Here is a 144,179-nt window from a genome sequence, read left to right as displayed (position 1 = left end):
CCACATCAGGCAGTCTGCTTGTAGTGATAGCTCATGCATGCGCCTGTGAAAGGATTTTAATTCCTTGGGGCAGGCATCGCGAGCCTCTGCCCAGTCACCGGTTAGGACACATCTTTTTACTAAGGATAACGTGGGGTCACTGGCCGTCCAGGCTCTGATTTGGCGAGCCGTCATGTGCGAACCTGTGGACTCAAAGGCATTGATTGCCATGACTATCTCACAGTCCTGTTCGTCAGACCCTTCCGTGGTCGCCAGGGGTAGCCTGCTGAGCGCGTTGGCACAGTTGTCTGTGCCTGGTCTGTGCCTTATGGTATAGTCGTAGGACGCCAGCATGAGTGCCCACTGTTGAATTCGCGCCGAGGCATTGCCGTTTATTGACTTGCTCTCGGATAGGAGGGACGTGAGGGGCTTGTGGTCGGTTTCTAACGTGAACTTGGCCCCGAAAAGGTATTGGTGCATCTTTTTGACACTGTACACGCACGCGAGCGCCTCCTTCTCTACCATTCTCTACCCGCGCTCCGCCCGTGAAAGTGACCTGGAGGCATAAGCTATGGGTTGTAATTTGCCCGCACTATTGACATGTTGCAAAACATACCCAACCCCATACGCTGACGCATCACATGTGAGAACTAGCTTTTTACCTGGATCAAAGAAAGTCAAAACACTGTTGGAACACAGAAGGTTGCATGCCTTATTGAAGGCGCGTTCCTGGGCGTCCCCCCAAAACCAATCGCACCCCTTTCTGAGTAGCACGTGAAGAGGCTCCAGCAGCGTGCTTAAGTTCTGCATAAAGTTCCCAAAGTAATTGAGTAGCCCGAGAAAGGCGCGCAGTTCTGAGACATTCCGGGGCCTGGGTGCCAGGCGAATTGCTTCTGTTTTGGACTCTGTTGGGCGGATTCCATCAGCGGCAATCCTTCTGCCCAAAAATTCAACCTCGGGTGCGAAAAACAGGCACTTGGATTTCTTGACTCATAGGCCTACCCAATCCAACCGAGTACTTCCTCCAAATTACGGAGATGGGAGTCGGTGTCCCTGCCCGTGATAAGTATGTCGTCTTGAAATACAACCGTCCCCGGGATGGACCTGAGCAGACTCTCCATGTTGCGCTGGAATATGGCAGCTGCCAACCTGATGCCGAATGGGCATCGATTGTACATGAAAAGGCCTCGATGTGCGTTGATGGTGGTGAGTAGCTTGGATTCCTCTGTCAATTCTTGCATCATATACGCAGATGTGAGGTCTAATTTTGAGAAAAGTTTACCTCCAGCCAATGTGGCAAATAAGTCCTCCGCTCTGGGCAGCGGGTACTGGTCTTGTAGGGAGACTCTGTTTATGGTAGTTTTGTAGTCCCCACAGATTCGTACGGATCCATCAGGCTTCATGACTGGGATGATGGGACTTGCCCAGTCGCTAAATTCCACGGGTAATATAATGCCTTCCCGCAGAAGCCTGTCTAGTTCATGTTCAATCTTTTCCCTCATCACATAGGGTACAGCTCTGGCCTTGTGATGAACCGGTCTAGCATCCTGTGTGATATAGATTTTGACTTTGGCCCCTTTGAAAGTGCTCACACCTGGCTGAAAGAGATGTTCAAATCGCTTTATAACTGTTGAGCAGGAGGTCCGTTCCTCTAATGACATGGCATGGACATCATCCCATTTCCAGTTTAGTTTTGCCAGCCAGCTTCTCCCCAGCAGTGCTGGGGGGTCTCCGGGGACAATCCACAGGGAAGTCGGTTCACTGTCCCTTTGTGTGTGACAGAGAGCATGGTGCTGCCGAGGACTGGTAGGATTTCTTTGGTATAGGTCCTTAGTTTGGTGTCGACCCTTGTGAGTTTTGGTCTGTCTATTTTATGCGGCCACAGTTGTTCAAATTGTTGAGCGCCCATGAGAGATTGACTCGCTCCCGTATCCAGTTCCATGTTGACCGATATCCCGTTGAGTAGGACCCTTATCATTATAGGAGGCGTCCTGTTGTAGGAGCAGCGGCCATTGATCGTGTTGACCCGCTGTACATCGGTGTCCCGGGTACTGTCCCCACCATCTTCTGGTCCGCTTTCCGACCCATCCGATTCGTATACCAGCCGAGCTGCCTGTTTTTTGCACATGCGGGCCAAATGCCCTGTATATTGACAATTTCTGCAAACAGCCTGCTGAAATCGCCATCCCCTTGACAAGTGCCCACCCTCACACCTCCAGCACAGACCTGTTCCATTGTTCAAAGTGTTTCCAAAGAATGGGCTGCGTCTGGCTGATCTCTCTTGAGCTTCTCTCAGTTTGTAGTTGATTGCTCGCATTGTGGGTTGATGAGGTGTGAACGGCTGTTCCTGTGGCTCTTGATGGCTTCTGCCTGCTGTCGAGAGCCTGTTCTCCCGGTTTTGTCTGTGTGTGGGGGTAGGAGCTTGTTTAGGCTGTGAACTTCTTGTTCTGATATTTCGTTAGTTGTCGTACCTGCATTGTAAATCAACCTTGTTTCTTCTTCCCCTACCAAGAATGTCTGTGCAACCAGTGCTGCTGCCTCTAAGGTTAGGTTCTTGGTCTCTATGAGCTTTCGGAATATGCCTGTGTGGCCTATTCCTTCAATGAAAAAGTCTCTCAGCATTTCTCTCCTCAGTTCATTGGAGAACTCACATAAACTAGCCAACCTCCGAAGTTCCGCCACGAAGTCGGGTATGCTCTGGCCCACACAGCGTCTGTAGTTGTAGAACCTGTGTCTGGCCATGTGTAGGCTGCTCGCTGGCTTCAGGTGGTCTCTTACCAGTGTGCTCAATTCTTCAAACGATTTGCTTGCTGGTTTCTCGGGTGCCAACAGATCCTTAATTGAAGCGTATGTTTTCGAGCCACAGCTGGTCAAGAGATGGGCTCTTCTCTTGTCTGCCTTATCGTCGCCTAACCAGTCTTTGGTTACAAAGCTTTGCTGGAGCCTTTCTATAAAGTCCTCCCAATTGTCTCCCGCATTGTACTTTTCACCTGATCCATTGTTCGCCATTCTGTGGATTCTGTAATCCCGTAACTCGTCGCCACTGTAAAGTCCTGTTCCCTCAGTACAGATTCACACGAGGCATGTAGTGAAGTCAAGGTCACTCTGGATCTGCACCTTTATTTCACAGCTCTGGAATGCTGCACTTGCCTGAGACCTGTCCTTATATACCTGTCTCTTGCAAGTGCACCCCTGGTGGTAAGGTATGCTGGTGGTTACAGGTCATATCTTATTACAGTCATGTATAGCATGTTAGGATACAGTTATATATAATAATGTAAGATACATGACATGAACCTTCTCTGAACAGCCTCCAATGCAAGTATATCCTTCCTTAAATACGGAGACCAAAACTATACGCAGTACTCCAGGTGTGGGCTCACCAATACTCTGTACAGTTGTATCAGGACTTTTCTGCTTTTATACTCTATCCCCCTTGCAATAAACATAGAAACATAGAAAATAGGTGCAGGAGTAGGCCATTCGGCCCTTTGAGCCTGCACCACCATTCGATAAGATCATGGCTGATCATTCCTCAGTAACCCTTTCCTGCTTTCTCTCCATACCCCTTGATCCCTTTAGCCGTAAGGGCCATATCTAACTCCCTCTTGAATATATCCAATGAACTGGCCTCAACAACTTTCTGTGGTAGAGAATTCCACAGGTTAACAACTCTCTGAGTGAAGAAGTTTCTCCTCATCTCAGTCCTAAATGGCCTACCCCTTATCCTAAGACTGTGTCCATTGGTTCTGGACTTCCCCAACATCGGGAACATTCTTCCCATCAGAATCTTATATGTTTCTATGAGATCCCCTCTCATCCTTCTAAACTCCAGTGTATAAAGGCCCAGTTGATCCAGTCTCTCCTCCCATGTCAGTCCAGCCATCCCGGGAATCAGTCTGGTGAACCTTCGCTGCACTCCCTCAACAGCAAGAACATCCTTCCTCAGATTAGGAGACCAAAACTGAACACAATATTCCAGGTGAGGCCTCACTGCACCTCTGTACAACTGCAGTAAGACCTCCCTGCTCCTATACTCAAATCCCCTAGCTATGAAGGCCAACATACCCAGTTTGCCTTCTTCACCGTCTGCTGTACCTGCATGCCAACTTTCAATGACTGGTGAACCATGACACCCAGATTTCGTTACACCTCCCCTTTTCCTAATCTGCCGCCATTCAGATAATATTCTGTCTTCATGTTTTTGCCCCCAAAGTGGATAACCTCACATTTATCCACATTATACTGCATCTGCCATGCATTTGCCCACTCACCTAATCTGTCCAACTCACTCTGCAGCCTCTTAGCGTCCTCCTCACAGCTCACACCGCCACCCAGTTTAGTGTTATCTGCAAACTTGGAGATATTAAATTCAATTCCTTCATCTAAATCATTAATATATATTGTAAACAGCTGAGGTCCCAGCACTGAGCTCTGCAGCACCCCACTAGTCACTGCCTGCCATTCCGAAAAGGACCCGTTTATCCCGATACTCTGCTTCCTGTTTGCCAACCAGTTCTCTATCCACGTCAGTACATTACCCCAATACTATGTGCTTTGATTTTGCACACCAATCTCTTGTGTGGGACCTTGTCAAAAGCCGTTTGAGAATCCAAATACACCACATCCACTGGTTCTCCCTTGTCTACTCTACTAGTTACATCCTCAAAAAATTCCTGAAGATTTATCAAGCATGATTTCCTTTTCATAAATCCATGTTGACTTGGACCGATCCTGTCACTGTTTTCCAAACGCACTGCTATTTCATCTTTAATAATTGATTCCAACATTTACCCCACTACTGATGTCAGGCTAACTGGTCTATAATTACCCGTTTTCTCTCTCCCTCCTTTCTTAAAAAGGTGTGTTACATTCGCTACCCTCCAGTCCATAGGAACTGATCCAGAGTCGATAGACTGTTGGAAAGTGATCACCAATGCATCCACTATTTCTATGGCCATCAAAAAGGCCAACATTCCATTTGCCTTCCTGATTACTTGCTGTACCTGGATACGAACCTTTTGTGTTTCATGCACAAGGACCCCAGGGTTCTCTGCAGCACTTTGCAATTTTTCTCCATTTAAATTATAATTTGCTTTTCTATTATTTCTGCCATAGTGGATAACCTCATATTCCCACATTATATTCCATCTACCAAATTATTGCCCACTCACTTAGCCTGTCTATAAACCTTTGCAGATTTTTTGTGTCCTCCTCACAATTTGCTTTCCCACCCATCTATGTACCATCAGCAAATATGGCTACATTACACTCGGTCTCTTCACCCAAGTCATTAATATAGATTGTAAATAGTTGAGGACCTAGCACTGATCCCTGTGGCACTCCACTAATCACTGCCAACCGGAAAGTGACCCAATTATCCTGACTCTCTGTTTTCTGTTAATTAGCCAATCCTCAATCCATGCTAATATATTACTCCCAACCCCGTGAGCTTTTATCTTGTGCAGTAACCTCTTATGTGGCACCTTATCGAATGCCTTCTGGAAATCCAAATACACCACATCCACTGGTTCCCCCTTATCCACCCTGCTCGTTACATCCTAAAAGAACTCCAGCAAATTTGTCGAACATGATTTCCCTTTCTTAAAACCATGCTGACTCTGCTTGATTGAATCATGCTTTTCCAAATGTTCCACTACCTACTCCCTTAATAATGGAGTCCAACATTTTCCCAATGACAGATGTTGGGCTAATAGTTTCCTGCTTTTGGTCTGCCTCCTTTTTTAAATAGGGGCGTTACATTTGCAGTTTTCCAATCTGCTGGGACCGCTCCAGAATCCAGGGAATTTTGGTAGATTGCAACTAAAGCATCCACTATCTCTGCAGCCATTTCTCTTAAGACCCTAGCATGTAAGGCATCAGGTCCAGGGGACTTGTCCGTCTTTAGTCCCATTATTTTACATAGTACTACTTCATTAGGGATAGTGATTGTATTAAGTTCCTCCCTCCCTATAGCCCTTTGAAAATCCACTATTGGGATGTTTTTAGTGTCTTCTGCTGTGAAGACCAATACAAAATACTTATTCAACGTCTCTGCCATTTCCCTGTTCTCCATTATTAATTCCCCAGTCTCATACTCCAGGGAACCAACATTTACTTTAGTCACTCTTTTCCTTTTTATGTACCTTTAGAAACTCTGACTATCTGTTGTTATATTTCGTGCTAGTTTACTTTCATAATCTATCTTTCCTCTGTTAATCATGCTTTTAGTCGTTCTCTGCTGGCTTAAAAAAAGTCTCAGTCCTCTAGTCTCCCACTAGTCTTGGGTCACATTGTCTGCCCTTGTTTTCAATTTGATACCCTCCCTTATTTCCTTAGTTAGCCATGGATGGTTATCCCTTCTCTTATAGTATTTCCTTCTCATTGGGATATATTTTTGTTGCGAGTGTTGTGTCCTTACACACTACAACAAATCAACACGAGGCACATACTGGAGACAAGGTCACTATGTGACCTGTACCTTTATTCACAGGACCAAGAAGTGATGATCCTGCGTGGGACCTCCCTTTATATACCTGGATGACCAGGTGAGGAGTGTTTCACACAAGTTCCCCCCCTGTGGTCAAGATGTGCATTTCTTATGTGTATACAGTGTACAGTGTTGTTACATGAAGGTTACAAACATGACATCACCTCTCCCCAACGTCTTTGGGTCAAAGATTGAGTCTTTCAGGTGGTCGACGCTCTCTCGTGGAGCGCCGCAGTTGGGGCTCTGGTTGTTCAGCCTTGGCATGCGTCTTTGTCACCTGTGGTGATTCCGGCTCATCCGGGCTGGCCACAGGGACTGTGCATGCTTTTGACGGTTCTTGTTGCTCGTTCACTGGCAGTGGTGTGGGTAGCATCTCATGATTTTCCTCAGGTTCCTCAGTGTCCATGTTGAACCTTTTTTTTTACTTGGTCCAGATGCTTGCGGCATATCTGTCCATTGTTAAGTCTGACCACTATGATCCTATTCCCCTCTTTACCAATTACAGTACCCTCAAGCCACTTGGGCCCCACAGCGTGATTAAGAACAAATACAGGGTCATCGGTTTCTATACATCTCCCCTTTGAGTTATGGTCGTGGCACTCATTTTGGGACTGGCGCTTGCCCTCAACAATGTCTGACAGGACAGGATGAATGAGGGTCAGCCGAGTTTTAAGTGTACTTTTCATGAGTAGTTCCTCTGGTGGGACTCCCGTGAGCGAGTGCGGTCGGGATCTGTAGGCCAGCAGGAGGTGCGATAGACGGTATTGAAGGGAGGGTCCTTGAATCCGGAGCATGCCTTGCTTTATGATTTGGACCGCACGTTCCGCCTGGCCATTGGAAGCCGGCTTGAACACTGCTGTCCTGACATGTTTGATTCCATTACCCGACATGAACTCCCGGAATTCATAGCTAGTAAAACATGGGCTGTTGTCGGTAACCAGGATGTCCGGCAAGCCGTGGGTCGCAAAGACCGCACGCAGACTCCCCACTGTGGTGGATGTCGTACACGAATTCAATACGATGCACTCGATCCATTTCGAGTACGCATCAACAACAATGAGGAGCATTTTCCCCATGAACGGGCCCGCATAGTCTACGTGAATGAGTGCGGCCTCCCTGGGGGCATTGCCCAGCTGGGCACACGTCGTGCACCTGCGAACACAGTGTTCCAGGTCTGCATAAATTCCTGGCCACCATACGTGTGACCGGGCAATGGCCTTCATTAGCATAATGCCTGGGTGCTCGCTGTGGAGTTCCCTGATGAATGCTTCCCTACCCCTACCCCTCTGGGGCATGACTACCCGGCTGCCCCATAGTAGGCAGTTGGCTTGGATGGAGAGTTCATCCATCCTTCTGTGAAACGGTCTGACCTCTTCAGGGCATGCTCCATGTGCGGGCACCCAATCCCCAGTCAGGACACATTTCTTAATCAGGGAATAGGAGGGGATCTCTGTTTGTCCTGGTTTTGATCTGGTGGACTGTGATGGGGGAGCCTGCGCTGTCAAAGGCATCGACAGCCATGACCATCTTGGCGCTTTGCTCCGCTGCCCCCTCAGTGGTGGCCAGGGAAGCCTGCTGAACGCGTCAGCGCAATTTTCGGTGCCTGGCCGGTGCCGTATGGTGTAATCATATGCAGCCAGCGTGAGAGCCCATCGCTGTATGCGAGCTGACGCATTGGCATTGACAGCTTTGCTGTCAGACAACAGGGATGTTAACGGCTTGTGGTCCGTTTCTAACTCGAACCTTCTGCCAAAAAGGTACTGGTGCATCTTTTTCACCCCGTCGACACATGCGAGTGCATCCTTTTCAACCATCCCATACCCCCTTTCTGCTTGGGAGAGCGACCTGGAAGCATAAGCCACAGGTTGCAGTTGGTCCTCATCATTACTCTGCTGCAACATGCACCCAACCCCATAGGATGATGCATCACATGTCAAAACTAATTTCTTACAGCGGTCGTACAGGGTCAACAGCTTATTAGAACAAAGCAGGTTCCGCGCCCGATTGAAAGCCCGTTCCTGACAGTTCCCCCAAAACCAATCACAACCCTTACGCAGGAGCACATATAGCGGCTCCAACAATGTGCTTAAGTTCGGCAGAAAGTTCCCGAAATAATTCAAGAGTCCCAGAAATGAACGCAACTCCGATGTGTTGGCGGGCCTGGGCGTGTGACGGATCGCCTCCGTTTTGAATTCGGTAGGCCGGATCCCATCTGTGGCAACCTTCCTGCCCAAAAACTCGACCTCTGGGGCCAAAAACACACCCTTCGATTTCATTAGTCGCAGGCCTATCCGGTCCAGTCTGCGTAGCACCTCCTCCAGGTTGTGGAGGTGTTCCTCGGTGTCTCGAACCGTGATAAGGATGTTGTCCTGAAATACGATTGTTCCGGGGATGGATTTGAGCAGGCTTTCCATGTTCCTTTGAAAGATAGCGGCTGCTGAACGAATGCCAAACGGACACCTGTTGTAGACAAACAGCCCCTTGTGCATGGTGATGGTGGTCAGTAGCTTGGATTCTTCGGCCAGTTCCTGGGTCATGTAGGCCGAAGTGAGGTCCAACTTGGTGAACAGCTTGCCACCTGCCAGCGTGGCAAAAAGATCCTCCACTCTCGGAAGCGGGTATTGGTCTTGTAATGACACTCGGTTGATGGTGGCCTTGTAGTCGCCACAGATCCTGACCAAGCCATCCGTTTTTAGAACAGGGACAATGGGGCTTGCCCAGTCGCTGAATTCAATGGGCAAAATTATGCCCTCTCTTAGCAACCTGTCCAACTCACTCTCAATTTTCTCCCACATCACATACGGCACAGTTCTGGCTTTGTGGTGTGGTGTCCTTACTTTGGTGCCTTTGAAAGTCCCGGGTTGAAATAGTGACACAAACTTTTGTAAGACTTGTGAGCATGAACTTCGCTCCACAGATGAAATGGCGTGCACATCCCCCCATTTCCAGTTCATCTCGGCTAGCCAGCTCCTCCCCAAAAGCGCGGGACCATTTCCCAGGCCAATCCAGAGTGGCAGCCAGTTCTCTGATCCATTATGTGTGACCACCAACATTGCACTGCCTAGCACTGGGATGATCTCTTTGGTGTATGTCCGTAATTGCGTGTCAATGCGTTCTAGTTTGGGTCTGCTAACTCTGAGTGGCCACAGTTTCTCGAATTGTTGGACACTCATAAGTGACTGGCTGGCTCCTGTGTCCAGCTCCATGCATACCGGGATGCCATTTAGCAGTGCTCTCATCAGCATAGGTGCCGTTTTTGTGTATGAGCTGTGGATGTTTGTCACCTGAACCCACTGAACTTCAGCGTCCATTGCTGTGTCCCAAGCATAACCTCACCTTGCAGACCCCTCTTGTGGTTCATAAGCTTCGTAAACCAGTCTCGCGACGGGCCTCCTGCACATCCTGGCTAAATGTCCACTTAAGTTAAAATTTCTGCAGTTAAATTGCTGAAACCTGCAGGTCTTTGCAGCATGTCTGCCAGCGCACCTCCAGCATGAGCTGAGATTGTTGTGAACAAAAGAGCTGTTACCAGGCATTCCTCTCTGATTGTCTCTTTGATTACTCTTGAGCACTCTGTTAGTGGGTGTCAATGGTCCCATCCCGGGACGTATTGTCCGTTGTGATGGTGTAAATGTCCGTTCAACCTGCCACTGTCTCTGTTGAGGACCCACCCTAGAGTCTGTTACTGTTTGGTTGGTGTCGAATTGCCCTTGCCTGCCTGCAGGGTTCTGAGTCGCGTTTACCATATTAACTCCCTGCTCCATCGCCACGTTGGGAGCAGAGTTGTGCGCGTATATGATCTTGGTTTCCTCCTCCCCCGCCATGAAGGTTTGAGCCATCAACGCCGCTGCTTCCAAGGTCAAGTCCTTGGTCTCTATTAGCTTCCTAAAAATCCCAGCATGACCAATGCCCTCAATGAAGAAATCCCATAACATCTCCCCCCTGCAGGCGTCTGTGAACTTACAGAGGCTGGCCAGGCGCCGAAGGTCCGCAACGAAGTCCGGTATGCTCACCACTTCCCGATGTCGGTGCGTATAGAATCAGTGTCAGGCCATGTGAACACTGCTCGCCGGTTTGAGGTGCTCACTGATCAGTTTGCTGAGCTCCTCGAAGGTCTTGTCCGCCGGCTTCTTGGGTGCGAGCAGATCTTTCATCAGCACGTACGTCTTAGGTCCACAGCTGGTCAGTAGATGCGCCCTTCGCTTGTCAGCCGCTGCTGCTCCCAGCCAGTCCTTCGTGACAAAGCTCTGCTGGAGCCTCTCAACGAAATCGTCCCAGTCCTCACCAACACAGTACCGTTCCTCCGTGCTACCGTTGGCCATTCTCATGAGTTGTTGATTCCCGTTTCTCGTCGCCAAATGTTGTGTCCTTACACACTACAGCAAATCAACATGAGGCACATACTTGAGACAAGGTCACTCTGTGGCCTGTACCTTTATTCACAGGACCAAGAAGTGATGACCCTGCGTGGGACCTCCCTTTATATACCTGGATGACCAGGTGAGGAGTGTCTCCCACAAGTTCACCCCCTGTGGTCAAGGTGTGCATTTCTTATGTGTATACAGTGTACAGTGTTGTTACATGAAGGTTACAGTTACATGAAGATTACAAACATGACAGCGAGTTATGAAATATCTCCTTAAATGTCTGCCACTGCTCATCAACCATCCCATTCTTTAGTCTATTTTCCCAGTTCACTTCAGCCAACTCTGCCATCTTCTTTATTTAAGCTGAGTACCCTGGTTTGTGAACCAACTGTCTCACTCTCCAACTAAATTTGAAATTCAACCATGTTATGGTCATTCAATCCTAGAGGATCTTTTACTCTGAGATCATTTATTAATCCTACTCATTACACTATACTAGATCTAAGATAGCCTGCTCCCTGGTTGGTTCCGCAATGTACTGTTCAAGGAAACTATCCTGGATACACTCTATGAACTCCTCCTCAAGGCTACCCTGGCCAATTTGCTTTGTCCAATCAATATGAAGGTTAAAATCAGCCATGATTATTGCCGTTTCTTTAGCTCCATTGGGTGGGCCACATTGTTCACATGCCTGACACAAGACTCCCAAAGCAAGCGCTCTACTTGGAACTCCTACACGGCAAGCGAGCCCAAGGTGGGCTCAAGCACATCTTCAAGGCCTCCTTGATAAAATGCAACATCCCCACCAATACCTGAGAGTCCCTGGCCAAAGACCACCCTAAGTGGAGGAAGTGCATCCGGGAGGATGCTGAGCACCTCGAGTCTCATCGGCGAGAGCATGCAGAAATCAAGCGCAGGAAGCGGAAGGAGCATGCGGCAAACCAGTCCCAACCACCCTTTCCTTCAACGACTGTCTGTCCCACCTGTGACAGAAACTGTAATTCCCTTATTGGACTATTCAGTCACCTAAGAACTCATTTTTAGAGTGGAAGCAAATCTTCCTCGATTTCGAGGGACTGCTTATGATGATGATGACAAGCCTCCATTATTTCTTGATTTATACTCAGTCCAACAGTGTAGCTACTGTTAGGGAGCCTATAGACTACACCCACCAGCGACTTTTTCCCTTTATTATTCCTTATCTCCACCAAAACTGATTCAACATCTTGATCCTCTGAGCCAATATCGTTTCTCACTAATGCACTGATCTCATCCTTTATTAACAGTGCTACCACACCTCCTTTTCTTTTCTGTCTGTCCTTCCGAATTGTAAAATACCCCTGAATATTTAGTCCCTGAATATTCAACAGTAAATACTCCTGATTTATGGAAATCCTAACAAATTTACCCCTGCCCTCCTTGCTTTTACAATCGGTCTTTCCAATTGTGTTTTCCACCCACACAAATATCTCTACCTGTTCCCTTTTGTTCATTGTTATTTTTCTCCCTCGGTATTGCAAAGCACTTTTGACACATCTTCTGACATGTGACAGCCAGAAGTTGTGTAGTGACTACCACAAGATCAACCACTTTTGGCTACAGATGTGTGGGCTTAGTTGCCATGGAAACATTGAATTAATGTGATTTTAATGTTGCCACAGCCGAGGGTAATCAAAATCACACCTCTCTTGACTTTGGAGTTGTCAGAGGGCGAGAGATAAGTTTGAAGTTAGTCAAGAGGTGATGTCTTGTGAACCCAAAACCTTTTCATTCAACTTAACCATTTCAGGTAACCGTTACTGGGAAACATTTTGGTAGGTGTTCAGTACCAGAAATGCAAGGGTATACATATCAGGAAAGGATTAAAAAAAAAGAAGGCTGAGGGGTAACCTAATAGACGCCTTTCAAATTATGAAAGGTTTTGATAGAATGGATACAGAGAGAATGTTTCTACTTGTGGGCAAGAGCATAACTAGAGGACATCAATATAAGATAGTCACCAAGAAATCCAATAGGGAATTCAGAAGAAGCTTTACCCAAAGAGTGGTGAGAATGTGGAACTTGTTTCCACAGGGAGTGGTTGAAGCGAATAGTATAGATGCATTTAAGAGGAGGCTAGACAAGCATGAGAGAGAAGGGTATAGAGGGTTATGCCGATAGATTTAGATGAGAAAAGACAGGAGGAGGCTCGAGTGGAGCATAAATGCCGGCATGGACTGATTGGGCTGAATGACCTGATTCTGTGTCGTATGTCCTATGTAATCCTATGTATGTAATATTATTAGCCAGGTATGTTATGTCTGGTAGGAAGACTTTATACACACACTGTTCTCATTGAAACTTTATATTATGCATTGAATTACAAAAGTTCAGATGCCAAAAATAAAGAAAAAGCCAGAATTATAATAACATAAATGTTAACACACGGAATAATGAAAGTCAAATTCTACACATATCATCTATTAAATATGATATATTGGACATTTTTATAAAATTGGAAGTTATTTTAACCTCCTTCTTTCTTTAATATTGCCCCTTGGTATAAGGCCATTAAGCTAAAGGAGTGGGCAGGTAATATAATTTGCTGGTGCCATTCTAATCAGCTGGTCATCATAGGCAGTCCCTTGGAATCGAGGAAGACTTACTTCCACTCCCAAAGTGAGTCCTTAGGTGGCTGAACAGTCCAATACGAGAGCCATAGACCCTATCACGGGTGGGACAGACATTCGTCGAGGGAAGGGGTGGGTGGGGCTGGTTTGCCGTGTGCTCCTTCAGTTGTCTGCGCTTGACCTCTTCATGTTCTTTGCGATGAGACTCGAAGAGCTCAACGCCCTCCCAGAGGCACTTTCTCCACCTCGGGTGGTCTTTGGCCAGGGTCTCCCAGGTGTCAGTGGTGATGTCGCACTTTACCAGGGGGGCTTTGAGAGTTTCCTTGTAGCGCTTCCGCTGCCCACCTTTGGCTCGTTTACCATGAAGGAGCTCCGCATAAAGCATTTGCTTCGGGAGTCTCGTATCTGGCATGCGAACGATGTGGCCTGCCCAGAGAAGCTGATCAAGTGTGGTCAGTGCTTCAATACTGGGGATGTTAGCCTGGACGAGGACACTGTGTTGGTGCGTCTGTCCTCCCAGGGGATTTGCAGGATCTTGCGGAGACATCATTGGTGATATATCTCCAGCGACTTGAGGTGCCTTCTGTACATCGTCCATGCCTCAGATCCATACAGGAGGGCAGGTATTACTACAGCCCTGTAGACCATGAGCTTGGTGGTAGATTTGAGGGCCTGGTCTTCAAACACTCTTTTCTTAAGATGGCCAAAGGCTGCACTGGCGCACTGGAGATGATGTTGAATCTCCGCATCAACGTCTGCCTTTGTTGATAAGAGGTTCCCGAGGTATGGGAAATGGTCCATGTTGTCGAGGGCCACACCGTGAATCTTGATGATCGGAGGGCAGTGCTGGTGGAGGACCTTTGTCTTACGGATGTTAAGCGTAAGGCCCATGCTTTCATATGCCTCAGTGAATACATTGACTATATCCTGGAGTTCAGTCTCAGAATGTGCGCAGACGCAGGCATCGTCTGCATACTGCAGCTCAACGACAGAGGTTGGGGTGATCTTGGACCTGGCCTGGAGGTTAAACAGCTTCCCACTGGTTCTATAGTTTAGTTCCACTCCAGCGGGGAGCGTGTTGATTGTGAGGTGGAGCATGGCGGCGGGGAAGATTGAGAAGAGGGTTGGAGGGTTGGAGTCCTGTTTGACCCTGGTCCGAACATGAATTGGGTCTGTAATGGATTCGTTGGTAAGGATCACGGCCTGCATGTCATCGTGAAACAGGTGAAGGATGTTGACAAACATTTGGGGGCATCTGAAACGGAGGAGGATGCTCCATAGACCCTCACGGTTGACAGCGTCAAAGGCCTTTGCAAGATTGAAGAAAGCCATATATAAGGGCTGGCACTGCTCCCTGCATTTTTCCTGCAGCTGTCGCGCAGCAAAGATCATGTCTGTTGTGCCCCGACGAAATCCGCACTGTGATTCTGAGAGGAGCTCCTCGGCCACAGGGAGAAGACGGTTGAGGAGAACTCTAGAAACCAGCTTCCCAGTAGTTGCTGCAGTCGGACTTGTCCCCTTTTAAAAAAATGGTCACAATCACTGCATCTCTGAGATCTCCTGGCATGCTCTCCTCCCTCCAGATGAGCGAGATGAGGTCAGGTATCCACGCCAATAGCGTCTTTCCGCCATATTTTAGCACCTCAGCAGGGATTCCATCCGCACCCGTAGCCTTGTTATTCTTGAGCTGTTTTATGGCTTTGCCTACCTCGTGCAAAGTTGGAGTTTCACTAAGTTGGTGGCGGGTCGCATGCTGCAGGATGGAGTCGAGAACACTCAAGTCAAAGGCAGAGTCTCGATTGAGGATCAGCTGGTAAGAGGTGTGTGGAAGAGGTCTCCCAGAAGTGGTGGAGGAGAGTGGGAATCACTGTCTGAATATCTTTTCCTGCCTGTGCAAATGTGCTGGGCTCCCACTCTGCATTTTACCTGAATATAATCACGTTGTGTGATTGAGAACTCACTATGAGTTCCCAGGGGAAGCACGTGTGTGCACTAGGTCCGTGCTGCCCCTAGGAACTCATAGTGGTCTCCAGTTGTCTTGGGTAATCCTTGCCACTGGACCAAGACCTAGCTCTGTCAAGCCTGTGTGGTGGCTGGTGTGCAACGGCCACCACATGTAAAAAAAATCCAAGCACTTCCACCCTTCAGGATGTAGTTCAGGTCCTTCATTGAAACATCTGTGAACTCGTCCTTTTTTTGGCGTGGAAGCAAGTCATCCTCAATACGAGGGATCGCCTATGATGATGACTATGAAGTGATTTCTCAGTCAAGAGAAAACAGGTCAGGGGCTGGGTAACCTGCAGCGAGTGTCTCACCTTCTGACTCTCTAAAGCCATTCCACCATCTACAACGCACAAGTCAGGAGTGTGATGGAATACTTTCCACTTTCCTGGGTGAGTGCAGCTCCAACAACACTCAGGAAGCTCGACACCATCCAGGATAAAGCAGTCCATTGATTAGAACCCCATCCACCACCTTCAATATTCACTCCCTCCACCACCGGTGCACCATTGCTGCAGTGTGTTCCATCAACAAGATGCACTGTAGCAACACACCAAGACTTCTTCGGCAGTGATCTCTACGACCTAGAAAGACATGGGCAGCAGGCACATGGGAACACCATTGTTCCTATCCAAGTTACACACCATCCTGACTTGGAAATATATCGCCGTTTCTTCATCGTCGATGGGTCAAAATCCTGGAATTCCCTTCCTAACAGGAGTACCTTCACCGCATGGACTGCAGCGGTTCAAGAAGGCAGCTCATCACCACCTTCTCAAGGACAATTAGGGATGGGCAATAAATGCTGGTCTTGCCAGCGACAGCCACATCACAGGAATTAATTAAAAAAATTCTCAGATTGCAAATCTGCATCCTACCGTTCTGTCCTGCGATGCATTGGTGTGACAAGCATTTGTGCCAGTGAACTGGATGTTTACACATTTTTTGCAAGAGTGCAGAATACTTACTTTTCAAGTTGTTTTCTGACTTTTGCTTGATTTGTTCACTGACTTTAACCAAGAAAGTGGGTGATTTGTTCCCAGGCTTCTATCCATCCAGCTATGTGACGTGCAGAAAGGTGATCCCATGATTTTTTTTCCGTCTCCTCTAATGAAAGGACATTTCATTTAACTTTTTTTCATTAATCACATTCTTATATAAGACTAGGCCCATAGTACAGACACTTTATCCTCTTTAACTCAAAACAACATGATTTGTCCATCAGGTTTTCTAATGTTTTAAAATGTTACTTTGTTTTCCTTTTTCTCCATAATTCAGCTTTGTCTCTTCAGGTTGTTTCCTTGTACAAATTGACACTAATGGACGTACAAATTGGGAGCTGTCCCACATTGGTACAGGAGATATACTATGTTTGCACAGGAGGTGGATGCAATTTTTACACTTGAGGAACCTGGCTGAGATGTAAGCCGCATGGGTGCTGCCATTTTTTCTTTGGCTTCTGTCACAAACTCCGTACTGTTGCCTTCAATTCCAACCCCTCCCTGGCTACTTTCTCAGGCTGAACCAGCCAGATGCAACTTCATCATCCTATTCAACCTCAAACTTCCGACTCCATATCCTCTCCATCACAAACACCACCTATTTCCACTTCTCTAACATCGCCAGTCACTGCCCCACCTCAACTCAACTTATGCCGAAATCCTTATCCATGCATGTGTCACTTCCAGATTTGATTATTTCAATCCTCTCCTGACCAGTTGCCCATGTTCTACACTTTGTAAACTTAAGCTCATTAAAACCTCTACTACCCATATTCAACCCGCACCGAGTTCTCCTCACCCATCACCTCTGCTTTTTGCTGACCTACACTGCCTCCTGGTTCCCCCAATGCCTCCAATTTAAAATTCTCATCTTTGTGTTTATGTGCAACTTCATGGCCTTGCCCCTCCCTATCTCCATAACCTCCACCAGCACTACATCCCCCCAGAACCATTTGTTCCTCTAAACCTTGCCTCTTGTGCATTCCTCCCTCCCTTCAGCCTACCATTGGCAACCGTGCCTTTAGCTGCCTAGGTCCCAGGCTCTGGAACCCCCTTCCTCAACTTTTCTGCCTTTTCACCTCCATCTCCTACTAAGAGACGCTTCTTAAAACCCATCTCTTTGACAAAGCTTTTAATATCTCCTCCTTTGCCTCGGCATCCATTTAAAAAAATTATGCCACTGTACAGTCCCTCAGAATGGTTTTTTTTACATTAAAGGAGCTATATAAATGCAAGTTATTGGGATTGTTATATTGTGATTTCCAAATACAGATTGAAGTTAAAAAATTCTATCACCGTCATCGCCCCTTTCCTCAAAAAACAACCCTTGACCCCCTCCGTCCTTGCAAGTTACCACCCCATCTCAAATCTCTATTTCCTCTCCAAAGTTCTTGACCGTGTTGTAGCCTCCCAAATCTGTGCCCATCTTTCCCGCAACTCCATGTTTGAATCCCTGCCACAGGACCGAAATGGCTCTCATCAAAGTCACAAATTACATCCTTTGTGACTGTGACAAAGGTAAACTATCCCTCCTCATCCTTCTCGGCTTGTCTGCAGTCCTTGACATGGTTGACCATTCCATCTTACTCCAACGCCTCTCCTCCGTCATCCAGCTGGGTGGGACTGCACTCGCCTGGTTCCATTCTTATCCATTTAATCATAGCCAGAAAATCTCCTGCAATGGTTTCTCTTCCCGCTCCCGCATCATTGCCTCTGGTGTCCCTCAAGGATCTATCCTTGGCCCCCTACTATTTCTCATCTATATGCTGCCCCTTGGCGACATCATCCGAAATCACAGCGTCAGTTTCCACATGTATGATACCCAGCTCTACCTCACCACCACTTCTCTCGATCCTTCCATGGTCTCTAAATTGTCAGACTGCTTGTCCGACATCCAGTACTGGGTGAGTAGAAATTTTCTCCAGTTAATTATTGGGAAGATTAAAGCCATTGTCTTTGGTCTCTGCCACAAACTCCATTCCCTAGCCACTGACTCCATCCTGCTCCCTAGCATCTGTCTGAGGCCAAACCAGACTGTTTGCAACTTTGGTGTCAGATTTGACCCTGAAATGAGCTTCCGACCACATATCTGCAGCATAACTAAAACTGCATATTTCCACCTCCGTAACAATGCCCTTCTCCACCCCTGCCTCAGCTCATCTGCTTCTGAAACCCTCATCCATGCCTTTGTTATCTCCATACTAGACTACTTCAGCTCATTCCTGGCTGGCCTCCCACATTCTACCCTACGTAAACATGAGGTCATCCAAAACTTGGCTGCCTGTGTCCTAGCTCGCACCATGTCCCGATTACCCATCACCCCTATGCTCGCTAACCTACACTGGCTCCCGGTTAAGCAACGCCTCGATTTCATAATTCTCATCCTTGTTTACAAATCCATCCAAGGCCTCGCTCCTCCCTATCTCTGGAATCTCCTTCAGCCCTACAACCCTCCGAGATGTCTGTGCTCCTCTAATTCTGCTCTCCTTAGTATCCCTGATTATAATCACTCAATCGTCAGTGGACGTGCCTTCGGCTGCTTAGGCCCTAAGCTCTGCAACTCCCTCCCTAAACCTCTCCGCCTTTCTACCTCTCTTTACTCCTTTAAGATGCTGCTTAAAACGTACCACTGTGACCAAGCCTGCCGTGATTTCTTCTTTTGTGACTCCGTGTCAAACTTTTGTCTTATAACACTCCTGTGAAGCGCCTTGAGATGTTTTACTACGTTAAAAGCATTATATAAATACAAGTTGTTGTTGTTGTAGGGTCCAGTAATGTCATTTTAGTATCAGAGAAAAAATTAGGAGTGAGATTTATTATCTAAAAGAATGAAATCCATCATTAAATACATAGAGGTGCGTTTGTTTATATTGTTAGTCAATCTCCTATACCGTTGCACATAGGGAACAAAGACCAAATAAAGTTTTCATATAAAGCTAATGGGCAGGGAATTAATGGGATCAGGGCATGAATGCAATTCAGTCTTTATTTTAAAATCACACATTCTGTCCTTATTTTTGTATAATACTTTTGACAAAACTTATAACAAATTGGGAAGTCGAGTAGGTTAGGAGTTTAGCTAAGGCACAGGCGGAGGAGCTGGGAGTTGAAAATCTGAGAAACCACATTGGCAGAAGGGCATAATTACAGTGTGACAAATTTATATAGACAGTTTTCATTATAATTTTTAACATGAATTTATCATGGAAAGAACTTGATAGATTTTTAATATTAGAAATACCCTGTATATATATTTTCAGCTTTTTGTACTTGAAAAGCATGACAAAAATGAGAAAAAAATAAGAGAACTCACAATAATAGTAAACCATTTCCACCAGTACTAAGAAACAAAAAAAAAACAGAGTTCAAATTTTAAAGTCCCAATAAATAAGTCCTGGCAAGTCAGTTTTGTAAGGGTCATAATACAGTACAGAACCAAGCTGAATATTGAAATTACAAAGGAGATCTAACAAAAGGAATAAGAAGAACAAAGAGACAGTAGGAGAATAACCTAGCAACGAACATAACAGGGAACCCAAAAGTCTTTGGTAAATGCATAAGTCATAAAAGAGTTGTCAAAGAAAGGGTGGGGCTGTTTAGGGAGCAAAATGAAGATATTTTTGTGAAGGCAGAGGGCATGGCTGCGATACTAAATGAGTACTTTGCACTTGTCTTCACTAGAGAAGATGATGCTGCCAATGCAGCAGTAAAGGAGGGAGTAGCAATATTGGATAGGATAAATATAGATAAAGAGGACATACTTAAAAGGATGGCAGTCCTCAAAGTAGAAAAGTTACCCCGCCCAGATAGGATGCATCCTAGGTTACTGAGGGAAGTAAGGGTGGAAATTGCAGAGAGTCTAGCCACAATCTTCCAATCCTCCTTGTATATAAAAAGTGGTGCCAGAGGTTTGGAGAGTTACAAATGTTACACCCCTGTTTGAAAAAGGAGAGCGCAATAAATCTGGCAACTACAGGCAAGTCAGCCTCACGTCAGTGGTGGGGAAACTTTTAGAGACAATAATTCGTGACAAAATTAATTGGCATTTGTAGGAGTATGGGGCAATAAATGAAAATCAGCATGGATTTGTTAACAGCAAATCATGTTGACTAACTTGATCAAGTTCTTTGATGAAGTAACAGAGAGGTTTGATGAGGGTCATGCAATTGATGTTGTGTTTCCCATAGTACAACAGTGACTACACTCCAAAAGTACTTTATTGGTTTTAAAGCGCTTTGAGACGTCCGGTGGTCGTGAAAGGCACTATGTACGTCTTTCTTTCTTTGTACATGGACTTTCAAATGGTGTTTGACAAAAGTACTGCAGAATAGACTTGTTAGCAAAATTAAAGCCCATGGGATTAAAGGGACAGTGGCAACATGAATAGCTAAGGGATCAAAAGCAGACAGTAGTTGTGAATGGTTGTTTTTTAGACTGGAGGGATGTATACAGTGGTGTTCTCCAACATTTGGTATCAGGAACATTGCTCTTTTTAATATATTAATGACCTGGACTAGGTTAAACATGGCATAATTTAAAAGTTTGCAGATGATACAAAACTTGGAAATGTAGTAAACAGTGAAGAGGATACTAACAGATTTCTCTTCTCTCTTAGGCAGACGCATGGTGTCGAGGATGACTTGCTTCCACACTAATGAGTTCTCAGGTGACCGATGATTCCAATGCAGTCTCTGTCACAGTTGGGCCAGATGGTGGTTGAAGGGATGGGTGGGTGGGATGCTTGGGTTGTTGTGCGCTCCTTCCGCTTGCTTCTGGCAAAGAGACTCGAGGTGTTCGGCGACTTCCCAGATGCTCTCCTCCACTTTGATCGGTATTGGTCCAGGGATTCCTAGGTGTTGGTGGGGATGTTGCACTTTTTCAAGGAGGCTTTGAGGGTGTCCTTGAAGTGTTTCCTCTGCCCACCTAGGACTTGCTTGCCATGTCAGAGCTCTGAGTAGAGCGCTTGTTTTGGTATTCTAGTATCGGGCTTGTGGATGATGTGGCCCATCCATCGGAGCTGATCAAGCATGGCCAATGCTTCGATGCTGGGGATGTTGGCCTGAGCGAGACCACTGATGTTGGTGCACCCATCCTGCCAATGTATTTGCAGGATCTTGCGGAGGCAGCATTGGTGGTACTTCTCCAGTGCTTTGAGGTGCCTGCTGTACATAGTCCATGTCTCTGAAGCATATACGAGCTTGGTGTCGGGTTTGAGGTCCTGGTCTTCAAACACTCTCTTCCTCAGGCAACCAAAGGCTGCACTGGCACACTGAAGGTGATGTTGGACTTCGTCATCGATGTCTGCCCTTGTTGACAGTAGGCTCCCTAGGTATTGAAAATGGTTCACGTTGACCTAGGCCTCATCATAAATTTTGATAATCCTCTGCTTGCTTCACGATGACATGCAAGCCATGATCCTGACCAACAGATCCACCACAGACCCAATACACATGCGGACCGGAGTCAAGCAACAACGCTCTTCTCAAACTTCCTTGTTACAATGCTCCATTTCATCCTCAATAAGCTCCCCGCTGGAGTGGAGCTAATTTACAGAACAAATGGGAAATTGTTCAACCTCCGTTGCCTCCAGTCCAGATCCAAGGTCGTCCCATCCTCTGTCATTGAATTACAGTATGCAGATGATGCTTGGGTTTGCACACATTAGGAGCTCGAACTCCAAACCATCGTCAGCACCAAAGCGTACGAGAGTATGGTCCTTACACTAAACATCCATAAGACAAAGGTCCTCTACCAACCAGCTCCCGCCACACAGTACTGCCCCCCGATTATCAAGTAACAGATTTCAGGAGGACATCGGCAGACTGGTGAAATGGGCAGACAAATGACAGATAACATTTAACACAAAGAAGTGTGCAGTGATACATTTTCATAGGAAACATGAGAAGATGCAATATGAACGAAATGGTACAATTTTAAAGGAACAGGAACAGAGAGACCTGTTGCTGTATGTGCACACATCTTTGAAGGAGGCATAACAATTTGAGAACCCTGTTAAAAAATCATATTGGAACTTATGCTTTATTAATAGAGGCATTGGGTACATAGAAACATAGAAAATAGGTGCAGGAGTAGGCCATTCGGCCCTTCGAGCCTGCACCACCATTCAATAAAATCATGGCTGATCATTCCTTCAGTAACCCTTTCCTGCTTTCTCTCCATACCCCTTGATTCCCTTAACCATAAGAGCCATATCTAACTCCCTCTTGAATATACCCAGTGAACTGGCATCAACAACTCTCTGCGGCAGGGAATTCCACAGGTTAACAACTCTCTGAGTGAAGAAGTTTCTTCTCATCTCAGTCCTAAATGGCCTACCCCTTATCCTAAGACTATGTCCCCTGGTTCTGGACTTCCCCAACATCGGGAACATTCTTCCCACATCTAACCTGACCAGTCCTGTCAGAATCTTATATGTTTCTATGAGATCCCCTCTCATCCTTCTAAACTCCAGTGAATAAAGGCCCAGTTGATCCAGTCTCTCCTCATATGACAGCCCAGCCATCCCTGGAATCAGTCTGGTGAACCTTTGCTGCACTCCCTCAATAGCAAGAACGTCCTTCCTCAGATTAGGAGACCAAAACTGAACACAATATTCCAGGTGAGGCCTCATTAAGGCTCTGTACAACTGAATTAAGACCTCCCTGCTTCTATATTCAAATCCCCTCGCTATAAAGGCCAACATATAATTTGCCTTCTTCACCGCCTGCTGTACCTGCGTGCCCATTTTCAGTGACTGATGAACCATGACACCCAGGTCTCGTTGCACCTCCCCTTTTCCTAGTCTGCCGCCATTCAGATAATATTCTGCCTTCGTATTTTTGCCCCCAAAATGGATAACCTCACATTTATCCACATTATACTGCATCTGCCATGCATTTTCTCACTCACCTAACCTGTCCAAGTCACACTGCAGCCTCTTAGCGTCCTCCTCACAGCTCACACCGCCACCCAGTTTAGTGTCATCTGCAAACTTGGAGATATTACACTCTATTCCTTCATCCAAATCGTTAATGTATATTGTAAAGAGCTGAGGGCCCTGCGACACTCCACTAGTCACTGCCTGCCATTCTGAAAAGGACCCGTTTATCCCGACTCTCTGCTTCCTGTCTGCCAACCAGTTCCCTATCCACGTCAGTATATTACCCCCAATACCATGCGCTTTGATTTTGCACAACAATCTCTTGTGCGGGACATTGTCAAAAGCCTTTTGAAAGTCTAAATACACCATATCCACTGGTTCTTCCTTGTCCACTCTGTTAGTTACATCCACAAAAAATTCCAGAAGATTCGTCAAGCATGATTTCCCTTTCATAAATCCATGCTGACTTGGTCCAATCCTGTCACTGCTTTCCAAATGCGTTGCTATTTCATCCTTCATGATTGATTCCAACATTTTCCCCACTACTGATGTCAAGCTAACCGGTCTATAATTACCCATTTTCTCTCTCCCTCCTTTTTTAAAAAGTGGTGTTACATTAGCTACCCTCCAGTCCATGGGAACAGATCCAGAGTCGATAGACTGTTGGAAAATGATCACCAATCCATCCACCATTTCTAGGGCCACTTCCTTGAGCACTCTGGGATGCAGACTATCAGGCCCCGGGGATTTATCGGCCTTCAATCCCATCAATTTCCCTAACATAATTTCCCGCCTAATAAGGATAGCCTTCAGTTCCTCCTTCTCACTAGACCCACTGTCCCCTAGTACCTTCAGAAAGTTATTTGTATCTTCCTTCGTGAAGACAGAACCGAAGTATTGGTTCAATTGGTCTGCCATTTCTTTGTTCCCCATTATAATTTCACCTGAATCCGACTGCAAGGGACCTACTTTTGTCTTCACTAATCTTTTTCTCTTCACATATTTATTGAAGCTTTTGCAGTCAGTTTTTATATTCCCTGCAAGCTTCCTCTCGTACTCTATTTTCTCCCTCTTAACTAAACCCTTAGTCCTGCTCTGTTGAATTCTAAATTTCTCCCAGTCCTCAGGTTTGTTGCTTTTTCTAGCCAATTTATATGCCTCTTCCTTGGCTTTAACACTATCCTTAATTTCATTTGTTAGCCATGGTTGAGCCACCTTCCCAGTTTTATTTTTACGCCAGACAGGGATGTACATTTGCTGAAGTTGATCCATGTGATCTTTAAATGTTTGCCATTGCTTATCCACCGTCAACCCTTTGAGTATCGTTTGCCAGTCTATTCTAGCCAATTCACGCCTCATACCGTCAAAGTTACCTTTCCTTAAGTTCAGGACCCTAGTTTCCGAATTAACTTTGTCACTCTCCATCTTAATAAGGAATTCTACCATATTATGGTCACTTTTCCCCAAGGGGCCTCGCATAACAAGATTGCTAATTAGTCCTTTCTCATCACACATCACCCAGTCTAGGATGACCAGCTCCCTGGATGGTTCCTCGACATATTGGTCTAGAAAACCATCCCGAATACACTCCAGGAAATCCTCCTCCACCGCATTGCTACCAGTTAGGTCAGCCCAATCAATGTGTAGATTAAAGTCGCCCATGATTACTGCTGTACCTTTATTGCACACGTCCCTTATTTTTTGTTTGATGCTGTCCCCAACCTCACTACTACTATTTGGTGGTCTATACACAACTCCCACTAGCGTTTTCTGCTCTTTGGAATTCTGCAGCTCCACCCATACTGATTCCACATCATCCAGGCTAATGTCCTTCCTTACAATTGCATTGATTTCATCTTCAACCAGCAACACCACCCCGCCTCCTTTTCCTTTCTGTCTATCCTTCCTAAATGCTGAATACCCTTGGATGTTGAGTTCCCAGACTTGGTCCCCCACTGCGCAGTTAATTCATCCACCTTATTCCGAATACTTCTCGCATTGAGGCACAGAACCTTCAGGCTTGTTTATTTAACACACTTTGCCCCTTTAGAATTTTGCTGTAATGTTGCCCTTTTTGTTTTTTGCCTTGGGTTTCTCTGCCCTCCACTTTTACGATTCACCTTTCTATATTTTGCTTCTGACTCCATTTTATTTCCCTCTGTCTCCCTGCATAGGTTCCCATCCCTCTGCCATATTAGTTTAACTCCTCCCCAACAGCACTAGCAAACACTCCTCCTCGGACATTGGTTCCGGTCCTGCCCAGGTGCAGACCATCCGGTTTGTACTGGTCCCACCTCCCCCAGAACCGGTTCCAATGTCCCAGGAATTTGAATCCCTCCCTTCTACACCACTCCTCAAGCCACGTATTCATCTGAGCTATCCTGCGATTTCTATTCTGACTAGCACGTGGCACTGGTAGCAATCCTGAGATTACTACTTTTGAGGTCCTACTTTTTAATTTAGCTCCTAGCTCCCTAAATTCACCTTGTAGGACCTCATCCCATTTTTTACCTATGTCATTGGTACCTATATGCACCAAGACAACTGGCTGTTCACCCTCCCTTTTCAGAATGTCCTGCACCCGCTCCGAGACATCCTTGACCCTTGCACCAGGGAGGCAACATACCATCCTGGAGTCTCGGTTGCAGCCGCAGAAATGCCTATCTATTCCCCTTACAATTGAATCCCCTATCACCATTGCTCTCCCACTCTTTTTCCTGCCCTCCTGTGCAGCAGAGCCACCCACGGTGCCATGAACTTGGCTGCTGCTGCCCTCCCCTGAAGAGTCATCCCCCTCAAAAGTACTCAAAGCGGTGTATCTGTTTTGCAGGGGGATGACCGCAGGGGACTCCTGCACTACCTTCCTTGCTCTACTCTTCCTGTTGGTCACCCATTCCCTATCTGGCTGTATACCTTTTACCTGCGGTGTGACCAACTCGCTAAACGCGCTATTCACGTCATTCTCAGCATCGTGGATGCTCCAGAGTGAATCCACCCGCAGCTCCAGTGCCGCAATGCGGTCCATCAGGATCTGCAGGTGGATACACTTCCTGCACACGTAGACATCAGGGACACCGGAAGCATCCCTGAGTTCCCACATAGTACAGGAGGAGCATAACACGTGTCCGAGCTCTCCTGCCATGACTTAACCCTTAGATACAGTTAAATTGGCAACAACAATGCTAAAAGTTTACTTACTGATATAGATGTACAAATAAAAGGAAGTTATGCTAAACCTTTATAAAACAGTGGTTAGGCCTCAGCTGGAGTATTGTGTCCAATTCTGGGCACCACACTTTGGGAAGGATGTCAAGGACTTGGAGAAGGTGTGTGGGAATGAAAGCATGCATTTCTGAAACTCTCTGCTTCAGCGCAGTCTAGAGAAATCAAAAGGGGTAAAAGTTGAAGATTACAGTAAGTTTTGATTAAAACAGGATGTTTGGATCGAAACAGGCTGCTAGATGATATGAATGATATGGATTATATGGGGCATAGCCTCAAAATACGGGGGAGCCAATTTAAAACCGAGTTGAGAAGGAATTTCTTCTCCCAGAGGGTTGTGAATCTGTGGAATTCTCTGCCCAAGGAAGCAGTTGAGGCTAGCTCATTGAATGTATTCAAGTTACAGACAGATTTTTAACCAATAAGGGAATTAAGGGTTATGGGGAGCGGGCGGGTAAGTGGAGCTGAGTCCACGGCCAGATCAGCCATGCTCTTGTTGAATGGCGGAGCAGGCTCGAGGAGCTAGATATCCTACTCCTGTTCCTAATTCTTATGTTCTTATGAGCTATTTAGCCATTGAAATGTGTCTATCTGATCACCTGTGTGTTTACAGTACTTCATGGTGGGAGTCGATTTGTGGTTATGAGACTTGACTTCAGGATAATGAATGGCTGGTTATTTATTTGTATGTTCATTATTTGTATGTATCATCGATACTATCTATGCATGGAATCAAAGAAATTCCTGTCGATCACTTGGTTTGTGTACAGTAATTCACATCGTCTGTATGTTAATTATTTGAATGTACCATTTGTTACTATGCGAGGAAACAATCTAGTTTGTGTATAGTGATTCAGAAAGCAGTTAGTTGTGATTTCAGGACAATGCCATTTTGATTCTGCATCGTCTGCATGTTAATTGTCTAAATGTACTATACAAAGTTCAAAGGCTTTTTTGGTATAAAGATGAGAGTTTGACACACACACATTAGACACTAGACACTGGACATTCGGAAGATGTGTGCCTCACAAGCAGCCACTGGAATCGGAACAAGCAGAAAGTTGGCTTGTGAAGTGTTTGTGTTTCAGTAACTTTCATACTTGGTTTGTATAGTATGAATGTCTGAATTGGAAGCGCTGCCTTTGTGAAGTGTCTCAGTAACTTTCATACTTGGTTGTATAGCATGAATATCTGAATAAAAAACCTGATCCTGCATTTACTACAACTGAGTGTGTGTGTAATTCGATGTTTAAAGCAATGAAGTGAAAAGAGCAAGAGGTGAGATTTATTAGAATGGTACCAGGGATAAGGGATTCCCGTTATATGGAGAGATTGTTCTCCTTAGAGCAGAGAAGGTTAAGAGGAGATTTGATAGAAGTGTTCAAAATCATTCATGAATGATTTTGATAAAGAGTCAATAAGGAGAAACTGTTTCCAGTGCCAGGGGAGAAATGTTTTCACTCAGAGAGTTGTCGGGATCTGGAATGCTCTACCGAAAAAGGTGGTGGAATCTGATTCCATGAATAACTTTAAAAGGGAGTTGGACAGGTAATTGAGGATGAGGAACTTACAGGGTTACAGACAAAAGGCAGGGATGTGGGACTAAGCACAACTGTTCTGTCAAAGAACCAGCACAGACAAAATGGACCAAATGGCTTCCTTCTCTGGTTCTTTTGCCAATTACCATAAATCTGTGTTCTCTGGTTACCGACCCTTCTGCCACTGGAAACAATTTCTCCTTATTGATTCTATCAAAACTGTTCATGATTTTGAACACGTCTGTCAAAGGGAAACCCTTAACCTTCTCTGCTCTAAGGAGAATAACCCCAGCTTCCTCAGTCTCTCCACATAATTGAAGTCTCTCATCCCTTAATAAGCCTCCTGTGTGGCACTTTGTCGAATACCTTCGGAAAGTCCTTATATACAACATCTAGTGCACTACCTTGATCAACCTTTTGTATTACCTCATCAATGAATTCAATTAAGTTAGTCAGACATGAGAAAAAAAATTTTTAATACAGCGAGTTGTGATTTAGAATGCACTGCCTGAAAGGGTGGAAGAAGCAGATTCAATGGTGACATTCAAAAGAGAATTGGATAAATGCTGTAAATAATTTACAGGGCTATGGGAGAAAAGGAGAGTGGGATTCATTGGATCATAGAATGATTACAGCACAGGAGGCCATTCAGCCCAAATAGCTCTACCAAAGAGCCAGCACGGGCACAATGGGCCGAATGGCTTCTTTCTGTGCTGTATCCTATGATATTTTGTCTTCCTCATTCAAAGTGACACCTTTTTACTGATTTAAAAAAATGCGACGTGAATAATATTCATGTATCTGATTCTTAAAAAAATGTGCTCAGTGTAATCTGGAGTGGTATGAGAATGCTTCGTTGGCTCTGGCCTAATAAAGCAAGCACATTGACCTGCAATTTATGGTGCCTCTCTGTCCTTCATTTGTTCTACCCAGGTATATTACATTCAGTTGGGACTGTGTGTGTGTGTTGTTTTTTTTGTGTGCGAGATGTCTTTGATTGTGAACCTCGTTTTCCCCGGCGGGAACCATTTAACCCGGTGACCGGCGAGTGTGGCACTGGGACCTGGTGATTCAGCGGCGGTACAAGGGCGGCCATGTTGTTATCTTTCCTCCTTCGGCTGTTGGCGCCAATCGGGGGACGAGGAAACCACAATCTGCGCGTGCGCGCGCGCGCGGCGGGCGGAGCTGTCCGCTTGAAACGGTTGCCCGGGGTTACCAACTGACAGTTGCTGGTGAAGGGGTGGCCTGGAAAGGTAGAGGTAGGCGGAATGGCCGGTCACACAGCGAGGCGGGGCCGGTCTGGGCCGATCCTCAGGATCACCCAGGAGAGGGGGAGGGGGGGCATTTAACTAAATATAAAGTGGAAAATAAAAGAGACGGTAAAGTGCGCCGCCTCGAGTAGGCGCTCCAGGTTCGGGACCCCTATTCGGTCTTCGCTGCAGCCAAAAGTAAGGCCACAAAATGGCCGCCGTGGTATCCAACTCGCCTGTTCCTAATATAATATATAAAAACAGAAAATATTGGAAATCTCAGTGGGTCAGGCAGCATCTGTGGAGAGAAAAGCAGAGTTAACGTTTCGGGTCGACGACCCTTCTGTTTTTATTTCAGATAGCCGACTGTGTGACGGCCAGCACTGTGGTCCCCAAGTCTAATCCAGTGCCGCAAGAAGTTTAGTGACCTCATATGGCAGGTCAAGGTGAACGAAGGCTTCAGCAAATGCCGTATCCCACCTTCTGCACCACAAGTCTTACGCACTGCTTAATGCCTCACACCGAGCAACAATCTATCAGCACTCAGACCTCATTATCATAACGTCGCTTCATCCTCACAACTGTACCACTGCTGCAACACTGCTCTCCCACCTTGCACAAACTATTTAACTATGGCAGGTACATCACCCGAACACATTGTACCACACTCGCACATTTCCCTTTCTCTTGCAGGCCAAGGTCGTGCATAATCGCCGTGAACAGCAGCAGAAAGGTGGTGGTGGGAGGCAAGCTGCTGTGCAGGAACTCAGCCAACTGGAGAAACGAGTGCTGGCGATCATTGGGCAGCAAGTCGTGGAGGCTGTGGCAACCAACAAGGTTGAACGCTTTGGGGACAACAACATTATGCTCATTCGTAATCCTTCACACATCCCATTTGCCAAATAAAGGAGAGTATCAAATTTAAAACCAATGCGTATAAGGTGACCAAGATTAATGGGAAAATAGAAGATTGGGAAAATTTTAAATGACAGCAAAGAATGACTAAGAAAGCAATAAAGAAAGGAAAGATAGATTACGAAGGTAAACTTGCGCAAAACATAAAAACGGATAGTAAAAGCTTTTACAGATATATAAAACGGAAAAGAGTGACTAAAGTAAATGTTGGTCCCTTAGAAGATGAGAAGGGGGATTTAATAATGGGAAATGTGGAAATGGCTGAGACCTTAAACAATTATTTTGCTTCGGTCTTCACAGTGGAAGATACAGAAACCATGCCAGAAATTGCTGGTCACAGAAATGTGGGAAGGGAGGACCTTGAGACAATCACTATCACTAGGGGGGGTAGTGCTGGACAGGCTAATGGGACTCAAGGTAGACAAGTCCCCCTGGTTCTGATGAAATGCATCCCAGGTTATTAAAAGAGATGACGGAAGTTATAGCAGATGCATTCGTTATAATCTACCAAAATTCTCTGGACTCTGGGGAGGTACCAGCGTATTGGAAAGCAGCTAATGTAACGCCTCTGTTTAAAAAAGGGGGCAGACAAAAGGCAGGTAACTATAGGCTGGTTAGTTTAACATCTGTAGTGGGGAAAATGCTTGAAGCTATCATTAAGGAAGAAATAGCGAGACATCTGGATAGGAATAGTGCAATCAAGCAGACGCAGCATGGATTCATGAAGGGGAAATCATGTTTAACTAATTTACTGGAATTCTTTGAGGATGTAACGAGCATGGTGGATAGAGTTGTACCGATGGATGTGGTGTATCTAGATTTTCAAAAGGCATTCGATAAGGTGCCACACAAGAGTTACTGCAGAAGATAAAGGTACGTGAAGTCAGTGGAAATGTATTAGCATGGATAGAGAATTGGCTGGCTAACAAAAAGCAGAGAGTCGGGATAAATGGGTCCTTTTCGGGTTGGAAATCGGTGGTTAGTGGTGTGCCACAGGGATCGGTGCTGGGACCACAACTGTTTACAATATACATAGATGACCTGGAAGAGGGGACAGAGCGTAGTGTAACAAAATTTGCAAATGACACAAAGATTAGTGGGAAAGCGGGTTGTGTAGAGGACACAGAGAGGCTGCAAAGAGATTTAGATAGGTTAGGCGAATGGCCTAAGGTTTGGCAGATGGAATACAATGTCGGAAAGTGTGAGATCATCCACCTTGGGGGAAAAAAAACAGTAAAAGGGAATATTATTTGAATGGGGAGAAATTACAACATGCTGCGGTGCAGAGGGACCTGGGGGTCGTTGTGCATGAAACTCTTTTTGGAGTTCACCTGCAAAAACATAAAACATTAAACGGTGCCACCCGACCTGGGTGACACTCCAGACATTTACAAGGCCCTTTTTTTTTTCCCCCTTTTTTTTTTGTGTTTTTCTTTTTTTGGTTTTTTTTTGGGCGCTAAAATCACAATTTTCCCCAGTGCCCCCTATAAAAGGGAAGGGGGACACTAAAAGCACCGGCAATTAAAACAAATTAAACTTAAAAAACGTAAAATCAAATTAAAATTTGGTTGCCGGGCGTGATGATGCACTCCAGTCCCTCCGGTGCCCACCTCTCGCGGAAGGCCGCGAGCGTACCGGTGGACACCGCGTGCTCCATCTCCAAGGACACCCTGGACCGGATGTCGTTGTGCATGAAACTCTTTTTGGAGTTCACCTGCAAAACATAAAACATTAAACGGTGCCACCCGACCTGGGTGACACTCCAGCATTTACAAGGCCCTTTTTTTTTTCCCCCCCTTTTTTTTGTTTTTTTTTGTGTTTTTCTTTTTTTGGTTTTTTTTTTGGGCACTAAAATCACAATTTTCCCCAGTGTCCCCTATAAAAGGGAAGGGGGACACTAAAAGCACCGGCAATTAAAACAAATTAAACTTAAAAACGTAAAATCAAATTAAAATTTGGTTGCCGGGCGTGATGATGCACTCCAGTCCCTCCGGTGCCCACCTCTCGTGGAAGGCCGCGAGCGTACCGGTGGACACCGCGTGCTCCATCTCCAAGGACACCCTGGACCGGATGTCGTTGTGCATGAAACTCTTTTAGAGTCTACCTGCAAAACATAAAAACATGTATCCGTGCCACCCGACCTGGATGACACACACAAGACATTTACAAGGCCCTTTTTTTGGTTTTTTTTTTTGGTTTTTTTTGGGCACTAAAATCAAATTTTTCCTTTTTCCAGTGCCCCCTATAAAAGGAGAGGGGGACACTAAAAGCACCGGCAATTAAAACAAATTAAACTTTAAAACGTAAAATCAAATTAAAATTTGGTTGCCGGGCGTGATGATGCACTCCAGTCCCTCCGGTGCCCACCTCTCGCGGAAGGCCGCGAGCGTACCGGTGGACACCGCGTGCTCCATCTCCAAGGACACCCTGGACCGGATGTTGTTGTGCATGAAACTCTTTTGAGTTTATCTGTGAAAACATAAAACATTAAACGGTGCCACCCGACCTGGGTGACACTCCAGACATTTACAAGGCCCTTTTTTTTTTTCCCCCTTTTTTGTGTTTTTTTTTTGTGTTTTTTCTTTTTTTTTTTGTTTTTTTTTTGGGCACTAAAATCACAATTTTTCCCCAGTGCCCCCTATAAAAGGGAAGGGGACACTAAAAGCACCGGCAATTAAAACAAATTAACTTTAAAACGTAAAATCAAATTAAAATTTGGTTGCCGGGCGTGATGATGCACTCCAGTCCCTCCGGTGCCCACCTCTCGCGGAAGGCCGCGAGCGTACCGGTGGACACCGCGTGCTCCATCTCCAAGGACACCCTGGACCGGATGTTGTTGTGCATGAATCCTAAAAAGTTAGTTTGCAGGTGCAATAGGTAATCAGGAAGGTAAATGGAATGTTGGCCTTCATTGCGAGAGGGATGGAGTACAAAAGCAGGGAGGTCCTTCTGCAACTGTATAGGGTATTGGTGAGGCCGCACCTGGAGTACTGCGTGCAGTTTTGGTCACCTTACTTAAGGAAGGATATACTAGCTTTGGAGGGGGTACAGAGACGATTCACCAGGCTGATTCCGGAGATGAGGGGGTTACCTTATGATGATAGATTGAGTAGACTGGGTCTTTACTCGTTGGAGTTCAGAAGGATGAGGGGTGAACTTATAGAAACATTTAAAATAATGAAAGGGATAGACAAGATAGAGGCAGAGAGGTTGTTTCCACTGGTCGGAGAGGCTAGAACTAGGGGGCACAGCCTCAAAATACGGGGGAGCCAATTTAAAACCGAGTTGAGAGGAATTTCTTCTTCCAGAGGGTTGTGAATCTGTGGAATTCTCTGCCCAAGGAAGCAGTTGAGGCTAGCTCATTGAATGTATTCAAGTCACAGATAGATTTTTAAGCAATAAGGGAATTAAGGGTTATGGGGAGCGGGCGGGTAAGTGGAACTGAGTCCACGGCCAGATCAGCCATGATCTTGTTGAATGTCGGAGCAGGCTCGAGGGGCTAGATGGCCTGCTCCTGTTCCTAATTCTTATGTTCCCCCTCATCCCACAATCTCTTCTTGCTTTCAAGCTGCTGTTAATGTATGTATACATATCTTGTTTGCTTCCCTCACCATAATCCGACTCTTGTGCCTTTCTGCTTTTAGATAATCAAGACCAAGCATCAGACCAGCTTGTCCCTGAGGTGGTGGAGGAGAGTGATGGGGCGGGGGGAAGACACTGTCATCTCAGAGGCTAATGTAGAAGTGGGATCGTCACAGGGTGAGGCACCGGGCACAAGTAGGTTGCAGTAAGGCCAGGGGAAAGGGTAGCTCGGGGGCCAGCACCCCGGAGGGCAAGTTCGCACGCGAGTTCTGCTACACAGGACTCAGATGAGGACCTCAATGAGGTGACCTTCAGAAGAAGGGCGATGGGCGTGAACACCAAATTGATAGGTGCAACGGCAAGCTTGCATAGAGAGCCTCTTGGCAATGTCAAGGAGCATGGAGGAGTTTGCTTCCAACATTGAACAGGGCTTTCGCAGAGCTTGGAGCCCAGGATTTCCAGCCTGCAAATGATGGAAGACTCCCGAAGAGATCGTGTCGCCCTAGACATAATGCTGTGTGTGATTGGTGATGTTAGCGGCTGCCATTATAGCACAGACAGAAGTGACCCAAAGTCTTTGTGCTGCAGCCACAACATGCTGCCACCCAAGCTCAGACTGTCAAGGAGCATGAAGGAGTCTAGCACCAACTTGGCACAGGGCTTTGAGAAGAGCTCGGAGCCCATTCTTTCCAGGATGAAAGTGATGTGCAACTCCATAAGTTCACTTGTGGACCCAACTATGAGGCAGGATCAGATGGCCGAAGTCTCAGCTTCTATTGCAGCACAAGCAGTCCAACATCTGAGTTTCTGCAGTGAAAGCCCAGACTTCTGTCATGCAAGCTCAGACAGCTCTCATGCAGGCTCAGCTTTTGCCATGCAAGCTCAGACTGCTGCCATCGTGGCTGCACTTACCAGTGTTGAAAGGGCCTTGCAGTCTGTCAAAGCATTCCAGCAATCTGTCGTCCAACAGATTATTAGGATTGCTGAGGTGCCGCCCAGGGGGAGTGGCAGTGGCTCCGTGGAGCACAAACTTGCTGTCCTCTTTCAAGGTGACAGCATTTGTCCTCCCCCCACTGCCACTCCGCCAGTGCCCTTGCTGTTGCCTGCCAGCTAGCCAGCACAGACTGCTGCTGCCCATGCCGAGGTAGTGCAGTCGCAGCCGGACCTTCTAGGCCCAGAGCCTTATTTAAAGCTTGAGGTCATCCTACAGGGCCATCTGCAGGCTTGCCCACTGAAAGTCATCAGCCTTCCACCAGCCATGCTGCAGTCACTGGGATAGCACTTTGTAGGAGCACTGTCCGGAACGTGGATGTGTAGGCTGCCTCCTCCCTTTCTCCAAACTGTTGCTTCAGCACTCCGATGGTCTGCTTGATGAGGTTTCTCATAGCAGCATGGCTCTCATTATGACTGCTGGCCATAAGTGGTTGGAGGGGAGTCATCAGGCATAGAGGGGATAGAAGTTTACATTAGTGCCCTCATCCAGGCCAACATCCCCAGCATTGAAGCACTGACCACACTTGATCAGCGCCGCTGGGCAGGCCATATTGTCCGCATCCCAGACATGAGACTCCCAAAGCAAGCGCTCTACTTCATGGCAAACGAGCCAAAGGTGGACAGAGGAAACGTTACAAGGACACCCTCAAAGCCTCCCTGATAAAGTGCAACATCCCCACTGACACCTGGGAGTCCCTGGCCAAAGACCGCCCTAAGTGGAGGAAGTGCATCCTGGAGGGCGCTGAGCACCTCGAGTCTCATCGCCGAGAGCATGCAGAAATCAAGCGCCGGCAGCGGAAAGAACGTGCGGCAAACCTGTCCCACCCATCCTTACACTCAACGACTGTCTGTCCCACCTGTGGCAGGGACTGTGGCTCTCGTATTGGACTGTTCAGCCACTAAGGACTCATGTTAAGAGTGGAAGCAAGTCTTCCTCGATTCCGAGGGACTGCCTATGATGATGATGATGATGATGATTATTATAAGATTGCAAACGATACAGAAAAAAAGAGATCAGGAACATGGTTTCAAACTAAAAACTGGCATAGGCTCAAACTAGTAAAAGGCAAATTTAGGACTTGTGTCAGGAATCTCTGCTTCACAAATTGATCAACCCGCAGAATGGATTTATGGGTAGGGCAGTGAAGGTGAAAACCCTGGAATGGTTGGATGGTGTGACATGAATCTGCAGGCTCTTTCTGGATGGGGCGAATGGCCTTCCTCATTGTAATGGTCTTGTGATCTCGGTATCCAGGGTGAGCGGGGGGGTGGGGGTTAAGTGCTACCCGTGGACCCATACCTCAGCAAGGAGTCATTGCTTTTTGTGAAATGTGTAATGTCTAATGTGTAAACTTCTATTAATGTAAACTACTGTGGGAGCTATCTTGTAAACTTCTATAAGATCACGGCTTAAGTCAGGTCCTCTCCAGGCTGAAGAGCCCAAGTTTCTCCAGTCTTTCCCACCTAATTCCGTCCTCTGATGAGCATTGTGGCTCTTGTCTGAGCTGTCGGCAGGGCTGCAGTGTTTCCTCTGCATCTCGGTGACCAGGACCAGTCAAAACTGTCTGAGGCAACTCACCCGTGGTGTGGTGATGTGCTGAGGGGAGCTTCACCTCATTTCAACTGGTTGATAAAAGGGGTTTAAAACTCTCCAATCTTGGAATGTGTTTAATTCACTCAGCTTTTTAAACATACCCAATACCTTGTGCGTCTCTAAAGAAACAAAACTGACTGTTTTATGATCAACCATAGTCAGCGCCAGTGACTAGGTTCAGCAAACTCCTGTGATCTAGTTTATGGTAGGAACCTTTAGCCAGTGCCTCCCTGTGACAACAGACGTGGGGAATGAGGAGATTTACTTGCCCCTGCCCTGAGTCTGAATCCACCAACACCACAAGCAATTGTGCCTATAGTATATGCTTCATAGAATGTATTTCTTGTGTGTGGGAGAAATGTTTGTCATTTTGTCCATCTAAGATAATGTACATTAGAACTTCAGTTACAGACACTATGCGACCAATATGTGTCTGTAACTCAATGGCAATGAGCACAGAAATTATTTCTATAAAGTAAGCTTTTAAACATCGTAAAACTCCAAACTTATCAAAGAGGCAAAACAGAGTAGCCAGCACTAGGATAACCTGTACTGTTGTGTATTATTTACTAACAGTTCATTTGCACTCTGCTGATTTGAGCTGTATTGTTACATCAAACTGAGAGTAGTCAGCATTGAAATTGCTGAAAGTGGATCTTGGCAAGTTTTCTTAATCCTCAATGTATAGAGAACTAGCTCTTGTGCTAAAGGGCATGGAGATATCACACACCTATTAACAGGAGGCTGACCATCCAGGAGCTCACCTTTTACCCGATCTGTACAATGCGGCACATGCGGCGGAGCCTGGTCTCCAGTCGTCTTGGATACCCTTGCCACTGGACCAAGACCTTGTTCCGTTAAGCCCGTGTGGTGGCTGGTGTGCAACGGCCACCCCACGTTAAAAGAATTCACACATAGGCATCTTCCACCATTTAAAATGAGTTCATCAGTCATCTGAGTACTCATTTTTAGTATGGAAGCAAGTCATACTCGCCTATGATGATGATGAGAGGGGATAACCCTTGTTGCCGAGCAGTCACTCTCTGGTTCAATGTGATGGCTGGAAGATTGCTGGCACAGCGGACTGACGCAGGATAAATGCATCATGATGGCTGCTAGGATAATGGGCATTCACCATCATGATGTGCTGTGAGTGGTTACACACCAACTGCACATTAACTGTATGGTACCCTTTGCTGTTACGATATATTTCACCATTGAGCCATGTGTGCGCAGTAGATGGCACCCTGCACTATGGGGAAGGACGCTATCCTGGCAAAGCCATGTGCGCTCCGCCTGTTTCTGGTTTGAGAGAAGTGATGAAGTCCCCTCCTGGCATAAAGAACTTCTATCCCCTCTCTTATGCAGTAGTAGATGGTAAACTGTGAGATGTTACAGATATCTCCGACTCCAGCCTGCAAAGATCCCGATGCAAAGAAATTCAGGGCCATGATCATTTTCACAGCCACTGCAGCACGGTCTTTGTCCTGGAGTGAGGCTGCAGATCTGGTTGCAAGAGATGGCCGAATTCTGTGAGCACCGCCTTCGTAAAGTACAGACGTGTCACGTACTGCTCCTGGCTCAGGTTGAGGCAAGAGAATTCCTCTCTGAAGACCCTAGGTGGGTAAGGCCTCCTGCTGAGAGTCCTACTCCCCCTCCTCCTCCCTCTATGAGCAGCTTGTTCTCTTCTTCGCTGCCTCTGCTCCTTCTCCCTGTTACGCTGCAGGCTAAGGGGGATGACAACTCGAGCACCCATGACTGGGAGCAAGTGGTCTGACCAGAACCCTTGAAGTCAGAAGCAAGGCTTTCTCCAGTTGCAACACCACTCCCTGTCATCTCACCAACTTTAAGCTACTCTAGAAAGCTCCAAACATTTCCACAAACTTGGATAGAGCCATTGAAATTAATCAGCAACTGACCTGAGAGTGGTTGATGATCCCTTTAAATATCGCGTGCTGCTTCTGCTCAGAAACCATTTTCGAACCAAACGGCACCTGTAGCGCCTAACCAACGGGCATTACGTATCGAATTTCTAGGCCTTTGTTTTTAAGATGTTTATCCCCCTACTTATCTTTACGTTATACACCATACCTCGCAGCGAGGATGGGAGAGTGACCTACTTCCAGGCCCAGCAATGTACTGCTACTGAGTTAGCCATTTCAAAAAGTAAAGGTATGCTTTAGATCCAGAACTGTGCTTAATTATTTTTTCATGATATAATACAGTCAGCAATTCAAATAGAATTATTGTTTGAAGACTCATAAGTGTTTTAATAGTAACTGCTGTTCTATACAGTAATACAGTGTTCTGTAACCGTTGTACCATTTGTTAATTTCAGAAACTACTTTTAGCAGTATGGAATGGATGCATGTTGTAATCAGCATAGCGATGAAATTGTTGCTTTCTAAATCAGACACATACAATTTTAAAGGTGAAGTATAATTATTGGTCTTTTTCATTCCATCTCATTGCACAGCATATCTGCATTTTGCTGTGGTAGACAAAGTATGACATGTGTGGGCTAATAATACAACCCATAAGTTTCAGTTTATCAGGAATCTTGTGTTATCAGTCACTGAGTGGGCCTCACTGCCCAATGAGCACAGTGGCCCATATTACAGGTCCCAAATGCTGTCAGCACTTAGAGGCTGTGCAGGCATTATGCAAAGGATAACTATTCAGTGTAACTATTTGTACTGCACTTTTTTTGACAGACATGCACCTGTCAAGCCCCGTCCCCTGTAAAGCTCCACCACCCCCCGCCCCAGCCTCAAATCATTCCCTCCACGTGATGCCGAGAAGCAGGACCTGAGGCCCGAGACTGCCGACCTGCCCTGATTCTTTTTGCCCGCTCAGGGCCGGCCCCAACTCCCTTCCCCCCACCCCCCGACTCTCTTTCTACCCCCCCTGACACTCTTTCCCCGCCCCGACTCTCTTTCCCCCCCTGACTTTTCTGCCACCACCCCCCCAACCTTTCTTCCACCATCCCCCACTCGACTTTTTTTCCGCCACCCCTCCCCGACTTTTCTTCCACCCCTCCCCGACTTTTCTTCCACCACCCCCCCCAACTTTTCTTCCACCACCCCCCCGACTTTTCTTCCACCCCCCCACCCGACTTCTCTTTCCCCCCCCACATGACTCTCTTTCCTCCTCCCCCCCCCCACCCCACCCTCCTTCGACTAGTGGGACCGAGATTGGTGGCCGTGGTGCCAAGAGTGGTGGCCATGGGGCCCAGAGCGGAGGGAGGGAGGGAGAGAGAGAGGGAGGCTGAGGGGGGGGGGGGGGTGCGTGGGGAGGAAGAGGGAGAGAGAGACATGCACACTGGGTTGCGGGGGGGGCGGGGAGGACGGAACTCTGGGAAGACAGATCACGTTCTTCCACCCCCTGCAAGGGACATCATTGGAGTGGATAATATCCAGAAGTCACAAAACTGTCCCTATTTACTTCATACCCAATAATCCTGTTAACAATCTGTACACAATGCCTGCCCCATCTATGGTGGAGTAGGGGGAGGGGAGAAGAATGTACTTGGACTGGGGCAAGGCACTTCGGCTGGGGGAGGCATGCACCTTGCGCTGAGGTAAGGCACTTTGACTGGGGGAGGCATGCACTTGAACTGGGGTAAGGCATTTTGGCTGGCCCTTACTGTCTTCTGGGGAGCTCTGTCCTCTGTCACTTCAGGAAGTCAAAGTGGATCGAGTTACAATTTGCAAAGTCAGTGAGTTCTTGTTCCAGTTGCACATTCCTGTGAAACTTCAGGGTGTAGCTTCTCCTCCAAGGGGACCAATCATAGACAAAGGTTGGAGCATGGTGGCCATTTTTGCAGTACAAATAAGCGCATCCATAACTATTAGCCAGGACACCAGGAGCACCCGCTGCTCTTCTTTGAATAGTTCCATGGGATCTTTTATGTTCTGAATGTCTCATCTGAAAGACAACACCTCTGACAGTGTAGCACTCCTTTAGCACTGCACTGAAGTATCAGCCTGGATAATGTGTTCAAGTCCTGGAGTGGGGCTAGAACCCACGACCTCCTAACTGAGGCGACTGCTACCACTGAGCCAAGGCTGGCACCTTCAAGGGCTGAGGTTAGCTAGAAGCTCTGCAGGTGTGACAAACACTATTAGTGGCCTGGTGCTGTTGCAGCAGGATCGCTTCATTGGCCCCATCTAGTCTTGCAAACCCTTGAGAAGATAGTGCTCAGGTAGTTTTCAGAAATCCACCCAGTAATAATTGTAAGATTTTTTCTGGTTACCACAATCATTGTTTCCATAAATAAATAATCGAGGCATTGACCACACTTGATCAGCTCCGATGGACGTCCACGTTGCCTGCATGCCTGATACTAGACTCCCGAAACAAGCATTCTATTCTGAGCTACGTCACAGCAGGTGAGCCCCAGGAGAGCAGAGAAAACGCTTCAAGGACACCCTAAAAGCCTCCTTGAAAAAATATAACCTCCCCACCGACTCTTGGGAATCCCTGGCCCAATATTGCTCAAAGTGGAGGTGAAGCATCCAAGAACGTGCCGAACACTTTGAGTCTCTTTGGCGGGAACATGCGGAAGCCAAGTACAAACAGCGGAAGTAGCATACGACAAATCAAGCACCCCATCCAACCATCATCTACCCCACACCTGTGACTGAGCTAGTATGAGAGAAAGAATGAACTTACCTGCAAGTTGGATGTTTCCATATTCATAGTACTAGTGGGGTGTGTGGGTGGTGGGGGCGTCCCTTGTTCAGCTGTGTGTGTTTAGGAGAGGGTGTTGAGTGGAGCGGTGACGTCGAAAATGGCAGGTCATGCGTCAAATCAGCGTTCCATGGTGACTGACGTCACGATCTGCCTACGCTGCATACTTCCAGTGCATGCATGTCTGGCTGCGCTATTGCCCATGCCAAGATAGGGAACAGTGTGGGATGAAGTGGACACCATTTTTTTTCAAAACCGGCCTTAACTACCTGTGCTAAGGAGCCACATTTTGCGGCCTACATTTGTAACAAGCCGTAATCATGAAATCTGTATTAGTTTAAGTAATATGGCCGAAGCATGAGGTGAAGGGCACCTGCCTATATTTTTCTCTCTGGTGCCTCTAATGGGACATTGATTGGAATGTTTACCTAATTAACTGTGAACTAAGGGAAAATTCCTGCTATAGAGCTTCAGTAGTATGATTTTTTTCCCCCAGCAAATATGAGTATGTAAAAAAAAAACACTTCCACTCGCTTTTTACAGTTGGCATAGTAGAATGACATTTTGTGAAGTGAAGTTGTGGATGAAGAACGTTACTTGAGGGGGTACGGATTGGAGCTACGGCTGCTGAATTCAGTGGAGATTAATTTCAATGACCAGAAAATCTTCATGGGCTGTGAATTGGGTGTACTGACCTCTGCACTGATTTTCCAATCTGCGAAGCTTCATGTCTGGGTTGGGGGCTTGTAAACTTTATTCCAGTGTATATAAATAAAATGTTAAGTAATCCTATAGAGTGAATAGGAAATTGAACAGGAGGTACTCTGTGTGAGATTATAACTTTTTTTTCATTTAGCTCGAGACATTGCAAAATTTAGATGTACAACAGAAGAAGTAAACAATCCTACTGACAGGATCCGACTGTATCTTCATTTAGAAGAATTGGTAATGAATATAAACATATAGGATATGCTTTTGCTATTGTTATATCTCTATAACCCTACGACCCGCTAAGATCTTTGCGCTCCTCCAGTTCTCTCCCCTTACGCGTCTCCGAATTTCTTTCGCTCCACAATGGTGACATGCCTTCAGTTGCCTAGGCCCTAAACTCTGGAATTCTCTTGCGAAACCTATCTGCCTCTCATCCTCTCTGTCTTTCCTTAAATATCTTTATGTGGCTCGGTGTCAAATTTTGTCTGAGTACGCTCCTGTGAAGTGCCTTGGGCTATTTGACTACGTTAAAGGCTCTATCCAAATGCACGTAGTTGTTGTATTTCCTTGCCTGTGTGAATCCTACAAAATCAGATCTGGTGAAAAAGATTAAAGTCCTCAAGTTGTTTCATAATATCTTAAATTCTGTTTTCATAACTTTAATCTTCATGGTTTTTGAACAGATGTAAAACTGTTGAAGTCTCCATAGATCACACTATTTGAAGCAGCATATTTGTTTTTGTGGATTAGAAGTTTAGACTGACCTCTAACTCTCCCATATGGCAACTCTCCCACATCCCATATCCAGAATTGAGGAGGGCTGATTGAGCGACACCTGAATGTGAAGTAAATGTGATATTGTATGGTATTTTCTCAGTGTAGTAAAGCATTTATGTGGCAAACATTTGCAGGGAGTCTGCACACTGTAAATGTATTGGGGAACTCACTCATTGCCTACTTCTGTAATATTGCCATTTACTCATTGTGATGCAATTTAACCAGTGCTCCTATAATATTGCTGTGCACTTTTGAACTATATACTTAGCATTCATCCATTTTGGGTGAGTTTTCCCCTTCAATGTAATTGAAGAACATTACCAAGATTTGTGATATACCACATATGGATTTGTTGCTCAAATGAGGAGGAGTGATTTAAATATGAAGGGCCAATTTTTCAAATTGCACACCCAAAAATGAACAAAGTGTGTGACTGTGATTCAGTAGACCCTTAAATTTCCCTTTTTCATGTGGACAACAAAGCCCTATAAGCCACATCATATTGCTTGGTGCAGTTCTTCTGAATCATAGGAATGTATAACTGTCTTTTCGTGAAGGATGGTTTGAGCAGGTTAAGCTGAAGATTTTGTGGATAGTGTACTTGCATTCTTCTTTTCCTGTGCAAACATGGTATCAGCAGAATGGGTGCAATTCCAATCATTAGCTATAGTGATGTAGAGTGCCACATGAAGGAGACTGTTGTAAGGGAGTGTGGGAGACTCAGCACTACCTTCCAATTTTCCCAGGCCAAGGCACTGTCATGGAAGGTGGAGCTCCAAGAGCTGATCAAAGAGTGGTATCTGACTAGGCTTGCATCAACAAAGAAGCAGTCACTGATTTGTGCCAATTTGTATGAGATGCTCTGTAGCTGAGATCAACAAGAAATTTTGTGCTGCTGATGGAAGTCAGGATATAGGTCAGAAATAGCAATACATTTTTTTGCAACTGTCATCTTTAAGTATGCCATGAAAAGCTTGCAATAAACAGCTGCATTCAAGACGAGATCCACTACTTGAAATCATACCACTTTGTGCAGTTCATAATGGTTCATCATCAGAAGGAAATGCAGCTTTACTTATACCGAGCTCATTTCAGCAAAGGCTAGGGCATTATCAATTGCATGTACATTGAAGTTAATGCTTCCAATCTTGGGCTATAGATCAACAGAAAAGATTTCAACTCAACGCTGCCCAGTGATGAGAATGTAGAATTTCTGTTTCTCTGTGCACACTATTCATATCATGACAGACCTATGTGACTTTAAAAAAATTCATTCCAGGACATGGGCGGATGGGGGCGACGCTGGCAAGACCAGCATTTATTTCCCATCCCTAATTGCCCTTGAGAAGGTGGTGGTGAGCTGCCTTCTTGAACTGCTGCAGTCCTTGTGGTGAAGGTTCTCCCACAGTGCTGTTAGCGAGGGTGTTCCAGGATTTTGACCCAGCGAAGATGAAGGAATGATGATATTTCCAAGTCAGGATGGTGTGTAACTTGGAGGGGAACTTGGAGGTGATCGTGCTCCCATGTGCCTGCTGCCCTTGTCTTTGTAGCGATTGCGGGTTTTGGAGGTGCTGTTGAAGAAGCCTTGGTGAGTTGCTGCAGTGCATCTTGCAAATGGTAAACACTGCAGCCAGAGTGCACGGTGGTGGAGTGAGTGAATATTTAAGATGTAAATGAGGTGCCAATCAAGCGGGTTGTTTTGTCCTGGATGGTGTCGAGCTTCTTGAGTGTTGTTAGATTCGCATCCAGGCAAGTGGGGAGTATTTCATCACACTCCTGACTTGTGCCTTGTAGATGGTGGAAAAGCTTGGGAGTCAGGAGTTGAGACACTTGCCACAGAATTCCGAACCTCTGACCTGTTCTTGTTGCCACAGTATTTATGTGGCTGGTCCAGTTAAGTTTCTGCTCAATGGTGACCCCCAGGATGTTGATGGTGGAGGATTCGGCGATGGTAATGTCGTTGAATATCAAAGGGACGTGGTTAGAACATAAGAACATAAGAATTAGGAACAGGAGTAGGCCATCTAGCCCCTCGAGCCTGCTCTGCCATTCAATAAGATCATGGCTGATCTGGTCGTGGAGTCAGCTCCACTTACCCGCCCTCGCCCCGTAACCCTTAATTCCCTTATTGGTTAAAAATCTATCGATCTTTGACTTGAAAACATTCAATGAGCTAGCCTCAACTGCTTCCTTGGGCAGAGAATTCCACAGATTCACAACCCTCTGGGAGAAGAAATTCTTTCTCAACTCGGTTTTAAATTGGCTCCTCCATATTTTGAGGCTGTGCCCCCTAGTTCTAGTCTCCCCTACCAGTGGAAACAACCTCTCTGCCTCTATCTTGTCTATCCCTTTCATGATTTTAAATGTTTCTATAAGATCACCCCTCATCCTTCTGAACTCCAACGAGTAAAGACCCAGTCTACTCAATCTATCATCATAAGGTCACCCCCTCATTTCTGGAATCAGCCGAGTGAATCGTCTCTGTACCCCTTCCAAAGCTAGTATATCCTTCCTTAAGTAAGGTGACCAAAACTGCACGCAGTACTCCAGGTGCGGCCTTACCAATACCTTATATAGTTGCAGCAAGACCTCCCTGCTTTTGTACTCCATCCCACTCGCAATGAAGGCCAACATTCCATTCGCCTTCCTGATTACCTGCTGCACCTGCAAACTAACCTTTTGGGATTCATGCACAAGGACCCCCAGGTCTCTCTGCACCACAGCATGTTGTAATTTCTCCCCATTCAAATAATATTCCCTTTTACTGTTTTTTTTTCCCAAGGTGGATGACCTCACACTTTCCGACATTGTATTCCATCTGCCAAACCTTAGCCCATTCGTTTAACCTATCCAAATCTCCTTGCAGCCTCCCTGAGTCCTCTACACAACCCGCTTTCCCACTAATCTTTGTGTCATCTGCAAATTTTGTTGCACTACACTCTGTCCCCTCTTCTAGGTCATCTATGTATATTGTAAACAGTTGTGGTCCCAGCACTGATCCCTGTGGCACACCACTAACCACTGATTTCCAACCGGAAAAGGACCCATTTATCCCGACTCTCTGCTTTCTGTTCACCAGCCAATTCTCTATCCATGCTAATACATTTCCTCTGACTCCGTGAACCTTTATCTTCTGCAGTAACCTTTTGTGTGGCACCTTATCGAATGCCTTTTGGAAATCTAAATACACCACATCCATCGGTACACCTCTATCCACCATGCTCGTTATATCCTCAAAGAATTCCAGTAAATTAGTTAAATATGATTTCCCCTTCATGAATCCATGCTGCGTCTGCTTGATTGCACTATTCCTATCCAGATGTTCCGCTATTTCTTCCTTAATGATAGTTTCAAGCATTTTCCCCACTACAGATGTTAAACTAACCGGCCTATAGTTACCTGCCTTTTGCCTGCCCCCTTTTTTAAACAGAGGCGTTACATTAGCTGCTTTCCAATCCGCTGGTACCTTCCCAGAGTCCAGAGAATTTTGGTAGATTATAACGAATGCATCTGCTATAACTGCCGCCATCTCTTTTAATACCCTGGGATGCATTTCATCAGAACCAGGGGACTTGTCTACCTTCAGTCCCATTAGCTTGTCCAGCACTACCCCCCTAGTGATAGTGATTGTCTCAAGGTCCTCCCTTCCCACATTCCTGTGGCCTGCAAATTTTGGCATGGTTTTTGTGTCTTCCACTGTGAAGACGGAAGCAAAATAATTGTTTAAGGTCTCAGCCATTTCCACATTTCCCATTATTAAATCCCCCTTTTCATCTTCTAAGGGACCAACATTTACTTTAGTCACTCTTTTCCGTTTTATATATCTGTAAAAGCTTTTACTATCTGTTTTTATGTTTTGCGCAAGTTTACCTTCGTAATCTATCTTCCCTTTCTTTATTGCTTTTTTAGTCATTCTTTGCTGTTGCTTAAAATTTTCCCAATCCTCTAGTTTCCCACTAACCTTAGCCACCTTTTACGCATTGGTCTTTGATTTGATACTTTCCTTTATTTCCTTGGTTATCCACGGCTGGTTATCCCTTCTCTTGCCGCCCTTCTTTTTCACTGGAATATATTTTTGTTGCACACTATGAAAGAGCTCCTTAAAAGTCCTGCACTGTTCCTCAATTGTGCCACCATTTAGTCCTTGTTTGCAGTCTACTTTAGCCAACTCTGCCCTCATCCCACTGTAGTCCCCTTTGTTTAAGCATAGTATGCTCGTTTCTGACACAACTTCCTCATCCTCAATCTGTATTACAAATTCAACCATATTGTGATCACTCATTCCGAGAGGATCTTTTACTAGGAGATCGTTTATTTTTCCTGTCTCATTACACAGGACCAGATCTAAGATGGCTTGCTCCCTTGTAGGTTCTGTTACATACTGTTCTAAGAAACAATCCCGTATGCATTCTATGAATTCCTCCTCCAGGCTACCCCGTGTAATTTGATTTGACCAATCGATATGTAGGTTAAAATCCCTCATAACTACTGCCGTTCCTTTTTCACATGCCTCCATTATTCCCTTGATTATTGCCCGCCCCACCATGAAGTTATTATTTAGGGGCCTATAAACTACGCCGACCAGTGACTTTTTCCCCTTACTATCTCTAATCTCCACCCACAATGATTCAACATTTTGTTCATTGGAGCCAATATCATCCCTTACAACTGCCCTGATATCATCTTTTATTAACAGAGCTACCCCACCTCCTTTCCCTTCTTGCCTATCTTTCTGAATCGTCAGATACCCCTGTATGTTTAATTCCCAGTCTTGACCACCTTGCAAACATGTTTCTATAATGGCCACCAAATCATACCCATTTGTAATGATTTGTGCCGTCAACTCATTTACTTTATTTCGAATGCTGCGTGCATTTAGGTAGAGTGTTTTCATCCTAGTTTTTAAACCATGATTTTTAGTTTTTACCCCTCCTGCAGCCATTTTATATTCAGTGGCCCTTTTTGTTTCTTGCCTTTGGTTTCTCTGCCCTCCACTTTTATTCATCTCTTTTCTGACTTTTGTTTTTGTCTCCTTTTTGTTTCCCTCTGTCTCCCTGTATTGGTTCCCATCCCCCTGCCATATTAGTTTAACTCCTCCCCAACAGCACTAGCAAACACTCCCCCTAGGACATTGGTTCCGGTCCTGCCCAAGTGCAGACCGTCCAGTTTGTACTGGTCCCACCTCCCCCAGAACCTGTTCCAATGCCCCACGAATTTGAATCCCTCCCTGCTGCACCACTGCTCAAGCCACGTATTCATCTGTGCTATCCTGCGATTCCTACTCTGACTAGCACGTGGCACTGGTAGCAATCCCGAGATTACTACTTTTGAGGTCCTACTTTTTAATTTAGCTCCTAGCTCCTTAAATTCGTATTGTAGGACCTCATCCCTTTTTTTTTACCTATGTCATTGGTACCAATGTGCACCACGACAACTGGCTGTTCTCCCTCCCTTTTCAGAATGTCCTGCACTCGCTCGGAGACATCCTTGACCCTTGCACCAGGGAGGCAACATACCATCCTGGAGTCTCGATTGCGGCCGCAGAAACGCCTATCTATTCCCCTTATGATTGAATCCCCTATCACTATCGCTCTCCCACTCTTTTTCATGCCCTCCTGTACAACAGAGCCAGCCACGGTGCCATGAACTTGGCTGCTGCTGCTCTCCCCTGATGAGTCATCTCCCTCAACAGCACTCAAAGCAGTGTATCTGTTTTGCAGGGGATGACCAGATGGGACCCCTGCACTACCTTCTTTGTACTACTCTTCCTGCTGGTCTTCCATTTCCTAGCTGGCTGTGGATCCTTCTCATGCGGTAAGACCAACTCACTACACGTGCCACTTATGTCATTCTCAGCATCGTGGATGCTCCAGAGTGAATCCACCCTCAGCTCCAATTCCGCAACGCGGTCCGTCAGGAGATAGAGGCGGATACACTTCTCACACAGGTAGTCGTCAGGGACACCGGAAGTGTCCCTGAGTTCCCACATGGCACAGGAGGAGCATATCACGTGTCCGAGCTCTCCTGCCATGCCTTAACCCTTAGATACCCTTAAATTGGTAACAACAATGTTACAGTTTATTTACTGATATAAAAAATAAAAAGAAAAGCTACTCACCAATCACCAAATAACCAAGTTAGACTCTCACTTGTTGGAGATGGTCATTGCCTCGCGCTTAAGTGGCATATAACATTCGCGCCACACATCAGCCTATGCCTGAATGTCGTCCAGGGTCTTGCTGCATGCGGGCATGGGCTGCTTCATTTTGTGGATAGAATTGAACACTGCAATCATCAGCGAACATCTCCACTTCTGACTTTATGGTTAGACCACATCTGGAGTACAGTTCTGGGCAGCGCACAAGAAAGGATTATAATGGCCATGGAAGGATTGTAGTGCAGATTTACCAGAATGTTACTAGGGCTCCAAGGGCTAAACCAGGGCTTTGTATAGCTATAGCAAAATTTCCTCCCCTTTATATTCCAGCTTTTCAGTTCTAAAAACGAACATTCCATTTGCCTTTTTGATTTTTCTTTTGTAGCTGACTACTATATTCTGTGGCTGCCACGAGAGCTGCTGGTGTCACTGCGGCTTTGGGTTAATGGCTGCTGAAAATGGACAAAGTGGTATCCGAGAAAAATTTACACTTGGGGCTAAAGGCTTTTAGTCCAGCGCTAATTTACCATATAACATCCTCCTGATGGCATTAGTGCAGGTGTGGGAGTCGAAGTGGCATTCCAGCTTCCAACAGCCCCTGAAGCGAGGCAATGGTGTTGTGGGAAATTAAAAGGGTAATGCCATCTGAACTAATAAAAATAAAAATTAAGCGAAAAAACAGCTTTCAACCCTTACCGCTTTAAAAAAAAAAAAATTATGTTAAAAATTAGTCCTGAATTGGAGTCTTTGGGCTGGATTTTCAGGTCGTTTGCGACCCAGGTTTTGGCACACCGGGGTGAAAAATGGGACAGTGAGGTCTTTTGCGTCCGGTCGCGATCCTCCTGTTGGGTTTTGCGGTGGCGCTTAGAAGCACCGCTGGGGAGAGCTGTGCTGGGTGTGCAACGGCTCTCATTGCGCCACCGGCAGTAGTTTTGTCTCGCACCCGACCAGTATGACCCGAAACGCGCCCTGCGATGACCGACGGCGGTGAGGTAAATAAACTGCAAAAAAGATAAGTTCCAGTGTTTATTCTCTCTCATTTTTTTTGTAGCAATTTGTGTTGTAAGGGTGTGGGCAATGTTTTTTGAAAGTTTTTGTGAATTTCTTTTTTCCCCTCCCAAGGCCTCTCTTGGAGCGGTCCTGGTCCCGCACTTTAGTTGGCAAGGTTCCCGTTTTTGCGCCGTGAAAGTTGCATAACGCCTCCCTTTGCATTGTGCAGGGCCCAGATGACAAAAATTACTCCACAAATGTTAATTGGTAGGTAAATTTCCCACCCCACTTCCGTTTTCGCCCCCAAAATGGCAGAGCCGAAAATCCAGCCCTGTAGCTCTTAAAGCTGAATTTTCATCTGAACCTCAGAAAATAGGGAAAGTGCTTCAGCAGTAGCCCAGATAGCCAGGGCACTGACACCCAGGGTCTTGCACGCAGCACTCCAGATTTGCGCAGGTGTTCAACATTATAAGAGAGATCCTCTACCCACAGGGACACAAGGAGGCACTCCAGAAAGAATGATATGGGACCACAGCACTGAGGCTGTCACTGCCAGCAATGTCGCTCCACCACCTGGCTCCAGTGCCTAAAGAAGCTTCATGACTTCAGACCACTGCATCTTCAAAAGCCGTCTTTTCTACCAATTGCGCCACTCGCCTCACACATTGCTCAATGCATGACCCCCCATTCCCCACCAATCACTCACTTACCAACAATCTGTACCAATCACGAGGCACATCTCCCATTCCTAGCTGCACCTCATCCCCTTGCCGGCCATTCTTGGCAGGGCTGTTGCTGAGCCCTTGGCCAGCGATGAGACAGAAAGGATACAAGATACAGTTATACATTATGTTATACGTTATCCTCCTCACATGCACCTTGTCATGTATCCTACATGGCTACTGTTTGTACAATCACAAGGTGTGCCACCAGGGAGCACAGCAGTGGGAGACTTTTGTAGGTTACCTGGCCTAGTATAAAAGGCAAACTACCAGGTGTGATCCTCACTCTGGAGTTATCAATAAAGGATTAAGGTCATGACAGTTCAAGTACAACACATTGCCTTGTGGAGTCATCATCAGAGCATCCTAGGACATAACAATTGGCGATGAGATTACGGACTTTCACACAAAAATGGGTATCCTTGGTACGTTGCAGTAGTTCGCCGATGGTGATGATTGGAACGTCTTTGTGGAGAGGCTCAACCATTTCTTCACAGCAAACGACCTGGCAGGGGACAACCTGGCCACACTGGCTGGCAAATGCAGAGCTATCCTGCTAACCAGTTGTGGGTTCACTGACTGTCTATGGCCTCGTCAGGGACTTTCTGGCACCAGCAAAGACAATGACCAAGACGTACGAGGAGCTCATAACACTGATTCATGAACAACTCATGCGCAAGGAGAGCATCCTCACAGCCAGACACTGGTTCTACACCCACCGACGGCCCAAAGCCCAGGAAATCTCGAAATATGCTGCAGACCTCATGTAATTTTGGCGACCACCTCACCGAAGCGCTGTAGGACATTTTTGTCATTGGAATCGGCCATGAGGGCCTTCTTCATAAGCTACTGTCGGCAGATACCACAGTCACACTGCAGAAGGCCATCTCTGTGCGCCAGGCATTCATGACCTCGACCTCGGTCTAGGCAGATGACTCATACCCCCATTTCAAACCCGGCAAGTACTGTGCTGGACTGCAGAATGTGAACCTTCTCGGGGAAGAGAGAACAGGCCCCCGAGTCCCTTAACTCAGAGTCCGCTGAGGGGGGCTAACCAAGTAGCCCCATGCTGGCATTGTGGAGGGAATCACAGGGCTCACCAGTGCCATTTTAAAGACTATGTATGCAAAGGCTGCAGCACAAAGGACCACCTCCAGCGAATGTGTAAGAGAAATATGACTGTGTCGATGAAGAGTCTGCAGATGGCCATGAATCCAGCGCGGATTATGAAATGATAGGCAGAGAGGCAGCTCAGCCCCATGACGAGGTATATGACATGTTTATCTGCACCATCGAATGTTCCCCATTGAGGATGGAAGTCGAGATAGATGGCGTCCAGTCTTCATGGAAGTGGACATGGGGGCGAGCCAGTCAGTAATGAATCAAGAAGCCTTTGAGAGGCTGAGGGACAATCAAGCTGAACAACCCAAGTTGGTCCCAGTTCAGGCAAAGCTGTGCACCTACACCGTGAACTTATCCCAGTCGTTGGTAGTGCGGATGTAAAGGTACTCCATGATGGCGCAGTGCACAAGTTACCTCTGTGGATTGTTGCAGGTGATGGACCAACGCTACTTGGAAAAAGGTGGATGGAGAAGATCCATTGGAAGTGGGAAGACTTCACCCCTCCAGCGATCGACGTCCTCTGTGCTCAGAGGCAAAGCAAGCCCTCACCTGAGGTTGGATCCGGCACCAGAGAGCAGACCAACACAGCACCCGAGGCACAGGCCGCCCAGCACGATTGCATGGAGATGATCCAGCTGAGACGACCCGAGCGCACCTTCCAGGCTCCAGTGGCAGGACACCGGAGGAAGAAAATCGATCCAAAAGTGACTGCCCAGCTACGGTGGCAGAACCCGGGGAGAAGAGGATCACCGCAGTTGACATCGTGGATGGAGGAAAGATGGCGCCCGAACCGCGAGGTGATGCGCTGAAGAAAAAGATGGCAGCGGCCAGACCACGAGGTGCAGCGCTGATGGAGCAAAACGTGGCACCAAATGGAGAAGAGGATTGGGGTAAAGAAAGCAAGGCTCTCTTAAAGGAGGGCTGCAACCCACCACACTTAAAGGGACAGTTCCACACACTCAAGCGATGTAATAGCAACTGCGAGTTAGAGGTAAAATGTGTAACTGATGATCAGAGTTGTGTACATGCAATAAGCAAGGAAAAGTCATGTGATCGCGATCGGTGCTGCAGGGTATTCACAATAAGTAATGAAATGTTGTGCGATGTAGGATTTCATAAGAACATAAGAATTAGGAACAGGAGTAGGCCATCTAGCCCCTCGAGCCTGCTCCGCCATTCAACAAGATCATGGCTGATCTGGTCGTGGATTCAGCTCCACTTACCCGCCCTCTCCCCGTAACCCTTAATTCCCTTATTGCTTAAAAATCTATCTATCTTTGACTTGAAAACATTCAATGAGCCAGCCTCAACTGCTTCCTTGGGCAGAGAATTCCACAGATTCACAACCCTCTGGGAGAAGAAATTCTTTCTCAACTCGGTTTTAAATTGGCTCCTCCATATTTTGAGGCTGTGCCCACTAGTTCTAGTCTCCCCCACCAATGGAAACAACCTCTCTGCCTCGATCTTGTCTATTCCTTTCATGATTTTAAATGTTTCTATAAGATCACCCCTCATCCTTCTGAACTCCAAGGAGTAAAGACCCAGGCTACTCAATCTATCATCATAAGTTAACCCCCTCATTTCTCGAATCAGCCTAGTGAATCGTGTCTGTACCCCTTCCAAAGCTAGTATATCCTTCCTTAAGTAAGGTGACCAAAACTGCACGCAGTACTCCAGGTGCGGCCTTACCAATACCTTATACAGTTGCAGCAACACCTCCCTGCTTTTGTATTCCATCCCTTTTGCAATGAAGGCCAATATTCCATTTGCCTTCCTGATTACCTGCTGCACCTGTAAACTAACCTTTTGGGATTCATGCACAAGGAGGTCCAAAAAGAGTTTCATGCACAAGGAGGCACGGCCAAGGGTGCCATCAGCCGGTCCAGGCAGCGGGCGGTCGAGGGGGTCGTTCAACCTGACTGCCTGCCTCTCTTCCGCTCTTACATCCGGTCCAGGGTGTCCTTGGAGATGGAGCACGCGGTGTCCACCGGTATGCTCGCGGCCTTCCGCGAGAGGTGGGCACCGGAGGGACTGGAGTGCATCATCACGCCCGGCAACCAAATTTTAATTTGATTTTATGTTTTAAAGTTTAATTTGTTTTAATTTCCAGTGCTTTTAGTGTCCCCCTCCCCTTTTATAGGGGGCACTGGAAAAAATGTGATTTTAGCGCCCCAAGTAAAACCCCAAAAAATAAAAACACAAAAAAAAAACACAAAAAAGGAAAAAAAAAGGGCCTTGTAAATGTCTGCTGTGTCATCCAGGGCGGGTGGCACGGTTTAATGGTTTTTGTTTTACAGGTAGACTCTAAAAGAGTTTCATGCACAAGGACCCCCAGGTCCCTCTGCACCACAGCATGTTGTAATTTCTCCCCATTCAAATAATATTCCCTTTTACTGTTTTTTTTCCCAAGGTGGATGACCTCACACTTTTCGACATTGTATTCCATCTGCCAAACCTTAGCCCATTCGCTTAACCTATCCAAATCTCCTTGTAACCTCTCTGAGACCTCTACACAACCCACTTTCCCACTAATCTTAGTGTCATCTGCAAATTTTGTTGCACTACACTCTGTCCCCTCCTCTAGGTCATCTATGTATATTGTAAACAGTTGTGGTCCCAGCACTGATCCCTGTGGCACACCACTAACCACTGATTTCCAACCGGAAAAGGACCCATTTATCCCGACTCTCTGCTTTCTGTTCGGCAGCCAATTCTCTATCCATGCTAATACATTTCCTCTGACTCCGCGTACCTTTATCTTCTGCAGTAACCTTTTGTGTGGCACCTTATCGAATGCCTTTTGGAAATCTAAATACACCACATCCATCGGTACACCTCTATCCACCATGCTCGTTATATCCTCAAAGAATTCCAGTAAGTTAGTTAAACATGATTTCCCTTTCATGAATCCATGCTGCGTCTGCTTGATTGCACTATTCCTATCCAGATGTTCCGCTATTTCTTCCTTAATGATAGTTTCAAGCATTTTCCCCACTACAGATGTTAAACTAACCGGCCTATAGTTACCTGCCTTTTGCCTGCACCCTTTTTTAAACAGAGGCGTTGCATTAGCTGCTCTCCAATCCGCTGGTACCTCCCCAGAGTCCAGAGAATTTTGGTAGATTATAACAAATGCATCTGCTATAACTTCCGCCATCTCTTTTAATACCCTGGGATGCATTTCATCAGGACCAGGGGACTTGTCTACCTTCAATCCCATTTGTCTGTCCAGCACTACCTCCCTAGTGATAGTGATCATCTCAAGGTCCTCCCTTCCCACATTCCTATGACCAGCAATTTTTGGCATGGTTTTTGTGTCTTCCACTGTGAAGACGGAAGCAAAATAATTGTTTAAGGTCTCAGCCATTTCCACATTTCCCATTATTAAATCCCCCTTTTCATCTTCTAAGGGACCAACATTTACTTTAGTCACTCTTTTCCATTTTATATATCTGTAAAAGCTTTTACGATCTGTTTTTATGTTTTGCGCAAGTTTACCTTCGTAATCTATCTTCCCTTTCTTTATTGCTTTTTTTGTCATTCTTTGCTGTTGCTTAAAATCTTCCCAATCCTCTAGTTTCCCACTAACCTCGGCCACCTTATACGCATTGGTCTTTGATTTGATACTTTCCTTCATTTCCTTGGTTATCCACGGCTGGTTATCTCTTCTCTTGCTGCCCTTCTTTTTCACTGGAATATATTTTTGTTGCGCATTATGAAAGAGCTCCTTAAAAGTCCTCCACTGTTCCTCAATTGTGCCACCGTTTAGTCCTTGTTTCCAGTCTACTTTAGCCAACTCTGCCCTCATCCCACTGTAGTCCCCTTTGTTTAAGCATAGTACGCTCGTTTCTGACACAACTTCCTCATCCTCAATCTGTATTACAAATTCAACCATATTGTGATCACTCATTCCGAGAGGATCTTTTACCAGGAGATCGTTTATTTTTCCTGTCTCGTTACACAGGACCAGATCCAAAATGGCTTGCTCCCTTGTAGGCTCTGTTACATACTGTTCTAAGAAACAATCCCGTATGCATTCTATGAATTCCTCCTCCAGGCTACCCCCTGCGATTTGATTTGACCAATCGATATGTAGGTTAAAATCCCCCATAATTACTGCCGTTCCTTTTTCACATGCCTCCATTATTCCCTTGATTATTGCCCGCCCCACCATGAAGTTATTATTTAGGGGCCTATAAACTACGCCGACCAGTGACTTTTTCCCCTTACTATCTCTAATCTCCACCCACAATGATTCAACATTTTGTTCATTGGAGCCAATATCATCCTTCACAACTGCCCTGATATCATCCCTTATTAACAGAGCTACCCCACCTCCCTTCCCTTCCTGCCTATCTTGATGAATCGTCAGATACCCCTGTATGTTTAATTCCCAGTCCTGGCCACCTTGCAACCATGTCTCTGTAATGGCCACCAAATCATACCCATTTGTAATGATTTGTGCCATCAACTCATTTACTTTATTTCTAATGCTGCGTGCATTTAGGTAGAGTGTTTTCATCCTAGTTTTTAAACCATGATTTTTAGTTTTTACCCCTCCTGCAGCCCTTTTATATTCAGTGGTCCTTTTTGTTTCTTGCCTTTGGTTTCTCTGCCCTCCACTTTTACTCATCTCTTTTCTGTCTTTTGTTTTTGTCTCCTTTTTGTTTCCCTCTGTCTCCCTGTATTGGTTCCCATCCCCCTGCCATATTAGTTTAACTCCTCCCCAACAGCACTAGCAAACACTCCCCCTAGGACATTGGTTCCATTCCTGCCCAAGTGCAGACCATCTGGTTTGTACTGGTCCCACCTCCCCCAGAACCTGTTCCAATGCCCCACGAATTTGAATCCCTCCCTGCTGCACCACTGCTCAAGCCACGTATTCATCTGTGCTATCCTGCGATTCCTACTCTGACTAGCACGTGGCACTGGTAGCAATCCCGAGATTACTACTTTTGAGGTCCTACTTTTTAATTTAGCTCCTAGCTCCTTAAATTCGTCTCGTAGGACCTCATCCCTTTTTTTATCTATGTCGTTGGTACCAATGTGCACCACGACAACTGGCTGTTCTCCCTCCCTTTTTAGAATGTCCTGCACTCACTCGGAGACATTCTTGACCCTTGCACCAGGGAGGCAACATACCATCCTGGAGTCTCGATTGCAGCCGCAGAAACGCCTATCTATTCCCCTTATGATTGAATCCCCTATCACTATCGCTCTCCCACTCTTTTTCATGCCCTCCTGTACAACAGAGCCAGCCACGGTGCCATGAACTTGGCTGCTGCTGCTCTCCCCTGATGAGTCATCTCCCTCAACAGCACTCAAAGCAGTGTATCTGTTTTGCAGGGGATGACCAGATGGGACCCCTGCACTACCTTCTTTGTACTTCTCTTCCTGCTGGTCTTCCATTCCCTAACTGGCTGTGGATCCTTCTCATGCGGTAAGACCAACTCACTACACGTGCCACTTATGTCATTCTCAGCATCGTGGATGCTCCAGAGTGAATCCACCCTCAGCTCCAATTCCGCAATGCGCAGGAGATGGAGGCGGATGCACTTCTTACTCATGTAGTCGTAAGGGACACCGGAAGCTTCCCTGAGTTCCCACATGGCACAGGAGGAGCATATCACGTGACCGATCTCTCCTGCCATGCCTTAACCCTTAGATACCCTTAAATTGGTAATAACAATGCTACAGTTTACTTACTGATATAAAAATAAAAAGAAAAGCTACTCACCAATCACCAGCCAATCACTTACCCCATTTGCTGTGACGTCACCTTTTGATTCCTTTCTACTTCTTTTTTGCTTTCTCTCCCGCTGTAGCTGCACCGGTACGCCTTTTATAGGCTGCTCCGACACTGCTCACACCTCTCACCAACTGCCGCTGACTCTCGAGCTCCCGCTGGGCCTTTTAGAGGCCGCTCCGATGCTGCTCCCACCTCTCACCAACTGCCGCTGACTCTCTAGCTCCCGCTGGGCCTTTTATAGGCCGCTCCGATGCTGCTCCCACCTCTCACCAACTGCCGCTGACTCTCAAGCTCTCGCTGGGCCTTTTATAGGCCGCTCCGATGCTGCTCCCACCTCTCACCAACTGCCGCTGGCTCTCGAGCTCCCGCTGGGCCTTTTATAGGCCGCTCCGATGCTGCTCCCACCTCTCACCAACTGCCGCTGAATTTCAACTGTATACAGCCAATGCAGTGGGCAAACACCCATCGGGAGCACACAGATCCAGCGAGCTACCCAACGCTGTGGTCTGCATCCCTGGGACCAGAGTTATGCACCATGGAGTGTGGCCACAAGCAGCCAATGCACACGAGCTGCAGAGCAAGCGATCTCAGGAGGGCAACGTCACTGGTATCAATACCCTGCCCCTGATCGGCTCCGCCTCTCAGGCACCGATGGCACCAACCACCAAGAGCCTGAAAGAGCAAACTGTGCTAAGGCGCAGCCCCCAGACTCCATCGCCACTAAGGCTATACCCGGGAACGAAGGGTCATCTGCAACAGTTCTCCCAAAGGGGACTGGGACCAGCCAGGATCTCAAACCAAACAACGCCCAGGCAAGTGAGTCAGCAGTTCCCTGTGCACTGCTAGACGACAGCTCCTCAGGGAGCAGCAGCGACCCAGGGTGCAAAGAAAGGACAGGGAGGTCACAGGCATCTGTGAACCTGCCCGACGCTAGGAGCAACGGCAACAGCCCCGAGAGCAGGCAACTTGAGCCAACCGGGTTCCCATTGCCAGCACTGTGCACCGAGCCGCCACCAGACTGCCTGGACACCATCCAGCAGTTCTCGAACTAGCTTGTCCTTATGCACCAGTTACCGATCCCCAGTACTTATCGATCATGTATCTCACCAGTCTAATGTACTTGTCTCACAACTGAACCACAAATGTAATGCAAACTTGTTTTTCTGGACTTGAATGTATATGAATGCAATGAGCCCCCGGCATAATCCACACAAACAGCAACCACCAGCAGTCTACTGCCAACGAAACACCAACCACTCACCCAAGATTGAAATGACCCGCCAAGGGTCAACCAGATAGAGCTAAGCCAGAGCACAGTCAATGCAGAGGCGATTTGCACTAAAGGCTTGGGGGAGAGTGATGTCATGTATCCTACATGGCTACTGTTTGTACAATCACAAGGTGTGCCACCAGAGGGCACAGCAGTGGGGGACTTGTAGGTTACCTGTACAGGTGTGCCTGGCCTAGTATAAAAGGTAGGTCACCAGGTGTTATCAATAAAGGACTAAGGTCACAACAGTTTAAGTACAATACATTGCCTCGTGGAGTCATTATCAGAGCATCCTAGGACATAACACACCTCTTGCTTTCCTGTCCTCCCCTCACCACAACTCCACCATGCCTTCCTCATTTTACACACACAGGAAATGCAGCCTTCCCAGCCAGGAGTTAGCGAAAAAGAGGGAGAGGAGAGTGAAGAAAAAGAAGAAACATCCGAGCCACCAGCCCCTCAAAGTGTCCCCTCACTTAAAGTTATCAGCCTTCCACCAGCCATGCTGCAGCCACTGGGGTAGCACGGCGTGACATCAATAGGATAGGCAAAAGCACACAGAAGACAGTCACTAAGAGAATGGATAATGGTGATGAGTTGATTTCTTGATGTGATATTGGATGGATAGATGTTTAAGTTAGATTGGAAAGTTTGCTTTGTGGTGGCTTTTATTTTAGCATTGTGGCCAAGAGGACGCTATGATGGTCAGTAACAGAGGGAAGGTAAGGTGTGGAACTAATGATGATGAAAGGGGAATTGGGGTTGTGGTCACTGGTTACCGCAGGCAGATGATTCCATTCTGGATATCCCGGCCAGAAAGGGGCTGTCTGGGTTGCATCCTTCCTTCTGCATCCTCCTTTTCTGTTTCCTCCTTTTCTGTTTCCTCCTCTTCAGCTTCCTCTTCTTGGCTTTCTCTTCTCCTATTTCTTCCTCTTCCCTCTGCAGATACTGTGAATCTGAAATTATAGCATAAAATGCTGGAAGTACTCAGCAGGTCATGCAACATCTTGACTTGAGACATGAACTCTGTTTTGCTTTCCATGGATGTTGCCTGACCTGAGTTTTTGCAGCAGTTTCTGACGTCTCAAAGGACTTTATTTACCATCAGAGGTCTTGCAAGCATCCAGCAGCACTCCCTTCACCGTTTAAAAAAAATGTTTAACATCTATTGCAACAACCCAATAAAATAAAATATAAAAACGCAGTCCAAAAGCTTAAATGCAAACTTACCTGAAAGATAATTTTAAAATAAAAGAGAGAAGATAGTTTGAGAGTAAATTAGCAAGAAATGTAAAAACAGACAGTAAGAGCTTCTAAAGGTATATAAAAATGAAGAGGGTAGCTAAAGTAAACGTTGGTCACTTAACGGTTGGGACTGGGGAATTAATAATGAGAAACAGGGAAATGGCAGAGACTTTGAACAAATATTTTGTATTGGTCTTCACGGTAGAAGACACTAAAAGCATCCCAATAAATGGTAATCAAGGGGCTATTGGGAAGGGAGAGCTTAAAACAATCACTCGAGAAAAAGTACTAGGGCAAACTAATGGGTCTAAAGGTGAACAAGTCCCCTGGACCTGATGGCCTGCATCCTAGGGGCTTAAAAGAAGTGGCTGCAGAGATAGTGGGTTCATTTGTTGTAATCTACCAAAATTCCCTGGATTCGGGAGAAGTCCCAGCGGATTGTAAAACAGCAAATGTAACACCCCTATTTAAGAAAGGAGGGAGGCAGAAAGCAGGCAACTAAAGACCAGTTCGCCTAACATCTGTCATTGTGAAAATGCTGGAGTCCATTATTAAAGAAGTGGTAGCAGGACATTTAGAAAATCATAATACTATCAAGCAGAGTCAGCATGGTTTTATGAAAGGAACGACTGAGCATCCACAGCCGTCTGGAGTTGAAAATTCGAAAGATTCACAACCCTTTGAGAGGAGAAATTTCTCCTCATCTCAGTTCTAAATGGGCGACCCCTTATTCTGAAACTATGCCCCTTGGTTTAGATTATGAGGGGAGATTACATAAACTAAGCTTGATTTCCCTGGAATATAGAAGTTCAAAGGGTTTTTGATTGAGGTTTTTAGTATTTTAAAAGGAATGGATAGAGAGAAACTGGTGTGATGCCTAGAAGAAGGGGCTATAACCCCAATATCAGAGCCTGGCCATTCAGGAGAGAAGTTAGGAAACACTTCTTCACGCAAAGTCTGGTAGAAGTATGGAACACTCTCCCACAAAAAGCAGTAGATGCTAACTGAATTAATAATTTTAAATCAAGGTCAAACAAAAAGTATTGAAATTAATGGTTAAACAAAAACAACAGCAACAACATGCAGGTATATAGTGCCTTTAATGTAGAAAAATGTCCCAAGGCGCTTCGCAGAAGCATAATCAGACAAAAATCAACACCAAGCTAAAGAAGGAGATGTTATTAAGTGTGACTATAAGCTTAGCCAAAGAGATGGATTTTAAGTGGGGCCTTATAGAAGGAGAGGGAGCAAAGAGGTTTAGGGAGGGAATTTCAGTGCTCGGGCCTAGGCAGTGAAAGAATGGCTGCCAGTGATGGGGCAAAAGCAGGGGATGCCCAAGAGACCAGAATTGGAGGAACTCCATCAACAATTTTCTAACGCTACCTCAGGTTGCCAGTTTTTACTTAGCGGTGCTGTGATACAATGAGAACAGTAATATATGGGAGGGACTTGGGCCAGGAAACGAGGTGTAACCTCCCCATTAATTTCTCTTGTTAGCCATGGTTGGACCATTTTTCCCATGGTGTTTTTATTCATTAAGGGAATGTATATTTAGAAGCAAATTCAGCGGCAATGATGCCTCACCATGCTAGCCTGAATTTCCTTCTACCACACTTACTGGAACTACTGTTAGCTACTCCCTTCCTAAATATTGTGCTGTGGAAGAATCAACAATGGCTGACCACGGAAGGGAGCATGCATCACGGTTTTCGTACACTGCATTGGAGGTCTTGGTGAAAGAGGTGGAAAGAAGGAGAGATGTCCTGTACCCTTATGGGGCCAGAAGCCCTCCAGACACATGCTCAGAGGCAGTGGCAGGAGATAGTAGCGGAGGTCAATGCCAGAAATGTAGCCCCAGGGACCTGGATGCAATACAGTAAGAAGTCTAACGAGTTGTCAAGGTCAGTGAAAGCATCTTCAAATTCCATATCCTACCTATTACACCACTAGTCTCATCAACTGCTCAATTCATGACACCACTATCACTCATCTACCAATAATTTCTATCAATCAGAACTCATACCTAACATTCACATGCTTTACCTCACCCAAACACACTTAGCAGTGTTGCAATCCTCACACCCACATCTCAAAGCTTGCACACACTGGCATTCAACAGTGACAGTCACATCACCCAAACATATTGCACAACACTCACTAACACACTTCCCACATTCTTGCAGGAGTAGATGGGGCACAACAAGAGGCAACAGGAATTAACAAGAGGGAGAGAGTTGTATCAGAATGTTTAACCCCCATGGAGGAGACAATACTGGCCATTATGGGAAAGGGCATTGCTGAGGCCATGACCATCGGCGGGGCTTAAGTGATTGAAGATAAGGGTATCTGTATAATCCTCTTTCTCTTATCCCACTTCTTCCTCATCCCTCAATCTCTTCTGACTTACAAGCTACAGTTGGAGTAAGCATGCAATTTTTACTTTCTCCTCTCCCCTCACCACAACCCAACCCTTTTCACTTTTTCATTTCAAATACTCAAGAACTGGAATCCTCCCAAGCAATGGAGGAGGAGCAAGAAGAAAGTGAAGATGAAGGGACACTGTTATTCAATTTCACAGTCGCAGCTACCAGCTCAGATGCTGGCACTGCGCATAATTTAGAGGCTAGCATAAAGCTGGAATGTGTGCATGGTGCGACACCGGGCACTTCTGCTCTAGAGTCAAGGCTGAGGGAAAGGATAGCGCAGATTGCAGCTTGTTAGAAGGCGAGATCGCAGAGTTGTTCTGTTGCAGAATACTCATGATGACTTCAATGGGCTAGGCTACAGAGAAAGCTGATGGGTGTACACACTCAAATGCTTGGTACTCTGAGAAACATGCCGGAAATACTATGTTCAATGTCAAAGAGCATGGAGGAGTCCAGCACCAGCTTGGCACAAGGCTTTGCACAGAGCTTGGAGTCCATCCTTTCCAACTTGGAATGGGTGGCCACCTCCATCAACATATCTGTGGAGCCAACCATGATGCAGCATCTGATGGCCGATGTCTTGGCTTTCATTGCAGCACAAGCAAGACCTGCATGACATTCAGGCTTGGGCTGATAAGTGTCAAGTAACATTTGTTATATATGTAAACTTGTATTTACTCTGTATCGCTACCAGAGGCCTCATCCCCTGGAGTCCCAAGGGATCCCATAACCCCTTGGGAGTATAGGTATTTAAGGAGGCCTCACAGGTTGGAGAGGCACTCTGGAGACCTGCAATAAAAGACTAAGGTCACACGTTACTTTGAGCTCACAGTGTTCAATCTGACTCTTTCTCCATACATAACAACATTCATGCCACACAAGTGCCAGGTAATGACTATCTCCAACAAGCGAGAGTCTAGCCATCATCCCATGACATTACCATTACCCAAATCCCCCACCATCAACATCCTGGGGGTCACCATTGACCAGAAACCTAACTGGACCAGCCACATAAATACTGTGGTACAAGAACAGGTCAGAGACTGGGTATTCTGTGGCAGGTGTCTTATCTCCTGACTCCCCAAAACATTTCCACCATCTACAAGGCACAGGTCAGGAGTGTGATGAAACACTCAAGAAACTCAACACCATCCAGGACAAAGCAGCCCGCTTGATTGGCACACCATCCTGACTTGGAAATCATCGTTCCTTCATCGTTGCTGGGTCAAAATCCTGGAACTCCCTCCCTAACAGCACTATGGGAGTACCTTCACCGCATGGACTGCAGCGGTTCAAGAAGACGGCTCACCACCACCTGCTCAAGGGCATTTAGGATGGGCAATAAATTCTGATTTTGCCAGTGACGCTCACATCCCAGGAACAAATAAAAACAAAAGCATGATCTACTCAATGTCTGAGTGCTTCAATGGAAACTCAGACTGCTGTCATTCAATCTCCGCTTGCTGCCATGGAAGCTCATATTTGCTGTCATACAATGTTAGCTCACTGCCATAGAGCTCAGACGGGATTGCTGGTATGCAGGATTGCTGAGGCACGTCCCGGGTGAGTGGCAGCGTCTCCATGGAGTAAGAAACTGATATCCTGCTCTCACCCTTGCCACTCCACCTGTGCCCTTGGTGTTGCCTGTCAGCTAGCCAGTGCGGACTGCTGCAGCCGGGCCTTCTAGGCCAGAGCTGCTTAAGGTCACCCAAGTCCATCTGCAGCCTTCCACCGGCCATGCTGTAGCCACTTGGGAAGTAACTCATGGACACATTAGGACAGGCAAAGGTGCACAGAAGAGACACTATGAGAATGCACAAGAATAATTAGTTTATTTTTGTATGCACTGTGGCATAATTTAATTTTTACATTTTGATTGGAATATATATTTTGCATTGGTTTTTAATTTTGTATCGTGGGAAAGATGTGATGGCCAGTAACAGAGGAAAGGTAAAGAGTGTTGAGACAGTTCATGAGTGGGGGATTGGGGTTGAGGTTACTGATATCGCTCATGGATTATTTTTTCATGTGGAGCCTGGCACAAAGCGCTGTCTGGGTTGCAGCCTCCCATCCTCTTCCTCCTCCTCCTTCTCCAGCTCCTCATTGTATTTTTGCCCCTCAGCTTCTTGCCTGCTAGGTGGTGGCAAGAGCTGTTCCCTCATAATGGCAAGGTTATGTAGCATATCATGAAAAATCTTGCGGCCTGCTCAGCTGAGTACTGCAGGGTTCCTCCAGAGCAGTTCAGGCAGCGGAAGCATTGCTTGAGGACGCCAATGGTCTGCTCTATCAGATTGCTTATGGCAGCATAGCTCTCATTGTATGTCTGATGTGCACAGGTGCATGGGTTCCAGGCCAGAGTCTTGTGCCATGTCATGATTGGATAATCCTTGTTGCCCAGTAGCCACCCTTTGGTTTGCTGTGGTGGTTGAAATATAGCTGGCACAGAGGTCTACTGCAGAATGACCGCATTGTGACTGCTGCCAGGATACCGGGCATGAACCTGCATGTTGTGCTGCCTCTAGTCACACAGCAGCTGCACATTGAAGGAGTAGAGTCCCTTTCAGTTCAGATATACGGCTGAGTTCACATGAAGCACACGCAAAGCAATGTGCGTACAGTCAGTGACATCCTGCACCATGGGGAAGCCTGCAATCCTTGCAAACCCTCATGCTCTCTCCACCTACTTGTCCCTGGCAAGAGTGAATGCGATGATGTTGTCTCTCTTTGGATAGAGAGCCTCAGTGATCTCCCTTATGCAGCAGCTTGGAAGGAGCCAGATCCATTAAAGTTCAGAACCACCATGACAGCCACAGGCAATGTGGTCCTTACCTTGCTCTGAGGTTGTAGTTTTGGCTGCTGCAGTTAACAGATTTCAGTCACAACCTCTTTAGTAAAGCGCAGCGGTCTCAAGCATTGATTGTTGCTGAAGTTCAAGTATGAGAATTGCTCCCGAAACACCCTCTGCAGATATGACCTCCTGCTCAGAGCCCTTCTCCACCCCCCCCCCCCTCACCTCGCCCTTCTTGCCCTACTCCACGTGGTCTCAGCTCATTCTCCCAGTCATGCTCAATGCCAAGATGAAGCCCGACAAGGCCACCTGAGTGTGGAAGCAATTGGTTTGTGCTCAAGCCTTTAAGTCATCAAAAACATACTTCAGCACCAGCCAGACCACTCCCTGTAGACTACTGAAACTTTTAACAAATATGGAAAAGTATCCAAAACATGTAGAATTGCAACACCAGCCAGAGGAAATAATCCAGCAACTAACCTGTAAGTAGTTCATAGTCCCTTTAAACAGTGCTAGTGGGGGGAGGGGGGTCCTTCATCCTGTTTAATGTTGTGTTCAGGAGGATAAGAGAGGGCATAAGCTGGAGCATGGAGCTCTAAAATGGCTGTGCTGGTGCGTCATGATCTGGTGAGGTGCGCGCGAGCAAATTCCTTTACAAATATGGCGACTGGAAGTGTGAGCGTGCATCACGGATGCCATTTTCATAGTTTTAAGAAGCCTCATAGCACTTCAGAGCCCAGTTTTGCTCCTCCCCACCCCGCCCTGGTCTCTTCCTGGTTATTAAAGTTCTTGTTAATTCTGTTGTTAAGAATATTTTTGCACGGTAAATGTTTTGCATGACATAAACTTTAAAAAATAACGTATCTTTCAGAAAGTCAGCTGCAATTTATACTTTCAAGATGAATATAATGAAGACGTTTTGAACATACGTGTGCCTCTCTATACCAGTGTGGGCTTGATTCCAAGTATGGAGATATTTAACAGAACTTCCATATCTATCTTCTATTTTGAAAAAGTAAGACCCTATTTTATATATAAATATACATATTTATGATGACCTTTAGTGGGAACAGTCTTAATAACAGAATTTAGTTTTAAATAAATAGCCATACTATTGAAATCAAAATAAATGCAAAAAATTACCAGTTTATGTTTCATTTTTCATTGCATTCCTTGTCTCCAAATATATGTTGCTATTTTCTTCAATCCACCTACAATCCCCACTGCATATAGCGGGCGTGTTCCTGCTATGCCCACTATACGTTGTGGACACTAAATCCATCGGACTCCCTAGTTTGTCTGTGCCTTCCAGAGTTTTCAAAGATCACTAACATTATGGCCAGGTTTTGCAGCAAAATCCCTCTTTTTTTCCTTCCTTCCATTTGCCACCTCAACCACCCCTCCCCTCCCCTTTCCACAAATTTCAAATTCCATTTTTGCCTGAACCATGCAGATTCCTGTCCAAAATATTTAAAATATCCCCTTCCCCATTCAAATTTCAGGAGCAGAAGTCTCACTTCATTGGGAGTAGGAGGCTGGGGCCATCGGGAAAATACACCATATATTTCCAGCAGTATATTGTGATTCAGCTTTTGAAGTCAAAAATAATTTATTCTGGAAGGGTTACAGATAATAAAATCAAGTTGTTGTAATACAACCCAATTTGATATCGTCCCACATTGTGGAGCGAGACCACTCACTTTGTTTCTTCTGGTTTCTTTGTAACTGTGACAAAAGTAAACTATCCCTCCTCATCCTTCTCGTCCTACCTGTAGCCATTGACATAGTTGACCACTCCATCTTCCTTCAACATCTCTCCACCACCGTCCAGCTGGGTGGGACCACACTTGCCTGGTTCCATTCTTATCTATCTAATCGTAGTCAGAAAATCACCTGCAATGGCTTCTCTTCCCACTCCCGCATTGTTACCTCTGGTGTCCCCCAAGGATTTATCCTTGGCCCCCTCCTATTTCTCATCTATATCCTGCCCCTTGGCGGCATCATCCAAAAACACGGCGTCAGTTTCCACATGTACGCAGACGACACTCAGCTCTATCACACCACCACTTCTCTCGAACCCTCTAAATTGTCCAACATCCAGTACTGGATGAGCAGAAATTTTCTCCAATGTGATTCAGCTTTTGAAGTCAAATATAGATACTAAAATCAAGTTGTTGTAATACAACCCAATTGATATAGCCCCACATTGTGGAGCGAGACCACTCACTTTGTTTCTTCTGGTTTCTTTGTGATTGTGACAAAGGTAAACTATGCTTCCTCATCCTTCTCGACCTGCCTGTAACCTTTGACACAGTTGACCACTCCATTTTATTGGGAAGATCGAAGCCATTGTCTTTGGTTCCCGCCACAAACTGCGTTTCCTAGCCACCGACTCCATCCCTCTCCCTAACATCTGTCTGAGGCTGAACCAAACTGTTCGCAACCTAGGAGTCATATTTGACCTTGAAATGAGCTTCCGGCCACATAACTAAATTCGCCTATTACCACCTTTGTAACCTCAGCTCATCTGCTGAAACCCTCATCCATCTCCTTGTTACCTCTAGACTTGACTACTCCAACGCACTCCTGGCTGGCCTCCCACATTCTACCTTATGTAACCTTGAGGTGATCCAAAACTCGACAGCCCGTATTCTAACTTGTATCAAGTCCCGCTCACCCATCACCCCTGTGCTCGTTGATCTACCTTGGCTCACGGTTAAGCCACGCCTCAATTTCAAAATTCTCATCCTGGTTTGCAAATCATTCCATGGCCTCGCCCCTCCCTATCTCTGTAATCTCGTTCAGCCTCACAACCCCCCCCGAGATGTCTGCGCTCCTCTAATTCTGCCTTCTTGAGAATCCCTGATTATAACTGCTCAACCATTGGTGACCATGCCTTCAGCTGCCTAGGCCCCAAGTTCTGGAACTCCCTTCCTAAAACCCTCTGCTTCTCTACCCCTCTTTCCTCCTTTAAGATGCTTCAGATCTCTCATTTACTATACACATTTTCTTTCCATTGAAGTAATAGTCCCTTCCTGGAATTTTTTTGTCCATGAATGAAATACTTTGGCCGGAATTTTATCGTTGTTGCGTTGTGGGTGGGTTGGCACTAAAAGTCCTGGAAATTGCTAGTCAGTCAGGAACCTGCCGTCATCCCAGCACCTCGAGCATTTAACTTGGGTGGCTTTGAAGGTGTGTAAAGGACCCAATCCGCAAAGGTGGGCGGCCTCATTTAAATCATTAAGTGCTTGTCTACAGAAACATAAGAGTGATTCTAAAACCTGCTTCTGAGTTTGTTGTGTAGAGGCAAGTGTTTCGTGGCGAAGATGCGGCGGGAGTTTCACGGCGGAGGTGCGGCGGGAGTTTCGTGGCGGAGGTGCGGCGGGAGTTTCGTGGCGGACGAGCGGCAAGTGTTTCGCGGCAGGCGAGCGGCGAGTGTTTCGCGGCGGACGAGTGGCAAGAGTTCGTGGCGGAGGTGCGACAAATGAGGGTACGGGGCCCAGAAGAGCCCAGGGCCCAGGGGCAGCACGGGCTAGCCCACACAGCGAATGTGTGCGCACTAGGTCCGTGCAGCAGAGCAGGTCTCCAGTCGTGCTGGTTAACCCTTGCCACTGGATAAAGGCCTAGCTCTGTCGAGCCCGTGTGGCTGATGTGCAATGGTCACCACACGTTAAAAAAATCCACGCACAGGCATCTTCCACCCCTTGAGGAATATCGGGTCCTTCATTGAAACATCTGTGAACTCGTGTGGAAGAAAGTCATCCTTATTCGAGGGATCGCCAATGATGATGATGAGACTGAGTACTGTTTAATTCCAAGAGGTATAACCTTGGCTCTGCTTTATTATGGCCCAAAGTGACTAATATACAAAATGGCTGGCCTTTTATACTTGGGCTGCACACACGTGCATGCAGCCCAATGGTCTCCAACAGTGACGCCATCTAGTGGCTAGTGATCCCAAAAGTACATACATGACAGAGTTTTACTGCAAGTGCATGGGATTCACGGAGGTCGGGTGCCTCGCCTGTGAAGGGGAGATGGAAGCTCAGTGGCCATTATTGAGTTCATTCATTGACAGCTGGGAAAAGCACATAAATACTGCAACATTACTCCTCATTACTTGTGTCATGTATGTAACCACAATGTAACACCACTGTATTACTGTATACACACAACCTAGATGCACACCTTGACCACAAGGGGTGAACTTATGGAAGACACTCCTTACCTGATCTCCCAGGTATATAAAGGGAGGTCCCACGCAGGGTCATCACTTGTGAAGTGCTGTAAATAAAGAGTTGAGGTCACAGAGTGACCTTGTCCCTAGAATGTGCCTCGTGTGGTTTCATGCAGTAGAGTAAGAACTTTACATGGGCGACGAGAAACGGGAACTCATGACCCATGAGAATGGCCACCGGTAGTGCAGAGGAACGGTATTGTGTTGGGGAAGACTGGGATGATTTTGTTGAGAGGCTTCAGCAAAGCTTCATTACGAAAGAATGGCTGGGGGATGCTGCGGCCGACAAGCGAAGTGTTCATCTCTTGACCAGCTGCGGACCAAAGACTTACGCACTCATGAAGGACTTACTAGCGCCTGAGAAGCCGTTGGACAAAACCTTTGAAGAACTTACCAAACTGATCGGGGTGCACCTCAAATCGGCGAGTAGCATACATATGGCCCGACACAGATTCAACATCCACCGACGTCGTGAAGGACAGACCATACTGGACTTCGTAGCGGACCTCCGGCGGTTGGCCAGCCTCTGTAAGTTCACAGACGCCTGCAGGGGGGAGATGCCAAGGGACTTCTTTATCGAGGGCATCGGTCATGCGGGAATTTTCCGCAAATTAATTGAGACCAAGGATTTGACTTTGGAAGTGACGGCGTTGTTAGCTCAAACTTTCATGGCGGAGGAGGAAGAGACGAAAATAATATACATGCGCAATTCTGCCTCTAACGTGGCGATGGGTCAGGGAGTCAACATCATCAATGCGACTCAGAGCCCCGCAGGCTGGCAGGGGCAGTCCGACATTCCCCAGGCAGCAATAGACCCCAGAGTAGGACTCCAACAGAGACAATGGCAGGCTGAACGGACATTTACGCCATCACAGCGGACAATGCGGCCCGGGATGGGGCCATTGACACCCACTAATAGGGTACTTAAGAGCAGTCAAAGGGACAGTCAGCACGGAATGCCTGGCCATAGTCCCTTTGTCCCCAACAATGGAAACTTTAACTCATGCTGGAGGTGTGGGGGAAAATACTCAGTCAGATCTTGCAGATTTCAACAGTTTGTCTGCAGAAACTGCAATCTTAGTGGCCATTTAGCTTGATTGTGCAGGAAGCCTGCAACCAGACTAATATATGAGGCGGGTGGACCAGAAGAGGGTCCTTTGAGGCAGGATGACTTTTGGGGCAAATCGATGGACGCCGAGGTTCAGCCGGTCCATGCGGCGAACAGTTCATACACCAAAACGCCACCAATGATGATGAGGGTTTTATTAAACGGTATCCCAGTACGCATGGAGCTGGACACTGGGACCAGTCACTCATGGGCGTTCAGCAATTTGAGAAGCTATGGCCACTTAAAGCCAGTAGACCCAAATTAGAACGTATTGAGACACAATTACGGACTTACACTAAAGAAATCATTCCGGTGCTAGGCAGTGCAATGTTGGCAGTCACACACAACGGGTTAGTGAATCGGTTGCCGCTTTGGATTGTCCCGGGTAATGGTCCCGCACTGCTGGGGAGGAGCTGGTTAGCCGAGATGAACTGGAAATGGGAGGATGTTCACGCAGTGTCATCTGTGGAGCGAAGTTCGTGCTCACAAATCCTACAACAATTCGATTCACTATTCCAACCTGGCGTCGGGACTTTCAAAGGCACCAAAGTCGTAATACACACATCACCCCGGATGCCAGGCCAGTGCACCACAAAGCCAGAGCGGTGCCGTATGTGATGTGGGAAAAGATCGAGAGCGAATTGGACCAGCTGTTGAGAGAGGGCATCATCTCATCTGTTGAATTCAGCGACTGGGCGAGCTCCATCGTTCCCCTACTAAAAGCGAATGGCTCTGTCAGGATGTGTGGCGACTACAAGGCCACCATAAATTGGGTGAGCCTGCAAGATCAATACCTGCTCCCGAGAGCGGAGGACCTTTTCGCCACGCTGGCAGGGCGGCAAGCTTTTCACCAAGTTGGACCTCATCTCAGCCTATATGACCCAGGTACTGGCCGATGAATCCAAACTACTGACCACCATCACCACGCACAAGGGACTGTTCGTTTATAACAGGTGCCCGTTTGGCATTCGATCAGCGGCCGCGATCTTTCAAAGAAACATGGAAAGCCTGCTTAAATCCATTCCTGGAATGATCGTATTCCAGGACGACATCCTCATCACGGGTCGAGACACCGAGGAACACCTCCACTACCTGGAGGAGGTGCTACGCCGACTGGACCGGGTAGGCCTGCGACTCAAGAAGTCTAAATGTGTGTTTTTAGCCCCTGAGGTTGAGTTTCTGGACAGGAGGGTTGCTGCAGATGGGATTCAGCCCACCGAATCCAAAACAGAGGCGATTCGACGAGCACCCAGGCCCTGCAACACATCGGAGTTGCGTTCATTTCTGGGACTGTTGAACTATTTTGGAAACTTTCTGCCGAACTTGAGCACGTTGTTGGAGCTGCTACACATGCTCCTGCGTAAGGGTTGTGATTGGTTTTGGGGGGACTGTCAGGAACGGGCTTTTGATCGGGCGTGAAACCTACTTTGTTCAAACAAGTTGTTGATCCTGTACGACCCCTGTAAAAAATTGGTTCTGAAATGTGATGCATCGTCCTATGGGGTTGGGTGCGTGTTGCAGCAGGGCAATGCTGAGGGTCAACTACAACCTGTGGCTTATGCCTCTAGGTCGCTCTCTCAAGCTGAACAGGGATATGGGATGGTCGAGTAAGAAGCGCTTGCATCTGTCTATGGTGTAAAAAAAATGCATCAGTACCTCTTTGGTAGGAAGTTCGAATTAGAGACGGACCACAAGCCATTAACATCCCTGTTGTCAGACATCAAGGCTGTCAATGCCAACCGCGATGGGCTCTCACGCTGGCTGCTTATGACTACTCCATCCGGCACCGGCCCGGCACTGAAAATTGTGCTGACGCGCTCAGCAGGCTTCCACTGGCCACCACTGAGGGGGCAGCGGCGAGATGGTCATGGCTGTCGATGCCTTTGACAGCACAGGCTCCCCCATCACAGCCCGCCAGATCAAAATCTGGACAGAGATCCCCTCCTAACCCTGATTAAGAAATGTGTCCTGACAGGGGATTGGGCGCCCGCACACGCAGCATGCCCTGAGGAGGTCAGACCGTTCCACAGACGGATGGATGAGCTCTCCATCCAAGCCGACTGCCTACTATGTGGCAGCCGGGTAGTTATGCCCCAGAAGGGCAGGGAGACATTCATCAGGGAACTCCACAGCGAGCACCCAGGCATTGTGCTGATGAAGGCCATTGCCCGGTCACATGTTTGGTGGCCTGGAATTGATTCAGACCTGGAACACTATGTTCGCAGATGCACGTTGTGTGCCCAGCTGGGTAATGCCCCCAGGGAGGCCCCGCTCACCCCGTGGGCCTGGCCCACCAGGCCATGGTCATACATTCATGTTGACTACACGGGCCCGTTCATGGGAAAGATATTCCTTATTGTGGTAGATGCGTACTCGAAATGGATTGAATGCATCATTCTGAATTCATGCACATCATCCACCACTGTGGAAAGCCTACGTGCAGTCTTTGCAACCCATGGCTTGCCGGACATGCTGGTTCGTGATAATGGCCCATGTTTCACAAGCTACGAATTCCGGGAGTTTATGTCGGGCAATGGCATCAACCACGTCAGGACTGCGCCGTTCAAGCCGGCCTCCAATGGCCAGGCGGAACGTGCGGTCCAAATCATTAAGCAAGGTATGCTCAGGATTCAAGGACCCTCCCTGCAATGCCGCCTATCGCGCCTCCTGCTGGCCTATAGATCCCGACTGCACTCACTCACGGGAGTCCCGCCCGCAGAGCTACTAATGAAACGGTCACTCAAAACCCGGTTGTCCCTCATTCACCCAGTCCTAACCGACATAGTTGAGGGCAAGCGCAAATCACAAAACGAATACCATGACCGCAATTCGAGGGGGAGATGTATAGAAATAAATGATCCTGTATTCGTCCTCAATCAGGCCATGGGGCCCAAATGGCTTGAGGGTACTGAAATTGACAAAGAAGGGAATAGGGTCCTTGTGGTAAAATTCAACAATGGTCAGATATGCCGTAAGCATCTGGACCAAGTAAAAAAAGGTTCAGCATCGACACTGAGGAACCTGAAGAAGACCATGAGATGGAGCTCACACCACCGCCAGTGAACGAGCAACAAGAGCAATCAGAAGAATGCACAGTCCCTGCGGTCAGCCCGGACAGGCCGGAGTCACCACAGGTGACAGACACTCACGTCAGTGTCCAACAACCAGAGCCCCAACTGCGGCGCTTCACGAGGGAGCGTAGACCATCTGAAAGACTAAACCTATGATCTCCACAAGACTCTGGGGGGGGCGGGGCAGGGGGCGGGGTGATGTCATGTATGTAACCACAATGTAACACCACTGTATTACTGTATACACTCAACCTAGATGCACACCTTGACCACAAGGGGTGAACTTGTGGGAGACACTCCTTACCTGATCTCCCAGGTATATAAAGGGAGGTCCCACGCAGGGTCATCACTTGTGAAGTGCTGTAAATAAAGAGTTGAGGTCACAGAGTGACCTTGTCCCTAGAATGTGCCTCTTGTGGTTTCATGCAGTTGAGTAAGGACTTTACAACTTGCCTCATGGAAAAGCTCTAGCTCACTCCATTTTGTCCACAGATTTAGCTGTCAGTAGTTTGCAGGTCATTTTTGAAACCTCGGAAGTCACTCTCACCACATTGCTACTCACTGTCACAACATTGAGGGATTGGCCTTCTGATCTCCAATTTACCTGCCATCTACTACGTCAGCATGGATGCTGCTTATACTGTCCCACTTTGGTCCTCAGATCGGACTAAGATGAACCCCATCAACAGCCACACCAGTAGCAGCAAAGCAACCACAACAGCAGCCTTCTCCTTAATGACCTGATGCTCCACAGGAGAGAGGCCGGCACCACAGGGGTGCACCGTGCCAGAGGCGATACCCCCAACACAAGAGTGTACAGGTAAAGGATGAGCTTCCTTAACATGAATGAGCAGCAGTGCTTCAGGAGACTCAGGCTATCATGCCAGATCATTGCAAACATTTGTTGCTTGCTGGAACAAGACCTGCTGCCCAGAGGTTCTGGTGGATATGTCTGAACAGTGGCTGCCAAAGTCACCACCACTCTTAACCTCTTCGCCTCTGGCTCCTTCCAGGGATCTCCAGCAGACATTTACAGGATTTCTCAGCCGGCCGCCCACAGATGCATCACCCAGATGACCGATGCCACGTTTCACAAGTCAGCCAATTATATCAACTTTGCTACTGATGAAGCCAGTGTTACTGAGCTTGTGCTCGGCTTTGCAGCACTGGCTGACTTCCCAAAGGTGCAGGGCGTTATCAATTGCACATATGTGGTCATGAAGGCACCTCATCATCACCCAGAAGTGTTTATGAACTGCAAGGGCTTCCACTTCCTCAATGTGCAGTTCGTCTGCAACCGCAAAAAGCTGATTATTCATTTGTGCACCAGATTCTCTGGCAGCTGCCATGACTCTTTCGTGCTGTGCCAGTCCACCCTCCCTCAGCTCTTCAAACCTTGAAACAGACTTACCGGCTGGCTGCTTGGAGACAATGGCTATCTATTGAAGAAGTGGCTGAGGACACCCTGGAGGAGGCCAAGTACTGTGGCTGAGGAGCACTACAGTGAGAGCCACATGTCCACAGATCTGGAGGAGCCCTTCAGTATGCACCAGCCAGGATCTCCAGAATCATTGCCGTCTTCTGTGCACTGCACAACATAGCACAGCAGTGAGGATTGGAGCTGTAGCAGGAGCAAGGTGCACAGCACACAGCCTCTTCAGAGGAGGAGGAGTAGGAGAAGGAAGACTACTACTCGGAGGAGGAGGAACATGAGGTGCAGATGGTACCAGCAGCTAATATTCTTTGATATACTCATATGCATACCCTTGTGCATCTACTTTTGAGCCATTTTTCTCTTTCAAGTGCTTCTAAGAAATGCAACCCCTGTGGCTTCAGCAGAGGTAGTTGCAGGGTGCTCACTTTCCTGCAGCGACTCGTCAGACAGTTTGACCGACGACCTCTGTGCTTTGGAGCCTGTGATGGCCCCGCCAAAGTCTGGTCCTCCTGTGACTGTGCAGTGGCAGACTTGGCCATTGGGATTCGAGGAAGCTCTGACTGGGGCTCTGACTGAGGGGGAAGCAACAGGAGAGAAGCCTTGAGAAGAGCCCCACTTCTATATCCGCTCTCACCATCAGCCCTCTCATGGGAAACTCGCACTTCCCTGCTAGCAAGGAGCTGGAGAATACCTTGCTACTCAGCAGTGGGCGATGAAAGTCCAAGTCTATGTTTACATCCCTCCTTGAGAGGAGGTGTATGAGCACCTGCCGTCTGCTCATGTGCTCATGTACTGACGCATTTTCTGCTTCATGCAGGTGGCCATCTTTTCCAGGAAAGAGCACATTGGCGCCATTGCCTGCGACATGGTGGTGTTCATGTTGGAGATGGACTCCTCCATTCTCAGAACATTTGCAGACATCGCGATTGCAAAAGATGACGAGCCACATATATTTGTTGCTGCTCATCCAAGATCACCCTCTTTCTTGATGGCCCGCGAGGCGCAGCATCTGGATGCAGCTCAGCAGAGCTTGGAGTGTCCTGCGCCCTCTGGCTAGGAGTCTCTACTTCTGTCCCTGTCCACACCTCCTGCTCTTGCTCACCTGTGAATTTTGAGACACTAGGTGGCACAAAGGACCCACTGAGGTGGGCATATCTGCACTGCTGCCGGGGGGCTGCTGACGCTGCACCCTCAGAGGCTGGAGGTTATTCTGAGGAATCTTCTTCCTCCTACTGGACAGTGGGGTGGGGGGAGCAGTTGATGGATCTGTGGAAGAGTAAAGAGATGAATTAATAGTGTGACAAGCACATCAGGATGAAGGTGAGTGTGGTATTGCACTCACCTTTCCTGACATCAGATCATGGAATCGCTTCCTGCGCTGGATACAGGTCCTCCTCACGACCTCCCTGCTACTGACCTCCTCTGCTATTTCCAGCCAGGCCCTTCTGTTCTCTTAGGGAGGTCTCCTGCATCCATCTGCTGGGAAGAGGACCTTCCTATTTGATCTAAGAACATACAAACAATGACGGACAGGTAACGACTATCTAGTTAATTGAGCCTGTCCCACACAATTGCGATACCTTGTGTATCACAACTTTTATATCCCACTCCACCAGAAACCTTGTGATCTCCCTGGGAGAGGCAAAAAAACAGATAAACAACCCAGGCCAATTTGGAAAAAAAATTTTGGGAAGTTCCTCTCCGACCCATCTAGGCGATCGAAACTAGTCCAGGAGATCACTCTGGCCATTAAATTCCTTGCAGTACCTACCTTCTGTAAGAGTTAATATCTGCCGCAGCCAGAAACAAATTCAGCTTTTGCTTGAAGGAATTCAGTGAGTTTGCATGCACCACATGAGAGGGCAGCTAGTTCCGGAGGTCTACTATTCTCTGTGAAAAGAACCATCTCCTGACATCAAACCTAGATCCAACCTTATATAACTTAAATTTGTGCCCCCTGGTCCTGCCTAAACAGTCAGCTGGACCACTGTCTATTCCCTTCATTATCTTATAAACCTCAATCATATCCCCCTTAAGTCTATGCTGTTCTAAGGAAAAGAGTCCCAACTCTTTTAACGTATCTTGATAAGTAAGATGCTTTAGACTTGGAATTAGTCTAGTGGCCCTTTTCTGCACCCTTTCCAGAGCCTCAATATCACCCACCATGTGATGAGACCAAAACTGAACACAGTATTCCATATGTGGCCTGACTAAGGTCTTGTAACAAGGATAAAACAGTACGCCTTGTCTTATACTCAATTGTGATATGGATTCACCTCAACACCCTATTTGCTCTAGCTATCGCTGCATGGCATTGCTCATGTACCTTTTAAGGATGTATGCATTAGAATGCCCAAATCTCTTTCTACCTCCACCATCTTTAATGCCTTTCCCTGGAGGGCGTATGAATGTTGAGCATTTGTCCTTCCCACATGCATAACACTGCACTTATCTAAGTTATACATTTCCAATCATAAGCCCAGTCTTCCAACACATTAAGATCTACCTGAATCAGGCGAGCTTCTTCCACAGTTCTAGCATTCGCACAGATCTTCGTATCCTTTGCAAATTTTCAAATTGTGTCACCAACCCCTGAATCCAGATCATTAATACAAATATTAAAAAGCAATGGTCCCAACACCACTGGTGACCGGTCTCCAAACAGATCCAAATCCATCTATAACTACTCTTTGCCTGTGTCCTGCAGCCAGTTCTATATCCAGCTCAATATATCTCCACTAATACCAGAGGCTCCGATCTTATAGAGAAGTTTCTTGTGCGGTACATTGTCAAAAGCTTTTTGGAAATCTAAGTAGACAATGTCTACTGGGCTTCCCTCATCCACCAACTTTGTAACTTCTTCAAAAAATACTATTAGATTTGTGAGACATGATCTCTTTTTTTTATGAAGCCATGTTGGGTGTCCTGAATATGTCCCTCCCTATCCAAATATTCACATATTGCATCCCTTATGATTCTTTCAAGCATCTTACCTATTACTGATATAAAACAGATGGGCCTATAGTTACTCGGGTCTGCCTTGTAACCTTTTTTAAAAATGGGGACTACATTAGCCGCCTTCCAATCTGTAGGAACCATTCCAGAGTGCAGTGAGCTATTAAAAATACAGCCAGGGGCTCGCACAGCACATATCCTATTTCCTGGAGGACTCTTGGGTGGATATCATCCGGCCCTGCTGCTCTATCTATTTTTGAGTTCTTAATTCTTTCTAAAATAATATGCTTATCTATTTTCATGTTACTAGTAGTAAAACTAGTATTAAATTCTAATATTTGAGCATAATCTTCAAAGGTGAATACAGATGCAAAGTACTCATTTAATATTTCCGCCATACTCAGTGAGTCATTTGTAATCTGTCCTTGAACACCCTTCAGTGGCCCAATACAGTCTTTGATTGTTCTCTGACTCTTCATATAACTAAAAAAGCTCTTCCCATTACTGCCATAGTTGTCTACAATCCATTTTTCCATTAGTTTTTTTGCTGATTTAATAGCAGTCTTAGTTTTATTTAATTCTTTGTATTCAACCCTATTTATCTGTGTGTTAAATTTATTTAATTTATAGAAACATTTCTGTTTACATCTTATTTGTCTTTGTATATACCCAGTCAGCCACCTTGGCTTTTTCTTACCACATTTCCTTCTTTTGATTTTGGGTACATGTTTGTTTACCACATTTTTTATCTTATTCTTAAAAATTTTCCATTTATGTTCGACATCGATCGCATCACCACCGAGGAGGATTAGCCAATTTACCTGTTCCAAATAATTTACCATTTTGGAGAAGTTTGCCCTTCTGAATTCGGGTATGAGTTGCAGGTTCTCAGTACCTTTAGTTCTACTCGCCAATTGGAACCGTATAATGTGATCACTGATGCCCAGATGTTCCCCCATCTGGAGGCCTGATACGAGGTCAGGCTCACTACTAAACACCAGATCCAATATATGATTTACCTCATTAACATGTTGAGTCAGGAAACAATCTTGTATATTTTCAATAAATTTTTCAGCTGCACTTCCCACCACAACAGCAGGTAAACCATCGTGCCACTGAATGCGAGGAAAATTAAAATCGCCCACCAAACAAAGGTGGAATTTTATATTAAAAACATCAGTGATCTGTTTCCATAATAATTCATCACGTTCAAGTGTCTGACCTGGGGGCCTATAACAATTAACAATAATTCCTGCCCGTGTGCTTGGACCACTTGAACCCAGATAGCTTCAGCTGAACCTGATGGGGCAATATCACGTCACCTTTTAGCTGTTAGATTCTCACTGATAAAAATAGCAACTCCACCTTCCCTTTGGCCTATCCTTTCTGGAACACTTGTAGCCATTTAGGTGAATTTCTGTGCCATCATTGTCATCTAGCCATGTCACAGAAATACACAATGCATCTAAATTCTCCATCATCATAGGCAGTCCCTCGTAGGTGGTCTTGACTGCGCTGAAGAATCCTTGCACATCATGGCTGTCGGCCAGCTGCTGAATCTCCTGTGCTTTCTCCACCCACTATCTATTCTTTAGGTCATGGGTTTTTTGTTGGACCTTGGCCTTAAGCCGTCTGTAAAGCTGCTTTGCTGCTCCCGAGTTGGATTGTTGTTTTAGGTTCAGAAATATTCTGTGCTTGCAATTTATTAGCTCTTGGATCTCCTGGTCATTCTCATCAAACCAGTCCTGGTGTTTCCTGGTTGAGTGACCGAGTGTCTCTTTGCAGGCACTGGTTATGGTGGCCTGGAGGGCAGACCAAGCACCATGGGCACTCTGCGAATTGGGGTCATCAAGGGTCGCCAGGTTAGTAGTGAGGCGCTGGCTGTATAGGGCTCTCTTAGCTGGGTCTTTGAGTGCCCGGCGTTGATTTTTCTTTGGTACTGCTTCTATTGCCATCATTGCTTTGGGGCTATATTGATGTTGTTGATGGAGCATATTAGGCAGTGGTCCATCTCCTGTCATGGCACGGGTGATGCGCACATCCTTGTGATCCCTTGCTCGAGCTATGACGTAGTTGAGCAGGTGCCAATGCATGGAGCGGGGGTGTTGCCACGACGCCTTGTACTTGTCCCTCTGGCGGAACAAGGTGTTGGTGATGACAAGGTCATGTTCCAGGCATTTTGTCAGGAGCAGGGTACCGCTGGAGTTGGTTTTCCCTAACCCCTTTCTGCCGATCACACCTCCCCAGAGGTCTGTCCTTACCGACTCTGGCGTTGAAGTCGCTGAGGAGGATCACTGTGTCATCTGTAGGGACACGGTACAGGGATTGTTCAAGGCTGGAGTAAAATCCCTCTTTGGCCCCATCTGTTGCGTCGAGTGTTGAGGCATATGAGCTGATTACTGTGGCACACTGGTTCTGGGATAGGGTGAATCGGAGAGTCAAGAGACGTTCGCTAAAATTCTCCATTCTAAATTCTCCACCACAGCATGGGATTGCAATTCTAACAATTTGCTTCTAACACTCCTTGCATTTACATAAAAGCATTTTAAAAGTCTCCCATCTAATTTCTTAAAATTATTAATTCTATTTTGCTTCCTACCTGGTTCATCTTCATGCTTAGCATCTATGTAGTTATCACTAACTGAACTGCGCTATTCCTGTTCTGACTTAGTTTAAATACTTTCTGACTTAGTTTAAATACTTTCTGAAAGAATGCTCAACACCCTGCCTTGACCAGAATACACAGCAAGGCATACATAAGAATATAAGAAATAGTAGGCCATTTGGCCCCTCTGAGCCTGCTCCATCATTTAATATCATGGCTGATCTGATCATGGATTCAGCTCCACTTCCCTGCCTGCTCCCCATTAACCTTTATTTCCTTATCGCTCAAAAATTTGTCTATCTCTGCCTTAAATATATTCAATGACCCAGCTTCCACAGCTCTTTGGGGCAGAGAATTCCACAAAATTATAACCCTCTGAAAGAAGAAATTCCTCCTCATCTCAGTTTTAAATGGGTGGCCCCTTATTCTGAATCTATGTCCTCTAGTTTTAGTTTCCCCTATGAGTGGAAATATCCTCTCTGCATCCACCTTGTTGAGCCCCCACATTATCTTATATGTTTCGATAAGATCACCTCTGAACTCCAATGAGTATAGGCCCAACCCACTGAACCTATCTTCATAAGTCAACCCCCTCATCTCTGGAATCAACCTAGTGAACCTTCTCTGAATAACCTCCAATGCAAGTATATCCTTCCTTAAATACGGAGACCAAAACTGCACGCCTTACCAAAACCCTGTACAGCTGTAGCAAGACTTCTCTGCTTTTATACTCCATCCCCTTACAATAAAGGCCAACATTCCATTTGCATTCCTGATTACTTGCTGTACCTGCACACTAACTTTTTGTGTTTCATGCACAAGTTTCCCCCAGGTCCCTCTGTACTGCAGTACTTTGCAATTTTTTCCATTTAAGTTATAATTTGCTTTTTTATTTTTTCTGCCAAAGTGGATAATCTCACATTTTCCCACATTATACTCCACCTGCCAAATTTTTGTCCACTCACTTAGCCTGTCTATATCCCTTTGCAGATTTATTATGTCCTCCTCACAATTTGCTCTCCCACCCATCTTTGTATCATCAGAAAACTTGGCTCCAATACACTCGGTCCCTTCATCCAAGTCATCAATACATATTGTAAATAGTTGAGGCCCCAGCACCGATCCCTGCGGTCCAACTAGTTACTGTTTGCCAACCGGAAAATGATCCATTTATCCCGACTCTGTTTTCTGTTAGTTAGCCAATCCTCTATCCATGCTAATATATTACCCCCAACCTCTTGAACTTTTATCTTGTGCAGTAACCTTTTATGTGGCACCTTATCGAATGCCTTCTAGAAATACAAATACACCACATCCACTGGTTCCCCCTTATCCACCCTGCTTGTTACATCCTCAAAGAATTCCAGCAAATTTGTCAAGCATGATTTTCCTTTCATTAAACCATGTTCTCCGAGTGAGGAAATTCATAGTTCTCACTTTCAACAATAACTCCAACCTTTCCAATGCTCCTTTCACACTCCTTTACCAACCTTGAAATGAGTTGTGTCCTAGGCTGCTATAAATATGGGCACTGGAAATAAGTTGACGTCATCAGACCCGCACCCTTTAATAGGGAGGGAAAATGCGCATGCCTGCTTTAATAGGGGCCATTACGCTAAAGTCGCTCTGAAGAGCAGGCTGATCAAAACATCGCGGTACCAACCAGCTACACGGCCCACACGCACCTGACCCTACTCAGAAGGGAAAATGCCGGCCTTTGTTCTATATTTAATTTCATCAGTCAGCTGTCTGTCCAATTACGAAGTAAATTCTAATTTACCTGTAGCATATCCTGTTCAGCTTTGCAATCTACCACTTTCGTTAGCTTTGTATCTCTGATTTGATATAATCTGTAAATGTAGCCACTGTAATGCCTAGCTCCTGATCATTGATGAAGATATCAAACAAAATAGGTCCTAAAACATACCCTACTGCTAATATGCCCTCAGGCTGATAATCCCTGTACCACCACCCTCTGGGTTTTATCAGCCAACCAATTATGTATCTATTGTAAAATATTACCATTAATTCCCGCTTTCTTTATTATCAATACCAGCCTTTTCAGAGGAACTGTATCAAAGGCCTTACTAAAATGCAAATACACCACATCCACTGTCTTACACATAATAGCTTCCTTTGTCACACCCTCAAAGAAAATTTGTGAATTAGATTGACAAGACCTGCCATTCATGAACCCATATTGGCTATCATTTATAAGAACATAACAAATAGGAGCAGGAGTGGGCCATAAGGCCGATCAAGCTTGCTCCGCCATTCAATTAGATCATGGCTGAACTTCTACATCAGCTCCACTTTCCCGCCCTATCTCCATATCTCTTGATTCCCTAAGTGCCCAAAAATCTATCAATCTCAGTCTTGAATATACTCATCGACTGAGTATGCATAGCCCTCTGCGGTAGAGAATTACAAAGATTCACAATGCTCTGAGTGAAGAAATTTCCCCTCTTCTCAATCCTAAATAGCCAATCCCTTATCGTGAGACTATGACCCCTAGTTCTAGACTCTCCAGCCAGGGGAAACATCCTCCCAGCATCTACCCTGTCAAGCCCTCAAAGAATTTAATACATTTCAATTAGATCACCTTTCATTCTTCTAAGCTCTCGGGAATATAGGCCCAGCCTAGTCAATTTTTGATATTATTTCTATCCAGATGCTCCAAGTTATTATCTTCAATAAGGATTTCCATAACTTTACCCATGGAATAAAAGGGCCAGTGGTAGCATGGATACGAAATGGGCTACATGATAGGAAACAGAGAGGAGTGGTTGAACGGGTGTTTTTTGGACTGGAGGAAGGTATACACTGCCTTTCTTGATATATATTAATGACTTAGACTTGAGTGTACAGGGCACAATTTCAAAATTTGCAGATGACACAAAACTTGGAAGTATAGTGAACAGTGAGGAGGATAGTGATATACTTCAAGAGGACATAGACAGGCTGGTGGAATGGGCGGACACGTGGCAGATGAAATTTATCACAGAAAAGTGCAAAGCGATACATCTTGGTAGGAAGAACGAGGATAGGCAATATAAACTAAAGGGTACAATTCTAAAGGGAGGGCAGAAAGAGAGAAACCTGTGCACAAATCGTTGAAGGTAGCAGGTGTTATGTATGTGATCCTCACCTGTGTGTAAGACTTGCCACTAGGGGGCACACCTGTGGGAGACCTATGGGTCATCTGTGTACCCTGGAGCAAGCAGGTATAAAAGGCAGTCCACCACACTGCTGCCTCACTTTGGAGTTATATTAAAGAGACTAAGGTCACAATGGTTTGAGCTTACAACACAGTCTCATGGAGTTATTCTGAACTTACCAATTGGCGACGAATTACAGATCACAAACTTTCACACGGAAATGGCTGCAGTTGGTATTCTTGAGAGATTTGTTGAGGGTGATGATTGGGAAGCCTTCGTTGAGCGTCACGACCAGTACTTCATGGTGAACGAGCTGGACACGGTTGAGACTGAGACCAAGCACAGGGCGATTCTCCTCACCGCATGTGGGTCGTCGGTATATGGCCTCCTCAAAGATCTACTGGTCCCAGACAAACCAACGGACAAGACTTACACAGGGCTGTGTGCGCTGGCTCGAGATCACCTCTAGCTGAAGGAAAACATCTTAATGGCCAGGTATCGCTTTTACACGCACCATCGCTCCGAGGGCCAGAACGTGGCGAGCTTTGTCGCTGACCTAAAATGCCTTGCGGGACCATGCGAATTTGCAGGATCTTTGGGGGAAATGTTGCGGGACTTTTTCGTGCTCGGTATTGGCCATGAGGCCATCCTCCGCAAACTACTGTCTGCCGAACCCTTAGACCTGAGCAAGGCCATCACGATAGCCCAGGCCTTCACATCCACGAGCGACAACACGAAACAGATATCTTCATAGAATCGAAGCTCACCGGCAAGTACTGTGCATAAAATAATGCCCTCAGCCGGCAGAACTGTACATAGTAGGACCCACATGGCCGCAGAGGCCAGGCCTAGGTGACTCAGAGGCTGCTGGGGAGTGCTAATGTGAATCCATTAACACCATGCTGGCGCAACGGGCGCAGTCACAGAGCCCATCAATGTTGATTCAAACATTGTGTGCAAGGGCAGTGAAACAATGGGGCACCTCCAGCGAATGTGCAAGTGACCTCGGACTCACCACGTGGCAGAGTCAGCAGAGAGCGACCGATCCAGCGCGGATCAGGCTGATCGAGCAGGAGAGGCAACTCAACCGGAGGATGAGGAGGAAATGTATGGGGTACACATCTTCACCACCAAAAGCCCTCCGATAATGTTAAAAGTCAAACTTAAAGGCATTTCAGTCTCCATGGCATTGGACACGGGGGCGAGTCAACTGTGAGAAACTGTGGAGTAACAAGGCACAGAGGCCAAAACTGAGCCCGATTCACACTATGCTGCGCACTTACACCAAAAAACTCATACCTGTTATCTGCAGTGCGGCAGTGAAAGTATCGTACGACGGAAGGGTGCATGATTTACCACTATGGATTGTACCAGGTGATGACCCAATGCTGTTCGGCAGGAGCTGGCTAGGAAAGATCCGATAGAACTGGGATGACATCAAAGCACTGTCCTCGGTGGATGACGCCCCGTGCACCCAGGTGCTAAACAAATTTCCGGAGTTATTTGAGCCAGGCATCGGCAATTTCACAGGCACCAAAGTGCAGATCCATCTTGTTCCTGGGGCACGGCCCGTTCATCACAAGGCCCGAGCAGTCTCATATATGTTGCGAGAGAAAGTCGAAATCGAGCTGGACAAACTAGAGGGAATCATATCGCCAATCGAGTTCAACGAGTGGGCCAGTCCAATCGTGCCGGTACTAAAGAGCGATGGGACGGTCAGAATCTGCAGGGACTACAAGGTGACGATCAACCGAGTCTCGTTACAGGACCAGTACCTGCTACCCAAAGTGGAGGACTTATTCGCAACACTAGCAGGGGGAAAGTCGTTCATCAAGCTAGACCTAGCCGCCGCTTACATGACACAGGAGCTGGCTGAAATGTCAAAGAAGTTGACATGCATCAACACGCACAAAGGACTGTTCGTGTACTACAGATGCCCCTTTTGGATTCGTTTAGCAGCGGCCATGATGTCAGTTGCCACTTGTGTGTGTGTAGGAGGGTCAAAGTTGGTGGTGCCTTCTTCGGATTGTTCATAGCTGTTGGTGAACCGCAATTTGATTTGGTCCAAATGTTTTCTGTACGTTTGTCCATTGGCCAATTTGACCTAAAACGCCCTATTCCTCTCTTTGGCTGTGACCATGCCTGCGAGCCATTTGGGACCATGTCTATAATTGAGCACACACAGGATCATTGATCTCAATATCACGTGACAAATTTGCGCAATCATGGTACACATTTTGTTGATGCTGCTTGCCCTCCACGTGATCATGGAGATCAGGGTGGACAAGAGAGAGCCTTGTTTTAAGCGCCCTTTTCATGAACAGCTCGGCTGGGGGAGTCCCGGTGAGTGAGTGGGGTCTGGTGCGGTAGCTGAGCAGCACTCGGAATAGCTGGGTCTGCAGGGAGCCTTCCGACACGCGTTTCAAGCTTTGCTTGATGATCTGAACTGCCCATTCTGCCTGGCCGTTGGATGCGAGCTTGAACGGGGCAGATGTGACGTGTCTGATCCCATTGCGAGTCATGAATTGCTTGAATTCAGCACTGGTGAAGCACGGCCCATTGTCGCTGACTAGGACATCAGGCAAGCTGTGCGTGGCAAACATGGCTCGTAGGCTTTCAATAGTGGCCGTGGACGTACTTACAGACATTATTGCACATTCAATCCATTTTGAGTAAGCGTCCACAACAACCAAAAACATTTTGTCTAGAAATGGGCCTGCATAGTCCACGTGGATCCTCGACCGCGGTTTGGAGGGCCACGACCATAAATTAAGCGGTGCCTCTCTGGGTGCATTGCTCAGCTGAGAGCAAGTGCAGCACTGGTGCACGCATGACTCTAAATCTGAGTCGATGCCAGGCCACCACACATGGGATCTGGCTATGGCTTTCATCATTACAATGTCTGGGTGGGTGCTGTGCAGTTCACATATAAACGTATCTTGGCCTTTCTTGGGCAAGATCACGCGATTGCCCCACAACAGACAGTCCGCTTGCAGGGACATTTCATCTTTGCGCCTGTGGAACGGCTTAATTGCCTCCTGCATCTCCGCTGGGACACTGGACCAGCTACCATGGAGGACACAGTTTTTTTTAACCAAGGACAGTAAAGGATCCTGGCTGGTCCAGGCCCTGATCTGGCGGGCCATAACGGGGGACTTTTCGTTCTCGAATGCCTCCATGATCATGAGCAAGTCCACTGGCTGTGCCAATTGCACCCCGGTGGTGGGCAATGGCAGCCGACTGAGAGCATCTGCGCAGTTCTCTGTGCCCGGTCTGTGGTAGATTACACAGTTGTATGCCGACAGTGTGAGCGCCCATCTTTGGATGCGGGCAGAGCATTAATCCCTTTGCTCTCAGAGAACAGTGATATGAGTGGCTTGTGGTCAGTTTCCAGCTCAAACTTGAGGCCAAATAAGTACTGGTGCATTTTTTTTACCCCGTAAATGCACGCCAGAGCCTCTTTTTCAATCATGCTGTAGGCCCTTTCGGCCTTGAACAAACTCCTGGATGCATAAGCGACCGGTTGCAAGATCCCCGATTCGTTAGCCTGTTGTAACACACACCCGACCCCGTATGACGACGCATCGCAAGCTAGCACTAATCTTTTACAAGGGCTGTAAAGGACCAGCAGTTTGTTTGAACACAACAGATTTCTGGCTTTCTTAAAGGCAGCCTCTTGTGAATTCTTCCATACCCAGTCGTCTCCCTTGCGCATTAGCGCATGTAGGGGTTCTAGCAGGGTGCTTAACCCAGGTAGGAAATTACCGAAATAGTTAAGGAGTCCCAGGAACGACCGCAGTTCCATCACGTTCTGTGGTCTCGATGCATTCTTGATGGCCTCCGTCTTGACGTCGGTGGGTCTGATGCCGTCTGCCACAATTCTTCTTCCCAAAAACTCGACCTCCTGTGCCAGGCAAACACACTTTGAGCATTTCAACCTGAGCCTCACGCGATCCAACCAACTAAGAACCTCTTCCAGATTCTTCAAGTGCTCAAAGGTGTCCCAACCTGTAACCAGTATGTCGCCCTGGAAAACCACGGTGCGAGGAACCGACTTTAGCAGGCTGTCCATGTTCCGTTGGAATGCCGCGGCCGACCGAATCCCGAACGGGCACCGGTTGTAGATGAACAGACCTTTGTGCGTGTTGATGCGGGGGAGGCCTCTCGAAGACTCCTCCAGCTCCTGCGTCATGTAGGCCGAGGTCAGGTCCAGCTTGGTAAATGTTTTCCCTCCCGCCAGGGTCGTGAATAGGTCGTCTGCCTTGGGTAGCGGGTACTGGTCCTGTAGCGAAAAACGGTTAATCGTTACTTTATAGTCCCCACAAATTCTAACTGTGCCGTCCTCTTTAATTACCGGGACAATCGGACTAGCCCACTCATTGAATTCCACCGGCATGATGATGCCTTCTCGCTGCAGCCTGTCCAGCTCAATTTCCACTTTCTCGCGCATCATATACGGTACCGCCCGTGCCTTGTGGTGGATGGGTCACGTACCGGGATCTGCACTTTCGCCCCCGAGAAACTTCTAATCCTGGCTCGAACAATGATGGGAACTTGCTCAGAACCTGGGCACATGAGGCATCGTCGACTGACAAAAGCGCTCGGATGTCGTCCCAGTTGCAGCGGACTTTTCCCAGCCAGCTTCTGCCAAACAACGTGGGGCCATCCCCTGGTACAGTCTACAGTGGGAACTGCTCCGTCATAGGAGACTTTGACTTCTGCACTGCTAATTACAGGGATTAGTTCCTTGGTGTATGTCCTTAGTTTGGTATGAATGGGGCTGAGCTTGGGCCTGTGTGCCTTTTTGCCCTACAGCCTGTCAAAGGCCTTTTTACTCATTATGGACTGACTTGTCCAGTTCCATAGATACTGGAATACCATTCAGTTCAACTTTCAACATTATTGGTGGCCATTTCGTAGTGAATGTGTGTACCTTGTACACTTCTGCCTCCTCGATACGAATCTCCAATTCAGCCTGATCCACAGTGGATCGATCTTCCTCTGCAACGTGGTGGTTTTCAGGGTTTGCAGGGTTTGCAGCTCGCCTGCACATTCGCTGGAAGTGTCCCATTGTTCTGCAGCCATTGCACGCATAGTGCTTGAAGCGGCATTGATGGGGCCGATGAACACCTCCACAACGCCAACAAGGTGTTAACTGCCTCGCATTAACAATTGATGGCGGACTCTGGGTCATCTGAGGTCGGGCAGCAGCAGCCGGCATGTATATTTCTGCTCGAAACCGACATTACTTTATGCACCGTACTGACCGAAACTTCTTTACTCTGCAAAATCTGTTTGGTGCTGTCGCTGGTGGACATAAATGCCTGGGCTATCGTTATGGCTTTACTTAGATTCGGCATTTCTACAGTCAACAGTTTGCGAAGGATTGTCTCATGGCCAATGCCCAGTACAAAAAAGTCTCTAATCATTTGTTCTCGGAATTCCACAAACTCACAATGTCCTGCGAGGTGCCTTAGTTCGGCAACATAACTCGCCACTTTCTGGCCCTCCAATCGTTGACACGTGTTGAACCGATATCTCGCCATCAAAACGCTTTCCTTAGGATTTAGGTGCTCCCGGACCAGCATACACAATTCTTCATAGGATTTCTCTGTTGGTTTTGCCAGAGCTAGGAGGTTCTTCATGAGGCCATAGGTTGCCCCACAGACAGGAGGATTGCCTTTCGTTTGGTAGCGTTCTCATCCCCTTCCAGCTCATTGGCCACGAAGTATTGGTTGAGTCTTTCCACGAAGGCCTCCCAATCGTCCCCTTCTGAGAACTTCTCCAGTATACCAACTGTTCTTTGAATTTTCATGCTTTGTTTGTTACCTCGTCGCCAATTGGTAAAGGATGAAACTGAGTACTGTGTACAATGAGCAAGTGTGACCTTAGCTCCTTTAATAAGATTCCAGAGTGCAGGTACTCATGGGTGGCCTGCTTATCTACTGTGCTCCCAAGGGATGCTGAGATCCCTTGTGACTCTAACAGGTAGGCCCTCTGGTAGGAAGGTAATACATGTTACAAGGGGTTAAATACATAACACTATTGGGGTTGAGCACTTTGCCGGAACCCTTGAATTTGTTGCTACACAAGGGTGATGACTGGGTTTGGGGTAAATCTCAAGGGACAGCCTTTAATAAGGCCAGAAACCCCTGCTATGCACTAACAAGTTACTTGTATTGTATGACCCATGTAAACACTTAGTACGAGCATGTGAGGCGGGGGTCGGTTGTGTGTTACAGCAAGCAAACGTGTCAGGCAAACTGCATATCGTCCAAGGCTGAAAAAGCCTACAGTATGGTTAAGAAAGAAGCATTGGCTTGTGTATACGGGGTTAAGAAAATGCACCAATATCTATTTGGTCTCTGGTTCGAGCTCGAAACCGACCACAAACCGCTTACTTCACTACTCTCAGAAAGCAAAGGTATCAACACCAATGCTTCGTCCCGCATCCAAAGATGGGCACTAACATTGTCTGCATATGACTGTAATCCGCCACAGACCAGGCACTGAGAACTGCGCTGACGCCCTCAGTCGGCTGCCATTTCCCACCACCGGGGTGGAAATGGCGCAACCTGCAGACTTGCTTCTGGTAATGGATGCTTTTGAGAGCAAGGGGTCACCCGTCACGGCTCGCCAGATCAGGACCTGGATCAGCTAAGACCCCCTGCTATCATTAGTAAAAAGATGCATCCTCAATGGGAGCTGGTCGGGGCTTCCTGGGGAAATGCAAGAGGAAATTAAGCCTTCATAGCGAGAGGATTTGAGTATAGGAGCAGGGAGGTCTTACTGCAGTTGTACAGGGCCTTGGTGAGGCCACACCTTGAACATTGTGTACAGTTTTGGTCTCCTAATCTGAGGAAGGACATTCTTGCTATTGAGCGAAGGTTCACCAGACTTGATTCCCGGGATGGCAGGACTGACATATGAAGAAAGACTGGATCGACTAGGCTTATATTTACTGGAATTTAGGGGATCTCATAGAAACATATAAAATTCTGACAGGATTGGACAGGTTAGATGCAGGAAGAATGTTCCCGATGTTGGGCAAGTCCAGAACCAGGGTCTAAGGGTAAGGGGTAAGCCATTTAGGACCGAGATGAGGAGAAACTTCTTCATTCAGACAATTGTGAACCTGTGGAATTCTCTACCACAGAAAGTTGTTGAGGCCAGTTCATTAGATATATTCAAAAGGGAGTTAGATGTGGCCCTTATGGCTAAAGGGATCAATGTGTATGGAGAGAAAGCAAGAATGGGGTACTGAAGTTGCAAAAATGTTCAGCCGTGATCATATTGAATGGTGGTGCAGGCTCGAAGGACCGAATGGCCTACCCCTGCATGTATTTTCTATGTTTCTATGTTTTCATCGACGCAAGGACAAATCGTCATTACAGTCAGATTGTCTCCTATGGGGAATCGCGTGATTTTACCCAAAATGGGCAGGGAAATGTTTATACACGACCTACACAGTACCCACCCAGGCATCGTCATGATGAAGGCTATCGCCAGGTTGCACGTCTGGTGGCCCGGCATTGACTCCGAATTAGAGTCATACGTACACCAATGCGACACTTGCTCACAGCTGAGCAATGCACCCAGGAAGGCTCCTCTGAGCCTGTGGTCATAGCCCTCCAAATCGTGGTCCAGAGTCCACATAGATTCATTGTTCCCTTTCTAGGGAAGATGTTTCTAGTACCAATGGATGCTTTCTTAAAATGGATTGAATGTATAATAATATCATCATGTACGTCCACTGCCACCATTGAAAGCCGCAGGGCCATGTTCGCCACTCATGGTTTGCCCGACGTCCTTGTCAGTGACAATGGACCATGTTTCACAAGCTCAGAATTCAACGAGTTCATGACCCGCAATGACATCAAGCATGTCAGGTCTGCCCCATTTAAGCCTGCATCCAATGGCCAAGCGGAGTGGGCAGTCCAAACAATCAAGCAAAGCTTGAGACGCGTAACGGACGGCTCCTTGCAGACCCGGTTATCTCGGGTCCTGCTCAGCTACCGGACGCGTCTTCACTCGCTCACCGGGGTTCCCCCTGCAGAATTGTTAATGAAGAGAGCACTCAAAACCAGGCTCTCCTTAGTCCACCCAGATCTCAATGATCACGTAGAAACCTGGCAGCACAGGCATAACATGTACCATGATCCCGTGGCGGCCTCGCGTGACATTGAGGTCAATTATCCGTTGTTTGTTCTAAATTACAGTGACGGTCCCAAGTGGATTGCTGGCACAGTCTTAGCCAAGGAGGGGAATAGAGTGTTTGTTGCGAAATTGTTGAATGGGCAAATGTGCAGAAAGCATCTGGATCAGACCAAACTGCGATTCACGGACTACCAAGAACAGTTTGAAGAAGACCCTACCATCTATGATCCACCAACACACACCCAACCAGCAATTGGCCTCGCTGTCAACCACGAGGATGAACCCACCTTGCCCGACAGTCCGATCAAACCAGCCGAGCTGCCGTGCAGCGATGATCCGGCCAACTCACCCATGCCAGGATTTCAACTCAGGCGATCGACCAGGGAACGTAGACTGCCAGATCGCCTCAACCTGTAAATAACTTGTACTCAAGACTTTAGGGGGAAGTGATGTTATGTATGTGAACCTCATCTGTGTGTAAGACTTGCCACTAGGGGACACACCTGTGGGAGACCTATGGGTCACCTGTGTACCCTGGAGCAAGCAGGTATAAAAGGCAGTCCACCACACTGCTGCCTCACTTTGGAGTTATATTAAAGAGACCAAGGTCACAATGGTTTGAGCTTACAACACAATCTCATGGAGTTATTCTGAACTTAACAGCAGGGCTGGTTGAGAAAGCAGTTAAAAAAGCATACAGGATCCTGGGCTTTATAAATAGAGCCATAGAGTACAAAAACAAGGAAGTTATGATGAAGCTTTACAAATCATTGGTTCGGGCCTCAACTGGAGTATTGTGTCCAATTCTTGTCATCGAACTTTAGGAAGGATGTGAAGGCCTTGGAGAGATTGCAGAAAAGATTTACAAGAATGGTTCCAGGGATGAAGGACTTCAGTTACGTGGATAGATTAGAGAAGCTGGGGTTGTTCTCCTTAGAGCAGAGAAGGTTGAAAGGAGATTTGATAGAGATGTTCAAAATCATGAGGGGTCTAGAGAGTAGATATAGAGAAATTGTGCCCATTGGTGGAAGGGTCGAGAACCAGAGGACACAGATTTAAGGTGATTGGCAGAAAAACCAAAGGTGACATGAGGAAAAACATTTTTACGCAGTGAGTGGTTATGATCTGGAATGCACTGCCTGAAAGGGTGGTGGGGGTAGCTTCAATCCTGGCTTTTAAAAGGAAATTGGATGAGTACCTGAAGGAAAAAAAATTGCTGGGCTACGGGGAAAGGGTGGGGGAGTGGGACTAGCTGAAGTACTCTCGCAGAGAGCCAGAATAGGCTCAATGGGCCGAATGGCCTCCTTCTGTGCTGTAACCATGCTTATGATTCTATGATTCTAATTGATATCAAACTCACTTGTCTGTGGTTTCTTGGGTCACTTTTGCTATCTTTTAAAAAAATAAGAGTAACAGCATGCAGTTATTTCTGGAAGATTTGTGTCAGAATTCCTGCAATTTCCTTAAGTATCCTTGGATGCATCTTATCTGGCTTCTGAGATTTATTTACCTCAAGTTTACACAGTTGTTCAGCAATCATGCTGGACATGGCACAGAAACAGGCTATTCAACCCAACCAGTCCATGCCAGCGTTTATGCTCCACTCTAGCTTCCTCCCGTGATTCCTCATGTAAATCTATCAGCATAACCCTCTATTCCCTTCTCCCTCATATGCTTGTCTAGCCTCCCCTTAAATGCAGCTATACTATTCACTTCAACCACTTCCTATGGTAGGGAGTTCCACATTCTCACCACTCTTTGGGTAAAGAATTTTCTTCTGAAATCCCTATTGGATTGCTTGGTGATTATCTTAGATTGATAGCCTCTAGTTATGCTCTGTTATGTATGTAAACTTTACTAGTGTGTAAGACTTGCCACCAGGGGGCGCACCTGTTGGAGACCCAAGTGTCACCTGCACACCCCGGGCAAGCAGGTATAAAAGGCAGTCTACCCGAACCAGCTTGCTCACTCTGGAGTTACATTAAAGAGACCAAGGTCACAACAGTTTGAACTTACAGTCTTGTGGAGTTATTCTGAACATAACAATTGGCGACGAGTAACAGATCATGAATTTCCACGTGGTTATGGCTGCTGTTGGTATTTTTGAGAGATTTGTTGAGGGTGATGATTGGGAAGCCTTCATTGAGCGTCTTGACCATTATTTCATGGCCAACTAGCTGGATATGGAAGAGACGGCGGTCAAGCGCAGGGCGATTCTTCTCACCGTTTATGGGTCCACGATATATGGCCTCATCAAAAATCTGCTAGCACCGACAAAACCAACGGACAAGACATATGCAGAGTTGTGCACGCAGGTTCGGGAACACCTGTTGGGGAGGAGTTAAACTAATATGGCAGGGGGATGGGAACCTATGCAGGGAGACAGAGGGAAATAAAATGGAGTCAGAAGCAAAAGATAGAAAGGAGAATAGTAAAAGTGGAGGGCAGAGAAACCCAAGGCAAAAAACAAAAAGGGCCACATTACAGCAAAATTCTAAAGGGGCAAAGTGTGTTAAAAAGACAAGCCTGAAGGCCCAGAGTCGGTGAGGAGTCGGAGAGTCGAGGAGAGGCGGGAGTTCCGGGGTCGGAGCGGCAGCGGCCTACAAAAGGCCCAGAGTCGGTGAGGCATCGGAGAGTCGAGGAGAGGCGGGAGTTCCGGGGTCGGAGCGGCAGCGGCCTACAAAAGGCCCAGAGTCGGCGAGGCATTGGAGAGGCGAGGAGAGGCGGGAGTTCCGGGGTCGGAGCGGCAGCGGCCTACAAGAGACCAGCCAGTGCAGCTGCAGCAGGGAGGCAAAAAAGAAGTAGAAAGAAATCGAAAGGTGACGTCACAGCCAAGGGGGTAAGTGATTGGTTGGTGATTGGTAAGTAGTTTTTATTTTTCTTTCTTTATCAGTAAGTAACCTTTAGCATTGTTGTTGCCAATTTAAGTTTATTTAAGGGTTAAGTCATGGCAGAACAGCTCGGTCACGTGTTTGGCTCCTCCTGTACTATGTGGGACGTCAGGGACGCTTCCAGTGAAGAGAAAAAGATTAGTGAAGACAAATGTAGGTCCCTTGCAGTCAGATTCGGGTGAATTTATAATGGGGAACAAAGAAATGGTAGACCAATTGAACAAGTACTTCAGTTCTTCTTCACAAAGGAAGACACAAATAACCTTCTGGATGTACTAGGGGACAGTAGGTCTAGTGAGAAGGAGGAACTGAAGGATATCCTTATTAGGCGGGAAATTGTGTTAGGGAAATTGATGGGATTGAAGGCCGATAAATCCCCGGGGCCTGATAGTCTGCATCCCAGAGTACTTAAGGAAGTGGCCCTAGAAATAGTGGATGCATTGGTGATCATTTTCCAACAGTCTATCGACTCTGGATCAGTTCCTATGGACTGGAGGGTAGCTAACGTAACACCACTTTTTAAAATAGGAGGGAGAGAGAAAACGGGTAATTATAGACCGGTTAGCCTGACATCAGTAGTGGGGAAAATGTTGGAATCAATTATTAAGGATGAAATAGCAGCGCATTTGGAAAGCAGTGACAGGATTGGACCAAGTCAGCATGGATTTATGAAAGGGAAATCATGCTTGACAAATCTTCTGGAATTTTTTGTGGATGTAACTGGCAGAGTGGACAAGGGAGAACCAGTGGATGTTGTATATTTGGACTTTCAAAAGGCTTTTGACAAGGTCCTGCACAAGAGATTAGTGTGCAAAATCAAAGCGCATTGTATTGGGGATAATGTACTGATGTGGATAGGGAACTGGTTGGCAGACAGGAAGCAGAGAATCGGGATAAGCGGGTCCTTTTCGGAATGGCAGACAGTGACTAGTGGAGTGCCGCAGGGCTCAGTGCTGGGTCCTCAGCTCTTTACAATATACATTAACGGTTCAGATGAAGGAATTGAGTGTAATATCTCCAAGTTTGCAGATGACACTAAACTGGGTGGCGGTGTGAGCTGTGAGGAGGATGCTAAGAGGCTGCAGGGTGACTTGGACAGGTTAGGTGAGTGGGCAAATGCATGGCAGATGCAGTATAATGTGGATAAATGTGAGGTTATCCATTTTGGGGGCAAAAACATGAAGGCAGAATATTATCTGGATGGTGGCAGATTAGGAAAAGGGGTTGGTGCAACGAGACCTGGGGTTCATGGTTCATCAGTCACCGAAAGTGGGCATACAGATACAGCAGGTGGTGAAGAAGGCAAATGGTATGTTGGCCTTCATAGCTAGGGGATTTGAGTATAGGAGTAGGGAGGTCTTACTACAGTTGTACAGGGCCTTAGTGAGGCCTCACCTGGAATATTGTGTACAGTTTTGGTCTCCTAATCTGAGGAAGGACGTTCTTGCTATTGAGGGAGTACAGCGAAGGTTCACCAGACTGATTCCAGGGATGGCTGGACTGTCATATGAGGAGAGACTGGATCAACTGGGCCTTTATTCACTGGAGTTTAGAAGGATGAGAGGGGATCTCATAGAAACATGTAAGATTCTGACGGGACTGGAGATGTTAGATGCAGGAAGAATGTTCCCGATGTTGGAGAAGTCCAGAACCAGGGGACATAATCTTAGGATAAGTGGTAGGCCATTTAGGACTGAGATGAGGAGAAACTTCTTCACTCAGAGAGTTGTTAACCTGTGGAATTCCCTGCCGCAGAGAGTTGTTGATGCCAGTTCATTGGATATATTCAAGAGGGAGTTAGATATGGCCCTTATGGCTAAGGGGATCAAGGGGTTTGGAGAGAAAGCAGGAAAGGGGTACTGAGGGACTGATCAGCCATGATCTTATTGAATGGCCGTGTGGGCTCGAAGGGCCGAATGGCCTACTCCTGCACCTATTTTCTATGTTTCTATGTTTCAAGCCGAAGGAGGACATCTTAATAGCCAGGTATCGCTTTTACACGCACCATCGCTCCGAGGGCCAGAACGTGGCAAGCTATGTCGCCGACCTAAGCCGCCTCGCGGGACCATGCGTATTTGCGTTATTTTGGGGGGAAATGTTGCGGGACTTTTTCGTGCTTGGAATCGGCCATGAGGTCTTTCTTCTGCTGTCTGCCGAATCCCTGGATCTGAGCAAGGCCATCACGATAGCCCAGGCTTACATATCCACGTACGATAACACTAAACAGATATCTTTGCAGCATCGAAGCTCACCGGCAAGTACTGTGCATAAAATAATGCCTTCAGCAGGAGAACTGTATATGGCAGGGCCTACACTCCTGCAGAGGCCAGACCTAGGATAACTCACGCTGTGGGGTGTGAATGCAAATCCATTAACATCATGTTGGCATTGCAGGGGTAATCATCGGGCCCATTGTTGTGTCCTTACACACTACTGTAAATCAACACGAGGCATACTCTGCAGACAAGGTCACTCCGTGACCCTACACTTTTATTCACAGGACCAAGAAGCGATGACCCTGCGTGGGACCTCCCTTTATATACCTGGATGACCAGGTGAGGAGTGTCTCCCACAAGTTCATCCCCTGTGGTCAAGGTGTGCAAGGTGTATACAGTGTACAGTGTTGTTACATGAGGGTTACAGTTACATGAAGGTTACATCCATGACACCCATCAATGTCGATTCAAGCACTATGTGTGCAAAGGCTGCGGAACAATGGGGCACCTCCAGCGAATGTGCAGACGTGCTATGACTCATCACGTGGCAGAGTCGGCAGAAGATGACCGATCCGGTGCGGATCACGCTGAATGAATAAGAGAGGCAACTCAACCTGAGGCTGAAGAGGAAGTGTATGGGGTACACACCTTCACCACCAAAAGCCTTTCGATAATGTTGAAAGTCAAATTAAACAGCATTCCAGTTTCCAAAGAATTGGACACGGGGGCGAGTCAGTCAATTATGAGCCAGATGGCTTTTGAGAAATTGTGGGGCAACAAGACACAAAGGCCAAAACTAAGCCCGATTCACACCAGGCTGTGGACTTACACCAAAGAGCTCATACCAGTCATTGGCAGTGTGGCAGTGAAGGTATCGTACGATGGAACTGTGCATGATTTATCACTATGGATTGTACCAGTCGATGGCCCAACGCTGTTCAGCAGAAGCTGGTTAGGAAAGATCCGATGGAATTGGGACGACATCAAAGTACTGTCTTCGCCAATCGAGTTCAACGAGTGGGCCAGTCCAATTGTTCCGGTGTTGAAAAGCAATGGGACGGTCAGAATCTGCGGGGACTACAAGGTAATGATCAACCGAGTCTCGTTACAGGACCAGTACCCACTAACCAAAGCGGATGACCTGTTCGCAACGCTAGCAGGGGGGAAGTCGTTCACCAAGCTGGATCTAACCTCTGCTTACATGACACAGGAGCTGGCTGAACCTTCGAAAAAATTGACGTGCATCGACACCCACAAAGGACTGGTCATATACCACAGATGCCCTTTTGGAATTCGCTCGGCTGTGGCCATCTTCCAGAGGAACATGGAGAGACTGCTGAAATCGGTTCCGCGCACCGTGGTGTTTCAAGACGACATCCTGATCACTGGTCGCAACACCACCGAACACTTGCACAACCTGGAAGAGGTTCTAAAGTGACTGGACAGAGTGGGACTCAGGCTGAAACGTTCCAACTGTGCTTTCCTGGTGCCAGAGGTCAAATTTCTGGGGAGAAAGACTGCGGCTGATGTCATCAGACCCACGGACTCCAAGACGGAGGCCATCAAGAATGCACCCAGACCACAGAATGTGATGGAGCTGCGTTCATTCCTGGGACTCCTCAACTATTTTGCTAACTTTCTACTGGGGTTGAGCACTTTGCTGGAACCCTTGCATTTATTGCTATGCAAGGGTGACGACTGGGTTTGGGGTAAATCTCAAGAGACAGCCTTTAATAAGGCCAGAACCCTGCCATGGTCTAACAAGTTACTTGTATGACCCATGTAAACGTTTAGTACTAGCTTGTGATGCACCTTCGTACGGGGTGGGTTGTGTGTTACAGCAAGCCAATGTGTCAGGCAAACTGCAACCAGTTGCATATGCATCCAGAAGTTTATCTAAGGCTGAAAGAGCCTACAGTATGGTTGCGTATATGAGGTTAAGAAAATGCACCAATACCTTTTTGGACTCCGGTTCAAGCTCGAAACCGACCACAAACCGATCATTTCGCTGTTCTCAGAACGCAAAGGTATTAACACCAATGCTTCATTCCGCATCCAAAGATATGTGCTAACGTTATCTGCGTATGACTATGTAATCCGCCACAGACGAGGCACTGAGAACTGTGCTGATGCCCTCAGTCGGCTACCATTGCCCACCACCGGGGTGGAAATGGCGCAACCCGCAGACTTGCTTTTTGTAATGGATGCTTTTGAGAGCAAGGGGTCACCCGTCACAGCTCACCAGATCAGTACCCTGTACTATCACTAGTAAAAAGCTGCGGCCTTAATGGGAGCTGGTCAGCGGTTCCCGGGGAAATGCAAAACGAAATTAAGCCGTTTTACCGATGCAAGGATGAAATGTCCATCCATTCGGATTGTCTCCTATGGGGGAATCATGTAGTTTTGCCAAAAAAAGGCAGAGAAACGTTTATACACGACCTACTCAGTACACACCCAGGCATAGTCATGATGAAGGCTATCGACAGGTCGCACGTTTGGTGGCCCGGTATTGACTCGTAATTGGAGTCATGCGTACACCAATGTAACACTTGCTCACAGTTGAGCAATGCACCAAGGAAGACCCCAATGAGGTCATGGCCCTCCAAACCATGATCCAGGGTCCACGTAGATTTTGCTGGCCCCTTTCTAGGAAAGATGTTCCTAGTGGCAGTATACGCTTACTCTAAATGTATTGAATGTATAATAATGTCATCATGTCATCATGTACATCCACTGCCACCATTGAAAGCCTCCGGGCCATGTTCACCACCCATGCTTTACCCGACATCCTTGTTAATGACAATGGACCATGTTTCACCAACTGTTTGTGTCAAACTTTTGAATGGACAAACGTGCAGAATGCATTTGGATCAGACCAAATTGCGATTCAGTGACAACCAAGAACAGTTGGAAGAGGACATTACCATCATTGATCCACCAACACACATCCAACCAGCAATCGACCTCGCGGTCAACCACGAGGATGAACCCACCATGCCCGACAGTCCGATCAGACCAGCCACGCTGCAGTACAGCAATGATCCGACCAACTCACCCATGCCAGGACTTCAACTCAGGTGATCAATCCGGGAACGTAGAGCCCCGGATCGCCTCAACTTGTAAATAACTTGTATCTAAGACTTTTGGGGGGAGTGATGTTATGTATGTAAGTTTTACTAGTGTGTAAGACTTGCCACCAGGGGGCGCACCTGTAGGAGACCCAAGGGTCACCTGCACACCCTGGGCAAGCTGGTATAAAAGGCAGTCTACCATGTTGCTTGCTCACTCTGGAGTTACAATAAAGGGACCAAGGTCACAACAGTTTGAGCTTACAGTATATAGTCTTGTGGAGTTATTCTGAACATAACATGCTCTTCCTGATAAGTGGAAACATTCTCTCTCTATCTACTCTATCAAAACCTTTCATAATCACAGTTACTCCACCTCCCCTTTTTCCCTCAATCTTTTCTAAATACGTTATACCTTGCAATGTTTAATTCCCAATCCTGATTTTTCTTGAGCCTGTCTCAGTAATCACTACTATGTCTGGTTCCTCGCAACGCATGATTGCCTCTAACTCCCCTGTTTTATTACGGACACTGTGTGCCTTTCTGTACCACAGTTTAACTCATTTTCAACAGGATTTCCTCTCACTTTATACTTAACCATCTTTTTAGACTCGTGTTCTATAACTCTATTTATTCTCCTCCTCTATCCTCCTCGGCGACGTCAATGCCAGAGTTGGTAAGGACACAGACCTCTGGGGAGGCGTGATCGGCAGAGAGGAAGTAGGGAAAACCAACTCCAGCGGTACCCTGCTCCTGACAAAATGCTCAGAACATGACCTTGTCATTACTAACACCTTGTTCCCCCAGAGGGACAAGTACAGGGCATCGTGGCAACACATTCGCTCCAAACACTGGGACCTGCTCGACTATGTCATCGTTCGAGCCAGGGATCTCAAGGATGTGCGCATCACCCGCAGCATGACAGAAGCTGATGACTGCTGGACGGACCACCGCCTAATCCGTTCCATCATCAGCATCAACATAGCCCCAAAGCGGTGATGGCAGCAGAAGCAGTGCCACAAAAAAATCAAAGCTGGGGCACATAAAGATCCATCTAAGAGAGCCCTATACAGCCAGTACCTCACTACTAACCTGGAGACCCTTGATGACCCCGGGACACAGAATGCCCACAGCATTTGGTCTGCCCTCCAGGCCACCATAATCAGTGCCTGCGAAGAGACGCTCGGTCACTCAACCAGAAATTACCAGGACCGGTTTGATGAAATGACCAGGAGATCAAAGAACTAATAAATTGTAAGCGCAGGGCATTTCTGAATCTAAGACAACAACCCAACTCAGGAGCAGCAAAGCAGCTTGACAGCCGGCTTGAGGCCGACGATCAACAAAAATTCTGCAACCTAAAGAATAGATGTTGGGCGGAGAAAGCACAGGAGATTCAGCAGTTGGCCGACAGGCATGATGTGCGAGGATTCTTCACCGCAGTCAAGTCCACTTATGGCCCAAGCACCCAAGGCCCCTTCCCACTGCTGGCCAAGAACGGGGAGACACTCATCAAGGACACCGAGGCAGTCAGGACCCGCTGGAAGGAGCATTTTGAAGATTTCCTTAATTGAGACTCTGCCTTTGATTCGAGTATCCTTGATTCCATCACGCAGCATGCTACCCGCCACCATCTCAACAAAACCCCAGCCCTGCACTAGGTAGAAAAAGCTATCCATCAGCTCAAGAACAACAAGGCAACGGGAGCGGATGGAATCCCCGCTGAGGCTCAAGTATGGCGGAGAGATACTATTGGCACGAATGCATGACCTCATCTCTCTCATCTGGAAGGAGGAGAGCATGCCGGGAGATTTCAGAGATGCAGTAATCGTGACCATCTTTAAAAATGGGGACAAATCCGACTGCGGCAACTACAGAGGAATCTCCCTGTTATCAGCCACTGGGAAGGTCATCGCTAGAATCTTCCTCAACCGTCTTCTTCCTGTGGCTGAGGAGCTCCTCCTGGAGTCACAGTGCAGATGCCGTCCACTATGGGGCACAACAGACATGATCTTTATGGCATGACAACTGCAGGAGAAATGCAGGGAAACAACACCAACCCTTGTACATGGCCCTCTTTGATCTTACAAAGACCTTTGACACTGTTAACCGCGAGGGACTATGGAGCATCCTCCTCCATTTTGGCTGCCCCCAAAAGTTTTTCGTCATCCTCCGCCTGATCCAGAACCACCATCAAGCTGTGATCCTGAACAACGGATCCACCACAGACCCAATCCACATCTGGACCGGGGTCAAGCAGGGCTGCGTCATCGTTCCAACCGTCTTCTCGATCTTCCTCACTGCAATGCTCCACCTCACACTCAACAAGCTCCCTGCTGGAGTGGAACTAAATTACAGAACCAGTGGGAACCTGGTCAACCTTCATTGTCTCCAGGCCAGATCTAAGACCGTCCCATCCGCTTGTCATCGAGCTACAGCATGCGGACGACGCTTGCGTCTGCGCACATTCAGAGACTGAACTCCAAGTCATAGTCAACATCTTCACTGAGGCGTACGAAAACATGGGCCTTACACTAAACATCCGTAAGACAAAGGTCCTCCACCAGCCTGACCCCGCTACACAGCACTGACCCCTGCCCCCCAAGTCATCAAGATCCATGGCGCAGCCCTGGAAAACATGGATCACTTTCTATATCTTGGGAGCCTATTATCAGCAAGGGCAGACATCAATGACGAGGTTCAACACCGCCTCCAGCGCACCAGTGCAGCCTTTGGCCGCCTGAGGAAGAGAGTTTTCAAAGATCAGGCCCTCAAATCTGGCACCCAGCTCATGGTCTACAGGGCCATAGTGATACCCGCCCTCCTGTATGGCTCAGAGACATGGACCATATACAGTAGCACCTCAAATCGCTGGAGAAATACCACCAATGATGTTTCCGCAAGGTCCTGCAAATCCCCTGGGAGGACAGACGCACCAACGTCAGTGTTCTTGATCAGGCCAACATCCCCAGCATCGAAGCACTGACCACACTCGACCAGCTCCATTGGGCGGGTGTTGTGTATGCAATAACTGTTAGACTGAGTACTGTTTAACTCCAAGAGGTATAACCTTGGCTCTGCTTTATTAAGGCCCAAAGTGACTAATATACAAAATGGCTGGCCTTTTATACTTGGGCTACACACATGTGCGTGCAGCCCAATGGCCTCCAACAGTGACGCCATCTAGTAGCTAGTGATCCCAAAAGTACATACATGACAATAACCCCCTCTGAGATATTAACAGTCTTTTACAAAGTGAGACGATCCAGTATTTTACGCTTCCAGCTTGACCATCTCAGTTCAACTCCAGCCTTGGGTGAGTGTTCAGAATCTGTTGTGACTGGTGACTGGGTGGCTGACCTGGTGGGAGTGGCAATGGCCATGTCAGGGATTGAAAGTCCATTTTCATTGAACATGTCAGTGATTGAAAGTCCCGATTCACTGATGACCACTAAGTCCTCTGATAACTGGGGGTAGGTTGGTTGGTCGTCGATTTTCTCTTCCTCCGACTGTTCCGATTCGTCTGTATGCTGCAGCTTTATCTGATCCATATGTTTCCTGAATGTTTGCCCATTTTTGAGCTTGACAATAAATACTCTGTTTCCCTCCTTGGCCATGACAGTACCAACGATCCACTTGGGACCCTGACCATAATTCAGAACATATACAGGATCATTTACAGAAATATCGCATGACATAGCTGTGCGATCGAGATACCCTTGCTGACTTTGTCTTCTGTATTCAACATGATTATTCAAGTCAGGGTGTACAAGAGATAGCTTGATCTTAACACCTCACTTCATCATTAGTTCAGCAGGCGAGACCCCGGTAAGCGTGTGTGGTCTTGTCCTGTAACTAAGCAGTATGCATGACTGGCAGATCTGCAATAACCCTTGGGTTACTTGCTTCATACGCTGCTTTATGATTTGGACAGCACGTTCTGCTTGCCCATTGGATGCAGGTTTGAACGGTGCTGACCTTACATGTTTGATACCATTGAGTTTCATGAACTCTTGAAACTCCTGACTGGTGAAGCACAATCCGTTGTCGCTAACAACGATGTCAGGCAGACCATGTGTCGCGAACATGACACTGAGATTCTCAATGGTAGCTGTGGATGTGGTGGATGACATGATTATATACTCTATCCACTTCGAATATGCATCTTCCCCAGGAAGGGACCTGCAAAGTCTATGTGGATCCTGGACCATGGTTTGGACGGCCATGACCACAGACTCAGCGGCGATTCCGCTGTTGCTTTGCTGAGCTGCATGCAAGTGTTGCACTGATGCACACATGATTTCAGCTCAGAGTCAATTCCTGGCCACCATACATGAAACCTGGCGATGGCTTTCATCATTACAGGGCGGTGCAACGAGACCTGGGTGTCATGGTACATCAGTCATTGAAGGTTGGCATACAGGTACAGCAGGAGGTTAAGAAAGAAAATGGCATGTTGGCCTTCATAGCGAGGGGATTTGAGTACAGGGGCAGGGAGGTGTTACTAGAGTTGTACAGGGTCTTGGTGAGGCCACACCTGGAGTATTGTGTACAGTTTTGGTCTCCTGACTTGAGGAAGGACATTCTTGCTATTGAGGGAGTGCACGAAGGTTCACCAGACTGATTCCCGGGATGGCGGGACTGACATATCAAACAAGACTGGATCAACTGGGCTTGTATTTACTGGAGTTCAGAAGAATGAGGGGATCTCGTAGAAACGTTTAAAATTCTGACGGGTTTAGACAGGTTAGATGCAGGAAGAATGTTCCCAATGTTGGGGAAGTCCAGAACCAGGGATCACAGTCTAAGGATAAGGGGTAAGCCATTTAGGACCGAGATGTGGAGAAACTTCTTCACCCAGAGAGTGGTGAACCTGTGGAATTTGCTATCACAGAAAGTTGTTGACGTCAATTCACTAAATATATTCAAAAAGGAGTTAGATGTAGTCCTTACTACTAAAGGGATCAAGGAGTATGGCGAGAAAGCAGGAATGGGGTACTGAAGTTGCATGTTCAGCCATGAACTCATTGAATGGTGGTGCTGGCTTGAAGGGCCGAATGGCCTACTCCTGCACCTATTTTCTATGTTTCTATGTTTCTACAATGCCGGGATGTGTGCTACGTAGCTCACATACAAATTTTTCTCTCCCTTTCTTGAGCATAAGAATACGATTGCCCCACAGTATACAATCCGACTGAATAGACAGTTCGTCTTTGCGACGAATGTAAGGTTTGGTGTCCTCGCACATTTGCTTGGGTATGGCAGACCAATCACCTTTGAGGATGCAAGTCTTCACCACTGATAAAATCGGGTCCTGGCTGGTCCAGGTCTTAACTTGTTGAGCCGTGACAAGGGTTCCTTCACTCTCAAAAACATCCATAACTAACAATAGGTCCGCTTCTGACTGTGCCATCACTTTTCAGCACAGGAACAATGGGCCTGGCCCATTCATTAAATTCAACTGGTGATATGATCCCTTCACGCTGGAGTCTGTCCAGTTCGATTTTGACTTCTCCCTCATCATATACAGAACTGCCCGAGCTTTATGATGGATGGGTCTTGCATCCGAGTCCACGTGGATCTGCACCTTGGCTCCCGTGAAGTTGCCGATGCCTGGTTCGAACAGCGAGGAGAACTTGCTCAGTACTTGGGCACATGTATCTTCCTCCGGCGAGAACGCCTTGATGTCATTCCAGTCGCATCTGATTTTTTTAAGCCAGTTCCTGCCGAACAACAATGGGCCATTGCCTGGGACAATCCATAGTGGTAACTCGTGAACCGCACCATCATACGACACTTTAATTGTGGCACTGCCAATCACCGTTTTAAGTTCTTTGGTGTATGTGCGTAACTGGGCATTGACGGGACTCAGCCTGAGCCTCACAGCCTTAGTATCCCACAGCTTGTTGAATGCCCTCTGGCTCATTATCGATTGACTCACCCCTGTGTCCAATTCCATCGATACCGGCATCACATTAAATTTCACGTTGATCATTATCGGTTTGCTCTTAGTTCGGAACATGTACAGTCCATACACTTCCTCCTCTGGTATCTCGGATTGTGTATCCAGATCCGCGCTAGTCTGACCATCATCCTCCACGTGGTGTGTCGCAGCACGCTTGCTCATTTGCGGACACCTGCGCTGGAGATGCCCCACTCTCAGACAGCCTCTGCAACTATATTACTTAAATCAACACTGCTGGTGCGGTGATTTCCCCAACGCTAACACGGAGAAATCGGATGCATTCCCGCTGGTGGACTTTGGGCAGCCACAGGTTTCGCGTATGCAGTCGGGTAGGCCCTGCCATGTGCCGCTCTGCCGAACGCCGAATCAATCATATTTACAGTACTTGCCGAGTTTAAATTTTTCAGTGATATCTGCTTTAAATTTCTATCTGTCATCATGCATGACTGAGCGATCGTGATGGCCCTGTTCAAGTCCAACGTCTCCATCGCCAGTAGTTTACGCAGGATCACCTCGTGGTTGATGCCGATTACAAAGAAGTCCCGCAGCATGTCTGCCAACACAGCCCCAAACTTACACGGTCCCGCTAGACGTCTCAGGTCGGCAACGAATTCCACCGCATTCTGGCCCTCTGTGCGAACGTGCGTGTAAAATCTGTATCTCGAGATGATGATGCCTTCGTTTGGCTTGTGTGTACACAATTCTTCATATGTCTTCTCTGTTGGACCCACAGGTAGGAGTAGATTCTTTATCAGACCATGAATTTTTGGACCGCAAACCGTGAGGATTGCCGCCCGGCATTGATCTGCGTCACGGACCTCCTCCATTTTGTTGGCCACAAAGAACTGGCTCAAGCGGCTCACAAAGTCTGTCCAATCTTCTCCTTCCACGAATCGCTCCAACAATCCAATTGTGCTCATTTTTGCATGCAAAGATTCTTGTTGCCTCATCGCCAAATGTTGTGTATGCAATAACTGTTAGACTGAGTACTGTTTAATTCCAAGTGGTATAACCTTGGCTCTGCTTTATTAAGGCCCAAAGGGACTAATATACAAAATGGCTGGCCTTTTATACTTGGGCTGCACACACGTGACGCCATCTAGTGGCTAGTGATCCCAAAAGTACATACATGACAGCGGGCCACATTGTTCGCATGCCTGACACAAGACTCCCAAAGCAAGCGCTCTACTTGAAACTCCTACATGGCAAGCGAGCCCCAGGTGGGCAGAGGAAACATTTCAAGGACACGCTCAAAGCGTCCTTGATAAAATTCAACATCCTCACCGACACCTGCGAGTCCCTGGCCAGAGACTGCCCGAAGTGGAGGAAGAGCATCCAGGAGGGCACTGAGCATCTCAAGTCTCATCGCCGAGAACATGCAGAAAGCAAGTGCAGGCAGCGGAAGGAGCGTGCGGCAAACCGGCTCCCCACCCATCTTTTCCTTCAACGACTGTCTATCCCACCTGTGACAGAGACTGTAATTCCTGTATTGGATTGTTCAGTCACCTAAGAACTCACTTTTAGAGTGGAAGCAAGTTTTCCTTGATTTCGAGGGACTGCCTTGCCATCAAAGTCCTCCCTTATTCTTTCCTATGCTCTCTTTTCCTGTTTTGTTTATATTTAGGCTGGTTATGTTTCTTGTAGATCCATCCCCCCATCTTACCTTTGCCACCTCCCTATTTATTCTTTCCACTAGAACATGGGTCCCATCCCGGTTCAGGTGGAGCCCGTCCCATTTTGGTCTCCTAATCTGAGGAAGAACATTCTTGCTATTGAGCGAGTGCAGCGAAGGTTCACCAGACTGATTCCCAGGATGACAGGACTGACCTATGTAGAAAGATTGGATCGACTAGGCTTATATTCACTGGAATTTAGAAGAATGAGAGGGGATCTCATAGAAATATATAAAATCCTGACGGGATTAGACAGGTTAGATTCAGGAAGAATGTTCCTGATGTTGGGGAAGTCCAGAACCAGGGGTCACAGTCTAAGGATAAGGGGTAAGCCATTTAGGACCGAGATGAGGAGAAACTTCTTCACTCAGAGTTGCGAGAATGTGGAATTCTCTACCACAGAAAGTTGTTGAGGCCAGTTCGTTAGATATATTCAAAAGGGAGTTAGATGTGGCCCTCACGGCTAAAGGTATCAAGGGGTATGGAGAGAAAGCAGGAATGGGGTACTGAAGTGTATGATCAGCCATGATCATATTGAATGGTGGTGCAGGCTTGAAGGGCCGAATGGTCTACTCCTGCAAGTATTTTCTATGTTTACAGCTCCTTCCTGTCCCAGAACTGGTGCCAGTGTCCCATGAAAAGGAACCACTCTTTCCCACACCAGCCATTTAGCCACGTTAATTCTTCTGATTCTATGCCAATTTGCACATGGCTCGGGCAATAATCCAGAGATTATTATCCACGAGGTCCTGCCTTTTAATTTAGAGCCTAATTCCTGATACTGTTTCAGCAGGACCTCCTCCCTGTCCCTACCTATGTTCTTTGTTCCAACATGGATCACGACAACTGGATTTACCCCCTCCCTGCCCAACTTCTTCTCCAGTCTCCGTGAGATATCCCTTACCCTGTCACTGGGCAGGCAACACACTCTTCGACATTCTCGTTCTTGGCTGCAGAGGATTCTGTCTATCCCCCTAATTTTAGAGTCCCCTATCACTACCACGTTTCTATTATGCTCTCCGCACCCCACCTTGGACAGCCTTCTGCACCGCGATGCCTCGGTCTGCTTTGTGGCTGTCCCCCCTGCAGTGTTTCTCCTTATCCTCACAGGTAACGAGTTCATCGTACCGGTTGGACAAGAACGGTGTTTGCGGGTCCTCCTTCTCAACCTCTCCTAAATCCCCGCTACCCAGCTCCCTAACTGTCACATCCTCCCTTTCCTGAACCTCTGCTTTCCTCTGGGGTGTGACTATTCTGGACAAAACTGTCCAGAAATTCCTCCCCCTCCCTTATGTGGCAGTGTGTCTCCAACTTGCACACCAGCTCAATGACTCTGAGCCGGAGAGATTTGAAATGGAGAATCATCTCTTGCAGACGTATTTGATCGGGACAATCTTGCTGTCTACTAACTCCCGCATACTGCAGTCCAGACACACAACCTGCTCTGCCATATCTTAGTCTAAATGTGTTTTATTTATTTAATTAGTTAAAATCTTTATTCAATGACTATTTATAGTTATATTAATTAGCTTATCTAGTTCAGTTTTTAAGTTAATAAAGTACGTTATAGTTTCCCACTCTTGGTTTAAACCCTTGTCCAAGCTTAGAGAAAAAAAAACTTTAATTCTCACCAACCAATCACGTATCTGCTATCCTGTGTTGTCACTGCTTGTTTTTTTTTGTTTTTGTATCTGCTCTCCCAATGTGCTCTGCTGCACTGCCTCTGTCGCCGGGTTCCCGTTGTTTTTAAATGCTCAGCTATCTCGATGTGCTCTGCTGCACTGCTGCTGCCTTCGAATTCCCGCACTGTATTTAAATGCTCTACTCTCCCGATGTGCTCTGCTGCATAAGTTATCTGACTCCTCTTTGATAAACTATGAGGCAAATATCTATGCAGTACTTTTGCAGCATATGTAGCATCAACTGTCATCCCATCTTCCGATCCCACTTTTAATGGCACTACTTAAAAAAAATATTTAACAAAATTAGATTGGAAAACAATTGTTTAATATAAATGAGCAATAAAACACTCAAGGAAAAAAACCAAAAGTAACAGTTTAGAGGAAGAGATTAATTTGACTAGATCAAAGAATAAAAGCCAAGTTAAAAAAAGTAAGAAAAGCAGCAACAGATACTTTATAAAGCCTCTTCAAAGTGTGGTCCAGAAATTGGCCACCTTAGCGCCTCCCATTATTGCCTCCAGGGGCGATAACAGAGCGCTAACCACTTACCGACCGGGCAAGGCAAGATGATCGACTCCTGCTAAATTCACCAGGAGGTTTGCGGCGGTGGTAGGACATTGTGGCCCGATCTCCTTTGCCTGGAGATCATGATGTCATCGCCGTGCGCATCGCCCTGGTAGTGCCCCGGACCCGAACTTCGGTTCCGTCTTCTGCAGCATCGGCGGGCAAAACACTGGCAGCTGTAGGAGGCGTTGATCGGGAGGCTGGGCGATTCGGGGGAAAAACTTAAAGGCTAGGTGGCCGAGGTAAATAAAAAAAATCTAAAATGCAGTTTATCATTTTTTTGCTTTCTTTTCGGCCGCGATCGATCAGCGCAGCAGATGCTACAGTGATTCGGGCTGATCGAGTTGGATCGCAGCTGACTTTGAGGTCCAGGAGCTGGATTTTTGTCATCTTTTTGATCATTTACCACCCATTTACCACCAAAAATACCACCAGTGGTAAATTCATCACAGATTACTACCAAAATAACGTTGAATTCATAATTTAGCACTGAAATGCCACCAGTATTAAATTTGTCAGTGATTTATCACCGGTGGTAAAAAATAGCACCGATCTTATTTTAAATTTTTTTTTATAATGTCATTAAATGTGCAACACCAAAATATCACTGAAAATTACCATGGGAGATAAATATATCAAATACTACCATTTTTACCACTGGCCTAAATTACAAAAAATGGAGCTGCAGTCCATTCCACATGAGAGAAGGCTGAGTTTTACACAGACATCTTTATGTGAGTTCAGTTAGAGTTTAAGGTTATTTGAGGCTTTTAGTGGATTATTTGAGAAAATTCGAGGACATTTTAAGGATATTTAAGAAAATTGGAGGACATTTGAGGACATTTTATGAACATTTTGTGAACATTTGAAGATATTTGAGGACATCAGCAGCTCATAAATCAATGCTTTGCTTGAAGAGCGAGAGTTATGTTTCACCTTTACCATCCACTCTATCATTGAGTTTTATCCTTCATTTTCTAAAAGTTAGACACAGCACAAGAATAGTTAGGTTGAATAAAATTTTATAAAATGTTGTAAACGTTGAAAAATGTAAAAGTCAATAAATAAATAATTTTTTAACTTCAACGATTTAAACATGTCTGCAACAACAATATAACAACAATAACACAACAAAAACAACTACAGGAACTACAACATTAACAGCAAGAACAAAAACAGCAATAAAACATCAGCCCCCACCCTGCACTTCTTTTACCTGTGGCCAAGATGCCACCAAAATTCACCGAAAATTACCACCAGAGATAAATTCATCAATACCACCATTTTTACCACCCGCAAAAATATCACCCATTTTACTTTGAGTGTTGTACGATCAAAAATAAGAACGAAATACAGTTAGCCCTACCACCGGTCATATTTGATGAAAATAGCGGCCTTGTGTAAAAATGGTATTTCGGTGGTAAAAAAAACACCCGATTTTTAAATAGCACCGTAATACCACTGGAAAACACTGTAAGTGTTTGCATTGCAGAGCCTGCAGCGATGGCCCTTCCCTTTAAGGGAGGGAAGGAGCCTCCAAATGTGACAGCGCTGCACTGCACACCTACCGCCACACCTGCGTCCTGTTGCTCTCCATGTAGGAAGTGGAGCCCTTGATTTAGTGCTAATCTTTTCAACTTGTAAACGTTACCACCCAAATTTCTCCCCCATACTCTTTGGCTCTATTTTATGTTAATATAGAATGTATGTTTAAAAGAGTGGAAGCATTAGTGAATGTCATTCATGCATTTCTGATTGAAATCTAAATTCAGTCCATTTTTATTTTTATAGGTTTTGCAAAATATTTGCTGACCATTATTTATAGCCTAGGCAGAACAGTTTACATTGGCAGTATTAATTCAATATTTTCATGCAAAATAACAACAAACTGTTTCTCAGTCTTTTGAATATAACTTTTGATTTACATTTCCACATGTCATTTATGCAGAATTGAATATTAATATTTGCTTTGTTGATCCACAGTCTTAATCTCTAACTCAAATCTTAAAATCCTATCAGCACTTTAAGATTTGGAGCAGTCTTGACAAACCAACAGCACATTCAAGAAATAGGCAGAAATGGTTCAGTTTGAACAAGTCTCTATAAATACAGAATTGTTTTCTAGTTTGGATGTTGTCATAATGACAGCTTATTTGATTAAAATATGCATAAATCTTGAATTTCCATTTTATTTACACATTTCTCCTTCTTTGGTTGCTAAAATATAAAATAAAGTAATTCCCATAAAAACAATATTATCGATGTAAAATAATATAAGTATGAGCAGCACTATGATTGCCAATGTCAGTCAGATATTCCGTTTTTATGATATTCAAGAACAACAGTTGTGAACTGTTTCTGTTCTGTGACCTGTAAATTACTGCTCAATACGCTGTTTTCTACTGTTTATTTATTTTTTAATCCATTGATTTCCTAAAACTTAGATTAGTGGCTAGACATTTTCCACACATTACGTTTATCCACAGTAAAAGTTATAGTGGACATATATATATATGTATACATAAGGCATGAAGGAACTTTCAGCCTTACGAATTTTAATCTATTTAACATTTTATTTATAATTTCACTTAGGCACAGGATATGGCTGCATGGCATCTGTATATTCCTAGAGAAAAGATTGTAGCTGTTACAGGTAATTTTTTGGGGGTGATGGCTCTGCTCAGGTGAAAGAATTCATTTTGGGGAATTTTTCCACTTGCTAAATTCAGTGTCTGGATCAAGGACTGATAGGCTAGATTTAAGATAGGATCAAGACTAAATACAAGTTAGTTTCTCCCTCTACTTTTTCCAAACAATGTCCCTTAACCCTTGCACTGGCCACAGTTTTGGGGGACAAAACGTCTCCACATTGATTATATAAGCTTTTATTTCACACACTGTGTTATTGTGGGCCTGGGAGTGTGTGCTCCCTCCCTACACATGTCAGCACTGAATGCTTCAGACACAGGAGCAAGAGTAGGCCATTCAGCCATTGAGCCTATTCCGCCATTCAGTTAGATCATGGCTGAGCTACATCTTAACTCCATCTACCCACCTTGGTTCTGTAACCCTTAACACCTTTGCTGAACAAACATCTATCAATCTCAGTTTTGAAATTTTAAATTGATCTAATTTTAAATTGATCTAGCCTCAACAGCTTTTAGGGGGAGAGAGTTCCAGATTTACACTACCCTTTGTGTGAAGAAGTGCTTTCTGACAACCCCTCAGAATGGCCTAGCCTTAATTTTAATGTTTTGCTCCCTTGTTCTGGACAAAGGAAATAGTTTCTATCTACTGTATCAAATCCTTTAATCATCTTATACATTTCAATTAGATCACCCCTTAATCTTTTATATTCAAGGGAATACAAGCCGAGTCTATGTAACCTGATCTCATAATGTAAACTGCGTGCAGTTTTGGTTTCCATATTTACAAAAGGATATACTTGTTTTGGAGGCAGTTCAGAGAAGGTCAACCGGGATGAGGGGGTTGACTTATGAGGAAAGGTTGAGTAGGTTGGGCCACTACTCATTGGAATTCAGAAGAATGAGAGGTGATCTTATCAAAACGTACAAGATTATGAGGGGGCTTGACAAGGTGGATGCAGAGAGGATGTTTCCACTGATAGGGGAGACTAGAACTAGAGGGCATAGTTTTAGAATAAGGGGCCGTCCATTTAAAACTGAAATGAGTAGAAATTTGTTCTCTCAGAGGATTGTAAATCTGTGGAATTCACTGCCTCAGAGAGCTGTGGAAGCTGGGACATTGAATAAATTTAAGACAAAAATAGACAGTTTATTAAATGATAAGGGGATAAGGGGTTATGGGGAGTGGGCAGGGAAGTGGACCTGAGTTCATGATCGGATTAGCCATGATCATATTAAATGGCGGAGCAGGCTCGAGGGGCAGTATGGCCTACTCCTATTCTTATGTTCTTATGTTCTTATGTAACATGGACCACAACATAGTGAAAAGCTGTGGCCCCAGTACAGATCCCTTACCCTGGCACCAAGTAGGTATCACACCCTTCGGGACTCTCGATGGTTGCAGCTGACACTATCTACCTCCCTAATTATTGAATCTAATATGACTACAATGTTTATATTCTGCACCTCGTGCCTTAGGACAGCTTTCTGGTCTTTAATGCCTAGGTCAGCATTATGGCTGTCCTCCCCGCAGTTTTTCTCCTTATCCTCACAGTATTGTACATTGAACAGCGCCTGCAGTACCTTCTTATCTATCTTCCCTACATTCCCCCTACCCTGCAAACTGTCAGTCACACTCTCTCTTTCTTGCACCTATGCTTTTCTTTGAGGTGTGATTGTACTCTGACGAAAACTATCCAGAAATTACTCCTTCTACCTTATGTGTCAGGGTGTCTCTAACTCGCATTCCAGCTCAAGGAGCCTGAGCTGGGGTGTCTCAAGGCAGAGACATTCCCTGCAGATATGACAATCTGGGACTGTCTCACTGTTCACAAACTCATACATACTACAGTCCCAGCACACTGCCTGTGCTGACATTTCAAATCTTTATTTATTAGTTACCATTAATTTATAACGGACTAATGGTAGAAACACTTGAGGTCTAGATTATATTTAGTAGATGGATTTAAACTTGATTTTAAATTAATTAGTAATGAATTATTCTGAATATTTTTTTACTTAGTTAACTATTTATTTATAATGTATAGTTAAAAATAGAGTGTGCATAATAAATTAAACACTTAGCTTAATTTCCTTGGGTTTGGCTGCTCCTCCCGCTGCACTATGACATCACTTTTTGAGATTTTTCTCTGAGTTTGTTAACTGCTGGGCTAGGCGGGCTGCTGCTTGGCTCCTTTTAAACTACCCCAATTTACCACTCCTTTTAACTGCTGGGCTGGGCTGCTGCGGGGCTCCTTTTAAACTGTTTCAATTTATCACTTTTTTAAATTGCTGGGCAGAACTGCTGCTGGTCTCCTTTTGAACTGCTCCAATTTCCCACTCTTTGCCATGCCCCAAATCCAGCTCCAAATATCCCAGCCTCACTACCCTCCTTTCATAATGGCAAGACATTAATTTAACTAAGCTTTGTTGTATTCTTTCCAAAGCCAGGATGTCCATGTTGTAGTAGTGATCAGAGCTACAGGTAGGGCCGGACTAGTTGTTTGACCAGACCTCTTGGCGACATCATCTGAAAACACAGTATCAGTTTCCACATGTACGCTGATGACACCCAGCTCTACCTCATTACCACTTCTCCTGACCTCCCTGTGGTCTCTAAATTGTCAGACTGCTTGTTCGACTTCCAGTTCTGGATGAGCAGAAATTTTCTCCAGTTGAATATTGCGAAGACCAAAGCCATTGTTACGGCTATCTCTGGTCACTTTAAATAATCAGGTTTGAGTACAAAGCAATATGGTGGGTATATTATGTTTAACCAGAGTTGAAGACGGAATATAACACATTAGTTATACAGCAAAAATATACGACCATGACAAGTAGCTGATACCAATCCAATTGTACAGATAGTTGACACACAAGAGCAATTCTCTTCCTTTCATCTAGAGCTTCCTTCTCTCTCTCTCTCTTCCCATATTGAGCCTCCTCTCTCTTTTTCCATCTGTGAGGACAAGTTTTTAGGAGATCACTTTTATTCTATTTTTAGGGGTGGGCCTGAGCTGGGATATTGCCAAGACCTTTTGACCTATAGATGTTCTCTAAAAGTCTCAATATCCAATGGGAGTTCTTTGTCTTGATTCTCGAAACTAAGCCCATCCTCAAGATGTCTCATGATTTTGGCCGCATGTCTTGTTTATACTTTCCCAAAGATGCCTTCCCATGGAATTCGTTTCATCAGTCATCCCTATTATCTCGGGTATAATCAGCAAAAGGCCTAGTCCTCTACCCTTTGAACTATGAGACCCAAAGCAGAGCTTTCTCACTTCAACCGGTCGTTACCTCATTTACGACGTATCAAATTGCCTTGTGTTTATGATAACTCACCCAACTTCCTTCCATTATCTTCACAAGCAGTTCTGTTAAGCTAACTTCAAATCCTACCATAGCATATACATAAGGTCCAAATCTTAACTTAAAAACAACAGATAATTTGATTAGCAAAGGGAGATTGTATGTAGTAGATACCCTCCACAGGAAACCAAAACATTAGCACTTCTAAGCATCTATCTGGTCCGAGGAGACTTTTCATCTGCAATTCGAACGTAACCATTTAAATACAGCATTCTTCGTGTCACAGTTTTAATCGCATAACCATATACTGTTATGTATGCAACCCTAGGTAACCTGTATCACACCGCCACCAGAGGGCATACCTGTTGGAGTCCCAAGGGATTCCAGCATCTCTTGGGAGCATTATATATAGGCAAGCCTCCCATGCTGTACCAACACTCTGGAGTTTGAATAAAGGAGCTAAGGTCAACTTACTCATATCCACATTACTTAGTTACATTACTTTATTATGAGTATAACAACTGGCGACGAGATAATGAACAATCATTCGAAAATGCAGAGAACTGTTGGTATCCTGGAGAAATTCTCAGAAGGGGACAATTGGAAGGCCTTTGTGGAGCGACTTGACCAATACTTTGTGGCCAACGAGCTGGAAGGGAACGAGAACACTGCCAAACGAAGGGTGATCCTCCTCACCGTCTGTAGGGCAACAACCTATGGCCCCATGAACAATCTTCTAGCTCCGGTGAAACCAACAACCAAATCATACGCTGGTCCGGGAGCACCTAAATCCGAAGGAAAGCATTCTGATGGCAAGGTGCCGATTTTACACGTGTCAACTGTCTGAAGGCCAGGAAGTGGCGAGCTGCATCGCCGAACTAAGGCGCCTTGCAGGGCATTGCGAATTGGATGGATTCCTTGAGCAAATGCTAAGAGACTTCTTTGTGCTTGGCATTAGCCATGAGATTATCTTTTGCAAACTATTGACTGTTGAAACATCGAACCTGAGCAAAGCCATAATGATAGCCCAGGTATTGATGTCCACCAGCGATAACACCAAACAAATTTTGCAGCATAAAGAGGTTTCGACAAGTACTGTACACAAAGTAACGTCGTTTTCAGGCAGGAATGCATATGACAGAATGTACATGCCTGCAGCTGCATAACCTCAGATGACCCAGAGTCCGCCATCAAACGTTAATGCGAGGCAGTTAACACCTTGTTGGCGCTGCGGAGGTGATCATCGAGTCCATCAATGCCGCTTCAAACACAATGTGTGCAAAGGCTGTGGAACAATGGGGCACCTCCAGCGAATGTGTAGATAAGCTGCAAACCCTGCAAACCACCACGTTGCAGAAGAGGATTGATCCATGGTGGATCAGACTGAACTAGAGACTTGAACCGAGGAGGTAGAAGTGTACAGGATACACACCTTCACTGCGAAATGACTACCGATCATGCTAAAAGTTGAACTGGATGGAATTCCAGTATCCATGGAATTGGACACGGGTGCGAGTCAGTCTATCATGAGCAAAAAGGCCTTCGACAGGCTGTGGTGCAGCAAGCCACACAGGCCCAAGCTTAGCCCCATTCATACCAAGCTAAGAACTTACACTAAAGAGCTGATTCCTGTAATTGGCAGCTCAGCAGTAAAAGTCTCCTATGCTGGAGCAGTGCACGAACTCCCACTATGGATAGTACCAAGAGATGGCCCCACACTGTTCGGCAGAAGCTGGCTGGGAAAAATCCACTGGAACTGGGACGACATCCGAGCGCTTTCATCCGTCGATGACGCCTCATGTGTCCAGGTTTTGAGCAAGTTCCCATTGTTGTTTGAGCCAGGCATCGGAAGTTTCTCGGGGGAAAAGGTGCAGATCCACTTGCTTCCCGGTACATGACCCATCCACCACAAGGCACGGGCGGTGCCACATATGATGTGAGAGAAAGTGGAAATTGAGCTGGATAGGCTGCAGCGAGAAGGCATCATCGTGCCAGTGGAGTTCAATGAGTGCGCCAGTCCGATTGTTCCGGTTCTCAAAGGCGATGGTACGGTCAGTATTTGTGGGGACTATAAAGTAACGATTAACCGTTTTTCACTACAGGACCAGTACCCGCTACCCAAGGCAGACGACCTATTTGCGACCTTGGCTGGAGGAAAGACGTTCACCAAATTGGACCTGACCTCGGCCTACCTGCTGCAGGAGCTAGCGGAATCTTCGAAAGGCCTCACCTGCATCAACACGCACAAAGGTCTGTTCATCTACAATCGATGCCCGTTTGCGATTCGATCGGCCGCATCAATCTTTCAAAGGAACATGGAGAGCCTGCTAAAGTCGGTTCCACGCATCGTGGTTTTCCAGGACGACATACTGGTCACAGATCGGGACACCATCGAACACTTGAAGAACCTGAAAGAGGTACTAAGTCGGCTAGATCGCGTGGGACTCAGGTTGAAACGCTTGAAGTGTGTTTTCCTGGTGCCAGAGGTTGCGTTCTTACGGAGAAGAATCACGACAGATGGCATCAGACCCACCGACGCCAAGACTCCTCAACTATTTTGGTAATTTCCTACCCGGGTTAAGCACCTTGCTAGAATCCCTACATGTGCTGCTGCGCAAGGTATGGGGGAAATCACAAGAGGCTGCTTTTGAGAAAGCCAGAAATCTGTTATGCCAACAAACTGCTTGTTCTGTATAACCCATGGAAACATTTAGTGCTAGCTTGCGATGCGTCTTCGTACGGGGTCAGGTGTGTGTTACAACAAGCTAATGAATCGGGAACATTGCAACCAGTCGCCTATGCGTCCAGGAGTTTTTCCAAGGCCAAAAGGGCCTACAGCATGATTGAAAAAGAAGCTCTGGCATGCATTTACGGGGTGAAAAAAATGCACCAGTATTTGTTTGGTCTCAAGTTTGAGTTAGAAACTGACCATAAGCCGCTCATAACGCTCTTCTCAGAGCGCAAAGGGATTAATACCAATGTCTCTGCCCGCATCCAAAGATAGGCGCTCATGTGTCTGCATATAACTATGTAATCCGCCACAAACCAGGCACAGAGAACTGCGCTGATACTCTCAGTCGGCTACCATTGCCCACCACGGGGTGGAAATGGCACAGCCTGCAGACTTGCTTTTGGCGATGGATGCATTTGAAAACGAGAAGTCACCCGTTACGGCCCGCCAGATCAGGACCTGAACTAGCCAGGATCCTTTACTGTCCCTTGTAAAAAACTGTGTCCTCCATGGGAGCTGGTCCAGCACCCCAGCAGAGATGCATGAAGAGATCAAGCTGTTCCAGCGGCGCAAAGACGAAATGTCCATACAGGCGGACTGTCTTTTGTGGGGCAATCGCGTAATTTTGCTTAAGAAAGGCAGGGAAACATTCATACGCGACCTACACAGTACCCACCCAAGCATAGTAATGATGAAAGCTATAGCCAGATCCCATGTGTGATGGCCTGGCTTCGACTCAGACTTGGAGTCATGCGTGCGCCAATTCAACACCTGCTCTTAACTGAGCAATGCACCCAGAGAAGCACTGCTAAGTTTGTGGTCATGGCCTTCCAAACCGTGGTCTAGGATCCACGTTGACTTTGCGGGCCCGTTTCTAGGCAAAATGTTTTTGGTTGTTGTGGATGCTTATTCAAAATGGATTGAGTGTGTAATAATGTATGTAAGCACGTCCACTGCCACCATCGAGAGCCTACGAGCCATGTTCGCCACGCACGGCCTGCCTGATGTCCTTGTCAACGACAATGGGCTGTGCTTCACCAGTGCTGAATTCAAGGAATTCATGACCCGCAATGTGATCAACGTCACATCTGCCCCGTTCAAGTCCACATCCAAAGGCCAGGCAGAACGGGCAGTCCAAACCATCAAGCAAAGCTTGAAACTTGTGTCGGAAGGCTCCCTGCAGACCCGCCTGTCCCTCGTCCTGCGCAGCTACCACACCAGACCCCACTCGCTCACTGGGGTTCCTTCAACCGAGCTGCTCATGAAAAGGGCGCTCAAAACAAGGCTCTCTCTTGTCCACCGTGATCTCCATGATCATGTCGAGGGCAGGTGGCATCAACAAAGCATGTACCATGATCGCGCAAACTTGTCACGCGATATTGAAGTCAATGACCCTGTATTTGTACTCAACTGTGGACATGGTCCCAAATGGCATGCTGGCACCATCATAGCCAAAGAAGGGAATAGGGTGTTTCAGTTCAAACTTGCTAATGGACTAACTTGCAGAAAGCATTTGGACCAAACCAAACTGCGATTCACAAACAGCCACGAGCAACCCGAAGAGGACATCACCAACTTCGACCCTCCAACACACACATAAGAAGCAACCGACATCACGGTCGACCACGAAGCTGAACTCACTATCCCCAGCAGCCCGGCAAGGCCAGCTGCCCAGCAGCCCAGCGAAGAATCAACCAACTCACCCACACCTGCATTTATACCGAGACGATCGACAAGGGAGCGAAAAGCCCCAGATCGTCTCACCCTGTAAATAAGTGTACTATTGACTTTGGGAGAGAATGATGTTATGTATGCAACCCTAGGTAACCTGTATCATACCGCCACCAGAGGGCATACCTGTTTGGAGTCCCAAGAGATCCCAACATCTCTTGGGAGCACTGTATATAAGCAGGCCTCCCATGCTGTACCAACACTCCGGAGTTTGAATAAAGGAGCTAAGGTCACACTCATGTCCACAGTACTTCGTTACATTACTTTATTATGAGCATAACATCTAGATTTTTAGGCATCTTTAGTTTCTAACCGTCTCCACCTTGAGAGGGAGTAAACACAGACCACTGGGAGATCGAATGATAGCCACTGCAAGCAGCGATTCTACATTAACAGGGGGGCAGCTTCCCCAGACTGATCCGGAGCCAATTGTGTGCCTGTGGTAACTACAGAGGAATCTCCCTGCTGTCGGCCACTGGGAAAGTAATCTCAAGAATCTTCCTCAATCATTTTCTCCCTGTGGCTGAAGAGCTCCTCCCAAAGTTTCAATGCAGATTCCGTCCACTGAGGGGTACAAAGGACATGATCTTCACCATGCAATGACTACAAGAGAAATGCAGGGAACAGCATCAACCCTTGCACATGGCCTTCTTTGACCTCACAAAGACGTTTGACACTATCAACCGTGAGGAACTATGGAGCATCCTCCTCCGTTTCGGCTGCCTCCAAAAGTTTGCCACCATTCTCCGCTTGCTCCACGATGACATGCAAGCCATGATCCTGACCAATGGAACCACCACAGATCCAATCCATGTCCGGACCGGGATCAAGCAGGGTTGCGTCATCGCACCAACGCTCTTTTCAATCTTCCTTGCTGCAATGTGACATTTCACTCTTAACAAGCTCCCCACTGGAGTAGAACTAAACTATAGAACCAATGGGAACCTGTTCAACCTTCGCCGCCTTCTGGCAAGGTCGTCCCATCCTCTCTCATTGAACTACAATAAGTGGGCGGCGCTTGTGTCTGCGCACACTCAGAGGCCGAACTCCAAGCCATCGTCAACACCTTCAGTGAGGCATACGAAAGCATGGGTCTTACACTAAACATCCGTAAGACAAAGGTCCTCCACCAACCTGACCCCGCCACACAGTACTGCCCCCGGTCATCAAAATCCATGGCGCAGCCTTGGACAATATGGACCATTTTTCATAGCTTGGGAGCCTACTATCAACAAGGGCAGACATCGATGATGAGGTCCAACACTGCCTTCAGTGTGCCAGCAAGGTCTTTGATCACATGAGGACGAGAGTGTTTGAAGACGAGGACCTCAAATCTGGCATCAAGCTTAGGGTCTACAGGGCAGTAGTGATACCCGCCCTCCTATATGGTTCAGAGACGTGGACAATATACAGCAAACATCTCAAAGTGCTGGAGAAGTACCACCAACGCTGCTTCCGCAAGATCCTGCAAATGCACTGGGAGGATAGACGCACCAATGTCAGTGTTGTTGATCAGGCTAACATCGAAGCACTGACCATGCTCTTACCAGCTCTGTTGGGCGGGCCACATCCTCCACATGCCTGACACGGGACTCCCTCAGCAAGCACTCTACTTGGAACTCCTACACTGCAAGCGAGCCCCAGGTGGGCAGAGGAAACGTTTCAAGGACACTCTCAAAGCCTCCCTGATAAAGTACAACATCCCCACTGGCACCTGGGAATCCCTGGCCCAAGACCGCCCAAAGTGGAGGAAGAGCATCTAGGAGGGTGCTGAGCACCTCAAGTCTCGTCACCTAGAGCATGCAGAAATCAAGCTTGGACAGCAGAAAGAGTGTGCGGCAAATCAGGCTGCCCACTCACCCTTTCCTTCAACCACTGTCTGCCCCATCTGTGCCAGAAACTGTAATTCTCGCATTGGACTGTACAGTCACCTGAGAACTCACTTTTAGAAGCAAGCCTTCCTCGATTTCAAGGGACTGTCTATGATGATGATGATGTGTGTCTGCGCCCATGGAGTGGGTTGACGTAACGGACATCCATTTTGATGCCATGCAATAACAACTGCATAGGGGGAATAACTGGACTGAATGGAGTGGAGGTTGATGTCCCCATTTGGGATATTCGAGACTGACCTTAAGGGAGGGGTAGGCTTGCCAAAGGTCACCGTAAACAGCGGCATCCTTAGCAGCACCCTGGGTGAGTTACCCTGGGTGTGTACATTCGAAGAACGTGAGTGGTACTTCACCGTACCAACATAAACAGCAGCTGAACATAAATTTAAAGACTCCCAAAGGGAAACAAAAAGGTCTACATGGAGCAGGGTCTTACCATCAACAGTACAAAAATGATTTCAAGCATACAGGTATGTCATGGGTAATTTGAATCACTGTCACCAGGGCTGCAACTTCAACATATTGAACAGAGTGGGGAATGCATTTATACTTAAGTTCTCGGTCAAGCATAACCATCGCAAATCCAGTAAGGGGCTTTCCATCCCAGTGATAGGATGATCCATCAATATAGATGTCATGAGCGTCACATAGCAGAGCAGGAGAGATGGGGTGACGGTCGAACTTCAGTGTGAAAGTAGGCATTCATGACTTTCCCCCCCCTCGCACAGTAGGAGCTGAGGTAGTAGAATTACTTTGGCATTGTTTCCAAATCTCTCTGAGTTAACAGAAGAGTTCAATGACTGAGTCAAGTGGAGGAGACCAAAGTGTCTCCTGGTTTGAGTAGAAGATTCAAAAGAGTGTGGGGGCTGTGGATGATTATTTTGTTCAAACCGGTAATGAACAGGAAGTGTTTAACCGCTCAAAAAGTGGTCAGCAGATGTCGCTCACAAACAGTGTAATTCGTCTCCACACCAGTCAAAATGTGAGAGGCAGACGCAATTGTAAGTTTATCAACAGTGGATAGTCAAGGGGCTATAGTGGAGGGAGGAATTTAACACAATCACAATCATTAAGGAGGTGATACTCAGTAAGATAATGGGACTAAAGACAGATAAATCCCCTGGACCTGATGGCTTGCATCCTAGGGTCTTAAGAGAAGTAGCAGCAGGGATAGTGGATGCATTGGTTGTAATTTACCAAAATTCCCTGGATCCTGGGGAGGTCCCAGCAGATTGGAAAACTGCAAATGTAACACCCCTATTTAAAAAAGGAGGCAGACAAAAAGCAGGAAACTATAGACCAGTTAGCCTAACATCCGTCGTTGGGAAAATGTTGGAGTCCATTATTAAAGAAGCAGTAGCAGGACATTTGGAAAAGCAAACTTCAGTCAGGCAGAGTCAGCAAGGATTTATGAAGGGGAAGTCATGTTTGACAAATTTGCTGGAATTCTTTGAGGATGTAACAAACAGGGTGGATAAAGGGGAACCAGTGGATGTGGTGTATTTGGACTTCCAGAAGGCATTTGACAAGGTGCCACATAAAAGGTTACTGCACAAGATAAAAGTTCACAGGGTTGGGGGTAATATATTAGCATGGGTAGAGGATTGGCTAACTAACAGAAAACAGAGAGTCAGGATAAATGGTTCATTCTCGGCTTGGCAATCAATAACTAGTGAGGTGCCGCAGGGATCAGTGCTGGGACCCCAACTATTTACAATCTATATTGGAAGAAGGGACCAAGTGTAACGTAGCCAAGTTTGCTGACGATACAAAGGTGGGAGGAAAATCAATGTGTGAGGAGGACACAAAAGATCTGCAAAAGGACATAGACAGACTAAGTGACTGGGCAAAAATTTGGCAGATGGAGTATAATGTTGGAAAGTGTGTGGTCATGCACTTTGGCAGAAAAAAAAATCAAAGAGCAAGTTATTATTTAAATAGAGAAAGATTGCCAAGTGCTGCAGTACAGGAGGATCTGGGGGTACTTGTGTATGAAACACAAAAGGATAGTATGCAGGTACAGCAAGTAATCAGGAAGGCCAATGGATCTTGACCTTACTGCAAACGGGATGGAGTATAAAAGCAAGGAAGTCTTGCTACAGTTATACAGGGTATTGGTGAGGCCACACCTGGAATACTGCGTACCGTATTGGTTTCCATATTTAAAAAAGGATATACTTGCTTTGGAGGCAATTCAGAGAAGGTTCACTTTGTTGATTCTGGAGATGAGGGGGTTGATTTATGAGGAAAGGTTGAGTAGGTTGGGCCTCTACTCATTGGAATTCAGAAGAATGAGAGGTGATCTTATCAAAACGTATAAGATTATGAGGAGGCTTGACAAGGTGGATGCAGAGAGGACGTTTCCACTGATAGGGGAGACTAGAACTAGGGGGCATAATCTTAGAATAAGGGGCCGCCCATTTAAAACTGAGATGAGGAGAAATTTCTTCTCAGAGGGTTATAAATCTATGGAATTCACTGCCTCAGAGAGCTGTGGAATCTGGGTCATTGAATAAATTTAAGACAGAGATAGACAGTTTCTTAACCGATAAGGGAATAAAAGGTTATGGGGAGCGGGCAGGGAAGTGGACCTGAGTCCATGATCGGATCAGCCATGATCGTAATAATTGTGAGAGCATGCTCGAGGGGCCGTATGGCCTACTCCTGCTCCTACTCTTATATTCTTATTATCAAGTATCTCCTGGCACAGAACGGCAGCAAGACTCTGATCTGTGGATACTATCTCCAGGTGGAAAGATTTGTTTCGGTCAGGACTTGTCAGGCACGTGGCTTGCATAACAGCAGTTTTAAGGAAGGACACAGCGTGGTATGTTTGGCTAGATTTGACGTCCTGGTCTATGGGTGCGGATGGAATTCCTGCTAAGGCACTAAAATATGAATACATGACCTCATCTCATTTGGAGGGAGGAGAGCATGCTGGGGGATCTCAGAGATGCAGTGATCGTGTCCATTTTTAAAAAGGGGAACAAATCCGACTGTGGCAACTACAGGGGAATCTCCCTGCTATCAACCACTGGGAAGGTTGTCGCTAGAGTCCTGCTCAACCGTCTCCTCCCCGTGGCCGAGGAGCTTCTTCCGGAGTCAAAGTGCGGATTTTGTTCCCTACGGGCAACAACGGACATGATCTTTTCAGCACGACAACTACAGGAAAAATGCAGGGAGCAGCACCAGCCCTTAGACATGGCCTTTTTTGACCTTACAAAAGTCTTTGACACTGTCGACCGCGAGGGCTTATGGAGCGTCCTCCTCCATTTTGGGTGCCCTCAAAAGTTTGTCAACATCCTTCGCCTGCTCCACGACGACATGCAGGCTGTGATCCTTACCAGCGGATCCGTTACAGACCCATTCCACGTCTGAACCGGGGTCAAACAGAGCTACGTCATCGCTCCAACCTTTTTTCAATCTTCCTCGCTGCCATGCTCTCCCTCACTGTCACCAAGCTCCTCACCAGAGTGGAACTAAACTACAGAACCAGTGGGAAGCTGTTTAACCTATGCCGCCTCCAGGCCAGGTCCAAGACCACCCAAACCTCTGTCGTTGAACTGCAGAAAGTGGACGTGCCTGTGTCTGCGCACATTCGGAGACTGAACTCCAGGATATAGTCAATGTATTCACCGAGGCATATGAAAGCATAGGCCTTACGCTTAACATCCGTAAGACAAAGGTCCTACACCAACCTGTCCTCGCCGCACAGCATTCCTCCCAAGTCATAAAGATCCAGTCGTGGCTCTCGACAACGTGGACCACTTCCCATACCTCGGGAGCCTGTTGTCAACAAAGGCAGACATTGATGCGGAGATTCAGTATCCAGTGCCTCCAGTGCGCCAGTGCAGCCTTCGGCTGCCTGAGGAAAATAGTGTTCGCAGACCAAGCCCTCAAACGTACCACCAAGCTCATGGTCTACAGAGCTGTAGTAATTCCCGCCCTTCTATATGGGTCAGAGACATGGACGACTTACAGAAGACACATTAAGTCGCTGGAGATATATCACCAACGATGTCTCCGCAAGATCCTGCAAATCCCCTGGGAGGACAGATGCACCAACATCAGTGTCCTCACCCAGGCTAACATCCCCAGCATTGAAGCACTGACCACGCTAGATCAGCTTCGTTGGGCAGGCCACTTAATTCACATGCCAGACATGAGACTCCCTAAATAACTGCTATATGCGGAGCTCCTTCATGGCAAATGAACTAAAGGTAGGCAGCGGAAACGGTACAAGGACATCCTCAAAGCCTCCCTGGCGAAGTGCGATATAACCACTGACGCCTAGGTGGAGAAAGTGCATCCGGGAGAGCGTGAGCTCCTTGAATCTCAACGCTGCGAGCGTGAAGAGACCAGGCGCAGGCAGCGGAAGGAGCGTGTGGTAAATCAGTGCCACCCCCCCTTCCCCCGACGAATATCTGCCCCACCTGTGACAGGGTCTCTTGTGTTGGACTGTTCAGTCATCAAAGAACTCACTTTTGGAGTGGAAGCAAGTCTTCCTTGATTTCGAGGGATTGCCTATGATGGACCTGAGTCCATGATCGTATTAAATGGCGGAGCAGGCTCGAGGGTGGCCTTGTACCGTTCGAGGGGCCGTATGGCCTACTACTGCTCCTATTTCTGATGTTCTTATTATCAAGTATCTCTTGGCACAGAACGACAGCAAGACTATGATCTGTCGATCTCACCTTCAGGTGGAAAGGCTTGTCTCGGTCACGACTTGTCAGGCACGTGGCTTGCATAACAGCAGTTTTAAGGAAGGACACAGCGTGGTATGTTTGGCTAGATTTGAGGTCCTGGTCTTCAAACAGTCTCTTCCTCAGGCGACCGAAGGCTGCACTGGAGGTGGTGTTGGACCTCGTCGTTGATGTCTGCCCTTGCTGATAATAGACTCCTGAGGTATGGAAAATAGAAAAGCTTATGGTCTATTGGGCAGTCGTGATAACCACCCTCTTATATGGCTCAGAGACTTGGACCATATACAGTAAACACCTCAAAGTGCTGGAGAAATACCACCAGCGCTGCCACCGCAAGATCCTGCAAATGCACTGGGAGGATAGACGCACCAATGTCAGTGCTCTCGATCAGGCCAACATCCCCAGCATTGAAGTACTGACCACACTCGACTAACTCCGTTGGGCGGGCCACATCGTCCGCATGCCTGACATGAGACTCCCAATGCAAGCGCTCTGCTTGGAACTCCTACACAGCAGGTGAGCCCCAGGTGGGCAGAGGAAACATTTAAATGGCACCCTCAAAGGCTCCTTGATAAAGTTCAACATCCCCACCGGCTCCTGGGAATCCTTGGCCCAAAACCTTCCTAAGTGGAGGAAGAGCATCCGGGAGGGCGCTGAGCACCTCCAGTCTCATCACCGAGAGCTTGCAGAAACCAAACGCAGACAGCGGAAGGAGCCTGCGGAAAATCAGTCTACCCACCCTGTCTGCCCCACCTGCGACAGAGACTGTAATTCTCGTATTGGACTGTGCAGTCACCTGAGAACTCACAAGCAAGTCTTCCTCGATTTTGAGGGACTGCCTATGAAGATGATGATGTAGAGCTATGCAATCACACACCACAGAATCCTCTTCGCCCTTTAATAGTTAATATAGGGGTTTGGCCAGCTCTGCAAATCTGGGAATAAAGTAGCGCTGCTATCGCACCAGAACCAAGAAGGAACGAAGTGCAATTTCGGATGCAAGCAATGGTAAATACGGAATCTCATCAATCTTATGCTGGTATGGACTAATCCCCTTTCGTCCCACAGTAACCCCTAAAACTTCTGGTTGTAACAATTGTAGATTGTTTAGATTAATTTTTAGTCTAGCCTTCAGAAGAAGGTCCAGTAACTCCAACATTAGTTCAATATGAATATGTCAGGTGTAGCAAGCAAAATGTTGTCGACATACTGCAGCCACAATCAGTTCATGAGAAAGATTTAAGTGCCTGGCCCATCCGTTTGTGGAATATAGTCGGGGCGTTGTGACAACCTTGAGGCAAACATGTCCATGTATAACTTTGATCTTCAAAGGTGAAGGCAAATTTATACTGATTCTCTGCCCGAACAGGAATACTCCAGAACCCATTTGATATGCCAAAGGTGAAGAAGTAGCAGCTACCTGGTGGAATCCGGGAAAGGACAGTGCGGGTCTCCTGAATAATAGGGGCGCAAGCTGGGATTACCGAAGTAAGCTTGCGATAATCAATTGTTAGACATCTGGTTTTTTAACTGGCCAGGTTGGTGAATTAATCGTAAAAGTGCCAGTGCGGTAACATCCCTAGCGTTGAAGCACTGACCACACTCAACCAGCTCCGTTGGATGGGCCACATCGTCCACATGCCAGACACAAGACTCCCAAAGCAAGCACTCTGCTCGGAACTCCTACATGGCGGGCGAGCCCCAGGTGGGCAGAGGAAACGTTTCAAGGACACCCTCAAAGGCTCCTTGATAAAGTGCAACATCCCCACCGGTACTCTGCTTTAACAATGAATCAATAGTAGACCAAACATAAGGTTTACTCTAAGCTGAATGGAATACTGCTTAACAGGAGAGTGGGAGGGCCCATTAATCTCCTCATCTCCTGACATTCTAACACAATCATGTGTGGACTTAGCAAAAACGTCTGAAAATTTATGAATTTGTGTATTGACTATGGGATCTACACTCCCGGGACAGACGAAGTCCTCGTGTTTTGTAATCACATATACCGAATGGGCATTTGAAATAGGTGCCGGTGGTCCCGCATTAAAGTGCCACCAAAGACAATTATTAGCGCAATCAAGGACAGCACGGTGTTTATGCAGCCGCTTCCGAGGATACCTTTTTGGTCATGGGTGGCCATTTATACAGGAGAGGGGACATCGATGGAATTCCCATTGATGGACAAGACTATGGAGCTCAATCCCTGATTGGCTAACTGAATACAAGCATTAAAGCCGGAAAGGTTTATGGCAGTGCCAGAATGGGAAAAGGGAGTGGAATCATGTAAAATAGTCATGGCGAATCCAGAATCCACAAGCATAATATGGCGGTGGCCTCCATGATCAGTCCTCCGTCCATCCGTCATCTGTCCTCCCCGTACCAGACATGAGATCACATGGTGATCGCGGAGGCCTGTGACTGTCACTGGGGCCTTATGTCTGGGAGCGCATCTCCGCTACAAGAAACAGACAAAACATTTCCTGTCCTCAACTGCTGCCAAAAGGCTTCCTAGCTGTTGCTGCACAGAGTTCAAATCTGGCCCTTCATGGATTGGGGGTTGCTAACGTGGGCTATTATTTGGACATTGACTATAGAGGCAATTGTGAGCATAATATCTGGGCTTATAACAGTTGTACCAAATTAAGTTGCGTCTGTCTCCCGGCTGGGGAGGGGTCTGTGGAATCAGAGGACACTCTTCCGCCAACTTCTTGGACTCAGTAGGAGCAAGAGATGATTGAACTCGGTCCCAAGCTCGAGTGCAAGAGTTCAACAAATGAGCCCACGGATGGATGGTAATACCAAGAATGTCCCTTACTGAGGCTAAGAGAACGTTGATGATTGTCAGAATCCCTCGGTTTCCCAAAACTCTTGACCATCACAGTTTTCCTGGGAATGGTCGTACAAATCATACAATTGATTTGCAAAGCCCATGACATGTTCATTAGCCTCTTGCCAAGCATCCACAGCCGCGTGGGTGAAATTGACTGATTTCGTGCCCAAACGGGTACAAATTGCATCCATGACGTTCCACCAACCCTTACTTTTATTATAGATTGCTCGTGGGAGTGACGCCGTGAGGCACTTGTCAACACAATTTGTTTCAAGTCTTTCAACTTTTAACTTGGGTTGACAGCAACAGAAATCACCCCAATTACTTGATCGCCCCCAGTTTATTTGCCCCACTTCTTCGGCCAGTCTGGCGGGGTCAAACTTCTACTGGTAGTAGACATTTCCTCATTTGGAATTCATCATCTGAGGGTGTAGGGTCACCAAACCGAGTAGTAGTAATAACTATAGTTGACTATATTAACCTACTTTGTTTCTACCGGGGCAGTGGGTGTAGTGACCGTCTCCTACTTGGTTTCTACCGGGGCAGTTTATCTTGGATAGAGAGGGGGATGCGCAGAGAGTGAGGGACTATTTTGGCAGATGGGGTTATTATTGCACTGGGCTTTTCTTGTTAGATCGTCCAAATTAATAATGGGATTCCAGGGTTTATGGTGACTGACGGCTGCAACAGCCGTCGTTTGTCTCCCCAGCTTTCCCTTCAATTCCATAACTCGTAATTCGCATTGAGTATGGTCGGTGCTCGCCAGAGGGGGTTTCTCGAGTAATTCTCTCGAGGCCCCTCTGGCCTCCTCAAGTTGTGAGATCAGGGATTCATTTTTAATTTCTAAAGCCTTGTTATCCTCATATATCTGATGGTGGTGTCTTGAAGCAAATCGTGCTTCATCTGCCGAGGCTTGCTCGTGACGTAGAAGGGCACAGGCTGTGATGTGTTGGTCCTGCCAGTCCTGTAACTCCCTTTCAAGTTGTGCATTTCTCTCTTTCAGGAGTACAACTTTGCCTCCCAAGTGAACGGCACATAAGTGGGCTGTGTAAGCCAATCTATTTCTGGCTTCATTAACTGTACATTTCTTCACATCTACCTGGGACGCTATCTCGCCCCAAATCTCAGTAACTCTTCTCACTCTTCTCGTCACCCTGCATTATCGCGATAGCTCGGGCCCCCGTGGCCCCTAACTTATCCGAGAGACGGTTCGCAACTTTGTCTCTAAAATATGCAGCTGCCATCCTGATAACAACGCCTAGTATCTTTATAACCAAAACCGTCCTCAACTCCTTTTGCACTCCTGCTCAGGCTTGCCAATTGGTTAGAAATATCCAAGTTACTGCTATCTCTGGTCACTTTAAATAATCAAGTTCGAGTACAAACCAATATGGTGGGTATATTGTGTTTAATCAGACTTTAAGATGGAATATAACACTTTAGTATACAGCAAAAACATATGACCGTAATAAGTAGCTGATACCGATCTGATCGGACAGACGGTTGATACACGTGAGCAATTCTCTTCCTTTTGTCTAGAGCCTCCTCTCTCTCTCTCTCTCTAGCGTCAGTGAGCCTCCTCTCTTTCTCTTCTGTCTGTGAGGACAAGCTTTTAGGAGGTCACTTTTATTTTTAGGGATGGGCCTGAACCGGGATATTGACAAGACCGTTTGACCTTTAGAATCTCAGTATACAATGGGAGTTTGAGTTCTTTGTCTTGATTCTCGAAACAAAGCCCATCCTTAAGATGTCTCATGATTTAGGCCACATGTTTTGTTGTTTATACATTGCAGGAGATGCCTTCCTGTGGAATATGTTTGATCTCTCTCTTGTCCCTATTCTCTTGGGTATAATCAGTACAAGGCCTAGTCCTCTACCCGTTGAATTATGAGGCCCATAGAAGAGCTTTCTCATTTCAACCAGTCGTTACCTCTTTTACGACATAGCAAACTACCTTGTGTTTATGCTAACCCACCCAACTGCCTTCCATTATCTTCGCAAGCAGTTCTATTAAGCTAACTTCAAATCTTATCTTAGCATTATACATAAACAAGGTTCAAGTCTTAACTTAATAACACCAGATAATTTGCTTAGCAACAGAGAGATTGTATATAGTACATACCCTCCATAAGAAACCAATACATTAGCACTTCTAAGCATCTATCTGGTCTGAGGAGACTTTTCATCTGCAATTCGAACATAACCATTTAGCATTCTTCGCGTCACAGTTTTAATCGCATAACCATATACATTTTTAGGCATCTTTAGCTTCTAACAGCCACAAACTCCGTTTTCTAGCAAATGACTCTATCCCTCTGTCCAACTTCTGTCTGAGGCTGAATTAGACTGTTCGTAACCCTGGTGTCATATTTTGACCCTGAAATGAGCTTTCGGCCACATATCCGCAACATAACTAAGACCGCCTATTTCCATCTCCGTAACATCGTTCGTCTCCGCCCTTGCCTTAGCTCATCCACTGCTGAAGCCCTCATCCATGCGTTTGTTAACTCCAGACATGACTATTCCAATGCATTCCTGGCTGGCCTCCCACATTCTACCCGACATAAACTAGAGGTGAGCCAAAACTCAGCTGCCCATGGCTTAACTCACACCAAGTCCCACTCACCCATCGCCCTTGTGCTCACTGACCTATATTTGCTGCCAGTTAAGCAATGCCTCGATTTCAAAATTCTCATCCATATTTTCAAATCCCTCCATGAGCCCTCCCTAACTCTGTAATCTCCTCCAGTCTCCCAACCCCCCGAGATGTCTGCGCTGCTCTAATTCTGCCCTCTTGAGCATTGCTGATTATAATTGCTCAATCATTGGTGGCCGTGCCTTCTGTTGCCTCGGTCCCAAACTCTGGAACTCCCTGCCTAAACCTCTCCACCTCTCTACCTCTGTACCTCTGTTTCCTCCTTAAAACCTGCCTCTTTGATTAAGCTTTTGGTCACCTGCGCTAATTTCTACTTATGCAGCTCGGTGTCAAATCTTTTGTCTCATAATACTTCTCGGAAGCGATTTGGAACATTTCACTATGTTGCAGGCGTTGTATAAATACAAGTTGTTGTTGTACACGTGCAGAAGAGGAGCTGAAACATTTTTTGAGAGTGGGCGCGGTGAGTTAAAACAAGCATATTTGAAGAATTCAGATCAGGAAGGAGGCAGAGAACGAGTTGGTTTTTTAATATATAGCAAGTATTTTTAAAGCCATGCAAATGTTATTTAAGATAAGGCCAGTACTTACAAGGAACTTATCAGATCAATAAACATTTTTAGCTAGATAATTTAAAAGAAATGTTTAATTCTTGTGATGTGGGCATCATTGGCAAGGCTAACATTTATTGCCCATCCCTTATTGCTCGCGAGAAGGTGATTGTGGGGAACTTGCTTCTTGAACCACTGATGTCCATGTGGTGAAGATGCTTCCCACAATGCTGTTAGACAAGGAGTTGTAGGATTCCTAAAAGAATTCTGGGGAGGTCCCAGCAGATTGGAAAACTGCAAATGTAACGCCCCTATTTAAAAAAGGAGGCAAACAAAAAGCAGGAAACTATAGACCAGTTAACCTAACATCTGTGGTTGGGAAAATGTTGGAGTCCATTATTAAAGAAGCAGTAGCAGCTATTGTATTCCTAACACAGATGAGGTTGCACACAGGGAGATTAAAGTAACAGTGACCTCAGTCTTTATTAAGACACTCCAGAGTGAGGAACAGGCTTTGGGGGCCGGCTTATATACAGTGCTCCCAAGGGATGCTGAGATCCCTTGGGACTTCAGGGAATGCGCTCCCTGGTGGCGGAACATGGGAGTGCATGCTTTACAGATACATAACATCACTCCTCCCAAAGTCAAAGTGAAAACTATTTACAAGGTGAAGCGGTCGGGAGCCTTTCTTTCCCTGGTGGACTGCCTCGGTACAAATGTCTGTTCTGGTGTGTTGGTTGTGCCCTCGTTGGGCTGGCGTGTTGTTGGTCCTGCAGGGCTGCTGGGTGAGCCTGGCCTTGCTGGACTGTTGGGCATGATGGGTTCGATTTCCTGGTCCGGGGTGGTGTCATTGATCCTTTGGGTGTGTGTTGTGGGCTTGAAAAAGGTGGTGTCTGCTGTGGGTTGTTCAGGGCAGTCTGTGAACCGTAGCATCGTTTGGTCCAGGTGCTTTCTGCAAATTTGTCCATTGTCTAGTTTGACTACAAACACCCTACTCCCTTCTTTAGTTATCACTGTGCCCGTGATCCACTTGGGACCATGTCCATAGTTTAGCACATACACAGGGTCATTCAGATCAACTTCCTGTGACACAGTGGCGCGATCGTTTACATAGAAACATAGAAACATAGAAAATAGGTGCAGGAGTAGGCCATTCGACCCTTCACGCCTGCACCACTATTCAATGAGTTCATGGCTGAACATGCAACTTCAATACCCCATTCCTTGAGGTATTCCTTGATCCCCCGAGTAGTAAGAACTACATTTAACTCTTTTTTGAATATATTTAGTGAATTGGCCTCAACAACTTTCTGTGGTAGCGAATTCCACAGGTTCACCACTCTCTGGGTGAAGAAGTTTCTCCACATCTCGGTCCTAAATGGCTTACCCCTTATCCTTAGACCGTGGCCCCTGGTTCTGGACTTCCCCAACATTGGGAACATTCTTCCTGCATCTAACCTGTCTAAACCCGTCAGAATTTTAAATGTTTCTATGAGATCCCCTCTCATTCTTCTGAACTCCAGTGAATACAAGCCCAGTTGATCCAGTCTTTCTTGATATGTCAGTCCCGCCATCCCGGAAATCAGTCTGGTGAACCTTCGCTGCACTCCCTCAATAGCAAGAATGTCCTTCCTCAAGTTAGGAGACCAAAACTGTACACAATACTCACCAAGGCCCTGTACAACTGTAGTAACACCTCCCTGCCCCTGTACTCAAATCCCCTCGCTATAAAGGTCAACATGCCATTTGCTTTCTTAACTGCCTGCTGTACCTGCATGCCAACCTTCAATGACTGATGTACCATGACACCCAAGTCTCGTTGCACCTCCACTTTTCCTAATCTGTCACCATTCAGATAATAGTCTGCCTCTCTGTTTTTACCACCAAAGTGGATAATCTCACATTTGTCCACATTATACTTCATCTGCCATGCATTTGCCCACTCACCTAACCTATCCAAGTCACTCTGCAGCCTCATAGCATCCTCCTCGCAGCTCACACTGCCACCCAACTTAGTGTCATCCGCAAATTTGGAGATACTACATTTAATCCCCTCGTCTAAATCATTAATGTACAATGTAAACAGCTGGGGCCCCAGCACAGAACCTTGCGGTATCACACTAGTCACTGCCTGCCATTCCGAAAAGTACCCATTTACTCCTACTCTTTGCTTCCTGTCTGACAACCAGTTCTCAATCCACGTCAGCACACTACCCCCAATCCCATGTGCTTTAACTTTGCATATTAATCTCTTGTGTGGGACCTTGTCGAAAGCCTTCTGAAAGTCCAAATACACCACATCAACTGGTTCTCCCTTGTCCACTCTACTGGAAACATCCTCAAAAAATTCCAGAAGATTTGTCAAGCATGATTTCCCTTTCACAAATCCATGCTGCCTCTTTACATTTTGTTGCTGCCGCCTGCTCTCTACCTGATCATGCAGGTTGGGGTGAACCAGTGAAAGTCTGGTTTTAAGTGTCCTTTTCATGAGTAGCTCAGCCGGGGGCAGCCCTGTGAGCGAGTGGGGTCTCGTGCGGCAGCTGAGCAGGACTCGGTACAGGCGGGTTTGGAGTGAGCCTTCTGTGACTCTTTTCAGGCTCTGTTTGATGGTTTGTACTGCCCACTCTGTCTGCCCATTGGAGGCTGGTTTAAACGGGGCCAAAGTAACCTGTTTGATCCCATTGCGGGTCATGAATTCTTTAAATCCGGCACTAGTGAAACATGGCCCGTTGTCACTGACCAGTATGTCAGGCAGGCCGAGGGTGGCAAACATGGCCCTCAGGCTTTCAATCGTGGCAGTGACAGTGGTTCCCGATGTTATTTCACATTCAATCCATTTTGAAAAAGCATCCACCACCACCAGGAACATTTTACCGAGAAACCGGCCCGCATAGTCGACATGGATCCTCGACCAAACTTAGTGGTGCCTCTCTGGGCGCGTTGCTCAACTGAGCACACACGCTGCATTGCCGTACACAGGACTCTAAGTCAGAGTCGATACCGGGCTACCACATGTGACTATCGCTTTCATCATTACTATACCTGGGTGTGTGCTGTGGAGATCCGAGATGAACGTCTCCCTGCCCTTTTTGGGTAACACTACGCGGTTACCCCACAACAGGCAGTCTGCTTGAATGGACTGCTCATCCTTTCGCCGCTGGAATGGCTTGATTAGCTCTTGCATTTCAATGGGGATGCTGGCCCAGCTCCCATGCAGTGCACAATTTTTTACTAGGGACAACAAATGATCTTGGCTGGTCCAAGTCCTAACCTGGCGGGCCGTGACAGGTGATTTATAATTTTCAAATGCTTCCATGACCATCAACAAGTCTGCGGGCTGCACCAACATCAACAAGTTTGCAGGCTGCACCATTTCCACCCCCGTGGTGGGCAATGGTAGCCGACTAAGAGCATCCACACAGTTCTCAGTGCCTGGTCTGTGGCGGATGGTATAGTTATATGCTGATAGCGCGAGTGCCCACCTTTGTATGCGGGCTGAGGCATTAGTATTTATCCCCTTGTTTTCAGCAAACAGGGCTATGAGGGGCTTGTGATCGGTTTCCAGCTCAAATTTGAGGCCAAACAGTACTGATGCATTTTCTTTACCTCGAACACACACGCTAATGCCTCTTTCTCAATCATGCTGTAGGCCCACTCGGCCTTAGACAAGCTCCTGGAGGCATAGGCGACAGGTTGCAACTTCCCCGCAACGTTAGCTTGTTGTAATACACACCCGACTCCGTACGACGATGCATCATATGCTAGCATAAGTCTTTTACACGGATTATGCAATACAAGCAGCTTGTTGGAGCATAAAATGTTTCTGGCTTTCTCAAAAGCGATTACTTGGTTTTTCCCCATATCTAGTTCTCACCTTTGCGCAATAACACATGTAGGGGCTCTTAAGAGGGTGCTTAACCCCGGTAGGAAGTTACCAAAATAGTTGAGGAGTCCCAGGAATGACCGCAGCTCCATGACATTCTGTGGCCTGGGCGCGCTCCTGATAGCCTCTGTCTTGGCGTCTGTGGGCCGAATGCCGCCCGCCGCGATCTTTCTCCCCAAAAACTCCACTTCTGTTGCCATGAAGGCGCATTTCAACCTCTTCAGCCGCAGCCCTACGTGATCCAGTCGCTGGAGGACCTCCTCCAGGTTTTGTAGGTGCTCGACGGTGTCCCTACCCATGACCAATATGTCGTCCTGAAAAACCACCATGCATGGTACCGACTTGAATAGGCTCCCCATGTTTCTGTGGAAGATCGCTGCAGCCGACCGTATTCCAAATGGGCATCTGTTGTAGATGAACAGTCCCTTGTGCATGTTGATTCAGGTGAGGCCCTTTGAAGACTCCTCCAGCTCCTGCGTCATGTAGGCCAAAGTCAGGTCGAGCTTGGTGAATTTCTTGCCTCCTGCCAGCGTCGCAAATAGGTCATCTGCCTTAGGTAGCGGGTATTGGTCCTGTAGCGAGAAACGATTAATAGTTACTTTATAATCGCCGCAAATCCTGACCATGCCATCACTTTTGAGTATTGGAACAATCGGACTGGCCCACTCGCTGAATTCCACTGGGGAGATGATGCCCTCGCGTTGCAGCCTGTTCAGCTCGATTTCCACTCTCTCCCTCATCATGTGAGGTACCGCTCGCGCCTTGTGGTGAATGGGTTGTGCCTCTGGGACCAAGTGGATCTGCACCTCTGCCCCGGAAAAGTTTCTAATGCCTGGCTCAAAAAGGAAAGGAAATTTGTTAAGAACCTGGGTCCATGAGGCCTCATTGACATGTGATAGCGCTCAGATGTCATCCCAGTTCCAGCGGATTTTGCCCAGCCAGCTCCTTCCAAGCAGTGTGGGGCCATCGCCCAGGGCAATCCAGCGTGGCAGTTCGTGCACCGTGCCCTCGTAAGTGACCTTGACTTTAACCTCCCTGGTGCAGTCTCATCTGTGTTTGGAACACAATAACTGGCAATGAGTATACGAATCCAACGCCAAGATGCAGCAAACTGTCGGCATCCTGGAGAAGTTCTCGAAGAGTGAGGACTGGGAAGCCTATGTCGAACGGCTTGACCAGTACTTTGTAGCCAACGAGCTTGATGGAGAAGGAAGCGCTGCAAAAAGGAGAGCAGTCTTCCTCACGGTCTGTGGGGTACCGACCTACAGCCACATGAAGAATCTTCTGGCTCCGGTGAAACCCTCAGATAAGTCGTATGAGGAGCTGTGTACACTGGTTTGGGAGCATCTTAACCCGAGGGAGAGCGTACTGATGGCGAAGTATCGGTTCTACACATGCCAGCGATCTGAAGGTCAGGAAGTGGCTGTCATGAATGCAACCACAATGTAACACCACTGTATTACTGTATACACTCAACCTAAATGCACACCTTGACCACAAGGGGTGAACTTGTGGGAGACACGCCTTACCTGATCACACCAGGTATAAAAAGGGAGGTTCCACGCAGGGTCTTCGTCTTTGGAGTACTGTGAATAAAGAGTTAAGGTCACAGTGTGACCTTGTCCCCAAAATGTGCCTTGTGTGGTTTCATACTGTAGAGTAAGGACTTTACATTGGCGACGAGAAACGGGAATTCATGACCCACGAGAATGGCCACTGGTAGCACAGAAGAACAGTACTGTGTTGGGGAAAACTGGGACGATTTTGTTGAGAGGCTTCAGCAAAACTTCGTTACGAAGGAATGGCTAGGGGATGCAGCGGCCGATAAGCGAAGGGCTCATCTTTTGACCAGCTGCGGACCAAAGATTTACGCGCTCATGAAGGACTTACTAGAACCTGAAAAGCCGACGGACAAAACCTTTGAAGAACTCAGCAAATTGATCGGGCAGCACCTCAAACCGGTGAGTAGCATACATATGGTCCGACACAGATTCTACACCCACCGATGTCATGAAGGTCAGAGCATACCGGACTTCGTAGCGGACCTCTGGCGTTTGGCCAGCCTCTGTAAGCCCTGCAGGGGGGAGATGCTAAGGGACTTCTTTGTCGAGGGCATCGGTTATGCGGGAATTTTCCGCAAGTTAATTGAGACCAAGGATTTGACCTTGGAAGCGGCGGCGTTGATGGCTGAAACTTTCATGGGGGGAAGGAAGAGATGAAAATAATATACACGCGCAATTCTGCCTCTAACGCGGTGATGGATCAGGGAGTCAACATCATCAATGCGGCTCAGAGCCCCGCAGGCAGGCAGGGGCAGTCCGACACTCTCCAGGCAGCAATAGACCCCAGAGTAGGACTTCAAAAGACACGGGCAGGCTGAACGGACATTCACGCCATCACAGTGGACAATACGGCCCGGGATTGGGCCATTGACATCCACTAATAGGGTACTTAAGAGCAGTCAAAGGGACAGTCAGCGCGGAATGTCTGGCCATAGTCCCTTTGTTCCCAACAATGGAAACTTTAATTCATGCTGGAGGTGTCGGGGAAAACACTCAGCTAGATCTTGCAGATTTCAACAGTTTGTCTGCAGAAACTGCAATCTCAGTGACCACTTAGCTCGAATGTGCAGGAAGTCTGCAACCAGACGAATATATGAGGCGGATGGATCAGAAGAGGGTTCTTTGAGGCAGGATGACTTTTGGGGCAAATCGATGGACGCCGAGGTTCAGTGGGTCCATGTGGTGAATATTCACAGTTCATACACCAAAACGGCACCAATGATGATGAGGGTTTTATTAAACGGTATCCCTGTGCGCATGGAGCTGGACACTGGGGCCAGCCAGTCACTCATGGGCGTTCAGCAATTTGAGAAACTGTGGCCATTTAAAGCCAGTAGACCCAAATTAGCATGTGTTGAGACACAATTACGGACTTACACTAAAGAAATCATTCCGGTGCTAGGCAGTGCAATGTTGGCTGTCACACACAGTGGGTTAGTGAATCGGCTGCTGCTCTGGATTGTCCCTGTCATGTATCTCACACTACTGTACATAACTGTATCTTACCATGCTACACATGACTGTAACCAGATATGACCTGTAACCACAAGCTTACCTTGCCACCAGGGGTGCACTTGCAGGAGACACTGGATACCTGTTCGACACAGGTATATAAAGACAGGTCTCAGGCAAGTGTTGCATTCGAGAGCTGTGTAATAAAGGTGCAGGTCCTGAGTGACCTTGACTTCAGCATGTGCCTTGTGTCAGTCTGTACTGCAGAGACAGGACTTTACAGTGACGACGAGTTACGGGATTACAGAATCCACAGAATGACGACCAACGGCTCAGATGAAAAATACAATGCTGGAGATAATTGGGAGAACTTTATCGAAAGGCTCCAGCAAAGCTTTGTAACCAAAGACTGGTTAGGCGACGATAAGGCAGACAAGAGAAGAGACCATCTCTTGACCAACTGTGGCTCGAAAACATAAGCTTTAATGAAGGATCTGTTGGCACCCGAGAAACTAGCAAGCAAGTCGTTTGAAGAGTTAAGCACACTGGTAAGAGACCACTTGAAGCCAGCGAGCAGCCTACACATGGCCAGACACAGGTTCTACAGCTACAGATGCTGTGTGGGCCAGAGCATACCCGACTTCGTGGCGGAACGTCGGAGGTTGGCTAGCTTATGTGAGTTCTCCGATGAACTAAGGAGAGAAGTACTGAGAGACTTTATTAGTGAAGGAATAGGCCATGCAGGCCTATTCCAAAAGCTCATAGAAACCAAGAACTTGACCCTAGAGGCAGCAGCACTGGTTGCACAGACATTCTTGGCAGGAGAAGAAGAAACGAGGTTGATCTACACTGCGGGTACGACAACTAACGAAACATCAGAACAAGGGGTTCACAGCGTGAAACAAGCTGCTGCCCTCACACACAGACAAAGGCAGGAGAGCAGGCCCTCAACAGCAGGCAGTGGCGCCAGAAGCCATCAAGGGCCACATGAACAGCCGTTCACACCTCATCAACCCACAATGCGAGCAATCAACTACAAATTGAGAGAAGCTCAAGAGAGATCAGCCAGACGCAGCTCATCCTTTGGAAACAATGGAAGCGGTCTGTGCTGGAGATGTGGGGGAAGGCACTCATCAAGGGGGTGTCAATTTCAGCATGCCATTTGCAGAAACTGCAACTATACAGGACATCTGGCCCGCACGTGCAGAAAAACGGCAGCTCGACTGGTATACGAATCGGAGGGGTTGGAAGGCAGATCAGAAGACGGTGGGGACAGTACCTGGGACATCGAGGTACAGCGGGTCAACACGATCAATGGCCCTTGCTCTTACAACAAGACGCCTCCAATAATGATGAGGGTCCTACTCAACGGGATACCCGTCAACATGGAGCTGGATACGGGAGCGAGTCAATCTCTCATGAGCACTGAACAATTTGAACAGCTGTGGCCGCACAAAAGAGACAAACCAAAACTCACAAGGGTCAACACCAAACTAAGGACCTATACCAAAGAAATCATCCCAGTCCTTGGCAGCGCCATGCTCTCAGTCACACACAAAGGGACAGTGAATCGACTTCCCCTGTGGATTGTCCCCGGCACTGCTGGGGAGAAGCTGGCTGGCAAAACTAAACTGGAATTGGGATGATATTCACGCCATGTTGTCAGAGGAACGGACCTCCTGCTCAACAGTTCTAATTTGATTTGAACATCTCTTTCAGCCATGTGTGGGCACCTTCAAAGGGGCTAAAGTCAAAATCTACATCACACAGAATGCTAGACCGGTCCATCACAAGGCTAGAGCTGTGCCCTATGTGATGATGGAAAAGATTGAACATGAACTGGACAGGCTTCTGCGGGAAGGCATTATCTTACTCGTGGAATTTAGCGACTGGGCAAGTCCCATCGTCCCAGTCATGAAGCCTGATGGATCCGTACGAATCTATGGGGATTACAAATCCAACATAAACAGAGTCTCCCTACAGGATCAATACCCGCTGCCCAGAGCGGAAGACCTATTTGCCACATTGGCTGGAGGAAAACTTTTCTCAAAACTGGATCTCACTTCTGCGTATATGACGCAAGAACTGACCAAAGAGTCGAAGCTACTCACCTCCATCAACACACGTCGAGGCCTTTTCATGTACAATCGATGCCCATTCGGCAGCAGGTCGGCAGCTGCTATATTCCAGCGTAACATGGAGAGTCTGCTCAAGTCCGTCTAGGGGACGGTTGTATTTCAAGACGACATAATTATCACAGGCAGGGACACCGACTCCCATCTCCGCAATTTGGAGGAAGTACTAAAGCGGTTGGATCGGGTAGGCCTAAGAGTTAAGAAATCCAAGTGCCTGTTTCTCGTGCCCGAGGTTGAATTTTTGGGCAGAAGGATTGCCGCTGATGGAATCCGCCCAACAGAGTCCAAAACCGAAGCAATTCGCCTGGCACCCAGGCCCCGGAATGTCTCGGAACTGCGCGCCTTTCTCGGGCTACTCAATTACTTTGGGAACTTTATGCAGAACTTAAGCACGCTGCTGGAGCCACTCCACGTGCTACTCAGAAAGGGTTGCGATTGGTTTTGGGGGGACGCCCAGGAATGCGCCTTCAATAAGGCACGCAACCTTCTATGTTCCAACAGTGTTTTGGCTTTCTTTGATCCAGGTAAAAAGCTAGTTCTTACATGTGATGCGTCAGCGTACGGGGTCGGGTGCGTTTTACACACGTCAATGGTGCTGCTAAATTACAACCCAGTGCTGCTAAATTACAACAGAGCGCGGGTACGGAATGGTGGAGAAGGAGGCGCTCGCGTGCGTGTACGGTGTCAAAAAGATGCACCAATATCTTTTCGGGGCCAAGTTCGCGTTAGAAACTGACCACAAGCCCCTCACGTTCCTACTATCTGAGAGCAAGGCAATAAACGGCAATGCCTCGGTGCGCATTCAACGGTGGGCACTCATGCTGGCATCTTACGACTACACCATAAGGCACAGACCAGGCACAGACAACTGTGCCGACGCACTTAGCAGGCTACCCCTGGCGACCACAGAAGGGTCTGACGAACAGGACTGTGAGATAGTCATGGCAATCAATGCCTTTGAGTCCACAGGTTCGCCCATGATGGCTCGCCAAATCGGAGCCTGGACGACCAGCGACCCCACGTTATCCTTAGTAAAAAGATCTTAACCGGTGACTGGGCAGAGGCTCACGATGCCTGCCCTGAGGAGATCAAACCTTTCCATAGGCGCATGCATGAGCTGTCACTACAAGTAGACTGCCTGATGTGGGGCAGCCGAGTAGTTATGCCTCTGTGAGGCAGAGAGGCATTTGTCCGGGAGCTCTATCGCGAGCACCCGGGGTTCGTTCTCATGAAGGCCATAGCCAGAGCCCACGTCTGGAGGCCTGGCATTGACGCGGATTTGGAGCTCTGCGTCCGACGGTGCACCATTTGTGCCCAACTCAGTAATGCCGCAAGGGAAGCCCCCCTGAGCCCCTGGCCCTGGCCCACCAAACCGTGGTCGCGGGTGCACGTAGACTATGCAGGCCCATTCATGGGCAAAATGTTCCTCGTAGTTGTATATGCATTTTCAAAGTGGATCGAGTGCACCATTTTAAACTCGAGCACCACCTCCACCACTGTGGAGAGCCTTGGAACCATGTTTGCAATGCACAAAATTCCTGACATATTGGTCAGTGATAATGGTCCGTGCTTCACCAGTGCAGAATTCCAAGATTTCAGAAGTGACCACGGCATAAACCACGTTAAGACGGCACCATTCAAGCCGGCCTCTAGCGGCCAGGCAGAGAGAGCAGTGCAAATCATTAAACAAGGCATGCTCAAAATCCAAGGTCCCACGGTGCAGGGCCGCCTGTCGCGACTGCTGCTGGCATACTGATCTCATCCACATTCATTGACTGGAGTCCCCCCTGCGCAACTATTGATGAAACGGACCTTAAAGACAAGGCTCTCATTAATCCTCCCAGACATGCATGAAATCATTGAGGCAAAGCGCCGTAAGCTAACTGAGTACCATGACCCGAATTCGATGGGGGGGTGGAATGAGATAAACTACGGCAGGGGTCCCAAATGGCTTGCAGGGACAGTAACAGGAAAGAAAGGAAACAGGCCACTGGTGGTACAAATGGACAATGGCCAAACCTGCCGGAGGCATGTAGACCAAGTCAAAAGTAGATTCACCAACAACACTGCTGAACCAGAGGCAGACTACAATGTGGAACTCACACCACACCTGGTGGACTGACAGAGGGAACAACCTGAGGAAAGGGCAATCCCAACAGACAACCCAGACGAGACACCAACAATCATACTGAACGAAACAGACAGCCCAGGTGAGATACCAGCAATCACACCGAAAGAAAA

At 46.8% G+C, this 144,179-nt stretch overlaps 1 protein-coding gene across 2 annotated transcripts; it reads left to right on the top strand.

Annotated features, from left to right (window-relative positions):
- The first annotated feature begins 29,287 nt into the window (after positions 1-29,287).
- On the top strand, positions 29,288-91,939 carry LOC139262381 (cation channel sperm-associated auxiliary subunit beta-like). Of its 2 annotated transcripts, XM_070877567.1 has the most exons (5): positions 33,921-34,011; positions 38,760-38,852; positions 41,970-42,058; positions 65,942-66,085; positions 91,859-91,939. In XM_070877567.1, exons 1-5 carry the CDS (start codon positions 33,951-33,953, stop codon positions 91,859-91,861), a joined length of 390 nt encoding a protein of 129 aa, XP_070733668.1. In that variant the 5' UTR covers positions 33,921-33,950; the 3' UTR covers positions 91,862-91,939. The 2 variants fall into 2 exon arrangements, 1 of the variants encoding a protein (XP_070733668.1); XR_011592961.1 differs by lacking the exons at positions 33,921-34,011; positions 91,859-91,939 and adding an exon at positions 29,288-29,346 and having other exon boundaries at positions 65,942-66,120.
- Positions 91,940-144,179: the final 52,240 nt, after the last annotated feature.

The sequence above is a fragment of the Pristiophorus japonicus genome, chromosome 4 (assembly GCF_044704955.1).
Source record: "Pristiophorus japonicus isolate sPriJap1 chromosome 4, sPriJap1.hap1, whole genome shotgun sequence".
Lineage (NCBI taxonomy): Eukaryota > Metazoa > Chordata > Chondrichthyes > Pristiophoridae > Pristiophorus > Pristiophorus japonicus.
This window is presented reverse-complemented; position numbering and strand designations above follow the sequence as displayed.

Coding starts and splice junctions, on each gene's coding strand:
- LOC139262381 (XM_070877567.1), top strand. CDS start 33,951: ATGGGGCGGGGGGAAGACACTGTCATCTCAGAGGCTAATGTAGAAGTG. Junction 34,012..38,759: donor AGAAGTGGGATCGTCACAGG/GTGAGGCACCGG, acceptor TGTTAATTTCAG/AAACTACTTTTAGCAGTATG. Junction 38,853..41,969: donor AGACACATACAATTTTAAAG/GTGAAGTATAAT, acceptor TTTTTCATTTAG/CTCGAGACATTGCAAAATTT.